At 34.9% G+C, this 127,209-nt stretch overlaps 11 protein-coding genes and 5 long non-coding RNA genes across 39 annotated transcripts; 9 read left to right on the top strand and 7 right to left on the bottom strand.

Annotated features, from left to right (window-relative positions):
* The first annotated feature begins 7,371 nt into the window (after positions 1-7,371).
* On the top strand, positions 7,372-10,990 carry LOC134199244 (uncharacterized). Of its 2 annotated transcripts, XR_009973655.1 has the most exons (4): positions 7,372-8,575; positions 8,751-8,822; positions 9,279-9,399; positions 9,491-10,990. It is a non-coding gene; the product is annotated as an uncharacterized LOC134199244 (long non-coding RNA). The 2 variants fall into 2 exon arrangements; XR_009973654.1 differs by lacking the exon at positions 9,491-10,990 and having other exon boundaries at positions 7,374-8,575; positions 9,279-9,430.
* A 1,573-nt stretch (positions 10,991-12,563) lies between these two features.
* LOC134199201 (uncharacterized) lies at positions 12,564-13,345 on the bottom strand. The gene is made up of 2 exons (XR_009973587.1): positions 13,147-13,345; positions 12,564-12,938 (listed from the first exon to the last, which is right to left on the bottom strand). It is a non-coding gene; the product is annotated as an uncharacterized LOC134199201 (long non-coding RNA).
* Positions 13,346-17,072: 3,727 nt separating this feature from the next.
* LOC101741319 (uncharacterized) lies at positions 17,073-20,450 on the bottom strand. Its single transcript, XM_004932014.4, has 5 exons — positions 20,174-20,450; positions 19,564-19,694; positions 19,107-19,164; positions 17,430-19,040; positions 17,073-17,271 (listed from the first exon to the last, which is right to left on the bottom strand). The coding sequence occupies exons 1-5, from the start codon at positions 20,298-20,300 to the stop codon at positions 17,150-17,152; spliced, it is 2,049 nt and encodes a 682-aa protein (XP_004932071.1). The 5' UTR covers positions 20,301-20,450; the 3' UTR covers positions 17,073-17,149.
* A 970-nt stretch (positions 20,451-21,420) lies between these two features.
* LOC101741456 (uncharacterized) lies at positions 21,421-29,732 on the top strand. 2 transcript variants are annotated; one of them, XM_062669697.1, is made up of 10 exons: positions 21,421-21,720; positions 22,049-22,120; positions 22,485-22,597; positions 23,399-23,554; positions 24,705-24,782; positions 25,693-25,755; positions 27,527-27,640; positions 28,304-28,372; positions 28,718-28,783; positions 29,588-29,732. In XM_062669697.1, the coding sequence occupies exons 1-10, from the start codon at positions 21,576-21,578 to the stop codon at positions 29,678-29,680; spliced, it is 969 nt and encodes a 322-aa protein (XP_062525681.1). In that variant the 5' UTR covers positions 21,421-21,575; the 3' UTR covers positions 29,681-29,732. The 2 variants fall into 2 exon arrangements, with proteins under 2 accessions (XP_062525681.1, XP_021207670.1); XM_021351995.3 differs by having other exon boundaries at positions 21,425-21,720; positions 22,482-22,597.
* Positions 29,729-38,512, bottom strand: LOC101741175 (malate dehydrogenase, mitochondrial). The gene is made up of 8 exons (XM_004932013.5): positions 37,981-38,512; positions 37,142-37,305; positions 36,397-36,504; positions 34,615-34,878; positions 33,734-33,952; positions 32,184-32,309; positions 31,265-31,411; positions 29,729-30,152 (listed from the first exon to the last, which is right to left on the bottom strand). The coding sequence occupies exons 1-8, from the start codon at positions 38,147-38,149 to the stop codon at positions 29,943-29,945; spliced, it is 1,407 nt and encodes a 468-aa protein (XP_004932070.3). The 5' UTR covers positions 38,150-38,512; the 3' UTR covers positions 29,729-29,942.
* Positions 35,035-41,237, top strand: Gr68 (gustatory receptor 68). Of its 2 annotated transcripts, none has more exons than NM_001246288.1 (4): positions 35,035-35,103; positions 39,236-40,162; positions 40,848-40,937; positions 41,076-41,135. In NM_001246288.1, exons 1-4 carry the CDS (start codon positions 35,035-35,037, stop codon positions 41,133-41,135), a joined length of 1,146 nt encoding a protein of 381 aa, NP_001233217.1. The 2 variants fall into 2 exon arrangements, with proteins under 2 accessions (NP_001233217.1, XP_037868165.1); XM_038012237.2 differs by lacking the exon at positions 35,035-35,103 and adding an exon at positions 40,297-40,365 and having other exon boundaries at positions 39,100-40,162; positions 41,076-41,237.
* A 154-nt stretch (positions 41,238-41,391) lies between these two features.
* Positions 41,392-42,434, bottom strand: LOC101741087 (uncharacterized). The gene is made up of 2 exons (XR_210030.3): positions 42,179-42,434; positions 41,392-41,544 (listed from the first exon to the last, which is right to left on the bottom strand). It is a non-coding gene; the product is annotated as an uncharacterized LOC101741087 (long non-coding RNA).
* Loqs (loquacious) lies at positions 42,425-49,498 on the top strand. 17 transcript variants are annotated; one of them, NM_001195079.1, is given in 9 exon segments: positions 43,238-43,429; positions 44,017-44,170; positions 44,911-45,028; positions 45,452-45,510; positions 45,512-45,582; positions 46,016-46,031; positions 46,034-46,185; positions 47,143-47,277; positions 47,365-47,613. In NM_001195079.1, coding segments are annotated over 9 exon segments (1,146 nt in total).
* Positions 44,884-45,897, bottom strand: LOC134199243 (uncharacterized). The gene is made up of 2 exons (XR_009973653.1): positions 45,470-45,897; positions 44,884-45,021 (listed from the first exon to the last, which is right to left on the bottom strand). It is a non-coding gene; the product is annotated as an uncharacterized LOC134199243 (long non-coding RNA).
* A 1,827-nt stretch (positions 49,499-51,325) lies between the features above and the next one.
* LOC101742032 (uncharacterized) lies at positions 51,326-89,374 on the bottom strand. 2 transcript variants are annotated; one of them, XM_062669694.1, is made up of 22 exons: positions 89,227-89,374; positions 88,094-88,296; positions 87,228-87,308; positions 86,165-86,290; positions 85,261-85,390; positions 84,132-84,303; positions 83,507-83,679; positions 82,851-83,001; positions 82,028-82,162; positions 80,840-80,960; positions 80,501-80,574; positions 79,521-79,622; positions 62,233-62,408; positions 61,365-61,420; positions 60,271-60,413; positions 59,263-59,447; positions 58,337-58,434; positions 57,187-57,422; positions 55,643-55,878; positions 54,902-55,008; positions 52,658-54,626; positions 51,326-52,594 (listed from the first exon to the last, which is right to left on the bottom strand). In XM_062669694.1, the coding sequence occupies exons 1-22, from the start codon at positions 89,235-89,237 to the stop codon at positions 51,769-51,771; spliced, it is 5,511 nt and encodes a 1,836-aa protein (XP_062525678.1). In that variant the 5' UTR covers positions 89,238-89,374; the 3' UTR covers positions 51,326-51,768. The 2 variants fall into 2 exon arrangements, with proteins under 2 accessions (XP_062525678.1, XP_062525680.1); XM_062669696.1 differs by lacking the exon at positions 86,165-86,290.
* Positions 54,190-76,874, top strand: CPH5 (cuticular protein hypothetical 5). 2 transcript variants are annotated; one of them, XM_062669527.1, is made up of 3 exons: positions 54,190-54,313; positions 72,603-72,710; positions 75,966-76,874. In XM_062669527.1, exons 2-3 carry the CDS (start codon positions 72,603-72,605, stop codon positions 76,179-76,181), a joined length of 324 nt encoding a protein of 107 aa, XP_062525511.1. In that variant the 5' UTR covers positions 54,190-54,313; the 3' UTR covers positions 76,182-76,874. The 2 variants fall into 2 exon arrangements, with proteins under 2 accessions (XP_062525511.1, NP_001166772.1); NM_001173301.1 differs by lacking the exon at positions 54,190-54,313 and adding an exon at positions 67,665-67,746 and having other exon boundaries at positions 75,966-76,615.
* Positions 62,612-64,213, top strand: LOC101740944 (dynein regulatory complex subunit 2). The gene has a single exon (XM_004932012.4). The coding sequence runs from the start codon at positions 62,771-62,773 to the stop codon at positions 64,163-64,165; it is 1,395 nt and encodes a 464-aa protein (XP_004932069.1). The 5' UTR covers positions 62,612-62,770; the 3' UTR covers positions 64,166-64,213.
* Positions 88,066-89,232, top strand: LOC119628789 (uncharacterized). Its single transcript, XR_005244934.2, has 2 exons — positions 88,066-88,280; positions 88,951-89,232. It is a non-coding gene; the product is annotated as an uncharacterized LOC119628789 (long non-coding RNA).
* Positions 89,375-92,605: 3,231 nt separating the features above from the next.
* On the top strand, positions 92,606-95,414 carry LOC101741884 (uncharacterized). Of its 2 annotated transcripts, none has more exons than XM_038012396.2 (4): positions 92,606-93,268; positions 93,352-93,634; positions 93,963-94,496; positions 94,744-95,414. In XM_038012396.2, coding segments are annotated over exons 1-4 (1,122 nt in total). In that variant the 5' UTR covers positions 92,606-93,266; the 3' UTR covers positions 95,047-95,414. The 2 variants fall into 2 exon arrangements, with proteins under 2 accessions (XP_037868324.1, XP_037868325.1); XM_038012397.2 differs by having other exon boundaries at positions 92,700-93,167.
* Positions 95,415-95,739: 325 nt separating this feature from the next.
* BmGEMININ (geminin) lies at positions 95,740-97,872 on the bottom strand. The gene is made up of 5 exons (NM_001257339.1): positions 97,852-97,872; positions 97,660-97,781; positions 97,347-97,487; positions 96,628-96,754; positions 95,740-95,841 (listed from the first exon to the last, which is right to left on the bottom strand). The coding sequence occupies exons 1-5, from the start codon at positions 97,870-97,872 to the stop codon at positions 95,740-95,742; spliced, it is 513 nt and encodes a 170-aa protein (NP_001244268.1).
* A 2,096-nt stretch (positions 97,873-99,968) lies between these two features.
* Positions 99,969-125,942, top strand: LOC101740803 (inositol polyphosphate 5-phosphatase K). Of its 2 annotated transcripts, XM_012695531.4 has the most exons (11): positions 99,969-100,120; positions 100,403-102,149; positions 102,414-102,533; positions 103,493-103,718; positions 105,129-105,304; positions 107,907-108,152; positions 109,095-109,248; positions 115,384-115,587; positions 116,248-116,391; positions 118,024-118,219; positions 119,395-125,942. In XM_012695531.4, exons 2-11 carry the CDS (start codon positions 102,136-102,138, stop codon positions 119,589-119,591), a joined length of 1,677 nt encoding a protein of 558 aa, XP_012550985.1. In that variant the 5' UTR covers positions 99,969-100,120; positions 100,403-102,135; the 3' UTR covers positions 119,592-125,942. The 2 variants fall into 2 exon arrangements, with proteins under 2 accessions (XP_012550985.1, XP_012550986.1); XM_012695532.4 differs by lacking the exons at positions 99,969-100,120; positions 115,384-115,587 and having other exon boundaries at positions 101,846-102,149.
* The last annotated feature ends 1,267 nt before the right edge of the window (positions 125,943-127,209 follow it).

Raw genomic sequence — 127,209 nt, 5'->3', positions numbered from 1 at the left:
TCTCGAGTGTAGTATAGAGCAGTGATGGGCAAAGTACGGCCCACGGGCTAACTCAGGCCCGCAGAAGTATTTAATCCGGCCCGCCGGGTGTTTCGAGCTTTAATTTTCTCATAATTAACATGCCATCATTATAATTATCACGGCAGTCTGTCACAGGTAATAGTTTATTTATTGAAAAAAAAAAAACATTCTTTTCACCTATCTATCACACGCCTCATGTCGCACACGCCTAACAAGGCGTAACAGTAAAAGGCTTTAATACAAAATGCATTTTTCCTATAATTCTGGCCCTCTTCTAGAATTTCTTAAACTTTGTGGCCCGCCATTAAAAATGTTTGCCCACCACTGGTATAGAGGTACGACAAACGCCTTCATGGACCAGCGTGCTTAGTGCGAGTTTTTTAACGTTCTCGATAGCGTAAAAGTTAACTCAAATTTGTATGCAGCTGAAACAGCACCTCTAGCGGCAAACGTTCCAACTCCATACAAATATGAGTTAACTTTTACGCGGTCGACAACGTTAAAAAACTCGCACTAAGCACATAGATAAGTAGAGGTCGCACATGCGAGAGATCACAGATGATATAACTGACACATTCCAGTAGTAAAAAGGTAAAAATATTATACCGAATCTTTCTGGTGGACGAGCTGTGGATAGTTCTTGACTAAATAGTCCACAATATCCATGAAGTCGTAGAACACAGCCTTGTGTAACAAACCCACGCCGGCCTCGTCGCGACACATCACGTACTTGCGACGGTTGTAATCTGATTCCAGAAGTTCCTATTACATAAGTTTGTGGTTAACTTCTGCATACATACATACGGAAATAGATATAAAATTATTGGGTATACCATTTTATTTTGGTTTTGGTCTCGTTGTTTTTGTATTGTCTTGTAATTTTACTTTTTTAAAGTGAAGTTTTAAAGTTATTATACTTATTTTATCTGAGCATGATGAGTAACCTTATTTCATCTACTTTTCTATACTTCAACGTTCCGTAGATAATTTAATTAAGTTTCAAAACATTTAATTACATTTCGTAGACCCTCTACGACTTTGCAAAGTCGACGATATACTGATTCGTCAACGCTATCTATATCAGTATCGTTTAATGTATGCAGTTCAAATTTTCAAAATACGTTTTAGCCTTCTTAATTTTTTTTTATTGCCCTTGTAGGTAGTCGAGCCATCGGCCCACCCGATGGTGAGTGGGTACCGTCACCCATGGACTTCAGCAATGCCAGGGTTAGAGTCAAGCCGCTACTTAATTCTACCTAACCTTTTTTTTATTGCTTAAATGGGTGGACGAGCTCACAGTCCACCTAGTGTTAAGCGATTACTGGAGCCCATAGACATCTACAACGTAAATGAGCCACCCACCTTGAGATATAAGTTCTAAGGTCTCAAGTATAAGTTACAACGGCTGCCCTACCCTTCAAACCGACATGCATTACTGCTTCACGGCAGAAATAGGTAGGGCGGTGGTACCTACCCGTGCGGACTCATAAGAGGTCCTAGCACCAGTACAAAATCTAGCGTGTTTCACAAACAATCTCACCAGCAATACCTGTAGTTCAGCCAAAGATCCTCTCTCCACAGCGTTGTGCAGTGCATCACACTTTGCGACCAAACTCGGCAAATGTCTTGCTATCGGTAAAGTCTCGGCTTCAGCCAATAGGCGGCGGCCCTGGCCTGCTAGTACGGCGCGCTCCAGTCTGCTTTCCGCACCTCCACGTGCCCACTGGCGAAGCTGTGCAGTTGACACAACGCTTACAACTGCCAATTTAAAATGACCGATTTGAAGTCCTCGTGGCCTAAAGGATAAGACGGTCGATGCATTCGTATCTAGCGATGCATCGGTGTTCGAATCCCGCAGGCGGGTACCAATTTTTGTAATGAAATACGTACTCAACAAATGTTCACGATTTATTTCCACGGTGAAGGAATAACATCGTGTAATAAAAATCAAGCCCGCAAAATTATAATTTGCGTAATTGCTTACTGGTGGTAAGACCTCTTGTGAGTCCGCACGGGTGGGTACTACCATCCCGCCTATTACTGCCGTGAAGCAGTAATGCGTTGCGGTTTGAAGGGTGGGGCAGCCGTTGTAACTATACTTCAGACCTTAGAACTTATATCTCAAGGTGGGTGGCGCATTTACGTTGTAGATGTTTATGGGCTCCAGTAACCACTTAACACCAGGTGGGCTGTGAGCTCGTCCGCCCATCTAAGAATTAAATAAATAAAAACACCAGGGTGGGCTGTGAGCTAGTCCACCCATAAAAGCAATAAAAAAAAGAATTCATTTTGCTATACAAACGATGTTGCAATGCCAATGTTGTTTGAAAAACTTGAACGTGCAATTTGTTGTAAGTTAGAACATAACTTGTAACTTGAACAAGTTCGTTTTGTGTGAAATGGAACGTACAATTCTAGAATCTTTTTTAATAAAAAACTAGACGGTAGTTAGCAAAATATTCAAGTGTCGATGAATAACACTTTAGTCATCCGTGAACACACGTAAACTGTAAAATATTGATCAATAAAAAAACAAAATTAAACCATAAAAGTATGTATTTTTAATTATTTACATGACTCGCCAAAACCGTAGAAAACACTATACATTATAATTTGATATATTTTCAGTGGATTATACGAATTTATTTATGTAATTGTTCACAATAGTTCTTATAGTTAAGTGCGTTATCCCTTACCTAGTGTTAAGTCTAAGACTTTTGTCAACGGTGTAGAGCCGGTTGCGTCTGTGATGTTTGTGTTCGAGCATACAAAGTGATTTTTCATTGTACCCTTAGTCATGATACAGGGTGCTCTTTTCATTTCTCTTCATCTATCTATATATATAAAAATGAATTGCTGTTCGTTAGTCTCGCTAAAATTCGAGAACAGCTGGACCGATTTGGCTAATTTTGACCTTGAATTATTTGTGGAAGTCCATAGAAGGTTTAAAAGTTAGATAAATATGAAAATGCTCGGAATTAAATAAAAATAACAATTTTGTTTTTTTCTCTTTGATGTGTTCCCCGTCGGACGGATTCCTTTTGTTTGTTTTAAGTTTATTTTATACCAAAGTTTAGGTCTTTTATTTTTCGATTGAGGCACTACGAAGTCTGCCGGGTCAGCTAGTTTTAAATATAATGATATCCCGGCGATTTAGAATTATTTATTAGAAGTATTAAAAGCAGTGGAGACTTTCTTGACGACTCAATCTTGTGTGGTCACAAATAATGTAATATACAATATAAAATTCGATACAATCCAAATGCGTTATGTTATATGCGAAAATTGGTAAGATAAAGACCTTTACACAGGATTACGTACTTCGTGGCAATTATTGTAGTTGAAATAAAAGTCTCGTTGAATAGATCGGCAACCACTCATACTGAAATACCAACAATTACGTACGTCCAAAAAAAGGAAATATAGTTATTAAAATTAATATATAATCATATATACCTTTTAACACATCATATCATCATCATCTTAATACTTTGATGATTTGATTCAGTCGTTATGTAGATAATAGTTTACGTCTCGTTCGTTTATGTCTCGCATATATGTGTATATATGATTTTAAAAGCTGTTTGTGTTAATTTAACTATAAGCTTTTCATAATTAAAACTATCTTTACCAACAACTCCTCCGTAACCACGAAAATTGTAAATCATTCGAAATGTTGTAAATAATATTAGGACAATAATAATAAACCGTAAGTGAAATTAAACCGTTGAAGTAATTTTGATTTAAATTACATTATTTAAAAACATATTGTGATATTGTTATTTAATACTCATAATTGTGATAGTTAATTAAATAAATTAAGGAAAGGAATAAATTTAAGTTAACACACTGTTTGCAATTACGGGTCTGTGTAAAACAAGGTCGCTTCAACGCTGAAGATTTACACCTTTTAAAGGTGTAAATCTTCTAAGCAATACTACTCGTATATTGTGCTATCGTAACATCGGTTAACCTTTAACTTTAACCGAGTACCTGCTTGTTTAACGATGATAGAGTGTACTGTATGCCCGCACTGGTCGATACCAACGTGCGGCCTATTTTTGAAACGAAGTGTTTACGCCTTCCAGATCTAATGACAGTACACTGTGTCCCCTACGTTAGGGGCGTTGTTCTAACTTCATGCAAATTTGAGTTAACTTTTACGCAATCGAGAAGTTAAGATATTCGCAATAAGCACACACCCTTCCAAAGTTATTGAGAGTTCTAGCTCACGTCTCAACGGGCCTATCAGGTAATAATGACATAATTTTTAGACACTTTTGTCTCGGTACCACGTACATTATTTGACATAATTTTATTGGTAGTCGAGGGCTTTGTAAGAGACTGGCACGTAATGATAATTTTTATTATTGCAGAACATGGGTTATTAAATCTAGTGTTGTGTCATCACATATATTTATACGCATACCATTTTGGAGTTTCAATTTGTTATTTTCTAAGTCTGAACCTATTTTTGTTTTATTAGGAATTAAAAAAAAATGCACGTGTAAAAATTTGCAATTTAGCGAGAATAGTTGTTTTTTGTACTGGGGATGAATTAATTACACGATTTGTTCGCGCAATAGACCTTAAACCTCAATAAATAATTTTATATTTTTTATGTATGATTAATGTCATAGTGTCACTTGTCTGTTACTGTTTTTACTTATTCCAATTATTACAGTCTTTATGGAAAACGCAAGCGTATTTTGATTTACTCAATCTATTAAGGAAAATTAATAAGGAAATGAAACCCATTTGCCGAAACACGATTTATATGTAGTCCAGTGATGATAATTCAAATATCTCCAATAAATTGAGTAAAACCTTATTTGTACTTTGTTCATTCAGTAAAGAAACAACTTAATAATTTTCATCGCTTTAAGCTCCGTTTTTGTGTATCAACCTAATTTAAAACGTAACTTAGAAAGCCTTGTATTGAGTAAATTTTACCATAGTATGTTAGCTGCATAAAAAAATTATATTAATGAATTTCAAACAAAATGAACGAAATATTTGCAATAGATAAAACATATACGAAGCTTTTTGTGTCTTAGCGCAGAAATCTTTTTAAAAAGTATTTTGCATCAACTTTAAGTTAAGATTTCGGATTCGACCACGGTGATAAACTCCAAGGACAATTTCATTAATATTCTTCAATTCATCATTATGATTGATATTAAAGCTAGCTCATTTGAAGTCATGAGGCGAAGACTCAATTACATCATATGAGTCGTCTATTATCAAAGGTGGCAATCTGTGCATTTGGACAAAAAAATGTTATTGATATGTCAATACAGATTGATTTGAATATAATCGTCTCCTTCAAAGAATACGGTTCAAAACCTGCATTAAATAAAGGTTAATAGTTAACCTGTTATTTATCTAAGATGTCGTTCCGAAGAGTTTTGTGACTGCCAATGGAATACAAAGTCAATAATTCGTTTTTCTGATTTACCAATATTATTCAAAAGTCAGATTGCCGGCTTTGATAATAGACGACTCATATAACGGTTGTCCCATCTTTAAAACTACAGTAGGCAATAAAAGCGAAACTTCTGTCATGCCAATAGCTGTTGTTATTTAACTGAACATTGCAGTCAACAAACAAATATCGTTGGAAAAACACAAAGGGAATAATTAATTGATTGGGTGTATTGTCATTTCTATTAAAGTATATTATAATACACGATTAAACTGGTATTTTATACAACATTATTTTATTCTTATTAATGGCTAAACACGACGTGTATTAGTATGAGGGTTTTATTATGAGTCTGTGCGGGTAGGTACATCCATGAAGTCTATTTGCGCCGCGCTCTTTTTAAATTTTTTTAAACAATTGTTTATTCTTTAAGAATATTGACGGTTTGACCACCTCGGAAATTTAGTGTCCATACAGTGCAGACCTAAAAAAGCGTCATTTTCAATTAAAAAATATTCAATATGTCAAAGTATTCAGTTTTCTCAAAACATGGACATTTAAAAGCCCATTATTTCAGACCATACAATGTTGACAGTTGATGAATGTTCGATACGATGTCATAGGTGAATACCCTGGTGGCCGGTGACCCGTGTCCATAATATTAATGTATCCACATGATTCATGGATTTCATCACGCAGGTCGGCGATAGCGTTAAAAGATAGTTTAAATTTTTTAAATACATACATGTTTGATGGGCGCAATATACTATTTTGATTTAAAAATATATATTAGCATAGGTTCCCGGCAAGGAGTCGTGGAAGGTGATGCTCGACTTCTGCGAGTGCACCATCACGCAGAAGGTGGTAGCGGGGCACGTGAGAGACGCACAAGCCCGTCGTCGAGCAGGGGCCATGGAGGCGGATCTTGCCCAAGCCCTGGCCCTTCGAGTCCCTCTCATATGTCGGTCTAGGGACCGGCGAGGGGAGCCTAAGAAGACAACGTGTAAGCTGCTCTGCACGCGTCTTACGCAAGAGCATCCGGGTGATGGAAGGCTGGCGATCCTTGACCCACGCTGGTTCTGGTCTGGCGCCATCTAGGCGGACTTCGGCTAGCCTGCCGACCGAGAGGGCTGGTGATCGTGGCGTCGACAACCGCCGGTCCAGTGTCCCGAGAGGGAGGGTGATCGGAGAGATGTGCTCCGCGCTAAACGCTTCACTTTCCCCCTTTGCCTTTTCATGAGTTCTGTCTCATGCGAGGTTCGGATGTGGGTTGTTGAGCGACAGGAGGTTTTTAGTCGGTTCGACTCCGACATGCCCCGCGCGCCATCCCTAGAGGAGGGTGGAAGTCCGGCGACTTCTTCCTCACCAAAAAAAAGCATAGGTTCCCAGAAGATATTATTTCTTGAAGTTGTTTCAAATATTCTGATTTTAGCTGTCGCTGATTCTAATGTGGTGGATGTGGATTAACGATACACCTCGGCAATATCAGGGAGCTTCGTCTAAGCGATGTCTATCGTAAACTATTATACATTATTAAAACTTCATTTTAAAGCAAATGTTTTGTCAGATCTGGCCACTGTATGAATAAATTAATTTAAAAAAAAATCAATAATGCTCTATTAGTTCTTTGAATTAATATTTACTAGTATGTTTCACTTTGTTAATGGTGGAAACTTGTTTTGGTTGTACGTATGTATAACATATATAATATAGATTTTTGAACTGCTTGTTTCCTAAATAAATATAGAATATATTATAGAACTCAGTCATAAAATTATGATGTATTGTAGGTGTATCTACCGCTACTGGCAGCTTTCACTACACATAGTGTTATATATAGTCTGTGGTTGAGAGACAGAAGCCTGCCAAAACTGAAACATGTAAAAATTGAACTTACAACGTATTTTAATTGTAAAAATGTCAAAGATTATGATTAAGAACAGGGGGGTGCAACTCCCATACAAAGGAAAAGAACATTCAACTAGCGCCATCTTTAGGAACCGGCGAGGTCATTTTTGAAACGTTTTGGCCTTAATGAACTAATAAACTCACTAGATGGCAGATACGAGTTCTGACTCAATAAAAAATGTTAGCGTACTTTGAAGCAGTGCTTCCACTTTTAGGGGATTCTCCCTTTTTTAGGGAAAAATAGCTGATATTTTGGATGATAAAGACAATTTAAAAAATACCAGGATTTAGGATATTTCGGGGTAAAAAGCAAAGCCTATACTAGTAACTGTTGTGAATTTTAAAATAAACGATAATTAAAGTAAAACAATGAACATTTTATTTTATGGAGAGAGAATGACATTAAGTCGAGTTGACAAGTAAAAGAATAAAACAGAGTTGTGTATAAAAACTATAAAGGTTTGATTCAACAGTAACCCTCTAGTAAAGTAAATCATAGATTAAGCCACTGCTTTTTCTTAGGGATTCCCCAGAATCCCAATAAGTATAATCCGCCAAATTTTTATTTACCTATTTTCGTTGATGTCACCAGAACTTACTTGTATTGTAATATACAGGTACTTCATGTACCATGAAAGATTATCATGGTAATTTCATTTACGAAAACCTTGTAATTGTCATTTCACTTTTGCTAGCAGTTCCTTCTTCAAAGACTGAGGTGGAAAGATTATTCAGTGTTCTCAAATTTAAAAACTGACAAAAGAAACAGGCTTTCTAATGAAACCCTGAACGGCTTGCTTCATAGAAAGTTCCCAACTTTGCCAGCAAACAATTGCTCAATTTTAGAACCGAACAGTGTTAGGTTGTGCAGCAAAAGAATATAAAAGCAATGCGTCGACTTCCTTGAAAATTCTAATCCTATAGATCTATGATCTTCTGGGGGCGTTTATATTATATATACCTACATTAAATAATATGCTGTGGTTTATTTTCTGTATTTTATTTACGCTTTCTATATAAAGGATTTATGAAAGTTGTCTAGGAAATTTTAGGGTAAATTCAAAAGAAACTAGGGTAACATGTGTTAAAAAAAACGTAAGTGGAAACACTGCTTTGAAGTTTTCAAAATTCCAGGGCCGTAAAACAATCTCAAAAAAAAAAAAAAGTTTTCAAAATGTCGTAACGATTTAATTTTTTAAATCGTTTTTTTTTGGTCTTGGTGTGAGTTATTTTACGTTGTAGTATTAATTTGAGCAACTTTTAGCTTTATGAGAATATTAGACGATTAGACATTGAGAAACTCCGTTTTGAATTCTCTTTAGACATAACTTGGCTCCAATACTTTTTTCTTCGTTAGCGTTTCGTAAGCCTGTGTAACTATTTTCATTTCTTACAGAATGTTTATTATTAAAAATCAGCATGCCTCGAAGATCGAAAATGAAATGCTATTTCGGATGCCTTGATAACGGTGAGTTTACACTATTTTCCCGGTATATTATTTGCTAACAGAATTATTATTCATAATATAATTAAATGAATTAGCACCAACTAATGGTCCTTCCTATTTCTGCTGCCTAGCTATCATATATGTTAAGTTTTGATCAAAACAGTCGGTATTAAGTCTCGTACTATCACACACACACCTCAGATAATAAAATTGTCTCGAGTGGGTGGAAGTATTTATGTTTTGCAACTCAGCGTATTATATGCTTATTGTCAAGTGGGCCCGAACTAGTTTTTTGGAATGATCAATCAGTCATGCTTTCCTGTTTAAATAAAATACAGCACAATTGATCTCACATCCAAAGTTAGATGATGGCATTCACGTTTTGTTTCCTGGTGTTTGATAACTAAGTTACACCAAGTGGCCTGTGACTACGTTCATCCTTCTACCCAATATAAAATAATGTTTTTATTTTTGTAGACAAAGGTTTGATAATGACAAAATTTTATGGAAAAATTATAAGGAGCACTAAAATGTCTGAAACATGAAAAGATTGATGCACTATATTTGAACCAGAACGTGTTATGTAATATATTAATTTGTAAGTAAGATTACATTAACACTAAATTTTTCATGGTCGTATTTTTTCAATATTTGTTACATACTTAAGATACTTTGTTTCTCCGTTTCAGAAGAGAAAATGATTCAGCAAGGAACGTGAACTCTCAAGGGATCTTAATTTTTTTTAAATATGTTTATAATTGATAAATTAATAATTGAAATAGTTCATAAGAACTAAATTGATGCCAATTTTGTTTTAAAATAGGTTGTTTAGTTCTTATAGTTATAGTATTACGTTTGAATAGTTGTAATTAGTAAGTTAGTAATATATGAAAATACTGATATAAATTTTTGTAAATAACCTTTTGTAAATTCTACGAGAAGATGATTTTAATTAATGATCAAAAGTCAACGGTCTTTAAAAGCATTATTTGCAATTATTTAGATTAACTGTGGAATATATTTGCTAAGTTGTGTTTTCTGTATGAGCAGATATAAATGAAAATGCCCAAACATGATTATGTTTCTTACATTTTCATTATGTGAAATCAATATGCTTGTGACTGAGTATATTAATAATTTATTAAAACTTAAGTGATAGACAGCAACCCCTATGGCACTGCTGAAGTTTATAAGCACTGGTGACCACTTATCATGGGCCGGGTTGCGTGCTCGTCTGCTGTTGAGTGCAATAAAAATTTTCGAAACCCTTTCTATTATTTAGATGTAATATTAGTGTACATTTAATTTGGATTAAAAGATAAATTTACATTTTATGTTTGCATGTGTATGTTTATAATTCATTTGCATGTAACGAACACCAGTTTCTTTTGTAACAAAATGTAAACTAATGGTTTGTAATGAATGTAATTAACTTTAAGATGATTTTCTTTCAATCTGCTGTTTGTTTCATCTAGTATTACCAAAGCTAAAGCATCAGAAACGTCAGAATAGAAATAATTTAGATAGGGAATAAAAGTATAACTAATGTAATCATGTCTAAGATTACTATAAGCGTCATTAAGTACAAACTATCAATATTTAAGAGTACTTTAAATCATCATTACATTTTTTAAACATTTTTTGTTTTTCAAATCATGTAATAAAACGTTTGTGCAGAACAAAATGTCACATGTTATGAACATGATTGTGGGTTAATCGTTTCTTAAATTTCTAAATGTTTATAAGAATGCTAAGAATAATTTAGTATTCACTTTAGTGTGTGTATTATCTCTACAATGCTAGTATAAATGACAATTATTGTATGACGAAGCATAGGTAGTGTTTATAGATGTAATATTTTCATACAAGGTCATGATCTGTCACGATCAACTTTAAGCAAGAACTGCTATAGTTAAGAAACAAATTTATTAAATTTAATTCAAATTGTCTACTATGTTTGTAATGGAAAGCTGACATGTTTATATTTCGCACAAATGACTTAAGTGACATTGAATGATTTGATTATCTAGACTTAATTAACTTTTAGATAACTTTTGATTTAATGTGTACGCTAGTAGGATTATTCTAGAGGAGTTATTGTTATTCGAAATTTTATACAATTTACGTTCATACTATCTTTTAACAGTAAATTGTTTGTAATATAGGGAAATTAAATAGCTTACAGAGAATTACAGCTTTTTATTTAAAAAAACTGTTTTCTCTCTGTATGAAAAGGTCTTATCGATTAGAATGCTGAACACAATCAAACGTTCTTTAATATTTCATGAGTACTACCGGGAATTTCAGCGATTCTAAACGATAAGATTTTTTCATAAAGAGAGTTAATTATAAAAAATATTAAAATTACTAAAAAAGCCACCTGGTGGGGGGTAGGGAGACTAATAATCGACAGCAGCGACGCCTGCTGTCCCGGGCTCTAACTAAAGCAAAAATAAAAATGAGAGTTGCGCATCTATCTCAAATATATTAAGTGTATAATCTATGATTAAGAAGATTAAAGAAGGAAAGCGCACAATAAATTAAACATTGTGTGTAAACGTTGACACCCAACTATGGTTCATTCTTGAGTCTTAAATATTTGAAGCAAACTACCATAGTACATTAAAAATTAGAAATGGTGAATTCCATTGCAAACAATCACTAGTACAATTGTGGAGGTCTGTCTGGAAAACTAACATGCGAGATGAGTGAAAATTCACTTTTACATGGTTGATTATCATCTCCACACAAATGAAATCGAATTAACTTATCTGCGGTTTTAATAAGACCACGAGTATATTTAAAGATCACGTAGTAACCGTTTGAACTAGACTACAATTAAAATATGAGTTATAAGTATTATTACTTTTTTCATTATTTTCGATTTGTCCGGGCCAGCCTGTCAAACTATTGAACTGAATCAAGATTAATATAAGCTTTTTCGAACATACTCATATTATAGATTATTTTAATCACTTATGATGGTAGACTCATTATTATTCTCCTGCCCTTCTCCCAGTCACCTGGGGTCGGCGCAACATGTTTTCATTTTCCATACTCCTCTATTCATATATGTATATATTATACCATTTCTTCGCCCACTCCCTTCTTACACATAATAATATCGTCTTTCATGCAATCCAACCTTTTTTTTTCTTATTGCTTATATGGGTGGACGAGCGCACAACCCACCTGGTGTTAAGTGGTTACTGGAGCCCATAGACATGTACAACGTAAATGCGCCATCCACCTTGAGATATCAGTTCTAAGGTCTCAGTATAGTTACAACGGATGCCCCACCCTTCAAACCAAAACGCATAACTGCTTCACCGCAGAAATAGGCGGGGTGGTGACGACAGGCAGGTGGCCGGTCATAAAAATTTTGCCAAAACCTGGAGCAACATGAGAATGAATTATGCAGGTAAAATAACAGATACATTTAGTATGGAATCATTTTAACCCACGCTCTTGATCTCATTAACTTTTTATTATATGCAAATGTGAAATTTTCTTGTTCTAGATCACGCGAAGGCCTTGTCCACGGTGACCTAATCATATTTGATTTAGTTAAAGCATGCATGCCAGCCATAATGTGATTGAAATTCTTACACATGAAATTATTTTCGTGTTAAACCTTTTCAAATTGATTTTCATTATGCCACAAGGTTCCTTTGAGATGCTTAAATATGTACGCCAAATGTGTAATTTTATAAGCTAAATTAAGTAATGGAATCATTCCAGTTTCTTTTACAAATGAAAGACTTTTATATTTTTTTTAAACCAGTCATTATTTTTAATTAGATGTGATGAAAATGCGAGTAAATGTTTTGTTGCAAGTTTTAAAGTCTAACAAAATACTTACAGTTAAATTTAGAACAGATTGCTAGTAACTTATTAACAATATTAATGACTTTTTGTAATTTAATTTAATTTGTAATCTGTGTATTTTATTCACTTTGTATAATCAAATCTTACTAAATCAATTTTAAATAAGTACTTTTATAAAAGGTTTAGATATTTTTATTTTACAAAACCGCCACTCCTGCAAAAGAGGGTGCAACTTTTTTTATCCATATCACGCGATGTTCCATGCGTCCAGACAAGTAATTTAGGTCATTTTCCAGTCGTCTTGCATGCCTTTTAATGTCAAAAACAGAAGTTCGAGTAAATTTTCTAAGAAATAAGTACTAGTTTGCATTAGAATTAAAATTTAATAGTTTGATTTTAGAGCAAATTAAAATAAGTTTGATTGTCTTTGATTTATTATGAATGAGAGTTTTGCTGGGATTAATCATGTCCAAGCATATATAATATATTTTATTTATTTATTATTCTAGTTGAATACCGTCACCGATCTTGATTTATCCGGTGCTTCAATTGTAATGTACATATTGTATAACAGAATCTGAAACGAACTACTGCTTCATAAAATGGCCGCAAATCACAGACTTCTTGATTAGATTCCGAAATAATGAATTAAAATTTCAGGTAGCATATATTTTTGAAATCCAAATTTGGCGCCCGGTTTTATATTGTCACAGATTATGACACACACGAACAGTCATATTTAGCCTGTTTGCTTCGTTCATCTATTTAAAAAAAGCATGATTATCTACCATGACATTTTTCGAATTTTCTTCCATACTGATACGAAAGAAATTTTAATACTCACGCTTTGGCGGACTGTAGTGGACGTAGAGACCGTTCTTCTTGGCATTCCTCTCATTTAACCACTTCTTCACGCTTTCCATAATACTTCATAAAGTATGATGACTTTATTATTAAAACTATGTATCGTTTTCGATACTGATCAATCCACTTGCTTATTTCTGCATCCGGCAACTCATGAAAATCTATCTATATATATAAAAATGAATTGCTGTTCATTAGTCTCGCTAAAACTCGAGAACGGTTGGACCGATTTGACTAATTTTAGTCTTGAATTTATGTGGAAGTCCAGAGAAGGTTTGAAAGGTAGCTAAATATGAAAAAGTGCTCGGAATCAAATAAAAATACCAATTTTGTTTTTCCTTTGATGTGTCCCACGTCGGACGGATTCCTTTTGTGTTTATGTTTATTTTATACAAAAGCTTAGGTCTTTTATTTATCGATTGAGGCACTACGAAGTCTGCCGGGTCAGCTAGTAAGATATAAATATTTGACTCTTGATACAGTTCGTTACATGAATTGTATTTTATAATAACACTGTGTGATAGTAAATTTTATTACCTATACTAAAATGCAAGTTTAAGGATGTTTAAAGGCTAAAAATTGTTCTGAATGTACCAGTGTACACATTTTATGTTTTCCATTTTCAAAAAATGTAGGTTTTCAATTTTTTCAATTATAACAGTAAATCGTCCTAGTTACTAAACAAAAAAGTAAATCCATGGACAGACCATTTCTGGGTACTTAAATCTATAATATACAGATAATTAAACATTAAAGTGTTGAGATTGTTACCCCAAGAAAAAAACAAAAAACCTACTAACGAATCCCTATAAAAGTTGTTACAAAACGTATATTCGACTTTATCCTATTGATTACTAGATCTAGATTCGAAATTTAGTCATCTATCGATTCTAGTTTTGTTTTACGAATTCGAAGTCTGCTAATAAATAATTCACAGGCTTGTCCGACTCACATCGTGCTACAAAAGCCGGTAGTTTTCCATGCTCACTAACAATGTCCACCCTTGAATGCACGACACAGAATTTTTTTGATTATTTTTTCCCAAGACGTTTTGCGTAATAAGACGATTGGCAATCAAAAAATACTTCTAGTGAGAACGACAATAACCTTCTAGAAAATTGAAAAAACTGTTGACTACCGTCGTTTTGAATACAATTATATTTTTAATAGTAATATTGAGCAAAATTGGGCTAGTCAGAATTTCCCAGATCTTTTCCACTGTGAATACAACACAGACCCACTGCGCGCTAAACTTCAAGTGGCTATTTTTTACATAATGCAGTTTTTTCAATGTCTTACAATTAACTGTAACACGAGGCCCGCCTGAAGCAGGCAACCACATACTGAAATCAACATTGACGTTTAGCTCGAGACGATTAGAACATGGGTATATTCTTTCATCAGTTCTATAGGGCACAATAGGTAGGTACAATCACAGCTAGAAGTCTTTGATTTTTCTAAACTTTTTATTAGCGTAAATGTGAATATAGAATGGAGAAAAAAGAAAAGGGAATGAAGTAATCGAGCTCACTGGAGTTATGACATAACTGGAATACATGTTTCATCGTTCTATGAAAAGAAATAAAACATGGTAAGTACACGATGCGAATGATTACTACCATTTCACCGCTTAGTGTTATGAACAAAATGTGTATTCATGATTTCCAAAGCAGTAAGAAAAAGACACTGCTTTTGAAATATGAGCTAATTAATAACTCTACGAAGTCAGTTGTTTTAAAAAAAACGGGGTACGTCGTCAAAAGTAGGTAAAAAATACTTCAACAGATTTTATTGTCGGTGTCCCGAGGAATGGTATCCGATAATCTATTTTTCCTATTAACCTTAGGTAGGTCTTTGAGCCCTTATAGAATTTATATATAGAATGAGTTACCCTCCTTCTAGAAGTTTCCATGTTTCGAGATACCCTTCGTAGAACATGGTTGGAAAAGTTGCTTTTTTGTTTGCGATTTGTTGAAGAATTTGCGATTCTCACTCTCAAGCTGTACTTATAACATATAAAATATTTACTATATTGGATGTCGCCAAAAAGACAACGGTTTCCCTGGTTTTCATAATTATAGCGTTTTTAAAGGGCAAATTAAAATAATTTTAATAGGGGTTCATAAAATCATCAAAAAATATAAACTACAAATAAATCATTTTTATCCTAGATGATACTGATTCAGCAAAAAAAAAAACGCTGTGAAACGACGCCTAGCTGACATTGTAATTAATGATCACCATTTGTGGTGTCAGGAGCCATGTTTCTTCATCGAAAAAATGCAACGTAATACTTTTTACGGCATACACTAAATTTTCGTAGATTATAATTTGAATAGGATGGTGTTTTTTTCAACTTTTGTCTTTTTGTGACACTAAACACTTAAGATGCATACGTCAATGTATGTATTTCTCCTTTTTCGTGCCGGGGACCGAACTCCCTACGAGGTCCCCGCGCGCGTGGTATATGGACTTGGACTTGACGATTTGTGTGGTTGGAAGCAGACCGCGGGCCCAAGGATATTTTAGGGCCCTATCGCATTAAACGACTCCCCTGCACTCTTACACCCGACGACCGATCTCCGTCCGGGGTCCGGCGGCCTTCCGGGATACTCCACAGGATCAGAACCAGCCTACCGAATCGGAACACGATACACCGCCGACCGGGTTGCTCTTCCACAAGGTCAATATACTTAGCTCAACATTTACTACTACGCCAACAGGTTTCCAAGTGTTTGTATAAAAATATCTCGATATTGTTTATTAATGAGTGCTTCTTCCTTTCGTTATCTTACTAGGCGATTTGATGCATCAAGTATCCATGCTGTGTTTGATTTGACTTCTTATACTTTCAACACTAGTCGTCTAGCGCGAATCTACTCTTCTTACAAAATAACAAGTCTGAGATTAATACATTAGATTACTGGGAGAGTTAAGATGACGTTAAAGGATTATATAATATGGAGATACGATATTAGCAGTGCGGTATAGCATACGGTATCGTATCTTGCTATAGTAGCCAAACATATTGTCATATAAAAGCCTCAGACGCTTAACTCGACCTTGCAGGAGTCAAAATTTAAAAAATAAAGAAGCTAATGAATTGTTTACACGCAGTCTCAGATAAGATCTCAGCTGCAGATTAGAAATATTCATAGACAAAAGCGCAATTCTTTTAAATGAGTGTAGTCGTACCATACTGGTGGTAGGACCTCTTGTGAGTTCGCGCGGGTAGGTACCACCGCCCTGCCTATTTCTGCCGTGAAGCAGTAATTCGTTTCGGTTTGAAGAGTAGGGCAGCCGTTGTAACTATACTTGAGACCTTAGAACTTATATCTCAAGGTGGGTGGCGCATTTACGTTGTAGATGTCTATGGGCTCCAGTAACCACTTAACACCAGGTGGGCTGTGAGTTCGTCCACCCATCTAAGCAAAAAAAAAAGTTAAAATATAGGTAACTTCAAAACCACCTTCATATGTATCTACTAATTAAGTATGTACTAATGAATAATAATAGCATGTAATAAATCAATCGTAGGTATTCAAAAATTAATGATCATCTAATTAAAAAGAGGGTAAATAATGACGTATTTCGATTTTATTTAGTAATTACTATAAAAATGTAATTTTAGGTAAAAATTTGTTGTTCATTAAAATTTAATTTTGTATTGCTTCAGTACTGTTTGAAAGCGTTATGTGTATGTTGAATCCAATGTCTTTCTTATTCGGATCAGGATTAGATAAGCCGTCAACCTCTGAATGAGTCGATGAATATTGAGCTGTAAAATAAATAAGTCAACTGTAACATGAGGTATAATGAAAAAATAATTAATGAGATCGAACGAATTGCAACATTTTTAAAATTAAGTTTAGTTTTTGAGGATTATGAAATATTCTCTGCAATTAAATATGATATGAATTAAAAAAATCATCATACCATTACTTAAAATCCGATGATATAATTCATTAAACTTCTTTTGTCGCTTCATATTTGACGGAGTACGGACCACCAAAGTCGGGAGCAATACATAGTGTTCAAGGTTAGATTCCTCGCGACTGCTGTGACCGCGTCTTACCGCTTCTTTCTTGATTATTAAACGAGGATTTTTAACCTGAGGCTTGCTGCTGCTCTCTTTATGAAAACACATATCGTTACAAGGTTCATCATAATGTTTATCAGACTTTGTAGCGTTTGATGTGCGATAGCAGCATGTGGGTTCTCTATTCGATGTTGATCTAACAGTATTACTGGGACCTGGACTACATTCGTCAATTCTAATTCTATTTTTATGATGTAGATCACTCGTTCCCAATTTATCATGGCTCTTTGGATATTTATGTGAACTTTCATCGAGACGCCTCTTATCGGAAACTATTTCACTACCTCGGTTCTGATCATTCGCGATCATATCTTCACTTGTTTGTCTGTTTTTGTGACTGGCTACTATAATGTCACCTGTTTTGCCGACAGCTGGCCTACAATTTTCGTGTCTATGATTAAGCTTCACTATTCTATAATGACGTCGTTTTCGTCGCTCAACATGAGCTACTCTTTCCCGCAACAAACTATCAATCAATCTTTGTAATTCACCTCTAGTTGTACAGCGTTCACTACATCTCTCCGGATGTTGGCGACGTCCCAGACGAGTGTTCGGCCAGTGTGTTCTACAAACATCTTCATAAATTATATCACTGAGAACGGCCTCCCTAGATGGTGTTAATTTTATGCCATCATCGCGAGGTGCAAATTCTCCTTGTGCCAAATAGTGAACTGTGTCCATTAAGCGATAATCACGGACGGGGTTGAGCTTGTGTCTTATTTTATGTACTCTCTCTGCAGCTAATCTCGGGGCATCATCGCGCTTGCACGGTACTGAAGCACATTGACGTCTACCACGAGCCGTGATTCCGTCGTATGTTGTAAAATCTCGTCCATATTGTTCAGAGTTATGCTCTTTTTCAAGAGTTGTGGCCTTACTCGGAGATAAAGGAGTTTGATGAGCATACCTTTGGAATGCTGATGTTTCTGGTATATGGCTGTATTGTTGTATATAGCTACAACCGGGTCTTCCTGACGCTGAATTACTCCTCATCATACTATCCTTTGTCTCTTCATCTGACGAAGACAACTGTAAATTTGGACTAAACGATCGAATGACCATGTCCTGTCTTAAAACTTTTCGTTCTAAATGATCTAATCGTTTATTCAACTTACTTATTGCAGTAGGTAATAGCTGTGTCGAATCTTGACAAGAAGTGTATGTGACAATAGAAGTCGCAAAGTCGACTTTATTAGGGCCCACACATCTAGTGTCCCTTACGTTAGTAGAATTGTCGTTCATATTTAGTCCAATATTTGTAAAAATGAAACATTTTTCATGTGAATTATTGTTTAGATCACGTACTTTACATTCGGAGTTACCATTCTTTAGGTTTCTTGAAGGTTCACTTAATTCTTTGGAAGGAGATTTTTCTCTATCTTTATAAAATTTTGAATTTTCGTGATTTTTGCTCAAACCAGTAACATGAACGTCACTTTGTGATAAATCTAGAAGAGTGATAAGTTTTATAATAAAAATGTAAGGAATTTTTGTCAAAAATATTTAGATCTTACCTGATGTAAATGACGAGTGGTCACCAATAGCAAGTCTTGAACCGGATTTATCTGTTCGCTAAAATTTTAATTGTTATTATTAATTCATAAGTATCAGCGGCAATCATCGTTATTCACATTATTTTCATTAATACATTGTATAGTCCACAAAATATTATAAAAAAATACCTTTTCATAAATATACACAGAATTTATTTATATCGGCATGAAAATTAATTGCGTCAGCACAAGGAGTGTACACGCGGTAGTGTACCTACTTCATATAAAATTTAGGTAGGTGATGTGTTAATTTTAATGTTGCATCAGTATATATAATAGTTTCATAGCTATTTCAAATAAAATTTAGAAGATGCAATATTTTATTTTATTGCGATTTTTCGAAGCGATGCGATGTGCTTTTTCAGGTTGCACTAATTTACCTGGTACCTTAAATGTTAAAGGAAGTGAACTGACTAACTTTTTTACAGTGAAAACGGCTTTTCTCGGTGATATACAATGTTTTAATAGGTGGCGCCCGTGGTTTGATAGATACCAATACTCTTTGAGAGACTTGACGTTGACTCGGAATTTTCTTTTGTATTTCTAAATCTGAAATTAAGGAATAACCGTTAACATATTTTTGTCATGCATTACTATGAGGGTTAAATACAATAAAAATAAATGTATACACTTAATTTTTGCAAATATTTTTTTTACAAATCAAACTAAGCAGACACCAATGGAGAAGGAGATCCTTACGCGGAAGTGGCATTGGATTGGTCACATTTTGAGAAAGCCCGATACCCACCTATCAAAGAGAGCACTGACCTGGAAAGTGTCTGGCAAAAGGAAGAGAGGCCGCCCCAGAACAACTTGGCGTCGCTCGATGGAGCAGGAGCTAGAGGTCTTGGGCATGACGTGGGAGGAGCTAGAACAGACTGCCCAAGACCGATGTAAATGGAAAAAATTGATTTGAGCCCTACACTCCAGCAGAGGGCAATAAGAAAGAATGATGATGATGAAAGATATGTTATTTCATTTGGTCCAATTTAAAATACGATATGATACGTTTTTGTATTAACACATACCTAATAAAAGGGGTTTGGTGAGCGGACGTGATGAGCTATGGGCAGTCAAACCGTAATCGAATTCTCGTATTAATCTCTCTTCGTGGATGGACAACAGCTTTTTAGAGGTAAGCTGCTTATTTTCCATTACATTTTATTTTCGTCTTTCCCTGCATATTTGCGAAATTCACGCGTCTCTATGATAGTTAGTTCATTTAAAATATTACAAACAATTTTGTGTTGACTGCAAAAACAAAAATAGGTATTACATTTTATGACAGAAGAATTGTCACTTATTATTATTTATAGCATGGAAATATTTTTCTTTTTACTTTGATTAAATCTCCTTTAATGTGGATAAAATGATTTTATATTAATTTAAGTTCAGCAGCAGGTATGTTGGTCAGGTTGACGGGAGAAGATCACGCGGACGCTCACCTATCCGCTGGTCTGATCAGGTAAAGACGCTCACCGGCCTGCCAATAACCGAGGCTATAAAGACCGCCGAGGACAGGAAGACGTGGGGAAGCATTGTTTTCTTTTTTTTTATTGCTTAGATGGGTGGACGAGCTCACAGCCCACCTGGTGTTAAGTGGTTACTGGAGCTCATAGACATCTACAAAATAAATGCGCCACCCGCCTTGAGATATAAAGTTCTCCACCCTTCAAACCGAAACGCATTACTGCTTCACGGCAGAAATAGGCAGGGTGGTGGTACCTACCCGTGCGGACTCACAAGAGGACCTACCACCAGTATGGTACGACTACACTCATTTAAAAGAATTGCGCTTTTGTCTATGAATATTTCTAATTTGCAGCTGAGATCTTATCTGAGACTGCGTGTAAACAATTCATTAGCTTCTTTAAGTTGAGTAAGTATTTCATTAGAAAAATTAGTACCCGCCTGAGATTGGAACACCGGTGCATGGCTCAACACGTATGCACCGGACGTCTTATCCTTTAGGCCATGAGGACTTCTAAAAATATTAGATTAGACACGACCTTCAGCAATGAAGAGACCGACTCAGAAGAAGAAGCAGTTATAATCTATTTTCCCACGTCTAAAACGATTGCTCAATTTTTTTTATTAATTGATTATAAACTAACTTCCTGGTGAGTGATAAACTCGTCATTTCGAACATCAACCAGAATCAGAAAATTAAAAAAAATCGATTCATGAAGCAATGAGTAAAATTTGTATGGTAGTGGGGTATTGTAAAAATGTCCTCTTTTGTAAAAAGTTTTAATAATAACTTTCAAATATAGAAGACGGCGGAAAGAATAAGTCAATTGTCAAAATTTATATAGCGTGACGTTTAACTGAATTTGTGCCTTTAATAAAAAAAAAATACGAATTTACACATTGATACAACGGTGTGTTTTTTATATTTATCAACACTTATGGATGCTTGAGGTTTGAATAATGTCCGAGAAAGAAAACACCGGAGGGTCTGGCGGCTCACCGGTCGTTGTCGTAGAGTCAGCCAGACACAAGACATATCGACCTGAATTGCCAGAGTCGCCCACAGAATTACATCACAAACGATCCAGAGCACCTGGCGTACCGCGTGAGTAATCCAAAAAGATTTCATAGGTTTTACGTTTAGCTACAGATTTTAATTTTCAAATTTTTCATTCAACATAGACTAAGAAAACATAAATGTTACTATACGTAATTGATATTACGATAAAGCTTTTCGGAATGCTTATGTTTATGGACGACTATGGTTAGCATGAGTATCTTCGTTTTTGTTTAGCGATAATAATGAAATATCGAAATTAATTAAACTTAAATATATTACGTATGTTAAATTATAATACGCTTTAATTTTTAATGATCAGCTTTTAAAATTACAGAGTAAATTACTTATATTGCTTAATCTTACCACTTGACAGCTGTCAACGAAGACTTGAAAGAAGCTACCGAAAATCTTGATGAAATCAGGGACCGAAAAGAAAATGAGCGGGGTGGGTCATTTTTCAAGTTACTGAGTAATTTTATTTTATATTTTCCACGCTGAATGGGTTTGGACTACATATGAAAAAAGGACGTATTATCTATGATTTTTAATTGATTGGTAAATAAACGCCTTGCAGACCTTTTGTTAAGCGATTGCCAGAATGACGCCGCCGCCGAGACATGACTTCGAAGATTAATTGTATTTTAAAACTGCTGTTACTAATACCCTTCTAAACTAGAGCACATAATTATTTTGCAATAAAAATAGGCAGGTCGACGATAACAATCTATTTGAATTTGACGCGTTTTATCATCAGTACGATTCATTAGAACATAAAAATAAACCTAGAACGGTTTTGTTCTTCACAGCGGTGTCCACAGAGAAACACAAGCACGGCATCACCAAGAAGTTATCATCAATTACAAAAAAACGCAGTTCCTCCCCCGAAGTGATTACTCTAACCCAAGTCGGACTCGAGACTAAGGTTAGACCTTTCTACTCATTTGAATAGTAGTGGTTTTTTGTAATGCTTGGTTGTTTTTTGTGTTTCATTATTTTTTATTGCTCAGATGTGTGGACGAGCTCATAGCCCACCAGGTGTTAAGTGGTTACTGGAGCCCATAGACATCTACAACGTAAATGCGCCATACACCTTGAGATATGAGTCCTAAGATCTCAGTATAGTTACAAGGGCTGCCAAACCCTTCAAACCGAAACGTATTACTGCTCACGGCAGAAATAGGCAGGGTGGTGGCACCTACCCGCGCGGACTCTGAAGAGGTCCTACCACCAGTAATTACGCAAATTATAATTTTGCGGGTTTGATTTTTATTACACGGTATTATTCCTTCACTGTGTATCATTCCACCATTTCTAATCATGTATACGACCCAAAGGTAGATATTTTATTTTGATCAAACCAGACTTTCTTTGTCGACTTTCATGTTGGTTTAAGGAAATATTGGACATGCAGTGTCCAAGTTGGGCACTTCAGGTCGATAAAATGGGGATTAACTTATCAGCAAGTCCATTGTCATGCTATCATTGTACTAAAAAGCAAACGTTTGCCAATCACGCTATCGTTAATCGCACTTTGTAGGTAGGTTTTGCTTCATTGTTCACCAGTGCTATAGCGCATTCATGATTTTTTTTAAACTCTTTTATTATACAGATTTGGTCATAAACTATCGTACTAAATTCGTTTCATAATAATTTTTTTAAATATTTAAGAATTATAATTAAAAGGAGGTTGAAATCAAAATAAAGTGTTGGCATTTTGACGCAGCAAGATACAGTAACACCGATACCAGTACAAGTGGCATCGACGACCGATCTCGTGGCCGAAAAAATCGAAGCTGTTAAAGAGAATGACGATGATAGCATTACCGAAGAAATGCCGGAACCTAGGACGTCTGATGATCCCAAAGGGTCTACGAAATGGGTAAATTTTAAAACTTCTTCGTCATTAGCAGTGGTCGGAGTAGGTAGATTGATTTTATATACTTGCGTCAAGATATTATAATATGGACATGCCAATTTATCAATAATGATAATTTTTTTAAATTGAAGGAAAATATTTTTAATCACCATCGGATACAATTTATATATTTATGAGATAAAGTAACAAAAAGCCCTGTCTAAATTTTGTCTCATACTGACAATCGTCATTTCTAATTCAGCAGAAAGGGACAAAATACGGTGTAACTATTCCAAGGTGTTTTTGTATAAAATAAAATACTGATTTCTTTCACTATTAGCCAGTACTGGTAGCGTAGATTAATATTATTAATACGTTTTTCACCTTAAACACAGATTCAAGCTCATTTTCAAGTTCCGGAACAAATATCGCAATAAATATGAAGTTCCGGTATTTTGGAGGCATATCCATATTATCCTCTACGTTTGACGTCAACGACCTTAAATCAATATACCTACTGCTATCTCTAGTCATTAGTACCAATATGAGTTATTTGCCCTACAAAATTTCTCGAAGTCCTTTGGGATGGCAGCTCGCGCGCTACGAAATCGTTATGTTTAGTTAATGTATTGTTAGGATCGCTAAACGTGTCATCGTATGGATTTGCTTGAGTTATGCGAGTGTGATTGATCTTTTTCGTTTATTGGTTGTAGTTTGACGACGAAGAAGCGGGCGGGCTGCCGCGCAGTGAGTCGCGGGCGTCCAGAGTTTCACGAGCTGTACGTCAGCTGTTCTGCTGCGGGGCCCGATACGACCCCCCCTCTGAGCACGCGGTCTCACCGCGCGCCTACTACGATCCGATATGAAACCATTTTGTTATTCTCGACCAGCCAAACGCACGCCGCCGCTCGCATTTCCAACGGTTCCGAATTTACATGGGCCGGCCATTTTTGAATTTTGTTTTTTTGCAACAAGTTTCCAAAACGAACATATCCTCGATATTGCTTTTTCTCGAAAATGGCCGGCTTATAAAAAAAAAGTTAATTGCGTGTATACTGTGTTAAAAGTACTTTGTACATAAATATATATTAAAAATAATGATTATTTTAAAATTACTTTTATCATTTTACTTACTACATTAGTTAATTTTTGTTTTGTATACATTGATGAACAGGTAGAAATCGACTTAAAAACTGATGAAACATGTGTAGACAATGTGGTCGCAAGTGAAATGGATCCACAAGTAATTGATGTATGTAACTATTATTAAAATTAATTTAACAAATAACAATTTTTTGACCTCATTTAAACTGAAATACTTTGACATTTCCATTAATTAAAAATACAGTTCACGTGAGCTTAGTAACTAGTGCTTAATAAGTTATGTTACAAACTTTTAAATGCATTTGGAACATATCTTCGCTGTCAAACCAAAATCTGTGCTATGTGCAAAAACTCTAGTTTCAATTAACGAGTAAAAACATTTTCGTATAAAATTTTATATGAAAGTGACATTTTGAGAACTATATCAAATGAGAGCTATAGATAAATATTAAAGCTATAGACACATAGCAGTTTTTTTTTATACGGCAGATAGGGCTGTGAACTATACGAAAAGGTCAAAAAGTAAAAATCTCAAAAAGTGCACATAGCAGATTTTGGTTTGACAACGACGATATACTAGCTTTATTTCTTTATTGCACAGATAGGTGAACGAGCTCACCGCCAATGTGATGCTAAATGGTTACCGGAAATTATAGAAATCACAATTGAATACCACCAACCACATTGACATCTCTTTTACGGGATAACAGCTAATTTTATTGAGTAATGAGATTATGAGTATTATGAGTGATTATGAGTGAGTTAAAAACAAATTAAAAACGTCTTGATGAATATTATAAATACTTTAAACATTTAGCTACTAAATACTTTTCTTTATTTGTCTACGGTTTGATATGATCATTGCTAAATTTTGTATAATATAGTATAAGTGAAATATTTATTCGAGTATCTGATTGCGCATCACCATTCTTTGCCTATTGACATGTAAAATATTAGTTGCTTTCCGCCGAGCTGTCGCTATGTGATAAGTTAATATCATAAAGAATCGAATTGCTCGAGTGCTTAACAATGAATGTAAAGTTGACTAACAATTACAGTCGTCCAAGAAAAAGGAAATTTCCTGGAACGATTCCGAATGTCAACGGAAAGAAAACCTTCAGGTTAATTAATTACAATAATTATTCTGTAGAAATTTACGAAACTATAAAATATAGAAGCTTATCATAATTTAAATGTATGTATAAAGTTTATAAAGTGTATAAAGTTATAATGGTTCATTAGAATGTTCATTAGAATGTTTCATTTTTAGCTTGGACTGTCAAATGTACCTAGTCAGGTCATAAATTCTGTCACATGTTTAATGTAAAATAATTGAAACAAGTTTATTCATTATGTAACCATTCATATACCAAAATGAACTTAACAAAACATAGATTCTTATGACACTAAAGTTTATTCAAAATGACCTCCGTGATTTTGAATACAGGCCTACAATCTGCGCGGCCAGTCGTCTATCGCAGCACGAACGAGGTCCATGTCAATATCGGCGGCTGCCTTAATCAAGGATGTCTTGAGTGACTCCAAATTGGGATGAGGCTTTGAGCACGCCTTTTCCTCCAAGTGTTGCCATATCTTGTAATCTAACGGATTCAAATCTGGACTGGAGGAGGGCCAGTCTTCGTGCCGGATGAAGTCGATTTCACGCGCCGCCAGCCAGTCTTGTGTGCTCTTCGCTCTATGAGCTGGCGCCGAATCTTGTTGGAATACCCAGTGCCTGTTATTGAACATGGTATGAGAAATAGGTTCCACAAGGTTCGTCAGGACTGTATTTTGATACACAACCGCATTCGTTTTTACACCTTTCTCACAAAAATGTACCTCTGTTAAGCCCCAATAAGAAACTCCCAACCATACCATGAGCGAGGATGGAAAATGACCTCGTTGGACACGCGGAATACGGTTGCTCGCTTCTTCACTACTGTGTGCATACACCTTATCATTTTGTTTGTTGTAGCTCTCTTCTACGGTAAAAATTTTTTCATCCGAAAAAAGAATTTCCCGATATTTTTTTCCCGCGTACCGCTTCAACAAAGCGCGGCATCTCTTCAGTCTCAGGTCCATTAGACGAGCATTCAAACGATGTCCTGTTTTTCTTCGATATGCCCGAAGCCCTAAGTCTTCATTTAACACCCTTTTCATCGTGGTTCTGCTTAACCCTATCTGAAGGGCCATCAGTTTCTGCTTACGTTTGGGATTTCTTTGAATTCGCGCCTTCACAGCTTTTATCACTACTGGAGTCCTAACAGACCGAGGGCGACCACTTCTTGACCTGTCATCTACACTTGAGTCTTCATTGTATCGTTGGATGGTACGATAAACGAATCTTTTGGTTATATTAAAAATTTTCAGTATGTTAAAAATTTGAATTGGCGCGTAACCGCAACGATGCAACGCACTAACTGCAACACGGTCTTCTTTAAGCGTCCACTCCATATTTAAAAAATGAGTAAAATTCTAAAAGTTATACATTTTTATTTTCATGAACAATTCGAAATTCGAATTCAATAAACTTTTTTGTGGCCAGCATTCTAAAAGAAAAGTTTTTACTGTGTGACAATACTTATGACCTGACTAGTTACTTGTGGCTCGCACAGTCTTATGTACGTTTTATATTTTCCCCCATTATCTTATTATTTTATATTTTATTGTTTTACCTTCAAGAAAACGTAGCTCGAATTTTAACCAGAATATAAACATATAAATATACAAATTTTATCATATACTTAGTAATAGATTTTCTAAGCACTTTAAAATTAGGTTATCTAGTTAATCGTCCACAAAACCATTATTCGTTCAGAAAACTAAGGCACAGCTTGACTAAAAAGTTTTTACTATTTCGTTATATTAAAATCTACGTTTATTTTTGCATAGGAAAGGCAAACGAGGAGTCAAATGTGGATTTTGGAACGGAAAGCTTCGATCGGACCTTGCTATGCTGGATCTCGGTTAGGCGCACCCTCGGGAATCACAATATGCATACCTAAGGTTTTAAAAAACACCTTAAAATAATAAAATCACACGCGGTCGTATCTTTATTTTGAAAAGTAACCGAAAACTGTTTAGAATCATTTCTGTAGCCGATAGGTAATGAAAATTAAACAACCAAGAACAGAAATCCGATATCCTGATTATCCTTAACTGCCTATTTTTAGTATAGCTCATTTGTCATATTTATTCGTCATAACAAAGATGAAATATAGATTTTTATGTTAGTTAAATAATTTTAATGGTTTTTCCGAGAAGTTTCTTCAGGGTTTCGCAACTTTTTTTATTTTTTTTATTGCTTAGATAGATGGACGAGCTCACGGACCACCTGGCGTTAAATGGTTACCGAAGCCCATAGAGATCTACAATGTAAATGCCGCCACCTACCTTGAGACATGAGTTCTAATGTCTCACTTTTTAACAGTACAACGGCTGCCCCACCCTTCAAACCGAAACGCATTACTGCTGCGCGGCAGAAATAGGCAGGGTGGTGGTACCTACCCGTGCGGACTCACAAGACGTCCTACCACCAGTAAAAGTTCCACCAGTTTGATTATACCTAAAGTCTTTATATGTATATACTATATCATGGTATGTATGTTATGTTTTATAGGTAGTGTTATATTATGTAGTAGTTAAGTAATTTGTATTTATTAATTATAGAAATCCTTGAAGCACAACAGCGACGAAATCAGATCAATGCAATCGGTAATCAACATCTCCATTTCAAAGGTTCGTGATATATTAATGTATACGGAAATTATTCTGTGGTATTAGTACAATCGACCAGCGCATTGGATTTATGCCTCTGTGCCTTCTTCCGCATACCTTACCTATTACCAGCAGCTTCTCTTAAAATTGTCACCTCTCCTTCTGTCAATGTGCCCAAAAATCGGACCAAATACGCTCCACTCTCAACACTTCAGTCCACCTTGCTATCCACACAGACGAGGATAGGTAGGAGTGACGCAGGATAATCCAGGAGAAAGGTATTAGAAGAGGCCGCGTCCCTGAGCATTAAGGATAATTATCGACACACGGAGAGTACAACCATTCATAGTATTATAATATTTCCAGAAGTGTTTGGTGAATGATACGCTGCGGGCAGAAAATACCAGAGAAGCTACATTGACCGATTCTGAGGTAGAATTGAAACTTTAAAGTTATTTTAACCTTGAAATTTATTGCCTGTATTTTTTTTAAATTTCTGGAGTATCCGGAATATTCTTTCCCTTTTCTCCTTTTCTTCTGGAAAAGTTCTGGAATAACTTATAGCTGCATTTGATGGAACATAGATGCAAATGCAAATGCAATGCAAAAATTGCGTCATTTATAGGTTGCTTTTCAATCAATACAATTACAAAAAAATAATAATCAACTTTGCATTTACCTAACAACAGTGTCTATCGTTACGAATTTAAACCATAAAATTTTGCAATATCAAGCAGTACTAACAGACCTATCTACTATCTACCCTACTAAACTTACTGGTGGTAGGAACTCTTGTGAGTCCGCACGGGTAGGTACCACCGCTCTGCCTATATCAGCCGTGAAACAGTAATAAGTTTCGGTTTTAAGGGTAAGGCAGCCGTTGTAACTATACTTGAAACCTTAGAACTTATATCTCAAGGGCGATTACGTTATAGACGTCTATGGGCTCCGGTAACCACAACACCAGGTAGGCTGTGAGCTCGTCCACCCATCTATACAATAAAAATAAACAAAAAAGAAGACCGCATGTGTGTTCACCACCACTCGGCCTAATTCTACTGCTAAACAGTCGGGCATGGTTTTCATTATTCAATTTTGACTTTGACCTCGTGTTTGAAGGTGGATGATGGCATTCACATTGTGACGTCTACGCGACGACGCAACACCATGCAATCCAATCATTTAAGATTTAACAGATAATGATATGATAATTCATAGCATCACGCTTTTGTCTAGATTGAACAAAAGCCGTGCAATAAGTTTCTTGGATTATTGCGTGGGAAGATACGTAACGTGCGCACTAAAATCAAGAGTGCTTTTATTGAATAACGTCATTTGTAATATTTACAATATTTTGTTTAAATTAAAGCCTTTCAATATTTTCCTGATTTTTATTGAGCTTTTCCATAAAATTACATTACGTGCACTTATTTCTTTGTTGGGTTTATCAGAGACATTCGATATTTTTTACATTTCAATAAAGCAAAGGTTTTCCCAATTTCTTCTATCTGTGAGCTCTTGGGAAATAGTTCGATTTTTTGTTGATATATTACGCCCTCCGACCATCTTTAGAAGAATCTCCACGAACATTTCATAAATTAGACAGGCACGGATCCCTAGCCTTTTCTCTGAGCTCCTGTTCGATTCTTATGCTTCTAGGAACTCTGCATTCTGAGCAAGCGCAACCTTTAAGCGGCATTTGATGCGTTAAGTTGGCGGCCCGCGCCGCGTCGTAGTCAGACTCGCGCGGTCGCCAACATAACTCAGTAGTACCACACTTGCAAGTCATTTCTCTGCAAACCTACCAGAAATTAAATATAGAAATTACAAAATCGGAAAATAAAAACTTTTTTTGGCCTAAAACACCGCCCGTCTCTGCCGAATGGGTGTCGTTAAATGCGGCTAAGGGAGTAACTGGTGAATTGTGGTATTTGCGTCATCAGAGTTCTGCAACAGCATAATGCAACCACCAACTGGTATTTACGGGTGGTATGGCGTATTGTAAGTCCCCACGGCTGGGTCTTACTAATGGGCCGATTTCTGACTCGATGCAGTTATAAATTTCGAAATAAATAGTGGCCCTGTTGTTATACAATGTAATTGGCACATTAACCTCAAGTCTCAAGCTCCTGTACTCACACTACACTAAATGAACCCCTTTTTTTGGAATGGCATCGCAAATTATTGTAGGTGGCTGATCGCACTTTCATTTTAGTCGAAAAGAAACCACTAGCCAACACTGGAATTTATGTTTAGGCGTGGGCCAAACAAATGCCCGATACTTCGACCCTTGAGAGCTTTTAAGCCATTCCCCTGCTGCATGCATTGGCATGAATTTTGAAAGTGTTTGTAGACATAGAGCTTGTCAAACATCTTTGTCTGGGTAACCGTTTCCCAGAATGCTTATTGTTATTCTTGTCAGGACTTTTCACTCAAATATTCATAAATAAATAGATGACCTAGCCATACGCTAATACACAGGGACTAGCCACACATCATAAGTTTAAGCCGACCTGAAATAGATATGTTAAAATTATTACTCACAGTCAATGACTCATAAATAATATCTACTAGCTAACCGGGCAGACTTCGTAGTGCCTCAATCGATAAATAAAAGACCTAAACTTTTGTATAAAATAAACTTTAAACAAACAAAAAGAATCCGTCCGACGGGGGACACATCAAAGGAAAAATAAAATTGGTATTTTTATTTAATTCCGAGCATTTTTTCATATTTAGCTACCTTTCAAACCTTCTCTGGAACAAACAATTCAAGACCAAAATTAGCCAAATCGGTCCAGCCGTTCTCGAGTTTTAGCGAGACTCACGAACAGCAATTCATTTATATATATATATAGATTATATGTTGTCTTATAGCATATAGCTATATAGTTAAATATGTGTCAGTCTTACCGAAGCTAGATATTCATCGCGGCACGCGTCAGGACAGTCGCATGTCCAGTTCGAAGGCGGCACGCAAGGCACTATCGGCGGGGTGAAGCAAGTGCACGGGTGCGCGTAACAAGTCGAGCAACAGCACTCCTGGCACATCGTGTACACCTGCAGCAAATTATTTGAAGCAATGGCGAAGTCGGTAATGTAGTCTGTCAACATGCTATGCACAGTGGTGCCAACCATTTTATAAGATTGATGACTAAAGAAAACAAACTAATTCCTCGTACGGAGTGCGAGGATATTGACATAAAATTAGAAGTCGTCGTGGCCTAAGGGATAAGACGTCCGGTGCATTCGGATCTAGCGATGCACCGGTGTTCGAATCCCGCAGGCGGGTATCAATTTTTCTAATGAAATACGTACTCAATAAATGTTCACGATTGACTTCCACGGTGAAGGAATAATATCGTGCAATAAAAATGATACCCGTAAAATTATAGTTTGTGTAATTACTCGTGGTAAGACCTCTTGTGAGTCCGCGCGTGTAGGTACCACCGCCCTGCCTATTTCTGCCGTGAAGCAGTAATGCGTTTCGGTTTGAAGGATGAGGCAGCCGTTGTAACTATACTGAGACCTAGAACTTATATGGGTAGCAAAGGTCGAAATTACGTCGAAAGAATCGAAAGGGCGTCTTTTACCTTTTGATACATATCCCACAACAACTGACAAGTTGTCAATAAGTTTTTTAGTCAATGTAATATTCTAATAGAATTATACTTTATTTTTAGTCTCAATAGACTGTTTATTGATGAATGCTTTGAAAAAGCTTCCCGTATCCACATTTATGTCTGGATTATGCATGCACAATTTATGTTTCTCAGATTAGTTGAATGCTGTAGACAATTTTTAAAAAGAAATATGTATTAAAAGTTCTAACCAGCCAAACAGCACGAGCGATTTCATTTCTAACATACGGCAAACAATTGCACAGTAAGCAGTTTTCAAACTTTGTCAATTCGGGAACCCCTAAGTTCTTCTCAACTCCAGACGATCCTAATATTACCTGAAATCGTATGATGAGGGTTGTTAAATATAATACATAGAACATAAATTTTAAAAATCTTTATATGTTTAAATTAAATGAACCGTTTATTAGTATTTATTTATTCAACTTTATGCACCAAAGTACAGTGGCGAACTCAATGCCTTAGGCATTCTTTATTAGTCAAACCAAGGGTGGTGTAGTCCTGTGGTGTATTCCTTTTTAAGAAAAATAATAAGAATAAATTATAACTTCATATACAAAGGCACACAGTACACATATATGCACATAACATACAATGACGTTCATATCATAATATTTTTTTTAATGCTTAGATGGATGGAGTCCATAGACATTTACAACGTAAATGCGCCACCCACCTTGAGATATTAGTTCTAAGGTCTCAGTATAGTTACAACGGCTGCCCCACCCTTCAAGCCGAAACGCATTATTGTTTCACGGCAGAAATAGGCGCGGTGGTGGTACCTACCCGTGCGGACTCACGTGAGGTCCTACCGCCAGTAATCATAATTTCCCTTCAAACCAACCATACTTACATATATCTAATATGAATGAAACTGATAACAAACGAATGAAGATGGTAGTACTATTGAAGCAGTAATAATGCGTGTTGGCCTGAAGTGTGGGGCAGGCGACAACGCCTACAGTACAAACTCAAACTGTGATTTAGAACTCATGTTTCAATGTAGGCGACGGCATTTTCGTCGTTGATGTCTATGAACTGCTGTAATTACTTAACACCGGGTAGGCGGTGAGCACGTCCACCCACTGAAATTAAATAAAGCATATTAATTACAAAAAACTAGTCTTAAAAGCACTTTAAGGTACTGTATGCGTATCATAAAGAGAGAGAGAGAGAGAGTACAGTTTATTGCACACCAAAGCAAAAGTAACATTGAAAATCAGTCAACAGTCAGCTATTATCGCTAAAAGTGATCTTTTCCAGACTAGTGATGTTATCTAGAAAATTTTCTGAAAAATTTACAGCAGGTATGTTGCGGTGGTGGTATAATAACTATGGTCTATCAAAAATAGACCAAACCTTTACGCAATTGAATAATAATAACACATAATACAGTAAATTTATGTCAGTTATGATGATCATCATAGTCGGTTACTCTTGGCAGAGCAGTCGTGGTCATGGAATCCTTGTTTATTATAGCTTTGATAACTGTTCTCCATAATTCACGAACTGAAGCTTGGCGCACGTACTCGTTAAGTGGGGTTTTGGTAAGGATTTTCATCTGATCAGTCCAGCGCATGGGATTTCGAACACGAGATCTTTTACTATTGACCTTACCCTAAATATATGTACTTACATCGAAATACAAAAGCAATATCTTCCAGGTATTCGTATTTACCTCGATAAATTCTGTAAAAGTTACAGCAGCTGTACTTAGTTCTATTAGACTATTATTACTCACCTCACTTGCAAAGAATTGACAATCCGGTGCACAGGTACCGAGGCTGTCCACATACGCGCACTGCACAATGTTCTTAGCGCCCTGGAGACCCTTCACAACGTTTATAGTATTACGAGCCACAGCATAGGCACCCGACAAACTCGCGGTTTCCGTACTGCAACCCTTCGCGCACGACACTGCTTCTGTTCCGCTCATAATGCAAGACGTTACGCACTCTATCTAAAATTTTAAACAAACATATTGTTACGCGCTGGGGTTCGGGATAAATAAAATTCCACCAAAGTACAACTAAAAACTGTATTCAACACTTAAAACACTTCACAAACACTTTAAAATTCTCAATTCGCTTCAGGTGATCCGTTCGCTGTTTCGCTTCGAGTAATTCGGATTACTGACTGACTCCATGCAGTCGTGGGGTCGTCGCGTCCCCTTGCGGGGGCGCGGAGCGGGTCTCGGGGAAACCCCTCTGCCCGGACATGTGGCTCCCTGCCTAATGAGGCAGGGGTGATGCGCTGCTGGATGGAGTATAACAGGCTCGAGGCTGACTCCATGCCATCCCTGCAGCGCTTTTATAGCCGATAGCACATCCCTAGAATTATCTAAAATATTCCACACATTTCTGGTATTGTATTTCCGCTATCTGACAATAGATGGCGTTGGACGTATCGAGTGCTCTAGGTGCTACTAGATCCTTCGATGTTCGTTCGACTATTCAGCGATAGATGGCATTGCTCTTACCGGCGTAACAATATCGTTTAGTGAACGATATACTTAAAGTTTCTAGATGGTTTTCAAATACTTTAATAATAACACAAGCTTTGATTTGAGACTTTACACGTTAAAATATACACAAAGATTACATTTTACGTTCGCTAAAGTACCTGTTCTTGCGTCATAGTGCAAGGATGTACAGCAGCCGACAGCACCGGCACCATTGTATTGGGAGAAGCGCCTCCAATGACCGGCACCCTTACAGCCTCGGGGGGTACTTTCAAGAAGTCCGCCAATACCGTGTTAGCTCTCACACAGTTCAGTTCCACACAGCCGAGCAACGTCCGAGGGTTGTACACGCCACGCAATCTTTGTATTTCGGCTACAAGTGGTACCATGGCTTCTACTGGCTCCGTTGCTACTATAGTAAATGCCTGTCGTAGATAAAATTTAATATATGAAGTACGATAGAAATTTGCGATTAGCAAAGTCGTTAAAATAACTGGTAAAACGTTTACTGGTGGTAGGATCTCTTATGAGTCCGCACGGGTAGGTACCACCACCCCGCCTATTTCTGCCGTGAAGCAGTAATGCGTTTCGGTTTGAAGGCTGGGGCAGCCGTTGTAACTATACTGAGACCTTACAACTTATGTCTCAAGGTGGGTGGCGGCATTTACGTTGTAGATCTCTATAGGCTCCAGTAACCACTGAACATCAGGTGGGCTGTGAGCTCATCCACCCATTTCAGCAATTAAAAAAAAAAGGGGTGACGAGTTAAGTGAGTGGAGACTCTCCGGAAGCCCGAATGGTAATTATGTCAGAAATTGAGAGCCTTTTGGTGGTGGTCTCTACTCAGAAGTAAGATACAATGAACTTAGTTCGTTTCGCTTCGTCTCTGCAATGAACTGACTCCCTACTAACTACTCCACAGAAATTTTGTGAGCGTTATGATATGCGTTTTCTTTAGATGTTTATTAAAAATATGATCAGCGGTTGTGTCTATATCATTGAAGTTATCCATGAGTGACAGTACCATACCATGAAGTAGGTCGGGGGCTTACCTGCCTATTATGGCAATAAATATATATTTTTATGTATTGTCGGGAATTCTTTAAAGTTAAAATAGCGGTAAGAACTCGTAAAATAAACGTAATTAATTTATGGCTTATTTAAGGTTTATTTAATCTAATCATAATTATTAGTCGAAAAATTATGTCACTTGAAGAATAAAGTTGACGAAACTCAATACATTCCCTAAGCTTGCACCTCTTGCACACTTTGGGAAAATATCGGGTGGGTGCATGCATGCAATGTTAGACTACACCGTAATAACTTTAATATACGAGTAAGTCAAAGTTAGCAAACGTGGAGGTAGCGTTGTATTATAAAACCGATGTTTAGAACACTTGTCTTAAGTTGAATGGCGGCATTAACGTAGTTGAGGTTTATAGGCTCCGGTAACCATTTACTTACCAGGTACCAGGTCGGCTGTGAAGGGTTCAAATATATGCCGCGTAGCACCCATGTTTTGAGGATGGGACAGATGTTATATATTACAATTATTATTGAGATTTCTACTTTATGTTTCAATATGGGGAGCGGCATTTATGCTGCGATAAGTTCGGCTTCCGGTAACCCAATTAATGGCAGGGACTGTGAATTCGTCTAAGCCCTCCCTCTCTCTTTCAGCCTACAGACGTCCACTCCTGGTTTGAAGGGTAGGGCAGCCGTTGTAAATATACTTGAGACTTTAGAACTTATATCTCAAGGTGGGTGGCGCATTTACGTTGTAGATGTCTATGGGCTCCAGTAACCACTTACCATCAGGTGGGCTGTGAGCTCGTGCACTCATCTAAGGAATAAAAAAAAAAAAAACCCTCTCCGAAGCCTCGCCACAATGACCAGTCCTGCGTCTATTCATTATGAGCTAAAAATTAATTAACTGAACTAACCAATGGACACGTATTGCAGATCTGTAATGTGAGTTCGGTCAAAACCGGCGCACTAGACTCAAACGTATCCGACTCGTTTCTCGCCACAATTACAACAACTTTAGAATCCTAATAAAACAAATAAAACATATTGAAATGTTTTTCAGCACAAAAAGCTATACACATTTGAGAACGGCTAAACCGATTTAGATTTAGTTTATACCTTTTCAATGCCCTTCAGAGCACGGCTTGAAAAAATATATTTTTAGACAATCTACAGGATACTTTTCGTACATTTAGTGATAATCAGAGCTGAGCCTGACCTAAATTGATTAGTAAAATATAAAAATACGAAAAGGTTTAAATGGTAATAACAAAATCCTCAATTTATAGTAGGAGCAACACCCCTGACATCATTAATGAGCGACGATATTCATCTACCATCTTGGGGCAGGCATTTATGAGAAAGTCGTTTAGCTTCTAATACTTTAACTATGTTAGGCGCTCATAACTTTATCCCACAGACACAGCCCACTGAGTTTGTTAGGCGCTCATAACTTTATCCCACAGTCATAGCCTACTGAGTAACTCGCCGGATCTTCTCAGTGGGTCGCGTTTTCGATCCGGTGGTAGATTCTGCGAAGCACGGCTCTGGCTAGGGCCAGTGTTAGCAACACTCCGGTTTGAGCCCCGTTAGCTCACCTATACGTTAGGGCAAAGCTGGTATAGCCTCTCAAGGTTATCAACATAGGTAGGAATTAAAAACCTTTAAAGCGTCGCACAGCATATGTCGTCCAGAAAACGATGACACCTTACACTTTGTGTCTACGTGACTTAATTCCATACCGTAGCCGCACGTTGCAGTTATATCGTAAAGCGCTATTTCATCTAATAACGGACATTGTTTTAGTAGCAGCGCTAAAGGTTGACCTAAAAATGAATTTCCAATTATGTTTATATGTATGCACAGCAAGAGAGATAATCACGTAGGTAATAAGTTGTTTTGTGAATTTGCATTTTTTTGGATGTTATGTTGAAAATGAAAATGGCAAAATTACACAAGGGTTCTAATTTTTTGAGTTTGTCTATTAATATTTCCTGTAGTTTTTTTCATTATATGTTTCCTTCAGCTGTTATTTCAGTGTATTTGTGACTTCGAGCTCATGAGCTGATCATAAGAGAGCGGCAGCTTTCAACTTATGTAAGTAGATGAGAAAAGTGGAAATTACTGGATTTTATTATTATGCCCATTTGGAAGTTCTATGGACCATCACTCCCTGGCTTGTAAGATACCGATATTCTCCGGTTTTCCATTCCATTGCCATACTTGTTGTTTTTTCCTAAATCCACTACGTATTAGAAAACAATGGTCAGCTACGTCTGTCTGTCTATCTATCTCAATGTGTTAAACTCAAATACTACTAAACTGGTCTGCAAGTAGGCTAAAAATTACTTATATTTCGATTTAACCCACATGTTCGATGTAACCGGCTGATACGACAGAAAAAGGTAAGAAAATCGTATGCTCTGCTACCGATGGGAAGGCAGAAAGGTTGGTGATACACAATATGATAAACCATACTTTAGAAAATTTTCAAAATATACCTGTAGCGCCGGCTGCTCCACAAATAGTGACTTTCATACCGGCCGGGCCAGTACTATAATTTTCCATACTAATTTTTCCATGTTTGGCTATTTTCAATAAACTATTGGAATTTATAATTAGTTTTTGTCCTATCCGGTAAATATTTCTGAGTAAGCCGTGAGTTACCATTTTATTTTTATTTTTTACCTTATTTTTACTATTTTTTTTAGATCCACAGAAATTTTGATGATTGAAGTTGTTTGATCCAAAGAGAATATGTTCTTTTTGATTTATACCAAGAGTACGATTTGTGATTTTTTGTTATTATCCTCGAAAGAAGATTTATGCAGTTTCTTTTTGACAGACTATTTCTAAGCGAGTTGATTTAAACTAAAGCGTTTTACATTACGTTGTAGATCTCTATAGGCACCCACCACGGTACACTAAATTATACCAAAAATGTATAAAGAGTTCAATGAGTAACGAGGATGATCAATATTTTTTGTAAATAATTAAAACAAATTATAAAATGAAAATCGTAAAACACATTACAAACGCTGTTGGAGTTTGAATATAAATGTAATGGCAGGCAACACTTGACACATGATTACAGATTTCGAATATTAGAATTATTTTAAATGTTTAAAAAACAGATGATTGTATTCTCCTAAGAAAAAGTCAGGACTTCTCATCTAGACACGGCAAGAGAAACATGTAATAGTTTTATAAAAAATATAAAGATCATAATTTTATAATGGTGTAAAAGTGTTCAAGCAATCTGCAATATAATTATAATGAAGCAGTGTGTTTTTAAATAACCCCTCATCACCTACATAACCCAATCCCCTCAAATTTAACCGTCCAACAAACGCTTCGGTAAATTTCAGTTATTCAACCTTAAACTAGACTTCTTGGAATCAAAATACCTATTCACGATGGCACCGCAACCAAGTAACTTTTGTATTTGTGATAATGGTAATAAAACCAATATTACATAGCGGTAAATGGTAAAACCGTTATTACGTCGTCGTAAAAAGTTTCAATACGTACTGATATACATTTTTAATTACCGTATTCTGCATTTGGACACGGTATCGCTGTGAATAAATAATAGCATTTTGATGTTATCATTACTTACGGAAACCTTAATATTAGTATTGACTGCACACTTGCTCAGTCAAAAGTTCAGTGTACAAGCCCATATTAGAACCTGTGATGTTGCTTACACGCTTAAGAAAGTATATTTATCCTCCGCGGGAGTCCTTGAATTTGCAGAATATATTTAAGCCGTTTTATGTTATGTTATCTTTATTAGGTTTATTTCCATATAGTATTCGATTCTTGGGCGGTAAACAGTTTTTGATTAAACCTAAATCGATTTATACTAACGCGGTCTGTGCTCTTTCATTAATGCTGTCCATGACTTTGTTCTTGATTTTTCACATCGACCATATTATCTATAAATCAACTGAAGACAATTCTTTGACTGAAGGCTTCATGACCCAAGTGAACTATATAATCGAGATGTTAAATTTGGAGATATTTTGTGTCGTTTATTATTTTTCTTCGTTTCTCAACAGAAATAAGTTTGTCAAGGTGCTGAACACAGTGGCTGTATGGTCGGACCGTATCTCCATCTCCGGTATCAAAACTCTAAGTTTCCTACGTCTAAAAATTCATTTCTCTATTGGAATCCTAATGTTCTTGTTAATAAGTCAAGTATGTGTCAACTTTACCCGTGTTGATAGCCTCTGGAAGAAAGTATTGGTTATGTTTACCTTCAATATTCCTCAAATGATACAATTTACAGCCATATTATTTTATTACATACTTGTTAATATGGTAATTACGTTGTTAGTAATTATCCAGGAAAATATTTCAATAAGCACGAGAGATACAAAAACAAGTTCTTTCATAAGAGTGGAACATAGAATGCCGTTATCGTTGAAACAACTGGAATTGATTTACATAAAGGCTTTTGAACTGAAAAGAGATATCAATAAAGCTTTTGAAGCTCCAATATTGTTGACTACAATGCAATGTTTTCACTCAATAGTAAGCGAATCACATATCATCTACCATGGTGCGGTAATGGAGCCACACATGGTACTACATTCAATAATGAATTGCTCTGTTTGGATACTATATCAGCTATTCAAATTATATATATTAGCTTCAACAGGTCATTTGCTACAGGAGAAGGTACTTTTATTTATATATATTTAACGGTTGTGTTCGCATTGAAAGAAAGTGCCATTGCAAGTACCTCAATGTGACCGATCCGTCTAAGACTTTTTAATAAGATCTCTCTGTCTCATGATATTGTTAATTTTCAGAACCTTAAGATTGGCCAAATGCTACATAGTATACGAAAAGACAAAAACGACTTTCAATTGTTATTAGAGGTAGTATTATTTTTCTCGCGCTATGTGCGTTTGCATTTTAAATATCCCGTCCGATCCATGAAGGTTTTAATGATGGTAGGACATATTATGACCACGGTATGTTGCCTATATCTGCTGTGAAGCAATCAGTTTGAAAAGTGTAGTGCATACGAAGAAAAATTGAGATTTTGACCTCATGTTTCAAGGTGGATAGTAGTAATAATTTAAGGAATAAATATCTAATGATGAAAACCAATAGTCACTAAGATGAATAACCTAGAATATCAGTGATTTACTCACATGCGCCTAACACGCGTAGTTATTAAAGATGGAGACAAAATACCAAAAACTTATCCTTTTAATATTTTATGAAGAATTTACATAGATTTTAAGTTTAATTTAATCAATCTGTTCGGGTTTTTAATATAAATCACAGCTTAAGACCGCTTAAACAACTTGTGATTACTTTTACTTACTTTGATACTAACTAAATCTGATTGCAGATACAACATTTTTCAAATCTAATACACTTCCATGGAAAAGGATTAACCGTGTATGGATTATTCCCATTGGATGGCACCTTAATGTTCAAAGTAAGCAAGTCAATATTAATTAATTAAATCTTGTACAAGTTTGCTACTACAAAACTTGATGAAATTAAGTTAATGAATATGTATTCCTGTAGACAATCTATATTGGTGATCTTCGCTAATATTTTCATCGTTTTACAGGTCGTTGCTTCAGCTGCGATGTACCTTATTATTTTAGTTCAGTTTGATAAAAGAAATTAATGTACTAAATTTTTTTTTGTAACTTAAATTAAGTAATGTCTTATTAATATTACGCATATATATTATGCATCAAGAAAATAAATAATTATTTGAGCTACACAAGTGTAGGTTTTATTTTTAATTTTTTGTTTATAATATATGAATTAAAAGGTGGCTTTTAACAATCGTATAGGAATCAAACTTGTAAAGAAGCATGAAATTAAGTGTTAACATTTTTGTATAAATTTTAGGAAATTATATTAGATATTACTTTAAATAACTTTAAACTGTAATTTATTTTCAAAATAATATCGTCACACACATAGTTAATACACATTCATCCGTGCGTAGGAGGTCAGCGTGGACCGCTAGTTTTCAAAATCTCTTTTTGTGAGTTTTTGGATGTAAAACTTGCATCAACTTCGATAAACTAGAACACAAAATGATATCAAAATTAAACTATCATTCGAACACGATCCTAAGTCTTTCCTGTTCGGTTTTATATTAGTTTCTAGGTTATAAAAGTGTGATTCGTAACAACCATTGATTAAAAGAAGGAAAATAGGTAAAAAGCGCAACGACCTGTGACAACTAGTGAAGATATTTTATTCGGAGGAGTCGTTTAGTGGGTGGCTGCTGATATGTTGCCAGTCCCACATACACCGCTCGCCTACTTAGCGTGTGGACTTCGCAGGTTTGAACCATGGTCCAATAAAAAAGTTCCTCCTTATTATCCACTCCTAATTATCATTTTTCATAAAAATAAGAATATAAATTAAAATAAGACATGATTTATAGGATAAAATCCCTTAAAAAATGAGACAGTATTAACTCTCTGCTGCCACCTGCTCAACTGCTCAGCTTTATTCTATTCTATTCTCGGCTTCTCGGCGGACACGTTGTTCTCTCAATTTTTTGTCCCCACTAAACATAAAGTTGCTATTAACTATTTGTGGTGCGTACTTGGTGTTTGAAGAGCTTTGAATATGTTTTTTTCAAGAGCTGGTCAGTATTTGTATCAACAAGAAATAGAATTAATAGAAGAAAAAACTGACTCAACCTACAAATTTTTGTCACAGAGTGAATCCAATTTGTTTCCATAATTTAGCATTTTCATAAACAAATAAAAACATAATTCTTTATTTGGCGCCCAAAACATCGAAATTTTTCGTATTCTGATACTTTTGAATTAATATGATTAATTAATAATTACTTTTTCTACTATCGATCAACCTTAATGTCATTGTGTGTGCATAGTTTCTTTCGGTGCGCACCAGATACTTGAAGGATAGGGTACACATAAAATATCTGACATGTGCAGGGCATTTTTTTTATCTATGGTCAGTTTCGAAATATTCTTAGTTCACTCGTTCATTTTCATTCACTCATTTCACATAAATTTAATGTGCAGGTTACATAGGTTGTTTTACGAAACTGAAGATCTAATTCTGTTCTCTTTTATTTTTCGTATTGTATCCGTTTCATTTTCAATAGCAAATTTCGATAAATACATTTGTAACTACGGCTGTGGGAAAAGTAAGTAACCTAAAAATATTTTGTTAATGTATCTTAAAAATAATGCTTAATGATTCTTAGTGTTCAGCTGAAAGCAGTCATTAGTTATTTAGCAATTAAAAAAATATATCACGTATGCCGGTGTGAATTAGAACACGTAGCCATCTTGAAAATACCGTAACCGGCCGCCATGTCATGGATCACATGTTTCCTACGGAGCTAAGCGTATCGATCGCTATTTTCTCCACCGTGTTAAACAACAATAAATATAGCAGATTATTTAGTAGAATTTAGTTATTCGTAAGTATTCCGACTATGTATGAATACTACTATGTTCAGAAAGTACTCATTATACGTAAATATTTAAAACTAATCATGTGGAACCGGCATCTTCATAGTAATTTTAGAGCCATGACATAATAATCACTAAGTATGTAATCATTCCGCTTTAATTAGAGTAAATTACGAATTTTATACGGATCACAAAAAACAGCTTATTTAGATTACACAAATTCAAAGTTACTCCTTTGTTTACATTTTTCATAAGGTGTACGAAAGGTGTAATGATGTTAAAAACTCGATTTAATATTTTGATATTGTAAAAACAGATGGAAGGGAATACGGTCCACCCGCATCCATCTGTGGTACCGGGTTTACCACCCGGTGTTATCCATGGAATGACAGTGCACGGCAGTGGACCGAACGGTGAACACATTCCTCACGGTCCAAGACGCCGCTATCAGACCCGACCCAAACCTAATAACTTGCAAAGATTGCCTTTGGACGAGGCGGCCAAGAGGGTAATGCGGGTTTGTTTTTGATACTAGTTTTTTTGTAGAATAAGTCTACATTTTTTTATTCTCTAAAATATCAATCATAAACATTGCTGCTCATTGATAATAACTTGAGAAATAGTAAAATTAAGTGATATATTTTTCTCTTAGACAGATCGTTTATGAATATATTCACTAATATAGATTTAATTAGCAAAGGTTGTAAATAAATTTAACCAAGGCTACAGAACAACTACTTGCTAACCAAGAACAACAACAGCACTTAAATTATCCCATAATTGTAAATTTTATTGACATTAGTCTCCAAATGAATGAGTTGATAAGATTTAGAATTGTGCTTTGAGTAATCCATTGAGCTCAATTCAATGTACTTTTACCATTAATTAATTCAATAAGACCCATCTAATTGATTAATTGTTAAAAGTGAGAATTTAAATTATGTTACATTCATATGGTTTTAAAGTTAATCTGATACAGGTAACTTAAAAACAGTGTAGATAAGTGACTCTTTAGACGAGACATTAAGTAGCAATATGCATAATAATAATGAATATTTCGTCAGAAATTAAATTTATAAAACAATTGTGTTCCAGGAAATGGAATCACTTCCTACAAAGACTCCTGTCTCTGTTTTGCAAGAGCTGTTGGCACGTCGTGGAACTGTTCCTAAATATGAACTAGTCCAGATAGAAGGCATGATACATGAACCCACTTTCCGGTACAGAGTAACTGTGGCTGATTTAGTTGGTAAATATGGTTTCTGTTCATGTTTAAAGGAGATGTAATAGTTAATATCGTATTTATTAGGAGAATGACACTGCTAATGAGAACTAGATGCCAGTGAAAATTGTACCAAAAGTACTTAATTTACGAAACATTGACACATGCTTACATTTTTGCAATTCTGATACATGTGAGGTGTTTCATGTATATTAGGTTCAGCACATACTAGAGCAATACATCCAAGGTAAACTTACAGTAAAAATAGCTAATTTGTATGTTAAATTATTAATTGCTATAAGTTATTGACTGAATAAAAATGGCTGTTTTATATGGGGCAAAATATGTAAACCTCAGTTAGAAATATTTTTCTGTTTTCCTTTGTAAAACTCCATTAATTAATTTATTCAATCATATGAGTCGTCTATTATCAAAGGCGGCAATCTGACTTTTGGACAATGATTGGTAAATCAGAAAAACGAATTATTGACTTTGTATTCCATTGGCAGTCACAAAACTCTTCGGAACGACATCTTAGATAAATAACAGGTTAACTATTAACCTTTATTTAATGCAGGTTTTGAACCGTATTCTTTGAAGGAGACGATTATATTCAAATAAATCTGTATTGACATATCAATAAAAATTTTTTGTCCAAATGTACAGATTGCCGCCTTTGATAATAGACGACTCATATGCAGTAAATAATAATGTGTTTAAACAGTAGGCCAGATACAAAATTTAAAAAACATAATATATATTTACAGCAATGGGCACTGGTCGCTCAAAAAAAGAGGCAAAGCACTCTGCAGCCAAGGCTTTACTGGACAAGTTAACTGGTGCTACACCAGCTGATCAGACTACCAATGGCAATGTTCCTGAAACGTAAGTACATTTCTATAAATAATACTATTGTTAGAAAAATTTAATTTATATAAAATATTAACCAGTAAATAGAATTTTTCAAAAAGCCCACATCGAGGCCTCTAATGAACACTACTCTAACTCAAAATTTTGAAACTTTCATTTTTCACGCGAATCCCTTCACTATTTTAAAAGTATTACAAATTATTATTGATGAGGTTCGAAGCAAGAATAAATCGGCTAGTTACACAAAAAAAAAACATAAATATATCTGCAATAATAAATATTTTATCAACTTTTTTCGTTTAAACGCTCCTCCTGTAAACCTAGGAATTTGAAGTTCATTGGAGACATCAACATATCCAAATTTATTGAAACATTTTGTTCACAATATTTTTATTATTATTTGCAATGCAATTAATATAAAAAAAAAAACAATTTTAGTGGTGCTGTAGTACCTACATTTGAAGATAAACTAATGGGTAATCCTGTTGGATGGCTTCAGGAGTTGTGTATGTCACGATTCTGGCCACCACCATCTTACCATGCTGAAAACGATGACAATGTTAATAGACGTAAGTTTTCGTACTAATTTTACTTAGGTACTTACTTTAGCAAGGGCTTTTTATTTATTAGCTTAAGTGACTTTTTTTTAAAGTTAGACATTCAACCATAATTTTGAGAAAAAAATAAATTATATGCACTATTCTTCTGAGTCTTCTTGTAGTCATTTGGTTGTCCATTATATTATTATGTTATGTTGTATATTATTTAAGGAAACTATAAAATGATATAATATAATAGAAGTTGTACATTTCTATTACTTTATTTGTAATATTTGATAACAACTAACACTGTATACTTAAGTATATTTAGATCTAAATAAATAGAAAAGAAATATATTTTTTACATTAATATAATTTTACATATTAATAAATCATTGATAATTGATAGTAAAATTTATGTGAAACATAAGAATGTGGGTCTACAATACTACAAAAATTGTAGCAGTTTCAGGTTTGCCCCATGAACGTCAATTTACGATCATTTGCACATTGCTCAAGCGCCGTGAAGTTGGTACAGGCAAGTCAAAGAAATTAGCTAAACGGCAAGCTGCCTACAAGATGTGGCAGGCCTTACAGGACAACCCACCAGAATCCTTCCAGAATGATGATGAGGTAAAGTAATATTAATTTTACTACTATATCGCATAAACTCACTTCAATATAGGATATAAGGGAGCTGTTTCCGATGCTGAAATGGAACTGCTTGATTAAGGGCTTGTATTCACAATTTGATGACATTGATAACACAACTAAAACTAAAAAGTTTTTTTTTTTTTTTTATTGCTTCTATGAGTGGACGAGCTCACAGCCCACCTGGTGTTAAGTGATTACTGGAGCCCATAGACATCTACAACGTGAATGCGCCACCCACCTTGAAACATAAGTTCTAAGGTCTCAGGTATAGTTACAACGGTTGCCCCGCCCTTCAAACCGAAACGCATTACTGCTTCACGGCAGAAATAAGCAGGGTAGTGGTACAAACCCGCGCGGACTCAAGGTCTAATATTACTCAGGAACTTTAAAAGTAACTTCAGAGTACTAGGTGATTTGCCTGTTAGACTTGTAACTCCGAATGCATATGTTAAAGTTCATATTTCATGTTCTCTGTCTGATTCAACCATATTGAGGCTAGATAAGTTTTATTAATAATAAAAGTATATGAGCCAGACTGGCAATAGCAGTTTGTTTTTTTACTAGTAAAATTGGTATTTGTATGTATGAAAAAAGAGGAATAATTTATAGTCAGTTAAAAAAAATTGTGAAGCCAGAGTGTAATATAATGCCTTGTGTATCAACAGAATAATTACCTGAAAATTAATTACAATTATTTGATAAGTTGTCTTGGTGTTGTTTGAATGTACTTACCATCAACAGTTTATTTCAATTATTATAAATAATTAACTTCATGTAATAGTTGTCAATATCCATCAATTGATTTTTGGAACATTCCCCTAAAATTGTTATTGTTGTTCGCACTTGGCCAGGTATTTTACTATCTTTCGATTAGGTTACAGGCCTGAAACAACAGAAGAGTCGGTTGACAATAAAAGTTTTTTTTTTATGTTATAGGGCGGTGTTGCGGCCCGTTATGCCGATTTGAAAGATAGTAAAATCTCCACATTGACCACGAGCCATAGCCATAAAGTGTCGCAGTTCCACAAACATCTCAAACAGTCTGTTGGCCCCAACCTGGCCAAGTTGCAGGTATGAAACAGTTGTTTTGCATGAAAGTATCAATTTTTGGCATGAATGTTGTCATTTGAAATATTAATTTATTTAATTATAAAACAGGTGACACCACTAAACAATAAGGATTTTAACTTCGTTCAGTTCTTGCAAGAAATAGCATCAGAGCAATCTTTTGAGGTGACCTATGTCGACATAGAAGAAAAGTCTATGACTGGTCTATGTCAGTGTCTTGTCCAGCTTTCCACATTGCCAGTAGCTGTATGCCACGGAGCCGGCCTCACCAGCAAGGATGCCCAGTCATCTGCTGCTCAGAACGCCTTGGAGTATCTCAAGATTATGACCAAAAAGTGAAATTTTCAACATCTTACGACATCAGCAAAGACCAGTGCGACGACCTATGCATTTGATCTATGGGCTCTAACGTTATGAGATTTAATTTTAATGCAGGCCATATCACTATGTGTTTTGTATTGATGTCGTTAGGTTTTGAGCCTTCATATTGTTGCATCACTTTCCATATGAATAATGGCATTAATAGTACGCATCTATGTACCAATAGTACTTTGGGCTATGCTTTATAACTGGCATGTTTGCAGTAACCAACTTGTTTTTTTTTTTTTGGTTAATTTATGGTAGGCAGTTTGAAACTTATAGCTAAGATAAGTGAACGAGCTCACGGCCAATCTTGTGTTAAGGAGTTACTGGAGCCTATATACTTCACTGAGATACTATTTTCAACTCTGTTATTGTTCCCCCGTTTCAAGAGATAATTTTCGCGATAGCTATTCAATTCTATAATTAACTCCTCACTGAAGTGTTAACAAAGTGCTGCGATATGAGGTTTATCAACCGAAGTTTAAAAACCGTTCTTAGCAGTCAATTTATTATGTATTCCCTAGACATTTATTTCCACCAAGAGCAATAAACATTTAAGCGATTTTAAGCGAAACGGCCGTAAAAAAAGTGTCACTCTGGCAACTAGCATTGTGATGAAATTAAATCCTTTAATAATTTGCAAGTAAAAGTTCATTATTTATTAATAAAACTACTGCCAATGTGCGAGGATAAATTGCATAGCCCGTAATCTTAAAAAACAAAGTATGGAGTGATTTGTCATAAAATACAAGCTATACTTTGCATAGAATTAGTGTAATTTTCCCAGCGTGGAAATTACGTGTTATAAAAATGTAAAAAAAATGAAATAATATGAAAATACAAAAAAAAGTGTGGATTTACATATATTTCCAGTTTAATATTCAGCATCTTAGGCATGTTTTTTGCATTCATATTTAATTATTAAAGTATAATCTCAATCTTAGCTTTTAATCTATTTTATCTATAAATTAACACTATTATTGCGGCGAAGTCAGTATGTTTGACTTATTTCGTAAATTCATGTTTAGGAACTATGAATTTTAACTATCATTGGTAAGCCTTTTTAATATGCTGAGCATTAAACGGAAAATAGTTTCAGCTAGTGTCTTGTTGACGAACTGCCCGACCTTTGCTTTGTAATAAGCTCCGACGTAGCAATTAATTCACTTGAACTTTAAGAACTTTTTACAAAGTGCAAGGGTTGGAACATTGATGGTATTGAAGGATTACAGGTCGTTGTTCGTTTTGTTTGATACCAGTGATTGTGAGTTTTCTTTTGTGTACATGATGGAAAACTTTGCAGGGAAGTAGAATACTAAATGTATGAGTGAGATGCATCACTCACTGTAAAGAGTTTGTAAAGAGAGGATCCCTTGCCTGTGAAAATGGGCATTATTTTAATGCAAAGTATAGAGGTTGTAACAATTTGTACCTGTACAGTGTCGTCGTCGATGTTTGTGATCCCGGCACCGACGAGGAACCTGCACGCACCAAGTTTCTTTTAAATTGAATGGTGTGAGTTCAACCTGCCCTTATAAAACATCGCACTGTTCAAGTTAGAAAAGACTACTCGAGTAAAGGATTGGAGTTCTGTTCAACCAAGACCCAACTAAATAAAAACTAATATTTTGTCCGGCCGTAAGGACTATGATTGTTCCACGTTTATTTTATTTTTTCTTTAGTGAGTCTTGGTTTTACTTATTGTTATTAATTATAATTAAGCTCTAAATATAATAATATCATGGCTTTTTAACATTTGTCACACCTGCTAATAATATGTATGAAGTCTATATTATTTTAAAACATTATGAACTTCATATTATTTCTGCTGTAACTTCAATAAATTTTTGGTGTTGCCTAAGTAGTGTTTTAGTAGTTTGTATTATTTTACCTATCCTCAACATCGCTTAGAAATAATTGTGTATGCACACAAATGAAGCAAACCGACTTTGTTATAGACATTTGACATAGGTTCGATGTATCGTAAAGGATTACCTATGCTAATGTCGCTCGTACACTTCGAATCTTATCCTAAAAATTGCCAGATGTCCGAATAAATAATGTTAATATTACTGTGAACAGAGATTGAAAGTGAATATTGAAATTCCGAATCTTACAGCTAATGTCAGTGATCCGACCTCTGAGGAAGTTTAATGCTGATACCCTACTGGACTTTTGGTAAAATGCAAAAACAGCGTAAAGGTTTCCCTCAAGTTGCTCCACAAGGCTGTCGGCGGCAATTTGGCCTGTTCTTTCTCGCCACTGCGCAACTCTGGTAATTAGCCCAAAGCGTGAAAAATATTGATCTCTTTAAACTGCTTCCAACATGTTTGCACGACTGAAGATTCCTATCACAAAACATCCGAAATGTGAGTTTTCTATTAGGTCACGGCTTCAGTATCCGCTTAACATCAGGTGGGCCGAACCTCACAATACAAGAACGTCATCCACGTAATCTATAATAAACGCGTTCGCCATAAATCGGTCTTGTTCATATATGAATGAATATCTAGACGAGGAACTTCATGTTCAAAGAGATACTGCAACGCCAACGCGCTCTACTTCGACAAAGCGGCGCGACACGATAATTTTCTCTTATCGTGGCCGCCGCTAATAACATTTCCGACCCAGGCGACGGGGCAACGCACAGCCGCCGTCGAACAGAACATATTGTATGCGCTGCTGAATGTGGCGTACACAACTTTAGATTTAGATAAAGAAATCACTGGATAGGTAGTCAAAGAATATCCGTTTATTATATACTTCGCAAACAAGTAACGAATTCTATCTATGTATGTTGATGCGGTAAGTACCGCTGTGTATGAGTGCTGAAGTTTGAGTAAAGCGATGTAAAAGTGCTGATGTAAATGCGCGCGTGCCCTGTACGATACCATGACTGGTACACATATCTTGTCGGATCCCCCGAACCCGCTCTGTACTTTTAGGTTCCTCGAGCACAGGTCAGCGTGCACTAACAGTCCACTGAGTTTGTTGACGGATCTGCTCAGTGGGTCGCGATTCCGATCCGGTGGTAGATGTTGCGATTGCTCTTACTAGGGTTGGTTGGTGTTCTCTCAGGTCAAGTCCGTGAAGCTCACCTATCCATCCGCGCGAAGCTGGAATAGCCCCTTAGCCAACCAGCGAATAGGTAAAAAAAAAACGAGTACGACTAACATGAGTGTTGTCATATATCGACAAGAGTAGTAATACTTTCCGGGTTGTGGGATCACCGTTATTTAATTGCGTGGTGATGTTAAAAGGCTCTAGTAAACTTTGCTTACCTGTTGTCTGCTTGCTGTGGGCAAGGGCGGATCCAGCTTTGGCGCCAGGAGGGGGTCACATAGTCGTGGTCAAGTCAACAACTTATATTTTAATTTTGATAACAATAGATACAAGTAAAAAGTAGGTATTTCAATAATGCAATAAAAAAAGTACTGGTTCCACAGCGAAAATAATATTGCAATTAGTGCCAAGCGATATATATAATATAAGAAATATTATACCTTTATCAGTCTTGAACAGAAAGAACATCGTCAGAAAATGAAACGACGCGAAAACAAATAAAGAACGACATCGCTCAACTGTTACGAAAATGTCCTTTTTTTACACCGAGATTGCGCTGTCACTCAATTTATAAATTCAACATATCTACGTTTACTCAGAAAAGGTTAATTAGGAACAACCTCAATCTTTTTTTATTTTATTTTATTACTAATTCACTGGTTATTGAATCAGGTGTAGGATTATATAGTGATGGACAATCTGCGCTTCCTTAAAAATTATTTTTTACCTCTAGGATACAGTAAAGAAAAATAAATCTAGTCTTGAAAATAATCGGCAAAAGTACATACAATCTTGGTTGTTAATACATAAAATTCTGAGCTTTTTATTAAAATGTATTTCCTCTTACATTTTTACTAATATACATAGTATACGTGCGACAATTTCCAAACTCGAGATTTTTTTTTTTTATTATACCTACCTATTATAACTAAAATGTACTAAATCTTAATAAATATAAGGTAGTGTAGTAATCTTAATAATAGATAGCGTCGTTATGTAACGTTAATAATAATTATTGGTACAATAATTGCACTTAATAATAAATGACTAACAGAATAGGAAGCCAGATTAATGGTTCATTTTCATTTTATCTTTTCGGTCTATTTTAAACTGTTCTAATATACGTTTAGCACTTACAGATTGATTCGATAATCGAAATGTTTCTTGATCCATTACTGAGAAAGGCTGAACAGAATTCATTTCAAAAGTTAATGGGCTAACCGAATCGTAAGTGTAGATAGATGTCGTTTCTAAATTATCAGGAGTTAAATTAATGTCTTCTGTATCAAAAAATGCTATTTCGGTATTTTCGTTTGTAGTATTATTACTCGAATACTGACTTTGAAATTTCGGTTCCGTGTTACATTCCGAATCTAAAACTGGAGAATAATTTGAGACGTAATCTGAGAATTCCTGTGGTGGTGGTATAATCGGGTCAACTTGGACGTTTTCAGTACATTGCAATAGTAAAGTTTTCGGGTCAAACATAGTTTGGTCTATATTGTAATTATTAGGTTCATTTTGGAAATTTAAACTAGGGATATAACACTCTTCATTGACTTGTTCGACTTCATTCAGTATTAAATCTGGTACATTTAATTCACATCGACGTTTGATAACGTCTTTATCTTCAACAACATTTATCAAATTCTCATTTTTATATGGCATATCGGAATTATCGTTTTTTTGGTTCAACAACTGGGAATAAGTATACGGTGTTTCTTTGCTACTCGTGTCAGCCACTATCAATGAATCAGGGATAGGAATGTTTACATTGTCTATCTCGCTAATTCTAAATGGTCGTTCACATTTTGGATTTCCTTTTCTTAATTTGCTTACTTCTGTCACTTTTGAAAGATATTGATCTTGAATATCTTCTTTTCTTTCCCTTTGGCTGAAACCCCAGTATTGAATTAACCATTAAGCCGATAAAGATCTATAGTATTTTAAAACTTACCTTAATATTTGGCTATATTTCTGGAGTACTTTAGCAATTTTCATGTTTTGATTCTTGGAGCTTTCCTTGGTAGATTCTATTTTACGATTCGATATTGGATCGCAGTCAATTTCATTATAATTAGTCGAATCACAGGAATTCATCGAACATTGTTCGTTACTTTTCACGCCACTTGTTACGTTCAATAGTAATTTATTTTCTGCTTTATTTCCATCAAAATTTTTGCATCTAATTTCATTTCTGTGCGAAGATTTATCAAAATTATCATCTTTTGAAAAAAAATTGTAAATGCCTTGGTTTGTTTCTGTATCTAGAGGAGACTGTTTTTCCTTATCCATTACATTCATTTTTAATTCAGAAGAATGTGAATTCACATCTAAATTTGAATTCGAACTGAAATATGTCAATGTTTTTTCATTTTTCCAATCCGTCGTTTTTTTGGCCACTATTTCAGTTATGTCCAAATCTACCTTCAGTTTCCTAATAACTCGAACGCAGTAGTCCGGCATGTTTTTACTACATACATCAACTTTTGTAGCCGTATAAGAATAGCTCTTTATAGATTCTTCGTTAGTACTAAATATGTTATTTGTTCTCCAAGTATCGTCGTTTTCAGATTCACTACCTTTATTTATTATTCTGTCACTAGTTAGTTCATTAGAACATTGACCTTCGTTAGCACTACGATCAGCATTTTTTGAATAATCGTTTCCGATATTGTCATAACTATTAACGATGTTCGCATGTAATGGAGGTATAATGATTTCTTCGAAGTTTTCTAGATTTCTTTTCATCTCATCTAAAGTCAGTTTTTGTTTTTGTTCATTATTTTTGTTTGTAACTTCACCTTCACGGGTATTAAATTCTTCAAATTGATGACTGTCAAGACTAAGATCGTTGAAATTATCAGCCAATCTATTTGCCAAGGGTTTGTTTCCCGAGACACATGGATAAGATTCTAATGCAGCACATTTTTCAGTGTTTTCGTGCGATTCTTCGTGTTTGTTGTTGATTTGAAGGTTGTTTGAATTTTCAGACAAAATTCTGTGATTATTAGACATCAAAACATCTTCGTCTCGATTTCTAGCAGCTGATCTTTGACTGTAACCATCAGCCTCCATTTCCGATAATTCTTTTTGTTCTAATAGTTCTGTAAGGCCTAGTTTTGGGACATCTGCCTCTTGACGAGTGTCCCTCAAATACTTGGACAAACCGTACTTGATAGCTTCTGAAAAGCCAGTATCAGTTTTCGAAGAATTTTCTTCTTCAGTGTCACTCAAATTTACATTTTTTTGGAGCAAATCTATAAAGTTATAATTAGATATTGGTGGCTTCCTAGCTCGGCTGACTGGTGTTTTATATCTTAAAACACTAGTTAGTGTGTTTGGTTTTTCAACTTTTTTAGTTACAAGATTTGTGGTATACATTTCTTTCGAGTTATTGTGTTTTACCTCTCTATTGGACATTTCATTTTCGATTTTATTCAGCAAGATATTTATTTTATCAACGTCGTTGTATTGATCTGACATAAAGTCATCTCCGTCAATGTCTTGAGCTGCAGTATTGAATTTTATTTGATTTATTTGTGCCGACCCATCTTCTATTGAATCTTTATTTTCAAATTTTGGATTAGGACTGTCTGTGTTTTTTGACTGAGTAAGTTCTTGTAATATTTTATTCGAAACGAGTACACTCTTATTGAAATCGTTTTTAAGTTCTCTAGAAGTGACACCAAAAGACTCTTTAAGAGAATTAAATTTTTCTACAATAGCATAGTCACGTTTTTTCTTTTCCTTCGGTTCTGTTATGTCATTATTATTCTTTCTCTTTCGATATTTGAAGGTATCCGTTATAGTGGCTTGTTTCATTGTTTGTTTATTTATTTCTGTACCAGACGTAGTTAAGTTAGCATTGGTACAAGGTGTATTCAAGTCATTAAAGACATGCTCACAATGATCATCTATACCAACTGTAACAAGAGATTATGGAAGGTATACACGCTGCATAATTCAATCAATAAAATTAGTTTTAATGAATAAACGGTTTGATGTTGCGTTTACTGTATTCATTCAACCCCGCACCTAATGGGCGCGTGGGGTCCGTGGGACTGGTCCGCGACTGCGGGCCGCGGGCCCAAGGATACGAATTTCAGAACCCTACCCACTAAACGACTCTCTTGCACTCTAGGAAATAGAAAGTTGACGAACAAGACAAAATGTATGTAATTAATAAATTTCAACATACCAAAATTGGAGCTGATGCAATGAGCAAAGATTTTATGTTCGAAGCTGTGTTTCCGGGTAATTTCGTACGTGATGCTTCCATCGTACACACTTATCAAATCTTTATCTCTGCATGTAATTGCATAGACATGTTATTATATAAATTAATATGGAACGTAAGGTTTTATGGACGAACAAAGTCCGGAATATACTACACTTATAGTCATTAAAGTATGAATATATAATATTGTATAGACTTATAGACTATAATGTATTTTTCAGCAATTAATAAGAATTACATATAAAGCTATTTTAGTGATTACTATAGACATCATAGCATACAAAATTATTTCGACAATTATTAGGACATGCACACAAAGGGTTTCATAAGTCTGTCAGAGAATTACACAACAAATAGACGAGTCCTTTGCAAATCATGAATTTCAGGATATTAACGGACCGTTTTAAAAAGGCAGTTTTTATTTCAGAATATTATTGAGTCGTCTTAATCATCGCCCTGAAAATCTAAATCGTAATTTCTTAAACACCTATTTCATGTTTTATATTCTACGCCTCAGTATATTAAACACCACTTTTGTTTAGATATATATCTATAATACATACAGCGTTGTCCTTTTATATTAGCTGTCGTTCCGGTTCAAATCTCAGAAAAATGATACGCAGTACTTCAATAATTTGACTAGGTTCATTTTTACTTTGTAACTAAATATCTAAATTAAAATAGAGAAGCGACTATACTAACTTGAAAGAACTGATGTGTAACAAATAATTTTGGGAATCGCCAACTAAAATATAACTTTTGTGTGATTCGCCCGCAGTCAAATTTTCTAGATTTTCCGATAAATGAGATTGGTTTAACAATATTAATTTGATTGTCAGCGTTCGACTGTCGACAGGAGTTGCTGTTATCTGATATTTAGGTAGTAAACTGACTTGTTTGCGAATAACGTTACCAGCCGGCGGGCCTTTGTTCATTATCTGTTGATAAGAAACAATTTTCAAACGCTTTAAATTGAAGAGTTCGCGTTTTAACCGATGTTGAACGGGCATGTTACCCTCATTCTGCCCTAGAGACTGAGCGCGTGAATAATTCTTGGTGTAAACAATAAAGATTAACCCGTGAATTTTTTTTTTTGCTACATGTGTGGTCGAGCTCACAGCCCACCTGGTGCTAAGCGGTTACTGGAGCCCATAGACATCTACAACGTAAATGCGCCACCCACCTTGAGATATAAGTTCTAAGGTATCAGTATACTTACAACGGCTACCCCACCCTTCGAACCGAAACGCATTACTGCTTCACGGCGGAAATAGGCGGGGTGGTGGTACCTACCCGTGCAGACTGCCAAGAGGTCCTACCACCAGTGATTACGCAAATTATAATTTTGCGGGTTTGATTTTTATAACACGATGTTATTCTTTCACCGTGGAAGTCAATCGTGAACATTTGTCAAGTACGTATTTCATTATAAAAATTGGTACCCGCCTGCGGGATTCGAACACCAGTGCATCGCTACACACGAATGCACCGGACGTCTTATCCTTTAGGCCACGACGAATTATACGAATATACACTTAACAAAAATATGTCTGCAGTTCACACACGGCACAAGTGGAACCTTCAAAAATCATCACCTGACTCATTCTCTTAAGCCCTAAAGATTCCAAAAAAATCAAATCATTTTAAATCAAAATATGACTGCCAACTATAAAATAAAATAAATAAAACCTACAAAAAACACCGTTACATACGTACACTGTTAGATACGAGGTCTCAATTACATCAGGTTTCTTCTACTGTTGGTACCTCTTGTATTGGTACCACAAGTATCCTATTTTTGCTGTGAAGCAGTAATGCGTTTCGGTTTGAAGGGTGGGGCAGCCGTTGTAACTATACTGAGACCTTAGAACTTATATCTCAAGGTGGGTGGAGCATTTACGTTGTGGATGTCTATGGGCTCCAGTAACCACTTAACACCAAATGGGCTGTGAGCTTGTCCACCCATCTAAGCAATAAAAAAAATTAATGATATAAACGGAAGGTTAGAGTAGCGTTTGGGTTGGTAGCACTGTTCTTCGTCAGACATCTACAACGTAAATGCGCCAACAACCTTGAAATATAAGTTCTAGGACCTCAATATGTTAGGCTTTACAAAGGCAGTTACAAAGGCTGCCCCATCCTTCAAACCGAACGCAATACTGCTTTACGGTAGAAATAGTCAGGGCGGTGGTACCTACCCGTGCGGACTCACAAGAGGCCCTACCACTGGTAAACTACTAACTTACCCTTTCCAAATCCCTCGGATGACTTTCTTCTAAAAGCATAAAATTATTTTTCCCCGCAGTAGCCAACAGAGTGCTAAATGTGGGACCGATTCCTTTCAACTGTCTACTGACAAAGGTTGAGTTCTCCCACATGTGAGCCGTTACGCATTTAGCTAAGATCAAAGAGTTCAGTATGGCGGAGTAAAAACGCGGGTTTCTTGATATTAATTCTGGTTGAGTTACGTATGCCACTAAACCTGTAAATACAAGTTTTTTTTGGTATTATTTTTTACTGCATCACGAAGAAAGAGCTCTCTGCTTACTTGGTGTTAAGTGATTACAGGAATCCACATAGCGCGACTTGCTAATGCCTGGCAGTAATGCCAAGGGCAGCGGCTTGGCTCTGCCACTGGCATTGCTGACGTCCATGAGCGACGATAACCACTTACCATCAGATGGGCCACGTGCTCGTCTGCCTGCTAAGGCAAGAAAAAAACATATTACAACGTGAAAATTGTCACTTACCTTGTAAATTATAGTTTAGAATTTTTAATTTAATTAAGTACGTAAATCGATTTGGCTGACAATTTTACTACCTACTCCGACTCACGCCAACTCTCTTGGGTAAAGTTGACATTTGATTTGAAAATCATCATGATACGATTAAGTCTGTAGTAGCTATCCATATAATAGAAGATATACTATGACAGAGAATCTTGAATCGCGGTAACGAAAATCTCAAGATAAGTTATCATATTTATAAATCTATCTTCATATGTCTTCATATATTACAACCATATTCTGACCGAACAACCGGTCAAACGATTTTCTATTCCTTTTTTGTTTCGTGTGGACGAACTTTAAAATTACAATATTTTTTTTACAACTAATTCTTATTCTTTAAAACGGTCGATTACAAAACAAAGTTGATAATGAAATAAAATAAAATACATGAAATAAATATAAATCTTGCGGTGTCAGTAATTATTGTCAAATTTCCATTATTGGACTAGCACTGGTTACTGTCAACATAGCTTAGAGTTTGTTGCCCATTCTTCTTAAAAGTGACGTTTAAAATCACCCTTTAAGGCCTAATCGAACTGATATTAAGCATATGTATTAGAAATTGTATTTATATTGTCTAATAATAAATTCAAATAAAATTACTCACATTTACAGACTCTGTCTGCGATCCTCATTATTTTCATGGCTTCCTGATTCAGAGAGGGATCCGGTATTGGTAGGCAACCAAGTATGGCTTGTATGATGCTGCGTTAAAATCCATCGAAAGTGTACAGTAAAATATGATAAGTTTTAGCTACATTTAAACTCATAGTAATTCTTTCAAGGTTGTCTTATGTCTTAATAGAATTTGAGAAAGCAGACACGATTATTTTGTCATGTTGGTATAGCATTATTAATACAACCACGTCTACTGTATTAGAAAATAAATGACTTAGAAGCCGAAAATTCTGTTATTGTAAATTCTATGCGAATGGAAGTTCAAAGTTTCCTAATTATATTCTGTTATTTAGCTTTCCGCTTGTAGCTTCACCCGCGTGGCCTACGCTTTACATCGCGTGGGCAGAGCTGCGCCCAGCAGTGGTATGAAAACTAGGCGACATTATTATTCTTTCCTCGTGTATAAACTATTTCTATATGAATTTTGTTTTTAAATCGATACAGTGATTTAGGCGTAAAGCTTAGCAGATTGACAGAGTTATTTTAGTATATTAATAATACTATCTATTGTGTAATTTCTAAAATAGAATAATACAAAAGTTTCCTTTTTTTGCAACTTCCGCTTTTAAAGAAAGAAAGAACCCTTACGGATAATGATAATGAATATTAACATTTGTGTTCCATAGAACTATGTATATGAAAACTGGTCAGCAGTGTTCCATAGAATGAAAACTGGTCAGGACTTCTGTAGATGTTATATTTTTTTAGTGATCCCCTTTTCAATTCTACTGTTTAATATTTATAGATAAAAAGACAGTGGTACATAGATGCTCCTCGCTTTTTCGTTTAACTAAAGCACAGTTACTGAGAAAATCCAAGATTCGCAACTACCCACATCGAAAGTTGAATGCATACCAATTGAGTTTCATCTGCCTGGTCGTGATCCTGCCCTTCATGGGGAAGCGTATAGTGGGCGCCGCGTTGTTTCTATTCAAAGAGTTCAAGCAACGGCGCTCGTCCACTCTTAAATGCATGTCGGATAATTCGTGGCTCTCGCAAACTATCGTTAGTAAGCGTTCTAGAGTTTCAGTGCCATCGATCTTGAGGGAAAATAGTGTGTGTTCGACATCAAAGAATTCCTTTTATTATGGAGTCTTATAACATTGACTACACGAATTCATGCAAGTGAAACGAACTCAAACAAAAATTAGGTGTCTATGGGTTTTTTTTCATTCATGTTAATCTAGATTAATCTAGAATGGACAATCAAGCTTGTGGCCTCCCGTAATTTAACTGGTTACCGGATCCTATAGACAACGTGAATGCTACCATGTGCCTTGGGACGCATTATTGGAACTCATAGTTGTTTTGCGGCAAAAATATGCATACAATACATCATACCACTAGAAAAAATCTGACTTCGGTAAAAGGTTATTAACTTTATAAAACCAACAAAATTGTTTAGACAATGTACTGTGCGACAAAGAACCATAAAGTAGCTGGAATATTTTAGGTTAAATATTGACGATAGTGTATGTCAGATCAATCAGAGTAAAAAAAAAAAACAAACAACAGTTTGAGACAACATAATATTATTGTCCGTCTTAAGTTTTGAATAAGTTCGTATTCTGTGGGTTTAAGCGTCGCTTTTCCTGTTGACTTGAAACCTTGCAATTTAGGGAAGGTTTCTGACAATTGAACGATCAACATAATATGACAGGTAATATGCGAGTACTCGCAATGAATGTGTGAATATTTTTTTTGTAATAGTATTATACTTGGTTCCCAATCATTTAACTTATAAATAAAGTTGTCACTAAAATTTCATCATAACGACGAACAAATATTCAACTATACCTTTATTTGTAATAACGCACCAATGTAATCAGACACTATACGACATTAGCACCTGCATTCACCTACCTTCATTATATGTCTCATAGTCTCCAAATCTAGATAATAGATCGACATGAGTCGTCCCGCTTCCGTTGACTCAATGCAACTCGCTTCATCCATCGTTATGAGGCCGGACGTGGCCAAACCATTCATAGCTTTTACACATAGCTCTGGAAACGTTGAGTTTGGAAAAGTTTGTGAAATTCGATGTCGAAGTCTCGCAGAGTTACGCGCGCTAAATTTGTAAGTTATTAAGAATGAAACAGAATTCGTTTTCCCTTGAATAAAGTGTTGATTCTGTCACTCTCTGGCACATAAGCCACTAATCGATTTTTAGATAGGTACGTTTGTGTGTAAAACCAGAAATCAGCGAGCACTCGTAATTATTACATGAGCTATACCCGACTTTGCCTGGATTATGTTATTTACCATGATAAAAGTATCATATACATATAGGATTACTGGATTAACATAAATCCAGTTCATAAAGTACATTTGTGCGAAATATCATTCAAATCTATTCATCAATATGACTTTCACATGTATAATACATATTACTATAGGGTTGTAGGGCATATTTTAAGCCCGAAAGAGTAAGTATCACCATCCTGCCTATTTCTACCGCGTGGTATTTATGGGTTGCGGTAATCATTTAACACCAGGTGCGCCCTGAGCTTATTCACCTATCTATGCAACAAAAATAAAACTAATATTTTTTATTACTGCGAACAAACAATTGAACGCCACGCATACCAAATCAATTAACTTCAATTAATCGTGATTTAATACACAATAGCCACCACACGTAGCACACGTAAAAAAATTGTTATGAATTTGTCAGTTTTATTACCTTTTTTATATTTATCAAATTATATATATTTATATTCATGTTTCTAAATACATGTGTAGAAGCCAATATCATAGTACAACCAAAGTAATCGATATTTTTTTAAATTAGATACTTAACTCTTAACAATCCATAAGGTGGAATATCTGAATCACTGAATTCCTTTGAGCACGCGTAAACCATACGAGATGATAACACGTTAACTATACAACGAAATTCCGAAATAAAACAAAACGTTTCAAAAGTAGGTTACGGCATTTGAGAAGAAGCTCACCTTCAATTTTCTTAGAAATCAAATGCTGTGAAGCCGTCGGTGGTAAACCGAGGTACCTGTCGAATGGTTGTGGAGATTCTATTAACTCAGAATTATTTTACTGACTAACATACAACCTTTTATTTTTAATTTTTATTGCTTAGATGGGTAGACGAGCTCACGGCACACCTGTTGTTTATAGTTATATAGCTATATACTTTATAGTATATTTTCAATGCCCATGCGAAATCAAGGAGAGCTTACTAGACGTTGATTGTTTCTGTTTTTTCATTTGTTTCTTTCTCGTTTTGCTAATAATAAGTACTTTCGTAGACATAACCGAGTGACCAGAATTAGCCATCGAGAGAAATTGCCTTAAATAACGATCGTGTTGATTCCGATTTTTTATTATTTTTTATTGCTTAGATGGGTGGACGAGCTCACAACCCATCTGGTGTTAAGTGGTTACTGGAGCCCATAGACATCTACGACGTAAATGCGCCACCTACCTTGAGATATGAGTTCTAAAGTCATAAGTATAGCTACAACGGCTGCCCCACCCTTCAAACCGAAACGCATTACTGCTTCACGGCAGAAATAGGCAGGGTGGTGGTACCTACCCGCGCTGACTCACAAGAGGTATTCCCACCAGTAATTACGCAAATTATAATTTTGCGGGTTTTTGATTTTTATTACACGATGGTATTGCTTCACCGTGGAAGTCAATAGTAAACATTTTACCATTTTTTAATATTTCACATTTACCTTATTACCAATAGTAACCTCAGTCAGTTCTCGGAAATAGTAGTACTAGGGCTGATAAAAAGGATTAAACTTGTAATTAGCATAATAATGAGTATGTCTTTTAAATTGTAGTTTGTCATTTTACCTTTTTGGATCCTTAGCCGCTCTAACGTTTAAAAATGTTGAACTCAACCATTGAACGCATTGAGAGACATCTCCGACCGTCTTCAAAGCTACCTCACTGTTAAGGTTTTCAGGTAAACGCTTATGTAAATAGCTTTGCAATGGTTCGCTCCCACCTACTAGTGCTTGGTAACGAGGCTGTTGAAAGAAAGGCGACTTTAATACCAAGAGGTTATGGTTAATTCGATATAGATTAATTGAATCTTTTTCTATTAACAAACGAATGTCCTGCTAAAGGATTTATCTGCAGTGTGCAATTTTTTACTACTATATGCATCGATTCATATAGATCAATAGAGATTGGATACTTTTTAGGAAATTTTATGACAACACCCATTTGATTGACGACATATAAGAAATAATGGATGTCAAAATAAAGTAGAATTTTCGAAAATTTCGTAAGAAATCACGTTCTATGCTACAAATAATATAAAAAAAGAGACTGAAATATTTACACTAATTTTAATCTCTTTAAAAATAAATAAAAGATAAAAATAAAAATGGCACCAAGTAAAGCAGAGAAAAGGGCTAAGAAAGAAGCGAAGAGATTACAAAAATTAAAAGCTGAGGCTGAGGCACGAAAAAAAATAAAACGTGAGGAATTACAACGAGAAATGGCAGCACAGGCGATGAAGAAAGGCGAAATAGACAAAACTTGGAAGGAAATGATGCTAAAGATTAAAGAGCCAGTATTTAAACAAGATATTGAAATCATGTGGCATACATTTGAACGGGCTTATGATAAAAAAGATCACCTCATAAAGTACATTATTAAGTTGATGAACATAGCGGATGATCAATTTCAAAGAACTGTTGCTAGTTTTTGTGACACAATTGATACCATGATTATTAAGTTTCTTGCCGATTTGGACGGGATGTCAATGGAGAACAATAGTAGAACTGGTGCACTTTTAAAATCTGGAGAAGTCGATGCAGCAAAAATTTCAACAGACCATGATTGTGCAGAATCAAATCTTCAGTTGTTACTATATCATGCTCACACTACTTCCGATGCGCTTGCTTGGTCTACCAGAGGAGAAAATTTAGTAAAAGAAGATGAGGACAGAAACAACTATGCTAGTGAACGCGAAAACTTACGGGCCCTATTAGAAAATAATTATAGTAACATGTGGGACGATTACAAAGCAGTGCTTAAGCAATACGTCATAGAAACAGCTGATAATCAAAAGCAGGTACGTACACTTCGTGTTAAAGAAAACTTAATGGCCGACATTATTGCATCTCAGGCAAAGAAAATTGCAAATAGTGATGGAATGCTCAAGCGCCTTCGCACAGAACTTTCAGCTTACGAATCCGGGACCAAGCAAGCAGTTTTTAGGGATCGTAGAAATAGACATAGAGCTGCTTGTCATCGTCTTAAGAAAAATCTGTACGATGGAGTCGCAATCGATATGAGACAATTGGCAAAATTGGTGCGAGATTCTGATGATGCAGTAGAATGGCTGGAATCAGCTCATAAAAAAGTTGAAAAAATACTTCGTCTTGCTGCTTTATGCCGTAAATTTGAAACACAACGCGAAAAAGTGTTGCCTTTTGGTATTAATGACCCATACTCACCAACACAGTCACAGATTAATGTTCGGAAACAACAATCAGACGATTCGCTAGTCGTTAATGCTATGGCCACTACTTGTGGTTTAACTCGATTGTGGCAGAAGATATCGAAAGTAGAGCTATCCAAAAGAGCACTTATGCGAGAGAAAATCTTGTTAGAACACGAAAACGCGATCATAAGATCGAGAATTACTGAATATAACGAAAACAAATTTGCACCAGAAACACAAAATGTTTGTTTATGTACAAAATCTATTCATGGGTCAAACGAACGACCCGTTGCAATTGAAGGTGCTTTAGAAAAGCGGAAATTTGTTTGATGTAATCCATTACAACTATTACCCAAAATAAAAGCATCTTACGGCTTATTTTAGTATTTGTATTTACTTCAAATGCAATTGTAAAGGTTCTTGATTATCTTTGAGATCGTGAATCGTTCTCGAATCTCGTAAGAGATATAAGCTTCGTGTTTTGCAAGAGGCTAATGCAAATAATGGCATTTTGACTTTTCCACTTAAATAAAATGTAATCGTTCACCAACACACCAAACTATTCCTTTATAAGAATTTCTGCAATGATTACATATCCAAATTTTGTCCTTGATCCAATTTTTGTAATCAACTAGTGTTTTATACATACTTTAACTTTATTCACAGACTAGTGTTGTAAAACTTTTGTTTTTAACAAAATGTTTTTTTTAAGTTTATCGTTCGAACGAATTTAACTATCGGAATGCCAATTCCGAAGACATCAAGAAGGCCTCCGACTCTCTCAAACATGACCTCAAATTACAACACTCAGCTATTACCGCGATAGGCAAATATCCTTTTTTGAATAGCGGAGGACGAAATAATGAATGTATTCTAAATTTCTTTTTTTGCATATACCTGATGTGTCGATATGTCGTTAATGTAAATAAGTTGACCTGTTTATGCGAGTATCTCAAAATTTGACCTTTATTAGTATAATACTGACCCACCTTTCAAAACAGAATGTCACAAATCTATTAATTGATGGCCGTTATTGCTTGTAAGATAAAGTAAATATGAGCTCAGTAATCAATACTTAAAGCCAAGTTCAAGACCGTGCTTAAAGAATATCATATTCTGAGGTTACTGCAGTACCTATACAGAATTATATGATATAGCGCAGATTAGTCAAGTCACTTTTTTGCTTTGTTTTATTCATGTAAATGGAATTTTAGTGGCTTAATGGGCAATACGGTGTTTCGTCATCATATTGTCGCTTGAAAATACATAAAAATAAACTCATTTCCTTTTTTTTTCAATTAACAATTACCCACATCGCCAGATCTGAAAAGTGCCTAAGTAAGTTAGGTCTGAATACATTAAAAAAAGTTTTTATATTTTGAATAACATAGTTTTAGCAAGTATAATAAATAAAGTCGACAAGTTCGGACAAGACAAGAAACTTATTAATTATTCGTTCCGCAAACGATTGAGAACAGAATGGTTGGTATCAATTGGTTTTTATTAACAAGACTGCTAAAATATGTTTGGTAGGTCGTATTTTGCGCCTAAACGGGTAATTTTATACTATTTTTCCTATTCCATATTTTAATTATTTATACGTTCCAGTTCAAAACATAGGTCACCTGTTTAAGACTTTGAATTCGTATCAAATGGGGTGGCGGCATTTAAAGTCATATAATTACGGCAACCGTTTGATGATATATTGATACTTGATACTACTTGATGGGTCGTGAGCTCATTCACCCATCTATGCAATAATAAAAAATAGTCTCGTCGTTTTATTAAATAGATCATTGTATGGGACAACGTGAATGCAGTCACCTTCGGCTGCTTCGTGGCAGATAATAAGCCGGATGGTAGAACTTTACCCGTGTGAGCTTATAATACGCCCAGCCATGAGCAAATTTTAACGTTTTAAATGACATCGGGTATTTTGCTAAAATGAATTTCTCATTAATTTAATTTCTCAATTACATCATTTTAATATTCTTTTAATTGTGGACGCGCGAGAGAATTAGTGACATACATAAAAAGTGAACTGTAATACTATTGTATAATTTATCACTTAATTCAATACACAAAATGTTATGAAAATAATAGATTGTATTTATCGAAACGGTGATCATACTTCAGTTACTATGTGATTTAATGGAGACCTTGCTCTTCGCGTGTAGGTAATGTCAAAAGTAGGTGAACACTCAATGAAATAAACCACTGTGATATGAATCTTTCACACGTGATTTTAAAGGATTTTTAGTTTTGCAACAGTATATGTAATAACCGCTAAGAAGTAGTTTAAAAAAGTCACGCGACATGATAATTTGATTTGATTAAATATTTCTTTTTGATGCTCCTACTTCCGAAATAATACGAGAGCACTAATAAATTAAAACCTTTTATTTTCTACATCCAAACGATTCTTATATTATGTTAATGTCTAAGGTGACATCTTTTCGGTATCCATTATTTGTACACAAAGTACTTAATAAGCATCTTAATTCCTGTTTTATTATTTTTATGAACTTTAAAAGTATCCTCTTAATTTGTGTTTATTTACTTCAATATATTATTTGGGTAATTTTGTTAAACATATTTTACTGCTAATATAGTGTCATTGTTTTGGAAATAAATGTTATTTGTTATTTATTTACCTTACATTCGCCTTTACAATTATTTAACGATATTAAAATCGGTTTACATCTATAAAATATGCCTATCTATGCATATTAGAGTATACTTCCTCGTCGTGATCTGAGAATGACAACTGATAAACGCTTTCACCATTGATGCTAGGATAGTCACAAGGAAGAGGGCTTGCCCTACATTGTAACGAATTGAATTGTACTGCGTCTTAACACAATGTACCATTACTATGAATTTGCATTCACTGAATGTTCTCTGAAAACTGTAATCAATACCATTTCGGCAAACTTTATTTCGTGGTTAATTTTCCCATTCACAAATTGTTTCATCAAATATGACCAATTTACGAATAAAAACAAGTAAAACAATTAGGAAATACATTTATATTTAAAATTCGTTACTCACACGAGCGAGACTTCCATAATTAAAATAAAGGTTCACGGTCGCATAATTTGATATTTTAATTTGTTGATAGCCGAGAAGCAAACGCAGTGTTTGCATTATGAAATAATTACTGATACAATGTCGGTAAAGGCCTCATTTTATTACAAAACCAATGTTTGGTTATCTTAACACGCAATTAATAATATGTACGTTTTAATTGATGACAGCGATTAGTCCTAGGTAACTTATGTCAGACGAGAACAAATGCTATGAAATTGTTCAAACAAGTATCTCTCATTTGAGTTTTGAAAATGTGTAAACATGTACTATTGTAAGCGTAGAAAAAATATCAATCTTTTTATTGCATTTGTATAAAGACGAGCTTGATAGTGAGTGATCACTGTCGCCAATTCAGCAATGCTAAACCGCTGCCTACAGGTGAGGACTTTCCACAAAACTCGTTTGAAGTAGTAAATCTCTGATCAGTTGTACAATGAATGCCTTTGTTTCAGTTGAATCATAAATTCAATTAAGCTATGAAACATTTTTTTTTTTTTTCTACTGAATTTTTTATTTAAAATTTATCGGTATGAAAACATACAAATTATTCGCGCAAATGGTCTTATGTTACGGTGACCGACGTATCGCACCGATCACCGAACGCTGACCTCTGCTTGAGGGACACACATCGCGTCAGCGGTTAGGGCGTCCGCGACATTACAGCATCTCCGGTGAAGCAGGGATCCGTGGGGTGCGTATATAAGTACTGGAAGAAGCCGGGGCGCGATAACATTCGTCTCACACTCCTACAACGATCACTGTCGATGTCTAACGATTGTTAAGTGTAGTGTTACTGTTGTGTCTATCGTGTCATATCTAAGGTAAGCATTGTAGTTAAAACAATAAAATAATATAAACCAGATCTTGCACAAGTGACACGTTAAATTAAGCCGTGTGAATAAATTTTTGCTCAAGGTTTAGGCTATATGAATGGTTTTTGAGATATTTACAGAAGCAATTAACTTCTTTTTTAATTAATTATCTTATACAATACGGAGATCTAAAATATTTTTTTAATTAGCAATTATTTGAAAAATTATAGAAGAATTTAACATTATAATTGAATTCAATAAACATTCCATGTTACCAGACAGTGTAAGCATTGATATATTTTTCCAAAGACCTAAGAGATATCGGAAGTCCTTCGCTTCGCTTATTCGCTTATTATTAGATATGTTATTCGACATTTAAACCACATCAATTGAGACATCAAAACAAATAACAAAATCGAACTACAAAAAACGTGTGACAATATTGACTAACTGCACCTACCACAGTAACGATCATAGAAAATTGAGCAAGCAAACACAGCACCATGTCGCCACTAATGCAATTTCTTCCTATATCTCGGGAGCGCCGGATTCTGTGAGTTTTCTCACGACAATCAAATGTTGACATGATGTCAACATAATAATTTATAGTTTCACGTGAGCGATAAGCAAAAAACATGGAAATATCTAATAGGATAAGACTTTGTATATCCGTTTTTTTTTTATATTTGTGTACAATTTCAATCAAGTAAGTTAAGTGTGCTATTAAGAATTGATATTAGGTACGTTTGATGTTCTTTAAAATTCACAACATTGAATTGAATTAAATAGAAGAATTGCCACAGTCGTCCTAAGATACCTATTTATAAACTTAATTAGAGATAGATTGTCATATTATTTTATTATTATATAGTTTTTTTTTTTGGTAAACTTTTTACTTGTTTTCTTGGGAATATTTAAAATTTCGTACCTACTAGTGTCTAATTTTAAAATGTAATATCTGCTGCAATTTAAGAAACTTCGACTATAGTACTTAGACGGAAAAGTTAAAAAAGAGCTCCTCCAATATGGGCGTTCTTATTATTACTTTTATTAATCACTTTAAAGTATAAAACAAAGTCGCTTTCTCTGTCCCTATATCCCTATGTATGCTTAAATCTTTTAAACTACGCAACGGATTTTGATGCAGTTTTTTTAATAGATAGAGTGATCGAGGAGGAAGGTTTATATGTATAATAACATCCATTAAATAGTTTCCGAAGCGAAGCGAGGGCGAGTCGCTAGTATTATATAATATTACTAGTTTACGTTCGTATTTATTTTTTATAAAAATAGAATCAAATTCGCGCAACTACGCATTATTTCATAATTGAGTCCTTGAAATATAAAAATACTATGATCGTAATCATAACGTAAATGACCAACTAAATTGATCATTAGCTCGTAAAGCGAGATGTTTTACACGCTATTTTACGACAGGTTAACTTGATGCGTATTTTCTTAATATAATATATTATGTCTTAACACTCGTTATCTGTGTAACAAAATGTTATAAAGGTACACATTTAGTTACATTGCTTATGTAAAACTCCTAAAGAGATGATAAATTATCCTCAGGATGGAAAGCCTTTTTGTTCGTCTTAAGTGTAAGTTTAATTTAAGGAGACGTGTTTACTTCATTCACTTTATGTTTTCCTTTTCTTTCTTATGTTTTTTTATTGACATTTTTTCTGGTAATGTTGGGGAAAAGGTTAATATTTGTTTCGTTTTTTTTTCTTTATACTAATATAAAGTGTAAAGATTTGTTTGTTTGTTTGTATTGAATAGGCTCCGAAACTACTGGACCGATTTGAAAAATTCTTTCACTGTTTGGAAGCTACACTATTCCCGAGTAACATAGGCTATAAATCCTTTTTGAAAAATATTAGGGATCCTTACTGAAACTCCAATAATGTAACCCAAAGTGTAAAAAAATTACCTAAAATATTCTTTACATCGCGTTCCCTGCGAAAACTATTAAATGATGATGATGATAGAATAAAATAATGTACTACAACTTTGTAGAACACATTATTATTTACAAAAAGTGTCACGACAGCATATTTCTAACTATTATAGCTGCAATAAGCGTTATTTTATTTAAAAAAATAAAATGTCAAATATCGTTGAAGTTTTTGTTAAAGACCCGAGCGGAGCCGGAGCGGGCCGCTTGTCATTAATAAGCCTAGAGTCCGTCATTAGGTACTAAAAACCAACAAAATTGGATGATAAGCAGAAAAGAAAATGGTACTGATACTGCCCTACATAAAATAAATTTAAAGCGTTGACCTTTTTCGTTTTGTAGAGTGAATTTTCGAAGTGGAGTCGTTCTAACAAAAAAAAGTTTTGTAATAATTTAATCCCTATATCTTTTCACCACTTTACTAGAGGAATTAAAGCACCTTTCTAAGTTCTAGTGTTATAAATATTTTACCATATATTTTGTGCATAGAAAGGTGAACTGTGCAACGTGAATTCCGTCACCCTGCTTGAGACATGTGATCGAATTCTCAGTGGAATTCTAAAAAAACAAATTTGAGTCCAGTATCTTTATGTGGTCATTATTAAATCAATTACAGTGTAGTAATTAAATGAATAATCTATACTAATATTATAAAGATGAAGAGTTCGTTTGTTTGAATGCGCTAATCTCAGGAACTACTGTTCCGATTTGAAAAATTCTTTCAGTGTTAGCCCATTTATCGAGGAAGGCTATAGGCTATATAACATCACGCTAAGGCCAATACAAGCGGAGCACCAATAAAAAATGTTCCAAAATCGGGGTTTTTTCACTTTTGAGAGCTTCCGCTGCGTGCGCTGCAGTAACGGTAAAGTTTCGCTAAAATAGTGTATGACACAATTGTTTCCCTTTAAAATATCTAAAAAGAAGTCCGCGACAGCATATGTCTATATGTTAAGGTTGGCTCACTATAACGTTTTTTTTGCTAATCAAGTTTGTTCTAAAATAAAACAGCTAGTTTAACATATAACATTTAGTTCAGTTTTACAAGATTAACATGTAACTAGATTATATTAATGCTAAGCTCTAATATCCGAAACAGTTTAAAATATTATTGAGAGAAATGTTTCACTTTTCCTGCTCAGTATAGACAATACAATACACACATCCGATTGTGTTTTTGTTTTTAGCCATGGATATAAACATTACACCACAACTCGCTAATTGCATTTCCCAAACAAAAACATCTACCTACATATATGCAATCAAATGTCTGCGAGGCGGTGGGAGACAAACTAATTTCCTATAGGATTGATCACGAAAGGCCAAATCAATCTCGCTAACAGCACCTCGTCTATTTTATATAGATTGATTAATGTTACAACAATACCTACCGTTTCCGTGAACTGTACTTTTTTGTCATTAAGGATATTAAATTATTATTGTAGTGTAGTTTTTCTTCTCTCACATATGGCAGTATTTTTAAAATAAAATTTAGCTTTTCCTTTTTTATCGAGCCGTGTCAGAGATCTAAAGATGAGTTTACAATATTTGGATTTGGAGAAGGCTATTGACAGTTTATTTTTGATTACCTTATTACTTATGATTTGTTCAGTTTTGATAGTGTTACACAAATATTTATGCTATTTATCAGACTTTTACACGATGGAATGTTTTTTTTTTTATAATGCACTTCTTTCTGCCTGTAGCTTCATCCGCGTGGCATGAAGGGTAGTCAGAGTTCAAAAGTATTTCCAAATCGAATCTCGCCAAAATTAATAGCGTGAAAACATAACAGACAATTACTTTTGTATTAGGTAATAATATTATTTTCTTCTACTCTAAAAATGTTTTAAATGTTTTAAATAAACTTTTTTGCGATATCAGATTTTAATGAACGAAGTCTATATTCTTCTGGACTACCCTGTCTACCTGTCAAAACTAGATGAAAATATGTTTAGTAATTCCGTAGATGTGCGTGAACAAACAAACGGACCGACCAAACTGAATTTATAAATACGCTGGTTTATTTTATTTTACTCTACATTAGTGCTTAATAATTTATTATTTTTATTCATTAAATAGACAATTTTATTATCTGTATTGATATACCGGCAAATAGAATACACATAAATAATAAAAACACACTTTTTTCCGCTTTGAAGACGAACAAAGCTTTGTCCTAAAAACGAGCATCAAAGTATTGTATTGTTCTGATATATTATTTAAATTTAGAATTTGTTCGTTTCTTTTGTTGGTCTTATATCGAGGCAAAGGTCTAAGTTATGGACAAAGCCAGGCTTTAAAATACATATCAAATTTATGTGATCGTGTTTCCAATAAACTGATATGACCAATAAAATTTGTAATATGCTAATTTGAAAAACCAAATTCGTTTCATCCTGTCTCAAACTTTTTTTTGTAAAGTTTTCTTTTTGCTGTCAGAAGATAATATATTCAATGTCTAGAGTTTTTTTTAATCATAGCTATTGTTGGTTTTTTTTTCAAAAGGTTATTAAAATTATCCATTTTTATTTTAGATATTTATAATGATATCTATTTATATAAAATGATTGTTTATTTTCTGTCTATGAATAAATTATTCGTCCATCACCATCATCATCATCATATTCTATTCGTCCGATTGTGATATAATTTGGTTCAGTTGTTGTTGGCACTCCAGGAAAGTTTTCCGCCATAATGCTATTATGTACGTTGGCGGGAGAGTAATTTCAGGAAATCGGTATTTTTTGTACAATTAACAATAAACAAGCAGAGCTTGACTGGGCTTCACTAGTATCTTTTAAATTAATATTTTATTAGTTTCCGAGGGTATGACACTGATTTCTAAATTTCTTAAAGCTTATCTTAAACTGTAATCATCGTAATCATTTATTTTATTTTTTAGATGAGTATATCAAAGTGGTTAGCATGCGCTCTGCTTTTAGTATGCGTGAGCGTACGACAATCGATTGCAGCACCCGCGCTACAAGAAGAACAGTATCCCCCTATGCCGGTAAGTACGCATTTTATTGCAGTAAAAAATTAAGTCTTGCAATCTCAATGCAGTGGAAAATAGCTTATGGATCAATTTTGTCTTAATTTTTCCATACACAGAGAGCATATAGTCAGAAATATTAATGAATAAGAACGGAATATGTACTGGCAAGTTTATTTATTCACGTAGTGCACATTGTCGTTAAATCCCTTAGTACCTGGAATGTGTATAACAGAGGCTGCGGTGACGTCAAGGACGCGATGCGCAGGCAATAATTCACAATCGTGATGTACCTTTGACCTGACGAGCACAATTGTTTTAAAGCCAGACATTTGAGTTACGATGTAGCGTACTTGAGTTTACTAGTACCGTTTATTTTCGTGTAGGCTTATGATATTCAGTATTCATTTAGATATGCACTAAATCTTCAAATCATTTATTCGCACTTATTAATAATTAATAAACTGTAACGTGATAAAAAAAATCGAAAAAATAACCTTTACTTAATATCAAATAATCGTCAGAAGCACACGGATGTTTTTCGTGTAGATTATACAAGGGAATCGTAGTCGTGATACTAGAGGAAAATCATTGTTTCATAATGCGGCCACAGAAGACAATCACTCAGTAATAAATCTTGAGACAATCTTCGACAAAAGTTCACAAGACAATAATTACTTATTGACATTCGATTGGATATTCCGGACTTCACGTTTTAGAGAAAAATTCTAGTAACTCGTTTGATTGTTACTGATTAAATAATGATGCCAAGTTTCGTACACGACATAGACTCTTGGAACTATTGGTAAACTAAAAAACTAGGCAATTTGTAAAAAAAAAACAGCAAACCAAACCACGAAATTTGTATTGTTTAAAAATTATTTTTACTGTGTCATCATTTTTTGCTGATTGACTGACTGTATGATAGGTTCATGAATAAATTTATTTTTTACTAAAACTAAATAATTAATGTTTCGGTCTCTTGAATTGTGAATAGGAGATTTAGAATTGAATTTAAATGGCCAGATACAGCATGATTTTAATACCTAAAATTTTACTGATTTTGGTCCTCATTTAATAATGCATCTTATGTTTCAATAAATTGAATCGTAGTTTCAATACCACTGGATACATTTTGTGATATAAATGTGTAGTTATTATAAGTACTCATCGTAGTTTTGCGTTATCATGAAATCTCGTTTACAATGTTGATGTTAAATTAAAAATAATTTAATTAGTAAAGCAAGAAACAAGTTTCCTTGTTTAAATAATATAACTCATTACTACTTACCTACTGGTCGAAACATAATATTTTTCGTTTTTTGAAGAATATGCAAGACTTAGGGTTTTAAATATACATAAAAAAATCAATCTCTTTATGTTCGTGATTATGTTAAGTTCAAATTTTCAATTGTATTGCTGTCCCATTTTTTAAAGAGAAATGGATAATTGGTACTTTGCGGAAATAGACAGAATCTACCTACCCTACCTTTCTGTGCGAGCGGGCATACCCAACACTTTAACTCCAGTATATTATGTAATAACCTAAAACCTTGGTATACATCTAATTGGCTTTATGCGTTTTACATTAACAAAGATTTTTATCAAGATAAATTGTATATAGTATTTCTTGTTAATAAGAAGTAAAATTATCCTCGAATATAAAGGATTTATAAACGAGTTTTCACGTAAATACGTCTTTAAATTGAAATCATGGAATTTTCAAGCGTTGTTAGTTGATATCATATACGCCACGGAAAGCCACAATCTACGCTGGGAAACCCGGGATATAATCCTGGTGTTATTGGTGTGATATTATAATACTTAGTATCTCTGTTTGATTTTCTACCCTATCTATACCTTTACCCTCTTGACAACCGGACACCGTATCAAGTTTGTCTACTTTTGTTTTAAAACTTAAGACGACTTTGACAAAAACATTACAATATTTAAATTATTAATTAATACTTATCCTCATGAAGTCTCATCAGACTTAAGGCAAGCGTCATATTTTTAAAGCACAGTCATAATTACAAATTACAAAGTCCACTTAAATCATGATAACGAAACAAGAATGAGGAATTATTGCTGCATAAAGGCTGACAAAAACTACATTTAGTATGCAAGGAATTCAGTAGAATCGCGGCAGTAAATAAGATTAAAAACGTAAATAAGAAAATTAAAACCCGCAAAATTATAATTTGCGTAATCACTGGTGGTAGGACCTCTTGGGAGTCCGCACGGGTAGGTACCACCACCCCGCCTATTTCCGCCGTGAAGCAGTAATGCGTTTCGGTTCGAAGGGTGGGGCAGCCGTTGTGACTATACTGAGACCTTAGAACTATATCTCAAGTTGTGTGGCGCATTTACGTTGTAGATGTCTATGGGCTCCAGTAACCACTTAACACCAGGTGGGCTGTGAGCTCGTCCACCCATCTAAGCAATAAAAAAAAAAAAAAAAAAAAAAGATTAATCAAACTGATACATCTTAACGCGAGATTTATTAATGCTGTTCTGATGGGAATTCGTTCGAGTCATCGAAAATTTATGTGTGGACATATTCTTGTATGGGGTGGACATATTAAAAACGGTGTTACGGTTTAATCTCATATTTGAATGTATAATATTAACATATAGTATCATAAACTTCAATCATGTTGGTACTTTAGGGAAGGTTTCTGAAATAATCTTATCAATGTCAGTAAACGTTTATCTATTACTATTATAATATATAAATCTGCAGTGATTTTTACGGATGTTCCGTTATAACTACTGAACCATGCATCCGATTGACATGAAACTTGGTATCTATATAGAAAATACATGTACATAATGTATAGGCTAATACTTATATGAGTATTGGACTCCCTAATAATAATGACAATAAATAATAATGTTAATTTTAAATGCCCAGCAAAGCGGGCGAGTACGGTTAGTCTTAAAATAAATTTGTAATGTTCGTTCGTTTTATAACATTTGTGACACTGGGGGTAACTTTTAATAAAGCTTGTCCCATTGGCACACGATCTATTTGGAAATTTAATCTGTTATATTTTTAAAACAATTACAATTATTTTTAAAATCCCTTAGTATTCGAATTTTGTCACTGACATTTTTATTTGTAACCAAATTAAATATGTACCAGGTTTTTGTTGGGATCGTCTAGAGCTGTAATAGTATACTTATTGGCCGATTATTGGCACTTTCTGGGTTATTCTGTCTAATATCTAAATATGTATAGTGTCATTATAACCTTTTCACTTTTTTTCACAGTACGAATACAAATACGACGTTGAAGATCCTGAGAAGACATTGTACTTCGGCGCGAACGAAGTCGGTGACGCTGAAGGCAAAGTCGTTGGGGGGTATCGAGTGCTTCTTCCTGACGGTAGACTCATGACGGTCGAGTACACAGTACAAGGCGACAGTGGCTTTGTACCCAAAATCAGTTTCGATAGTAACGCTAACCCCTTCGGTCAAGGAAAGTAAAGTTTCAGCAAGATGTTTTTCGGCTTGTTTGTGTGTTTTGTTTCCGAATTACGAAAATAGCAGAAAATAACTATTTTCAAACGTTTTTTTTTCCGAGTCATTTACTTAACTAACAATTTTGCAACTTAACTTCGTTTCAGGCATAATGTCAGTGATAGTGTTTTTCTCGTTTATTAAAATTATTAGTCTAGAGCGTTTTAATTTTGTGGTCTCTGTTTATTAAACAAGTAAAACGGCCAATCTAAAACCACACCAAATTAATCGCGAGATTCAATCATTTTTTACTCTTCGAGTTATTTCACTTTCATTTATTATTATTTTTCATTTCATTGCCCATTACGAATTGATAAATGATCTATTAATAAGGGTTTTATAAAAAAAATAGCTGCGTAAGTCTAGTCCATCATTTCAATCGAAAATAATGTAATGCATATTGTTTTGTGTAAAAGGCCAACGATCTCAGTTCAGGGTTTTAAAACAATTGGTTTTACGAAATATGTTACCAAATTTGCGATTAATTTAGATCTTTTTAATTACTTCTCATAAGGCTTGCGAATATTCTCAGGTCTAAAGGTCATTTGGAATTAATTAAGTAATGCAAACACATTATATACAATTTTACTATTACTATTAGCATTAGTTACTCATCCCTGTATACTAACAGCGTTATTTTGATAAACGATTTTTATATTATTTTGTTTGTTTTATTTTTTGTCCTGAATGGCTCGAGTTCACAAATCTGTTGTTAGGGCAAAACACCACAACGTAATTAATGCTCTTCATAATACTAGCTAGTGGTATGGCAAGTTGTAAGCACGTTAGGGTTCGCTGAAATAGCCTCTCAAGGCTCTCAGCTTAGGTAGGAAAAAAAAAAAAAAGTTGTAAGTCCTCAGGGATTAGTTTCCCTGTACGCCTATTTTTACTACAGCTGCTGTATAATGACTGCCATGTATGAAAGATGGAATAGCTGTGACTCGAATTTAATTTTGTTGCATTATTATTAATAACTAATTTCAAATGGCAAGGAATGGCGTTCACTTTGTGGTCTCGAATTACAGTTTAATGTTAAGAGGGCCGTAGCTCATTTTACTAATAAAAGTCGAAGATCAAAATACATTGAAGTAAGATATATCTATTAGTATACTTTCGTTGAAATCGAAACACATGATTGTACCGTGCCAAACCGAATCGAATCAGTGGTACTGAAAAATCAAACCATGTGAACTAACAATGTGTTTTACCTTGTAAAGTTATTCGAGATTTTAAATAATTAAAATAGTCTACGATTCTTGCCATATATTGATTGCCACCAAAATGTCTTTAGTAAGGAACGATATAATTATAATATATTTTCTCAAATCCTGTTTTATATGTAATAAGCAAATATAAAACAGATAAGTATCATATTTTGTCAAAGTTTTTTTTTTGTATTAATGCAATAATGTTACTAACAAAACCAATTTTTGAGGTGTTAATGATTATAATTATGATCGCTGAGCGAATACTAGTAGAGGTAAAATTCATACATGCCTAAAGCCTTGTTCGGACTAGGGGAGTATTTTAGTCGAGTACCGAGTAAGTTAGTGGCTAAGCTACTCGCTACTCGCCCGAAAAAATAGAAAAAGTGGATTGACTTGACTAAATTATTTTCTAACCTACTCGACTAAATTTTTGGTTCTCAGACACATTTAGCTACTAAATTACTCGGTACTCGACTAAAATACTCGCCTAGTCCGAACAAGGCTTAAGGGATAGTATCGTGTTCCGGCTAATGACCATTTTGAGTTTTTGTGCGTACACGCTCCTAGCTGATCGAATTTACAATTTTTTTCTATATTGTGCCAATAGGCAAACAGTTAGAATGAGGTTACAATTGAGGTTCGGTTCCGTGATTTTAATGTAACATTTGGCATGGAGCTCGCAAAATTTCCTACAAAATCCATTCTCTATTTATTTGTGCGTAATACGTACACAACTTACTTTCGTTTGTTTGACATAAAAAAATAATTAATTAATAATTTTCATTCTCCACCTTCTGGACTCCGTACACAACATATAACCGATATTTTGTATGTTCATATGTGTATACACACGTTTGTCCTTTATACGTTCCTAAGATATTAATTCTATATAAATCTTTTTTAATACACTTTTAGGCAGATGAGCCATTTAAAGATGTAGATGAGCCAGACATGGTGGTGAGTGGTTATCGTCGCTAATGGACATCAGAAATGCCGGCACGGCCTAGTAGTTACCTGTAGTTGAGTATTGTCCACAAATACCGTTCGAAGAAAGACATAGTACTCAGGAAACACCGTGTAGCGGAGTTAATTCCAAAGCCGGATGGTACGTGACAGAAAATATAACTTTTTTTTTATTGCTTAGATGGGTGGACGAGTTCACAGGCCACCTGGTGTTAACTGGCTACTGGAGCCCACAGACATCTACAACGTAAATGCACCACCCACCTTGAGATATAAGTTCTAAGATCTCAGTATAGTTACAACGGCTACCCTACCCTTCGGACCAAAACGCATTACTGCTTCACGGCAGAGATAGGCAGGGCGGTGGTACCTACCCGCACGGACTCCCAAGAGGTCCTACCACCAGTAATTACGCAAATTATAATTGTACGGGTTTGATTTTTATTACACGATGTTATTCCAACACCGTGGAAGTCAATCGTGAACATTTGTTGAGTACGTAATAATAATAATAGAGCCCTTTATTCGGAAAACAGATATAAAATTAAGTTTCTTATATTACTGCACTTATACTGATATATGTATGTATATATATATGTATTTTAGAAAATTAAAATTGGTGTATTTGGTGCTTGTTTACTCTCTGTAAGTCCGTTTGCCAGTTGGCAAAGGCCTCCTCTAACCTACTCCATTCTGATCTCTCTCTGGCTACTCTACTCCATGTTATGTTGAGTACGTATTTCATTAGAAAAATTGGTACCCGCCTGCGAGATTCGAACATCGGTGCATCGCTCAACACGAATGCACCGGACGTCTTATCCTTCAGGCCACGAGGATAACTGGATGAATCCAGTGATATTTGGCAGTACGGATGACAAAATACAATTGTTGATGGCACTCCAGGCGAGGATTTTGTTATACTACCTACCGTTAGCGTAAGATATTTCTCATAAAATTATCGATAGTCAACGTAAAGGGTTACCGGGTTTCATTGGTTAGTAATAAAAATATGTACATAAGTATTCTTGGAATATTGAATTTGACAACACAATGATTTTTTATTGATGTGAGATCAACATTCATCTAATGAAGTACACATATAATATACTTAATGCTAATTAATATCAGGACTCACCTTATCGGCAAGTCTCGTCATTATGACGGCGGTAGCTTCGGTGTCGAATTGCGGTCGTCCAGCTCGACCGACCATTTGCAATACCGTACTTATACTGTATTCCTATAAATGTGTACGATTTTAAAAAAATCTATAGATTTAGAGAGATTCGATTACATTAGAGTTTACGAGAAATATGTGAGAGTCTAGTGTTCTTTAAATTCACTAATTTTATGCGGCACTAGCTGACCCGGCAGACTTCGTAGTGCCTCAATCGATAAATAAAATACCTAAACTTTTGTATAAAATAAACTTAAAACAAACAAAAGGAATCCGTCCGACGGGGACACATCAAAAGAAAAACAAAAGTGTTATTTTTATTTAATTCCGAGCATTTTCATATTTATCTACCTTCTCTGGACTTCCACAAGTAATTCAAGACCTAAATTAGCCAAATCGGTCCAGCCGTTCTCGAGTTTTAGCTAGACTAACGAACACCATTTTTATATATATAGATAGATAGATAGATAGGGGAAGCGTTAGGGAACTGTAAATAAATACTACACTATTTTCCAAGTTATGCATGGTTTTGATAATGCGCGTACGACAGAACCAAATATGGGCGAAAACAGCTCGAGTCCGTTTCGCCCGCACAATCATAAATCAGCTAATCTATTTTTACCCAACTAATTTGTATTACATTACGGACCGCAAAAAAACAGATTAAAGTGTAGTTTTAAGTTCACAGTTCTTGGTTTCGTTTGTTTTTTGTCGGTGTTGCTGGAAAAATACTAGCTAAAATATTTCTATGTTTAAATAAAAATAAAAAAAACAAATATATTGAATGAAAATTATACGATAAATACGCTTGTATGATAATACTGAACGTCACAAATATGGAATGATAGAAACAGAACTGTACAAAAGAATCTGATTGTCGTTTTTAAATAAAATATTAAAAAGTGGATTAAGGAAATTGTATTAAACACTTGTGAATGTACCTGATAAGCTCCGTTAACGTATTGCTGTGTATTCTTGATGATCACTAAATGAGCTGGTAAATTTACGCCCATAGCTGAAATGTCAAGTATTTTACGGTTGATATTTACTATTCAATAAGTTCAAATCTGCCTGTTAATTTAAAGCCTGTTCCATCTATAGACTAAAACGCATAAAATATTTATCTGTGGACGTTTCCTGCATATGTCAAACGTATATTTTTGTATGATTCTGTTACAAGTAACAAAACTATGAGATACAATATTATCACGTTCATTAACTATTCATAACGAATTTCGAAAAGAAATTGTGAGTTTGGCATCGTCACAGCATCGACTTACCGAGCGTGGTGGTGGTAATAAGTATTGGTAGATCTCTGTTTCTGAACGCGCTCTCAATGTACATTCTCTCTTCGAATAGGAGCCCAGCGTGGTGACAGCCAACGCCGCTAATGATTAGAGACTGCAAGTGCGGAAACATTGCTCTTAAGGGATGAGGGTAGGTGAACTTTAGATGGATTTTAATGCATTAGAGACTGCAAGTGCAAATTAATGGATTAGAGACTGCAGTGCGGAAACACCGCTCTTAAGGACTGAGGGTAGGCAAACTTTTGACGGATTTTAATGCATTAGAGACTGCAAGTGCAAATTAATGGATTAGAGACTGCAAGTGCGGAAACACTGCTCTTAAGGGATGAGGGTAGGCGACCTTTTGATGGATTTTAATGCATTAGAGACTGCAAGTGCAAATTAATGGATTAGAGACTGCAGCGCGGAAACACCGCTCTTAAGGACTGAAAGTAGGCGAACTTTTGATGCATTTTAATGCATTAGAGACTGCAAGTCCAAATTAATGGATTAGAGACTGCAGTGCGGAAACACTGCTCTTAAGGACTGAGAGTAGGCGAACTTTTGATGCATTTTAATGCATTAGAGACTGCAAGTGCAAATTAATGGATTAGAGTCTGCAGTGCGGAAACACTGCTCTTAAGGACTGAGGGTAGGCGAACTTTTGACGGATTTTAATGCATTAGAGACTGCAAGTGCAAATTAATGGATTAGAGACTGCAAGTGCAAATTAATGGATTAGAGACTGCAAGTGCGGAAACACTGCTCTTAAGGGATGAGGGTAGGCGAACTTTTAATAGGGTTTGGATGGAGCCCGCAACGAAAGGTACTATTGACATGAAATAGACATTCCGGTTTGAAGGGTACAACAAACCGTTATGCTATACAAGTGGGACATTAACCTCAAATCTCATGGCAGTTGACGGCATTTACGTTGTGAAGCCCTATACATATGTAGATACTGGATAACAATAAATACACAATAATGTTTTATTGCCACGAAGCGTTAAGCGTTAAGCGGTAACAAAACCTCTCAGATAATTTTTACAGCCTACGAAATTATGTGTTAGTAGTCTCCGGAGACTCCATAGTCATCAAAATGTAGGTGCCGCTATCCATCATGAGATATGAAATAAATATACTTTTAAATTATTACTTTACGGTTAATCTAATTTTTTGCACCTGCAATTTTTTATTCTTTAATTTCGAAGCTAAAGCCGTCAACTTAGCTTTCTGTTCAGAGTTGAAGTTTATCGTGATCTCCCGCGATAGAGTCTCGGCTGTTAGTGACACGCTTTTCCTAGTGTTGCAGAATATCTGAAACTGCTTCATGAAGTAATAATGCCTTTATGCTGTTCTTATTTGTCGTTTGAAGAAACACATTGTCTACGTGTAAGGTATATTGGGAGTCCACACGAGTGGCTACCACGGCTCCGCCTATTTATATCAAAGCTGTCACGTGATATCCGTAGGTTTCATTTAACGCCAAAAGAGTTCACATTTTCATTTAGAGCAAAAACACATAATTTTCTAAAAAACAGTAATCGAATGTTCCAGAAATTGAAAATTAAATTTATTTTCGATATGTAATCGAGCAAGAACAGTGTAACCAAATCTGATTGTGAATTAGAGATGAAAACGAAAAGTAATCTAGGTGTGAGCCTTTTTAGTGAGACATTTCATGTGTTTTCAACTATCCTAAAATATTTGATGGCTTCATTAGTCTAGTATTCTGACTACGGTACACAGGGATCGAAACCAATAATTTTATTAAACACATTTGATATTCGGAATTTGACTATACTTTTGATACCTTGAGACCTTGAAATGTTATAATGTAAAAATTACATGCCAGTTGACTCAGGATCGGTTTAGAGGTCTCGATGTCGAGATTAGTCCAGACAAACAAAATAACGAATAAGAAATTCACTCATCTGAATTTTAATTGTTGTATTCGACTCTAATACCTACTTGTGGAAAAAAGGTTATTTTAGTCAATTCTCACCAATGTCGGCTTTCCGTTGTAGTATTTCTGTATAATCGGCCACAGTTTATAGTTTAAGATAATATCGAACTTAAATATACTCGTCCCTTCGGTACAGTGGTAGCCTTCCACTATACGCTTTAGTTTTACTGGACGACATTCGTCACCGAATCTGTACCCATCGCCAAAAAAAAGAAAAAATGGTAAATGGAAATATTAATGATAGAACACAGAAAATAATCGTTTATTTATGTATAATATGATTTTCCAAATTTATTTGCCTGTGTAACCCAACTTCGTGAACTCGAGGCTGATAGTTTCAAAGTAAACAAACGAATATATCGCGAACTAAAGTGTCTTTCGTTGATATTTGAATACTAATGCAGTCTGGTGAACAAATAAAGTTTATTCTAGATCTATTCAAACTTCAAACGTCTAATTTTTTTGGTAGTAAAACTGTGAAGTATGCATTTGAAACGTCGGAAATACATAATAAAATTAAAATAATAAACGCGAGGTTAAGTCGTAAAATTTAATTAGGTACACGACTCGCTAAAACCGAAGAACACAATGTTATTACGTATTTCTTCTACGAGAAGCTAACCGCGTCCCGACGAAAGAGTAGGAGAGATTGTTGGTAATGTAACGATACACGCGAATAGATAATCGATACGCACTTGTAGAAGACCGCGGGTTTGTCTGCAGTCCCGATCCATGCGGCCACGTCTTCCGGATTACTGACCGTGGCAGAAATCGCCACAAATCGAATTCTAGGACACGCTTTAGAATCATCAACGACTTGATGTTTCTTCTTTAAATTTTCTATGTGATATGCGGTTTGCAGTGACGACTGTAATTTTGTAACACAAAAGATTTCGACGCTTGGAATATTGTTCATTGATACGTGCTGAAAACGTTGCTTGCGACGAAGGGCTCGACCAGTAAATGAACCCATAGGTAGACACAGCCCACTGAGTTTCTCATCGGATCTTCTCAGTGGGTCGCATTTCCGATCCGGTGGTAGATTCTGCGAAGCCCTGCCATTGCTAGGGCCAGTGTTAGCAACACTTCCGGTTTGAGCCCCGTGAGCTCACCTACACGTTAGGGTGAAGCTGAAATAGCATCTCAAGGCTATCACCATAGGAAGGGAAAAAAACTTATACAACTATATTCGATATTACCAAAAAACTATAATTTCTAATGAAAAATTCAACGGACATTCATAAAAAGCGCTATTAAACGATTTATTTTTATTTTTTATGAATTAAAAACTATTGGCAAATAAGAAATTCGTATCGGTACTTCAATGGTCTTCATTCTACTGACGACGGTCTCTAGTACAGGTCCCCTTGTTTCGTCATTCAGTATGTGTACTTCGTCTATTAGGAACAGCTTGATGACTTCGACCAGAGCCCGGTGGTCGCGCCAACGACGCGTCAACATGTCCCATTTCTCGGGGGTAGTTATTATTATCCTGAGTTTGAATTGTGTAATGATTGTGAATTTTTATTTATTTATTTCTTAGACGAATTTACGGGCTCTCGGCTCATCTAGTGGTCGGAGCTCATAGACACGTGATTGCCGTCATTGATTTAGAGTCAGGAGGTCTAAGTTTCAATTGTAAGATATAACAACTGTCCCATCAGTTCACTCAATCACAGTGAAAATAATTAATTTCGCTCATAAAAAAAATTGTTAAGGTTTTCTAAATATGGGATTAGTCTTCCATGTAGAAACTATGACCACCCTATGCTCTTTTTCTTTAAGTTGCTGGGTTTTTAATTTTTGCACAGTTTATGATGTCGTTGTATACCATAATACAGTAAGCTTTATTAGTTATATAATAAACTTAACAAATTTTTATTGGGTTTTTATGCATATAAAATAAGATGTAGTTTCATTACATTAATAAATATTAAGTAATTATTTAGTGACTAATTAAACACGGTTACTTTTCACTGTAACCATCGCTAGTTATATGAAAAACATCAATTTCTTCAAACTACATTCTTTTTTTTTTAGTATTATTGCTTAGATGGATGGACAAGTTCACGGCCCACCTGGTGTTGAGTGGTTACCGGAGCCCATAGACATCTACAACGTAAGTGCCGCCACCCACATTGAGACAGGAGTTCTAAGGTCTCACTTGTAACAGTACAACGGCTGCCCTGCCCTTCAAACCGAAACGCATTACTACTTCACGGCAGAAATAGACAGGGTGGTGGTACCTACCCGTGCGGCCTCACAAGACGTCCTACCACCAGTAAAATTCGCCCCATCTATGCTACATTAATGTTACTATGACAGAAACATTCCCTGGAATGTCGACAACAATATCACAATTACAAACGCACATATTCCAAACATACACACACATACATACAAAAATAGATTTTTATTTAAATAGATAACATAATGGCATCGAGTGTACCTGTATGGCTGCAGTTGTGAGAAATCAACATCTGTGTCTCCAGTGACTTCTATGCAGAGAAGGCCAAGCTTTGTAAATTTCGGATACCATTCTGTTAATCTCTCCGTGCACAATGCCTTAATTGGTGCCACTTGTGAAAAAAATACATAAGTTTCATTGGGAAATGTTTTAATGTCGGTTAATGACTTTATTATTAAAATCATTCGTGTCGGTTAAGTGAACTATAAACACCGATCAATTAGCACCATGATTTATTCATATATTGTAGAAAAGTTTAACAAATAAAATACATTGTGAAGTATTTGTGAAATGGCTTCTATCAGAAACATCTTTCTAACGCATGAACTATCACAGTTGTTTGTGGGTTTTATAATAAAAAAAATGAAAGTTGTAGAAATGAGGACATTAAATGACGTACCGTATGAACATGAGGTCCAAGTTTCAATTATATCGTAATAGGGCATATCCTAGATTTGAAACACGAACGGATAGCTTGGTCGCGGCCGAAATAGGTAAGCCGACGAAATAATTTCAAACCACGTCCATTCACTAACACAAGTCCACATCAGATAAGAAACGGACGAGAGTTGTGTAGGAAAAGAAGACGAAGAAACACTACTGTGGGCGGATGATAGGGAATGACTAGTAAAATATAGTCTCATCATCATACCTATTTATATTCTATTCTGATAAATAGTCGGATAGAATATTAAAATATAAAATCTTTTGGCATTTAATATACGCGGTAGAAAAGACGGATTATCTATCGCGTGTTAGTAGATAATTTGAAGCATCAGGTATGACTCTTGTTTTTCGACGTCTTTTAACGTCGGGCACTCTCATAATTTAATATACAAAATAATATATGTATAATGCAAAATGGGTAGTATAATAAAATACATACTGTATATAATTTTGAAGTCTCCTTTATAATTTTTATCATCTAACTCCATTAGTAACTGAACTATAGCCATTTCGAAAACAACCGTTTTCCCAGAACCAGTAGGGGCACATACTACCATTGATTTGTCTGCAATGGTATTAATTTAATTTTTAATTCTAAGTTTTTTCTTTTTTGTTAGTTCGTATTTGCTGACAAACTAATAAGTAAACGGCTGAAATTTAACAGGTGCGCACAATAAGCCGCCTATTAATATTCGCTAATTATTTTAGTCTTGGGACTGGTATAGTACTTGCCGAATGACTTTTCTGTTTGTACTTCACGTAGTGGTATCATGATCAAAACGTGTTGGCATAAACGGAAGCGCCAACACTCAATCGTTTTATTGTAACTCCTTAATGAGATTCCAAAAAACACATCGGTACTAAAAGCAATGGATTTCTTCGGACATGTTTCGCAACGATATGGCCGGTCCACAGAACACCTCGTTGTACAGGGAAGGGTAGATGGTACAAGACCGCGCGGGAGGTCACCAATGCAGTGGACCGACCAAATTAAAACTCCAGTGGGAGGTCTCCTAAATGAGTGCAGTAGAATGACCTCGAGCAGGGAAAGATGGCGGGACATCGTGAGACGCCCCAAGTCTGCCCCTTCCAACACTACATAACGATCACGACCACTCTGTCAAGAGTGACACGATTGAGAAGGAGAAGATCAAAAGCGGACAGTCTGATCAATTTCTGCCAAACCCACTTAAGTATGACTTCAATTTTATATTCATACTTTTATGTTCAGGAACAACTTTCCAAGTCCGCACGTACATGTATGACGTTTTTTATCGAATATAAGTATTGTCGAGTATGTATGTAAAAGGTAATATTTTCTGTTTCAAAGATAAATTCACGGTTTAATATTGTGTTTATTATTTTCATTTTATTCTTTAGGATATTATATCGAATAATTTACGGTTTTTGATTATTACGAACGACTAAGGTGTCTCCTGTTGATATTTGAACAATAAACGCGAGATAAAATCGTAAAAATAATTTTAATTATACATTTTCACCTGAATAAAGCGCATTTTCAATCACCCTTGACTGAACCAAATTGAAGTGTTGGTACGAAAATACATGACGATATTTTTCATCTGAAAGTTGATGACATTTTTTTTTGAGAATCTGCATTAACGGTTCACGTGGAAGTTGCCATACAGCACGATACCAGCGGAAGAATCTATTGTATTTTAATAACGCTATGCCTAACCTTGAAACTTATGATTAAATTCTGAATGAATTACGTCCCTGCTGGGTACCAATACGCTCCACCTCGGGTCATTTGCCAAATTTACATTTTTTTTATTAACAAACGGTGTAATTTCTTCACGTCATAGAAATTGTTCAAGAACATGTTTTAGGTATATATTATACATAATATATTTACTTAAAACTGGTACCTACCGCCCCTAACGGAAAGCTACAACTTGAGTAATTAACTGTTACTAATAAATATACTAAAATAACAAAAAAGTTTATAAACCGATGTAAAACATTAAACGGTTTCTTTATTATTTAGGTTTTTTTTTTATTGCTCATATGGGTGGACGATCTCACAGCCCACCCGGTGCCAAGTGGCTACTGGCGCCCATAGATAGACATCCACAACGTAAATGCGCCACCCACCTTGAGACAAGTTCAAAGGTCTCAGCACAGTTACAACGGCTGCCCCACTCTTCAAACCGAAACGCATTACTGCTGCAAAAATAAGCAGGGTTGTGGTACCTACCCGCGCGGATTCTCAAGAGGTCTTACCACCCACCAGTAAAGCTACGTTGCCTTGTTGGTCTCTAATATTGGTTGTGAACCACTAGCCCAACATAATTTTCCAAAAAATATGAACATTTTTTATTTTACTAGGTATCTACATTTTACATACCTATTTCATCAATGCTTCGAAAAGGTTCACATTCTCCAGTTCCTTTATCTGGACGAAACGCGCTCTTATCGTGTGTACCATAAGGATTGATTTTATAAGCATCATGATCATTTTGCTGAGTTACTTCAGATTCGTACGACGATGGAAACGAAATCGGTTGGGAATTCGTAATGTCGTCATCCAAAAGGTCAGTGAAACTTGAACTTTTAAGATGAATTTTTTTTTTACAAGTTAATCGTTTTAATCTTATTATTCGGGAAAGCAGTTAGCGTAGCATAATATGAATATAACTAATAGGTTATACGCGGTAAAAAATTAAGCTTCAATTGCACTGGCACAAGAGTTAATAATATACCTAGATATGTAAAATGATACATTGGTTTCAAATCACTGGTTTCTGTGGTGGCTTGCAACATACTGTCAGGATTCACGAGGATACTGTTTTTGCGAACTGGTGACAGGGATTTAATATGTAGGTAGTAGTGGCTCGAAGATTCCGCCTAAAACTATTATCTTCTACCCAAAGAGACTATTATTAATTTAACGATATCTTACGACTTTAAGCCCTATGGTGATGATTAATGAATTTGATTAATTAATTAATTAATCCAAACCATCAAAGACTAGTTTTCCTCTCATCAGCTAATCGCAGACGATTTGCGGGCGTTATAATATGTATGTATTCAAGTAACTCATTCATACCACACTGTTTGACGCTGTGGGTTTAACGGTGTGAACAAACAAAGCATCCAAAATGTATGCTTTCGTTTTCCTTTTAACATAAGAGCTAACTAACAACAATATTATAACAAAATTCAACAATATTATAAAACTATCTTGCTTATAATTTTTTTCAGTTTTTGTTGGCGGGAAACTTGAAATTTTGAATATAGCGTGCCATCATGCCAAAATGAGAAAGTCGTTTTATACTTTTCAGTAGCTTTAAAAACGAAGTTAAAATCAAAGCGATAATGGCAACTGAATTCTACAATACAGGGAACCGGGAACAGGTTATTGAAATATTAGGTTCCTACTGGAAGATATGGTCGCCCGCGCCTACTCGTTTAATGCAAAATAGCTCTAAACGTGTATCTTTAGAAATTAAATATTGAATCACGAAATAAAAAACTTACAGATTATTCATATTATTTTCTCTTGTTCACCATATCTTTTGACATGTGTAACAATGTAATGTATAACAAATTTCATAAGTTACTTATGTTTAAAGTTTTCCCGCTAAAGAAGCAGATTTATTTTTGCTTTTTTCAGTTACTTCTTCGGCAGAAAAGCAAACGGGTCACCTAATGTTGGGTAGTTTATGGTTCAAGAATATCAATATTTCTTTTTAAATTAGATACCGTACATAATGGGCTTCATTCTTGTTATTTTATTTTAATATCCTGTGATATTGGCAAATGATATATTATATATACTATGATGTGTATATGTGTAAATGAATTTGAATTGAAATAAAATTAATTGAAATAATATCGGAATGAATCGATATGCGCGTCGAGCAGTGTTGGTTGATGTCACCAGTCTTCATGACCAGAACCTCGTAAAGGCAGTAAATGACATTTTAATAAATATTTAAAGCTGGCATTCATATTTAAACAGCTCACGAGACAGGCAACGGTCAAGTTTCAGGGACACGACCTTCAGCAATGAAGAAAGCGACGAAGAAGAAGAAACTAGACTACCGCCACGTTGCATGTGCCGATAGTTATGTCGATACATATTATAGTTTGATTTTTTTTTATTGCCCTGTAGGCAGACGAGCATACGGCCCACCTGATGGTGAGTGGTTACCGTCGCCCATGGACTTCAGCAATGCCAGGGGCAGAGCCAAGCCGCTGCCTACCGTTTAATACTCTCCACAAGCCTCGTTTGAAGAAGGACATGTCATAGCGCTCGGGAAACACCGTGGAGGGGAGCTCATTCCATAGCCAGATGGTACGTGGCAAAAAAGACCTCTGGAAACGCACTGTGGATGACCGCAGTGGCTCCAGGTAGTATGGATGAACTCTACTCCGGTGGCGGGCGGTGCGATGGTAAAAACGAGATGCCGGTATCATCTCGAACAATTCCTCAGAGCACTCCCCATGGAACATACGGTACAAAATACAGAGGGAACCGAAGTCCCTCCGCAGACCCAGAGGTTCCAAACGATCCGTGAGAATGGGATTATCGACAATCCGAACGGCCCTCCTCTGTATGGAGTCAAATGGAAGAAGCTGGTATTTGGGAGCCCCGGCCCAGAGATGGGAGCAGTACTCCACACGAGGCCGGACTTGTGCTTTATAAAGCAAAAGCCTTTGTCCAGGCGTGAAGTACCGCTTCGCTCTGTTGAGGACTCCCAGCATTTTGGACGCCAACTTGACTTTGCCTTCCAGATGACTCCGAACGAAATGTCGACCCCAAGTATCCCAATACTCTCGGAAGGTTGCAGGGATACTCCTTGGAATTGCGGCGCCATGACAAAGGGGTCCTTCTTCGCAGTGAACGCGCAAACTTGCGTCTTTAACGGGTTGAATTGAACTTGGTTCAATTCACCCCATTCGGAGACTCGCCCCAAAGAGTTCTCCACTTCAGACACAAGTTTTGATCGTCTCTCTTGCACCACGCTCCGAGAGAGACTCTGATGGCCGATATATCGCGCATCCTCCGTGCTGTCATCCGCATAGCAATGCATGCCATCAATAGACAGCATGTCATTGATATACAGGATGAAAAGCGTGGGGGAGAGCACCGAACCTTGTGGAACGCCAGCGTTAATGGTCATGGTATCAGAACAGTCACCGTCTACAACGACCGTAATGCTCCGCCCATCCAAAAAGCTAGCGATCCACTTGCAGAGACCCTCGGGGATTCCGTAAGATGGTAGCTTCGACAGAAGTGCCCTATGCCAGATCCTGTCGAAGGCCTTCGCGATATCAAGGCTCACAGCAAGAGCCTCGCCCTTGCTTTCCAAGGCTTCAGCCCACCTGTGAGTAAGGTATACAAGAAGATCACCAGCTGAGCGACCATGACGGAAACCGTACTGTCGCTCACTGATCAGCTGGCGATCCTCAAGATACTTCAGGAGTTGTATATTAATTATTCGCTCCATCACCTTGGAAAGCAAGGAAGTTATCGCGATAGGCCTATAGCTCGATGGGTCCGACCGGTCACCCTTCTAGGGGATAGGGTGGACGTGGGCAGTCTTCCATGAAGACGGAACCCTGTTAGTGCAATAAGAGAGGCGATACAAACGCGTTAGCGCAGGCGTCAGCTCAGGGGCGCACGTTTTCAGAACCACTGCAGGGATGCCGTCTGGCCCACTCGACTTATGGACGTCCAGGAGTCGGAGCTCCCGCCTGACTGCACATTGCGTGAAGCAGATCTCAGGCAGGGAGCTATTACACCGGTGGATGTTCGGTGGTGAGGCACCCCCGTCGTCCACGGTCGAGTTCGAGGCGAAGAGTTTGACCAGAAGGTCAGCCTTCTCTTTCGCACTATGGGCCAGACTGTCATCGGACTTGCGTAGTGGTGGGAGACTAGACCTGCAGAAGTTACCTTCTGCAGCCTTAGCGAGCGACCAGAAAGCACGGCTCCCGACGGGATAGCTCTTCAGTCGCTCGCCAATTCTGGCAACGTGCTCTGACTTCGCCCTGGCAATAGCCCTCTTATAGGACCTAGAAGCGGCGTTAAATTTCCGCCTTTCCTCTGAGGTATTAGGATCCCGACGTCTCCTGGCATCATTCCATGCCACGTATGCGGACCGCTTGAGGCGTGCAGCGTCCCGACTGGCATTGTTGTACCAGGGTCCACTGCGACCCCCGACGGGCACCTTGGAAGAAGGAATGAACAATTCCATCCCCCGAAGCATCACTTTTTAAGTCGGTCCGCAGAGACGTCAGGATCACCAGAGGAAAAGCAGAGCCGCCCCCATGGGTAGGATGCGTAAAATTCACGCAATTCATCCCAATCTGCTGACGTATACCGCCAAACTCTTCGATACCCGATCGTCGTTCGACGACCAGGACGAGAATAGACGATTGATAATATATAGCGAAAAATTTCGACCAATACTTTAAAAAACTTTCGTTATCCAGCTGTCTTAAATATTAAGTGTATTACATATGTCCAGCTGGATTAGGGACCATACAGAAAGCAGTTATTCTTGGTACTGCACGTATTGGAGGTTTCTTACTCTGGAATCATAACCAGTGGAATTGATTTTTATTACAGTGTTTCTAAAAGTAGTGTTTTAACCCGACCTCTTCAACTCCGTTTTTAACTGTTATGCTGTTCTCGTATAAGATTAACATATCCGATCTTATTCCGAAACGTTCAAGCATAATGATAATTTATTAGTAATACCAAATTAACTTCTCAGCTTTAGGTAGCGCGGGTCATAATCAAATTTGGGTTCTTGTCTTTGGGTGGCGTTTTAGTAGGTAGCTGATATATTTATATCATAATTAGTATTTCAGTTTATATTTATGTGTTAATGAAAAACCTTATCTATGTGAAGCTTAATACTTTTATTTAGAATTAACAATTTATATACAAAAAATGTTCAGATACGATATTTGATATGCCAGAATTTTACTTACAGAATCCCTATAAATATCACTGTGAACAGTTTCATAAACTTAATTTAATATTATTCTACGTTTAATATGGGAAGATTCAATAAGTATCTGTAAAAGTGCAGAAGTGTGGGGAATCTAACAAAATCATGCCATTTGATTACCTCAATCATGTTTCACTTTTCATACAACTGACAGAGCTTATGTTGGGTTAGAAAGCACTTGGCTGTATAGATCAAGTTTCTGTTGCGTTTTAATTGACAAAGCTTACTCTAAAATGTTGATTAATGTTTATGAAATTAACAAAATCAACACGTCTTTGTTGTGAAATGAGTTAATTTGCCATATTTAATAATATTAAAAATTATATATATGATACTCAATATTATGTATATTTTAGTGCATCTTTGTAACGTTGAGAATTTGTAAATTGATTGATAAAATAAAAAATTCATAAAAGTTTCGGTTAATCGTACATTTCGAGTTACAAGATAAAAAATGTTAGTATGTATTTTCCTGTTTGATACAAAGTGAACATGATTGAAATCTTGTTTTGAACTTCAGATTATCTTTTTAGTCTTGTTAAAACTAATGTAAAAATGTAAGTAGTTTTTTTTTTTTTTTAACCATATAATGTGCTAATTACCTACTGTATGTATATTTAATGATTTTTTTTGTTTACAGGGAATATTTATGTGAACATCTTGATGAAACTGCAAGTGTAGATACACTACAATTAGAAGAATTTTTACGTGAACAAAGAGCAGCTGAAATAAATAGATTAAATTATTTAAGTAAAAAAGTTGATTACCTCCATACTGATTTATTGTACTATAGAAATATTAAATCTAAAATGGGTGCTGCCTGCTATGAAGTCTGGAAAACCATAGTGAAGAAAGTGGGGGGTTCTCCAAATTGTTGGAGAGATGTTGGCCATTTATTAGGTGTTACACAGGATGACCTAAATGTAAGATAAACTGAAAAGACTTTTATTTTAATCTAAAATGGAAAATAAGCTAATTGGTGTAGTGGTTACCGGAATATCACAAAATATTGCTATCCCTACCTAAAGTTGAAGCCTCAATTGTATAGCGTCAGTGCCGTCCGACCTAACTAGGGCAGCTGGATTAGCTTTATTCCTCCTGGAAGAGCTGTGTTGAACCAGTTTACTTTTAAAAAATATTTTTCCCCGATGCTCAATCATTCAAAATAAATGCATTAGTTGCCTTTCACTCCTGTAACTTGTAAATGTGCAATGTTACCATTAAAACATTTAATTTTATTTTTCTCCACAGTACATAATGAATTCTTTAAAAGATGACCCAGTGGATATGGTATTGAAAGTATTCAGACAAAATGAAAAAGCTACTATAAATAAAATAGTTGATGCATTCATAAAACTGCAGAGGTATGACATCTTGTTAGCAATTGAAAATCCACTGTGTACTATGGCTGAATATTTTAATAAAGATGATAGTGGTTATCAAAGTGATGGTAAGATAACTGGTAAAAAGGAAATTGTTACACTCAAAAACCTACCCAATGATCTACCTGCAGCTTTAAATAAAAATATAGTACTTCAAAACAATGACCCTAAAAGACCTAAAGAAACGTTACAGCCCCCAGTTAGTAAACAGGAGCCAGCAGAAAAAGAAAGCCCTATTTTATTCTTAACTTATGCTCAAGATGGTCTACCAACTGCACTTAACATACAGGAGTATGTTAGTAATTGGACGGAAATACCAAATGTTAAAGTCATAACATTAAACAATAGAAGAGAAGAAACTTACCAGAATCCTGAAAAATTTATAAGAGAATATTTTGAAAAGGTAAGAAATTTAATGTAGTTTCAAATTTTTATAGTAGTAACTTAGTCAATATTTTGTTTTTATTACTGAAAATAAGCACAATGACTATGACCAAAAGGAACACTCCACTTTACACTTAATCATTTTGTAGTTTGTAAAAATTATATTTTGTAAACTCTTGTGATGCTCTTAGTACTTATACTGAGTATATTCTGATTCAGTTGAATAGAGTAGCCCAATGCTTATGATAAATGTTTTATACTTTCAGGCTGACTACATTGTGCCAATCATAACAACAGGATATATAAATGAAATAACCTCAAACAACAAAAATATACCAAATACAACAGAGAATTTGGATCACAAATATGTTAATTTCATATATAATCTCATTGTTAACAATTATATTCATGCAACTGGTTGTCTTAACAGAAAAGTAAGAAGTGTGCTGCCACAGAATGCAAATGTTGATCTATTTTCACGTATGACAATGTATCCTGATTTATTGCCTTGGACATACGAGACAAACTTTGATGAACAGTTTCAAGAGTTTTTGAGAAAAGAACCTTGATTTTAGTTTGTAGGACGGTTTTCATGTACAAAAATTAACAAATACCAGTTTTGCAATGCAAACTACAATGTATATTTTTGAAATGCATTGTTTGATTGTAATTGTGTAATTAGAATAATCATAATAAACACAAATTAATTATGATTAAAATTAAATTACCATCAAATTAGACTTCTAGGGTTTATACAAACAAGTTTATATTATTTAATTTAAGAGAAGAGACAATTATTTTCAATCATGAACTATTTTCAATCAACTAATTAGCAAAAACACACGAAGATAAATTTCTTGCCATAAAGTGAAGATTTTTGTTTTTTAACTGTCAGTTTTAATAAATGTACCTGACAATCGGACTTTACTGAATAAAAGCTGTTTTATTTCATTTCACCTTTATTTTAAATGTTCACTCACTATTACCACTTCCAACAAATTCCTGTTACAGTGTAATGTTAAACATATAGCAATTACAAATATATTGGGTTACAAATATAGTTACAATTTGGGTTGTTAGTTGGTTTTGCAAGTCCACAAAAGGAGACTACAATATTGCTCAATTTAATATTCAGTATTTACTATACCTACCTAAATTTATGAAAGGCACATTATAGTCTAATGTACCAAGTACAAATACTTAATTAAAATTATATTAAACTTAGATCTTTGTTTGGATTGATTTGCAGTAGAATGTTTTCTTTAATCATTTTTAGTGGTATCCTCTTCTGTTGTTTCATCTGCAGTACTGACATCATTTACATCAATACCTGTGTCATTGTTGCTATCATCTGCAAGCTCCTCCTAAAATAAGACAATTTTGAAATTTATTCTCATGCCCAGGTAATCTTCATAAATAAATGTTGGAAATTACTATTTAGCGAACATAAAGGTACTATTAAAATCGATGCCTCCAATGAACACTACGCTAACTCCAAATTCGTAGATTTACAGGAGCGTTTAAATGAAAAAAGTTAATAAAATCTTTATTATTGCAGATATATTTATGGTTTTTTTGTGTAACTAGCTGATTTACTCTTGCTTCGAACCCCATCAATAATGATTAATTGTAATACTTTTAACATAGTGAAGCGATTTGTGTCAAAAACGAAAATTTCAAAATTGTGAGTTAGAGTAGTGTTCATTGGAGGTATCGAAATTGTTTTTATCATATTTCATGTGGTCACTGGCAGTATGTACATTTTGCAGTTGATTAGTTGTTATTTATCAAATTTTATGATGTCTCCATTATTTTCATTAAGTTGATTCAACTTACTGAGAAATTATACAGTTTATGTAAACATTAATCAAACGCAGCAAGACAGTACTATCAATCTTGAACAAAGGTCCAATGACAGTTATTATTAGCCCTTTGCACTGTATAGCGATGATGACCACTTATTTTGGTGAGCCAGTCACCTATAGAGTGCAACATGTTAAAAGTCTTTATGACATAGACTTAATTCATAAATACTAATTAATAGGTATGTAAGTGACAGTTGAATTAAAATTATGAAAACGCCCATTAAAAAACAGAAGATACTCATTCTGTAATTATTATTAATTGTGCTATTTATTACAAATACACACCTTGATTATTTCTACAAAGCTATTAGCCTCCTCCAGCATCTGTTTCAATGATGCATTTTCCTCCTTCAGTTCTTCAATAGTTTTTCGTAGTTTCTCATTTTCATCTAAAGCATCTTGTAAAGCCAATCTAAAAATATCCATAGCATACATGTGCCAATAATTATTTCAAATGTTTGCTTAAATATGGTATTTGTACGTTTTCTGAACACATTTGTTTTATGTTGTTCGTTTGAAAAGAAAACACTAATTTTAATTAGGTTTCAATTAATAAATAATGTACATATGAATAATGAAATTAAAGTAATCAATCCAATACCAAATGTAAGATAACATTTCAAAATTTATCACAAATCCATATAAAAATTTATTTTTTAATAATATATTTAGTACCTATGATCTAAAAAAAATCCATCACAAACTCAGTGCATTCAATTACAACCCACCAGGATTTAATTTTATGTCGGACATATAAATATTAATTATATGAAAAAAGTTATCAACATTTAGTGATTGATGCATGCTTGTGCTAACATTGACAACTGAACACATAGTAATGTTGTAAGTTTGTGTGATAACATCAGGTAAAGATATGCATGTAGGTACATAATAATATGTATATGTAAATACTGAATTTTTTGTACAGTTTCTTAAATTTTATCTGAAATTTGCAACCAGTTATTCTCTAATTAGAAGATTAAACTATTCTATAATCTACTTACTGTCTTTTCTCAGCTAATATTTGCCAATATTTCTCTGATGCTCCTTTAGGATTTGTTAGATCATCTTCAGAAATCTTTGTGTCGAGATTGGCCTGAGTTTCTTTACTCAATAGATTTTTTCGTTTTACCTCTACAGACTCCCTTAAACAGCGAAAGAAAAAATATATAAATCTGATTTGAAAATTTCATGTCTTATGGCAATTTTTTTCAATTGTATGGTATGATTTTGCTCATGTGAAAACAAAAATTACTCAAGTAATAAAGTAAACCTATATTAAAATTTAAATATAAATTAAGTATTGAAGTTTAGTACCCGGGGCTCTCTTGCGAAAGTTGATGTTTCAGTCCCTTCGTTGGTCTACCCACCAAATTTTCCCTATCATTTGCTGAATGTTGTAATGTCTTCAGTGATCGTCTTGTTATTCTTATGGATTCCTACCAACGGTAATAAAAATTAACATCAAACAAAACAACAAGAAAACTAAAATATTAAACATTAACGAACCTGTTGTTCATGCGAGCTCATTTTGAAAATCTATATCTGTTATTAATGAAAATGAAACCAAAATGAATCATCAAAATGAATCGGATCGTATTCAAATCGATACTTTTCACAATTTTATATGAATTCGTAAATTAAGAAACAATCCCGATACACAAATATCTAAAATAACTCAAAACATTTTGGTTAGATTATGTAGGTATGTACTGTATGTAGGTAGGTACGCTTTTTTAATTTTAACTGAAACTGGACTTTTTGGCGGGAACGCGAGTAGTGAAGTTGTGTGATTTGTTTTATTTTGTCTATTTAGTGTTTCTTCAGGTTTAAATGTGTAATAACGGTGGTTTATTAACTGTTTAATATCTATGAAAGTGCACAAATGTGGGAAAATGAAACACTGGACGTAACTTCTCGGGATCCTCCAAAAAGTCCACTGAAAAAATCTTAGTCAATGACCACCATTTTACTGAGATTATATTTCATTCCATATCATCTCATTTCATTTCATTTAATTTCATCCCAGCTGATTAAGTCTCAAATTAATCATCTTCATTTCATTTCACTCCATACAGTTACTCAGTTACTATTGTTGATCGAAGCGTTTAAACGATTCTTTTGTATGATTTTATGGACCGGTAACGAGACCTTTAAGCTAATTCTAATATTCTCTTATTCTCGGTTATATTAAAGAAAAATGGAATAAAGCGAAATGAAATCAAGTTCATTCATCATCATTTAAGACTTTATTAGTTGCGATGAAATTAAATGAGATGGGTTGAAATAAAGTTTCATTAAATTGATTGTTATTTACCGAGACTTTTTCAGAGGACTTTTTGGAAGAACACAATAATCTACATTCAGTCGCTTTGATTCATTTTCCCACATTTGTGCACTTTCAAAAATGCTAAACAGTTAAGAGACCACCGTTATTACACATTTAAACCTGAAGGTGACTAAATTAAAAAAAATTAGACCTTAAAACCTTAACCTAAATTTTAGATTAAACATTAGACCAGATTGTCGGTACACAACTAGAGAAGACATTTCGAAAATAAATAACGGTAATGATAAGCAGTGAATTTATGAGATTAGTGTTAGCCACGCCACTACTGACAGATAAAACCAAAAAATTTAATTAAAAATCGATAGTCAAATGCATTCAATGCATTAAGACACGTTTAAACCTGAAAAAACACTGAATCACCAAAATAAAGCATTTGATACAGCATCGCAGCTCATTTTCCCGCCATAACGTCATGAAGAGGTTTCCCTATGCTAGCTTAAAATAAATAACGCTTAAACGTATCTTTGGGTTTGTGTGATTTTCCCATCTCTTAATACAGATGATTTGATGTTTACTGTTTTCATAGGTTTTATAGTGAGTTCGTGTGTGATTATGTACTGCTCATAGAGTTACTATTCTAACTGGAGTGCTTACTTCGTTTGACATAAAAACTAAAAATATACTTTATCTCTAAGGCTTAAAGTTTATTTTTAAATAGCAAAAGATGTAAGGAAAAACGGTCTGAAAAGAGAATGATTATTAAGTAGTGGTGTCCCTCTCGCACATTTTACAAACAAAAAGCAGTGTTGCTAGCTTAGAGGATTTTCCATAAAATCTCGGAATTTGGACCCCCGTCTTAGTTATCAAAAATGGCTTTTAGTGGTTAGTGGATTTGTTAGTAGCTTGGGCGTTGTTGAAAATTATTAATAAGGTTAAAATCAATCCACTTCACAGAATTTTAAACATTTTATGACAATAATATATCTAAATACATATTATTTAAACGATGTGACTTAAACTTAACTAGAAAATGTTGCGACAATTTAGAATTTCCATCAACGTCAAAAATTAAATTGGTTCAAAATAAACGTACAAAGTTATGGTGAAATTAGTTTCTGATGATGACAATTTATTAAAATAAATTATATAAGAAGTATTGATTATATGATATATATTGATTTTTAATAGAACATCATATATTAATAAAGCTCATTAACAAAAAAAATATTGTTCTATATTAATAAGAACTCTGTTTAATGGAAAATTCAATGGTAGGTACGTAGATTTCTGATGGTTTTCATGTTGAATTTGGTGGGAAGCCAGATTAATTGTTGGCATCACCGAAAAAGAGCTATGAATGGATTAAAAGAAAAATGGCGTCTATTTACGTTTGTAGTGCGAAGTTAAAATGGCACTGATACAGCTTGTGGCTTGTTTTTTTTCGAAAACCGTGAAAGTTTCCGTGTAATCATGGTGAACACTTTTAATGTAAGTGGTTTTAAGCGAGAATCCTCTTCAGTTTGTGGAATATCCTTCCATATGTCAGATTCATTGATAAATTTTTACTAGTGTGAGCATATATTTTTAAAATGTGAGATATTTTTTCTCATTATAATATTTAATACCATTTGTCTTGTAAATTGTACTTAATCTATGTCATATACTAAATTTGAAAAAACAATCGTGAAAACTATAATTTTGCAATGTATTTTTCATATTATAAGAGCCATCACGTGGTATTTCTTGAACTTTTTTTATTGTATTGAATAGCGTCGCACGCAAGCATGTATATCATTTGCCTGACGTTAAGCGAACGAGGAGGATCTTCTAGTAAATATGACGTTGGAATTTCTGGAAAATGTCCTTTAAAAAGGTCAAACAAGAAGAATGAAGTACTCAAACGCAAGAAATAAAAAATACCCCGAGAAAAGCAAAATTACGACAAGATGTTAAGGTATTGAAACAAAAACTTAAAAGTCGCGAAATAGTGATTGTAAATATAAAGTCGATTTTAGATTTATTAAAGAAAAATGGCGATTTTTAATTGAATTGAAATTTAAATTGCGAAATTTTAATGATACTCATGGTCCACTTAGATATTGATTAAAATAAATTATGTATTTCGTTGAAAAAAAAGAATTTACTTAAAATAGAGGAAATTTTATATTATAAGACTACAGAAAATTTACTGAACTTAATAATAATAATATAACCAATATTTTGTAAATAGTTACGTCGGGCACCTCTGCTGACGCATGTCTGCAAAGGCAGATCTTCGGCGAACTTAACTGCTGAATTGTGGAATTCGCAGACGACGGCATCCGCTGGACCGGTGGTCCGATGCCCTTCCCGTTAGATTAAGATTAGTAATAAGTTAGTCTTAAGTCAGATTTGGTACGGAATAAACGTTCATAAAATATAATTTCTATTTTTTAAAACGTACTCCGCGTGGCCCGCAACTTGACTAAATAGAGATCAAGTACTATGTGTATTGTGTTATGTGTATTGACTTGTCATTTAAGAGTTATTTAATTGTCTACATATAACAAATAAATGAATTTCAGTTCATTTCATTTTATTACCCATTGTGTTTTATTTCCTAAAATGTAACTAGTAGACTTAATATACACGTGTCATGAAAATAGCACAGAAGTAAAAATACAAGTAATTTTAAATCAATTGAAGATGTGAATGTAGGAAAAGAGCACCCGATACGCGCAGACCATGTGTGTTGCAGTGTCTCACTCAGTGTGTCAAATATTAATTTCCACGGCCCACTTAGCCAGTACACTAAAGTAGGAATTGCGTAATTAAGTTCAACATAATATTTAAGTCGCGGTTGAGTATTCGGACGTTAAACATGAGTTTGAGGAAGTTTAAGTAATAGAACTGAGGTAATGATGTTTGTAATAAAACTCAGTGCTAGATTTTCGACAACGCAGCAACTTCCAAAAAAAACCATCGAAAAAAGGCACCATGACGACGAAGCAATGTTTAGAATTGAATTTACATAAATAAAACGTTGCAAGCACGTGTTTTGTATTTACATAGGGTTACACAGAATTACTTAAGGTAAATTCAAAACTGATGCATGTGTATAATTTTGTCCTATAAATAAATTTTATATGGTCACCACATTAGACAAGGACACCGCGACCAAAAAGTATTCTCTTTCGAGACCGATTTCTCGGCATTAGACAGTACTCCAGTTGTAGGTACTTATTAACTCCATGGTACTGCTGATGTATTATAACAATGATAGTGTAAATTATAACAAATAAATTATGATAATTATGTGGCCAGTGTAATGTTCGCTAAATTTTAATTATAGTAAAGATAATTGAAATTAAATTAAATACATTAAATATTACAAGTACATTTTAAGATTTATAGAAATGTTCTCATAGGCTTATCTTATCAGTACCTTATTTAAAATCGGGAATTGAAGTGTTAAAATAAAGATAACGGTTTGGCCAAAACCCAACTCTTTAATAATATCCAAAATGGATACTTTAAGGTAAGATATAAAAATAAGTTTTCTTCTTTCTAAAGGTACATATTTTATCCTTATTAATTATAATTGCAGTCAAGGTCAGCGAGTAGGTATCGTATTTTTCTCTCAGTCGTAAATATTACTAAATGCTCATCCTAAACTAAAAATTTCTATACAATTTTATTTACTAAGTGATTTTTACGTTAATATGCGTATGTAATCATTTAACTTTTTTATATTTTCTGTTACTGACTCAAAATAAAAATAAAAACTTAAATTTGTTAACAGATTCTATTTTGTAACCTACAATGTAGCTACAAAGGCACCAACACAGGATCTCAATGCTCTACTAGACTTTCCATCTCAGTACAACAAGAATAAGCCTTTGCCAGATTTTTATGTTATTGGGTGAGTGGCACTTATATAATTTATAACAGGTGTTGTAATTTACGCTAATGCAGCATACTTACCTAGTTATTCACTGGGTCAAACATGTTACTACGTCTGCCTCAGATTGTACTAAGATAATTTTATACTAATACATACAATTTTTTTTTATAATTCAAATATAATGTTTTCTTTTCCACTAAGTTTTTTGGTGTAAACAGTACTTTTAACATATTATTCTTATAACTTTATATTTTGTGATGGTTTTAATTCCCTGTATTGTAAAATATGTAAAAACACTGTTATCTTGATCTTTAATTTGTGTGAAAATCTTCCAACTAGTTTAAACTGATGTATTCAAGAGCAATTATTGTATTTTGTAAATTTACATACTTTGTTTTGAAGTTGACAATTTTTTAAGCAAAGCTTAATTTTTTTATTCTTTATATGAATTAAGTTAATAAAAAAAATGTAAATTTTATAAATACTGGCTAGGTGGTGCGATGACCTCCGCAGGGTGGCCGGCAAGAAGTGGATGAGGAGAACCGCAGACCGGGCTCAGGGGTGTGGATTGGGAGAGGCCTATGTCCAGCAGTGGACGACTGTGGGCTGTTGATGATGATGATGATGATGATGATGAAATTTTATAAAACACTAAAATACTTCATTAATTAGACTAAATTAAATAAATGAACCAAAAGTTTTATTTGTTTGCCAAATTAAACAAATTTTAACTTTTTTAGTAATTTTAATCTGTATTTAAATGATTAAGGATCATGTTATTCAGTTTTAAATTTTGTTAGCCTGGAAATTTTATTAATAAATTTTTTTTAATGGTAGTTGTATAAGCCATTGCCCAAACTTGATATTTAATGTAAGGTTTACTTAATAATAATCGAGTTTATTGTTCAAATACTTGTAAAACAAAATAGAGATTTCCATATCGTATTAGTTTTACTAATTTCACTTTAAAAATTCAGGTTACAAGAAGTAAAATCACAGCCACAGAACATGCTAATGGACTCCCTATTCAGTGATCCGTGGACATCCACAGTCAACAAGATATTGTGCCGACAGGGATATATAATAGCCAAGAATACGAGATTGCAAGGTCTCTTGCTCTTGGTGTACACACAAATGAAACATGTTACACATTTAAGGGACATTGAAGCACAGTACACAAAAACAGGATTAGGTGGTATGTGGGTAAGTTTAAAGGAATAAATACTTTTAGATTGATATCAAGAAATTTTAATATCAAAATTGAGTTATAATATTTAACTGGAGAATCAGGTATTGGCCATGATTTTTTTTGTAATTTTTTGTATAATAGAAATAATTTTACCAAATCTCGAGTGACTTGAAATAATCTCACAGTAATAAAAGGCGACCTTGTTTTGTCTATAAGCTATGACGTCAATAATTATATCTAACACATTGAGGACATATTTGTCAACTCTTATAAGGGTTTAGTTCTCTCTCTCTCTCTTGCCTTTTGTATGAGAGTGTATTTCTTTCAAATTGGATAGAAAAGCTCACAGTCTGGTATAAAGTGTATACTGAAGCTATATTGTGCCACGTCGAATTCACGTCTCAATTATATTATTTATTGGTATATATTATTATTTATATTATTATTAATATGTCCCATTAGTTTCGGAAGTTTTTGAGGTTTAACCGACTAACCGGCTTCACGCATTGTGTCTATACAGGTGCTCCAATCCAGGGTGGGTCTACGTTCTTAGCAGGTGTTCACGAAGGCATATTAAGATTTATAAATTTATAGAATTACTATTGGTAGGACATGTTGTGAGTCCGCACACATGTCCTTATCGATCTACCCGATAACACAGATATGAAACGCCTGCAGCTTTAACACTAGGAGCAGGTACAAGGGCCGTCCGTGGTAAACGTTTCTGGCTGGTTCTTTTCAGCTGCTCGCGTTTCCGATCCGGTAGTGTATTCTTTCGCAAAGCTACCTTTGAGCTATTAGGTCTCCTTGGGTTGCGCTGGCCCATATGTACTGGTCAACCTGGAAATATCACAGGGTCATTAGCAATCCTTCGTTCTTTAAAAAAAAACATTCTGCCTATTGCTGCCGCAAAGCAATCACGCGCTCTGCTTCGAAGGGTAGGACAGCTATTATGCAATATAATTTAGCAACTTCACCTCTCATAATGGGTGGTGGGAGTCACGTTGCGATGTCTGTGGGGTCCAGTAATTACTTAGCACCTGGACACGACTATAAGTTTGCCCAGCCATCTGTACAACAAAAAAAAAGAACACTCCAAATTGAATGTATGAGGGCATCGTAATAGAAACAGGCACCGCAGAGGTACCTTCTCACACGGGTTCATATTACCCTATAGTATTACCAGGAAGATGAAAAAAACTGTGTGTGTGTGAGAGAGAGAGAGAGAGTATTCTTTATTGCAAACCAAAAAAAAAGAAAAAATGCGAAACAATAAATACAAAAAAAGTACAATTGGCGGTCTTATCGCTAAGAGCGATCTCTTCCAGACAACCATCAGGTGGATTGAAGTTTCCGTGTATGTAGTTGTGTATGTAGCTTCGTAACTTTTAACAAAAGTTATTTCATTACAATTTACTCACCAGGGTAACAAAGGAGCGGTCAGCATAAGGTTCAATATATATGGCTGCTCCGTATGCTTAGTGAATTGTCATCTAACTGCGCACGAACATCTGTTGGCGGATCGGATTAATGACTACAACACTATAATTAAGCATCATCTGTACCATGTTAACGAGACCACAAACATATTGTATCATGAGTAAGTCTTTGATACCTTTTATCCTCGTTTTTTTTTCTTCTAAATGCTTTGTGTCTAAAGTATATGACGCCCGGTGTACTTGTCTCAAGCGATGTGACCATGGCGATGTTCAAATGCCGCAAGCAGGTACCATTTACGAGATTACACAAGAGAGAAATAACATCGTGCCGTAAGATTGAAACTCTTGTCCTCAATTTACATAATTATTGGTGCGAAGATGTAAAAGAGCAGTCATGCGTCCCTTATAAAGAACGGGGCAGCCCTTTAACTATACAGCTGACATTTTTATCTCATGTCTCGTTACACCTAAGATTAAATAGTTCATACATTATGACAAAAAAAAAATTGCCTAAAGATTAATGCCTATTGTAAATAAATTATATAACTTGATTGTATCAAAAGATTCATATGACCCGTTAGGTTCTTATTTAGAGGTATGTTAATAACAGAATATTTATGCAAAGTTTTACTTGATTTCGTCATTTTGTTCTTGAGTAATAAATTGGTGTGGAGCGATTAAATCAATTGATATGATCGCGTTAGCGGCTTGTAGATTACTGACCCATGGACCACAGCGTCCGGGTTTTAGTTCTAGACGTTGTCAATAATTTTCCAATATATTGGTGACGTTCAACGTTTATGTACAATATATTCTTGGCTGTGCTTTTGCTCGCGCACTTGGCCTGGTGAAACTGGAAAGGCCTCTGACCACCTGTAATCGCTCATTCACAAAAAAAACCTTTATGTATATTGTCTTGAGTATATTGTGCGGCATGGAGACAGGAAAAATTACCAGCTTAGGTGATGTGGCAAGTTTAATATTGAAAATTCTTAAATACGAGGAAAGCCAAACTGCACACGAAAAAGCGAATTAGGCTCTGTAATAAAGTTACTTTATAAGAAAGGAATGTCCATTCCGATATTTCGATATTCTACAAAGGTTGATGCTTGACTGTGTTCAACGGTTTATGATCGCAGTACTGAATTAAGAAAAATGTAATTCGAGCTGTATCTCATATTCCGGCTTAGATATCGAAATATTGGCAATTTTACAAACCTTAGAAAATCCTAAGCTAACATCAGACAAACTGGACCGTTATCGTTGAAGTGGTATTCGATAAATAACGTTTATCGAAACGGTTTATAGTGCTGATAATTACTTACCTACTTTCCGTAGATATTTGATAATTCACAAAAGCTAATATATACGTTTTTGTTACAAGAGACCTTTACTCATTCCATTATTGTCAATTAGATAACCAAGAGAATACCTACCTACAACTTATTAAATCTTAAATATAGGTTTTAAAAAAATACATATAAATAAAAAAGGGTATTTGTAAAAATAATTGTCGTTCTACAAGACATAATGGACCCCTGCCAATTTCTGAATACTCATAGTGTTTGTTTTACGGAAAGGCCTGTACAAGTACGAAGGGCAGATTTGCACAGAGCCGGTGATATTGCTCGATAGAACAACGCTTCGAATTTTCGGAACTTGTATACAAGATTATCATGTACATGTTTTTACTGGTGGTAGGACCTCTTGTGAGTCCGCGCGGGTTCGTTACCACCACCCTGCCTATTTCTGCCGTGAAGCAGTAATGCGTTTAGATTTGAAGGGTGGGGCAGCCGTTGTAACTATACTGAGACTCCAGTTATGAGTTTTGGGTTACTAGTCGTATTAACATGCATTCCCCTGTTTGGATGCGGAATACTAAGGGATGTCAATAAAATAAATATCACGTTATCAAAATAATTCTAGTATCATCTTTTTAGGTTTACGTCAGCCTAATAGTCAATGCGCCTGTGCGTTTTTCATTTTATTCTTAAGTCACAATCATAAATATTACTTGGTCACCATTAAGTGTACACAGTGCAGGGTTTTATATTCTATGTCATTGTTTTTCTTGAATACAGCTTTGTATAATGAACTAGAACGGTGTTTTGAAATTCCCAACACAAATAAGTATGGCAATTCATGCGCACAAAAAGTTCAAGTATACTCGTATGTATGTTCAGAATGGTGTATTTGTTGATTTTTCTAAACGTTTTTCTTTAAAATAAAAAAATATTAATGTATTTTATCTGCTTCTAAATTAGTTTAATTTTATAATTTTCAAATATACGAAGTAGAATTAGGATTGACCATTTTTTTTCTCTGATTGAAAAACCATTTTAACTAATTACAGAAAATAAATTTTTAATCGAAAACAATCATTAATTACTAATTTATTTAACAAAATATGTTTGACTTTTGTTTTTCCTCTAGTGGTGTCATCATTGACCAAAATATACTTTAGCCTATACGTATTATTAATATGCTCTGTGTACGAATCAAATGTAGTTTTGTTATATTTTTATTGATTACCTCAAAACATTTTTCCAATTTTAACTCAAATCATGAATGTAGTCACGACTTGAACACTTTTAAGACTTATTTATCAATGATGCATATAATAATCCGTACATGTTTTGAGGGATATTGGAATTAGGTAGTTTAAAAAAAGGGGGACAGTGATCGAATGATAAAAAGAGTATCGTGTCAAAACCACATCGTGTAAAATGAAAAGGGGTTACTTTTTATATTCACCTGTTACAGTTATGTTTTCTGGATCGGCGACTTGAATTTTCGAACGGATCATCCGACCGGCAGCAGCCCTACGTCGGAAGAGATCGTCGCAAAATTGCAGAAGGTTGAGAAGGATAAATACGCTGCCTTGTTAAAACACGATCAGCTTTTAGCAGTCATGGATGCGGGGGAAGCTTTCTCAGAATTTTCCGAAGCCGATATAAAATTTCCCCCCACTTACAAATTCGTGATCGGCGGCGACGACTATGACCTCAAGTGAGTTAAATTATTTTAGGAACGATACGAACAAACGATTAAAAAATATTATTCATATATGTTTAACTTTAAAATGACCACAATTGAAGATTAAATAAAATAAAATGTAAATAATAAGAATATAAATAATAAAGACAAAATATCAAATACATAAATTCACTATATTGCATTCGATAGTTCTTCTTAAAGCTTATTTTTTAGTCTTCAAATAGCTCTTATAAGTGAACGTTGAATTTAATTATTTCTTACAAATTTCTCTGATAAATATTTCAGTCAACGATTCGATGCAAATTATAAATAGAAGAACTCTTGAAGTAATTTTACGCATGACGATTTAGCCTTGAATTCTCATACCATTACCGAGGTATTTCAATACCAAGAAAGGCAACTGCAAGTTTCTATTGACCAATATGAATCAATTCATTCAGGTCAGCGTTTGAATCATTTATTCGATAATATTTGACTAGAACTACTGACGTTGATTCTCAAACTTTCGTCCGACCTGGTGTTTGTATTTTAACCTATAGACATGAAAAATGTTATTACCACCATATGCCTTGAAACGTGAGTTTGAAGTCTAAAATATATTAAATAGTCGATCTTTGTATGTATATATATATTTTTTTAAATTGGAAGTTATTTGTGAATTCGCGTTACGTAAATTGCGCTTAGGTTTTTTTTTATTACCCGCAAATCGAATGAAAGCTTAATTGCTCGAGCACCGGAAACCTCACCTAGTAAGCCACAGGTGACTCAGAATATAAATGCTTTAATAAATTCTATTTAATTTATCTCATCTACTTTTACTGATAGTAGGGAGTGTTTTCAGTCCACTAAGGTTGACCCCATACCGAATGCCGGGTTCTGATATGAAGATTAAAATAAATTAAATCATTTGTTTTTTCTCCTCTTCGTATTTCCTAAATTCCCAATTTATTTCAGACGAAAACCATCATGGACAGACCGAGTCCTATACAAGGTAGTAGCGAATAACTATGAGAATGTAACGTTAAGGGCGGATCTTGTTTCATATAATCACATGCCGCACTACACACTGAGTGACCACAAGCCAGTTGTGGCGCAATTCAATATTAAGGTCAGTTGTAATTCATTATATTATAATATTTGTTCATTGCATGATTTCTGTTTTTGTCCTATTCATTTTTATTAAATTTTCTATTTTTAAAATAAGGATAGATGACATTTGTCGAGTGTCTGTTTAGAAGGATGTATTACCTACCATATTTCCTTTTTCATGCAAATATGACAGTGGCTATGTTTTCGATTGTGGCCTGTTATTATTCGTTATGAGAAGGGAACGTTATTTACCTTATGTTTTGGAATAAATAAAACAAATACAGTTATATGAAAATAATAACAAATTAGAAAATTTGTTAGTGTTAGGGAATATTGTCAAAAAACCTCATTATCAATGTATATTAGTATCTGTTGCTATTAGTATGTCTTCGCTGTCAAACCAAAATCTGCTATGTGCAAAAACTTTATTTTGAATTAACGAGTAAAAACATTTTCGTATAAAATTTTATATGAAGGTGTATTTTTAAGAATTATATCAAATGAAAACTATAGATTAGGCCTGCGAAAATGGCGGCCCGCGGTGCGGATCCGGACCGCGGTAGAATTTTGTCTGGCCCGTGAAGCATTGTACATATTATTATTAAAAACACAAATATTAGTTTTTGTCTAACATAAATTTTCTTTTAACATTTTTTATTCAAATGACTTGATAAATAAATATTTTGATTCAAAAATGTTGGTTTTAAAATTCATTAATTGACATCCTTAGCAAAAACCATACTTCAAATTAGAAAAAAAAAAAAACTGTTTGGCCCGAGGTCCAATTTTCATCTGCAATGTCAAAATGACTATCAAAATATTTGCCCACCCCTGCTATAGATAAATATTAAAGTTATACATAACAGTTTTTTTTATACGGTAGATAGGGCTGTGAACTATACGAAAAGGTAAAAAAGTAAAAATCTCTAAAATTGCACATAGCATATACATACATATGCATATACATACTTTGGTTTGACAACGACGATATGTTTATAATATGACGTTTCATGAAAGTTGTTCATGTTGGCGTCAATGTTGACTTCGTTCAACATCAAACCTTCTTAGCAGACATTGCGTCGATGCCATGGTAGTGCATGAATTACTAATTTAGTTTGCATGATTTATTAATACGCTCTTATATGCTTTGGCAAACGACTTAAACGTCACAATTGACTACCATTAACATGAGCCCTCGTGAACATAGCCCGAGTATGGTTCAGACAAATCATAGCGGTGTCGCATACTACATTTTATCACCGAGGGAGTTCGTTATACATAACAATATATGTCTATATATAAATAGTTCGCCTATTATGATAAAACAGTTCACTCTCTTTTTTCTTTGTATTCCTCAACCAATTATTTCTGTTCTTTATTTTGTTTTCTAGCTGTTCACGATCCTTAGTGTTATATTATTATTGTTATTTTTTTATTTTATATTTCGTAGATGAGTGTATGGGCCACCTGGTGTTAAGTGGATACTAGATCCCATTGACACCAACAACGTAAATATCACCACACACTTTGAGACATGGGTTCTAAGTCTCATTTTTATAGAACAATGCCTGCCCAAAACCTTCAAACCGAAACGCATTACTATTGCTTTACGGTAGAAATAGGCAGGGTGGTGGTATCTACCCGTGCAGAGTCACAACACGCAAAGCAACATTTTTTGAAAATATGTTATTTCTGTTTTTATTATGTCAATAAAGTTTATAAAAGAAAATGGAAACGTATTTAGCTCTTGAGATATCAGTGATTAGGGTCGAATTTCGATCGTTGAGCGAGCACTGGTGTTTGAATAGCCTTAACCTTGCTTTGTTAGTTTAATAACATTCGTGCTCACGCTAATTAATAATAAATAGGTATTGTATGTAGCTAACAATGTACAAATAAGAGTGCCTATAATAATATGTTCTCGAGCCGTATAATATTAATGATAAAAAATAATTTTTATTCACGTGATCTGAAGAAATATTATTATTTTTTGTATAAAGTAATGACAAACAAATCAGAAAGTATTAAAAAATTTAACTCATTTAAATTGCGATGCTGGCTGCATATTTAAAAAAAAGTATTTTACTACAAAGTTTGGTGGTAGCGGCTTAAGCCCATGGTATTGCTGACGTCAGATGTGAGCAGAGAAGCCTTATGGCGGCAACCATCTCTCTTGCACATTAGCAATGCTAGGAACTTAGACAAGCTACTTGGTTTGTGTGTTTGTATGTTTTTTTTTTTTGCTTTATGTAAAACTACAGAACAGTTTTTTATTTCCTTAGGGTTCAAATAAAAAAAATGGAAACAGCATTTTCGTCAGTCACAACCATGATCACCTTTTTTTTTGCCTGAGCAAGCAGACGAGCTTACGGCCCACCTGATGGTAAGTGGTTACCGTCGCTCATGGACGTCAGAATATTCGAATTCCATAGACATGTCGGTGGTGCCTCTACATGTTTATGCTTTCTGGTATTCGATTGCTAACACCAGACGGGCTCGTCTAAAGGAAAACGCCTGTGTCAAATAATGGGCACACTTTGTAGTTCATATTATCGTAGTCCTATAGTATTACGACGGTCTTGCCGGGCTCGTTCCGGATCGATTTGAACTTTCAAGGCTGAAAGAAAATATCTTGAAACAGAAATAGGAAAATCAATAACTATTTCCGAGTCATCGCGTACGTATGTGTTGAGGCTAAGATTTCTTTAGTATGTGTTTAGTATGTGATTTCTTTAGTAGTATGTATCTATGTTAAAGAGTAAATTTTGTTACTGAACATTTTTAAATACAAATCTAAATATAAATCTATATATTTAATACGTGCTGTATCCCTTTTTACGAAAATTGCGCGGACGGAGTAGTATGAAATTTTCCACACTTATAGAGAATATAGAGAAGAAGTGCACAATGCTAATATTTTTTTTAAATAATGCATAAAAGATACATAAAATCAATTAAAAAAAAACATTACACACACTACATACCATATATTTGAAGCACACACGCATGCATACTGTTTATTGTCAAACTTTTGTTCTTGACGTCTGTGGTCAAATTGAGAATAGATTAAATATTGTTTGTCTGTATTAATATTTTTTTTATAGTGTAGCCTTGGCGAAATTTGTAATTATAGAAGTATAAAATACAATCATAGTAGTGTACAAACTTACAATTCCAATTAATTATAGTCAAATTTCGACTACTGCGGGACCTCTAGTACTTAATAATTTATTGTTTAAACGAAGATAACGCAGTAATAAAGTAAATTAAATAACGAGGGATCAATTCCAGTTCGAAATTTAACAGGTCAACATTCCAATAACATTAATAAATAATAATATATACAATTGATAAAGTTTAACTTTGACTATGCTTACTTCTACTAACTGCTTATCACTAATAACTACTAACTGTTATACTTCTAATAATAAAATAAATTAAAAGTTAAAATATGCTTTGACAAGCGCTTTTAAGTGGCTGTGTTTTCACCACTGATTCCGAATGTTGTTTTACTACTGAGAAGAAATAGCAAGAAATTCAGAGCATGTTGTGTTTCAAATGTATAGTATGTTATATGTGTAGTATCAACGCAATAAAGAAATTTACAAAAAAAATATTAAATCAGCACTCATAATCCGACTGACTAGATCAATACAGATATTAATCTAGGTATACCTACCTAGATTACTTAACTTTATCAGCAATAAATACATGTTCATTATTCAAACATTAACACTATTATCGAGCAATGCATATTTAAGGTCGAATCTACTTTAAAAATAAAGTTTATAGTCGATTTAGCGTGTTCCTTGTCTTTTCCTTAGGGTCTCAAACTCTAGACCAGTGATTCTCAACCTTTTTTTGTTGCGGCACATATTTAACGATTTCAAAATTTGGCGGCACACAAAGAAAAAGATAAAAATTATTTACTTACTACCGAATCACATACATTTGCCAATTTTAACGAAAGAAAAGGTGCAGTAACTACTAGGCAACACCTTGTGAATCCCAACTATCACTAAAACAACACGTTTTGTATGCAGAAGTGGCAAGTGTGACTTGAGACATATTCCTATTGCTATGCACGCCGCTTCATCATAATTTGGCACTAAGAAAAACCGCGTTGCAAAGCAAATAATAAAATAATTTATTTTTTTGTGGATTTAAATATATATTCATGTTAAAAATATTTTTCTTTTTAAATGATTTAATTTAATAATATTAACATTATTATATACATATTTGCAAAATTTGGCGGCACACTTTTGAAATTTGGCGGCACACAAAAGTGCCGCGGCACAGTGGTTGAGAATCACTGCTCTAGACTATATTTTTTAGTTCAATGATTTGATGATTTTTTATCCAAAGCAGTATTAATTATTAAACATTCGAATAGGTATCCTTTACTTAATACATTAAAGACCGAAATATAGTATACTTTATGACACACTAAAACATATGAAAATTATAAAATATTATAAAGTTATAAAATATAAAATTGTTCACCTATAGTAATTTTGAAAATGATACATTATGTTGAGCTGCACTATGACTAATAATATTTAAATACTATCATCAAAATAGACCAATCGTTAATCATTAAATGTATTAATAAAAAACGAGGAAAAATAAATAAAAACATACAACAAACATATTATTATAGTATTAAATAACTGTTACATTTACATACCAATATAGCGACATGCATTGTACACAAATAAACTAAAGTAAATTGATTATATACATAATATGTTTATACACCAGTTAGACAAACATTAGAACTTACCTTGTATTCGAGAATTATTTAAGGTGTGAAACACCTTCGAGACGTAATGCTGCTAAGAGTTTGCTATTCATTGCAGTTTAACTTTTTTTTAATAATTTAATGAAATTATTAATATATTTCATTTCGATTCCTTCATACTTGGGGAAAGGGAAAGTTCAATTCCGTTCGAGAACATGAAAACTGTGGAGTATTTAAAACGTCAGAAATCGTACAATGATAATAAAAAAGCGCCGGATTAAAGGCTTCGTCAAACAGAACGCGTAATTAGCGCGCGTCAGAGCGCTAAACTGACGCCGCGCTATGACGCCGAGATGTGTTGTACTACAATGGTAACATACCGTCAAACAGAGCCCCAGCGCTATAAGTACACAGCGCTCTGTCGCGGCGTTAGGACGCTTTGACGTCAGGCGTTGTAATTTTTACAAATTTTATTTTAGCGTCCGAGTGAATGTGTATTAAAATACTAGATAATGCCCGAAAAAATGATATAAATAGTTAGAAAATACCCGTGCTTATACAATGCCACATCTGAATCACTCGATTTCTTAATACTTTTAAATTTTCACACTGCTATCGAAAGGCACTATGATTTGGCGAATGCGTTGCGTCAAGGAGCGTTGTTGGACTCATGTAGTCAATTTGAAGAGCGAGACGTTGAGTACGCGGCGCTAAGTACGCGTTCTGTTTGACGAAGGCTTTAAGTACGCGGCGCTAAGTACGCGTTCTGTTTGACGAAGGCTTAAACCGTAAAAGTAGTTTTAATTATGTCAACGTTTAGTGAAAACTGAAGATAATACTATCTTTGTCTTGATTTTAACGCAGATAGATAGAAAGACGACTGTATGTTTTTCTCTTGTATTAATTGCTCGTGAAAAATCATGCTTTCGGTTTTTAAGTTTGGAACTACCCACGTACAATACAAATGAGCCTTTTATCTGGTGTATCGAGGCGGCTGTATTTTGTGTACGGGCAATGGTAACAGTTTAATATCTGACGAAACGTGACCTATTTACAAACAATTTTCACCTACGTTAACCTTTTTATTGCCCAGATGGGTGGACGAGTTCACAGCCCACCTGGTGTTAAGTGGTAACTGGAGGCCATAGACATCTACAACGTAAATGCGCCACCCACCTCGGGATATAAGTTCTAAGGTCTCAAGTATAGTTACAACGGCTGCCCCCACCCTTCAAACCGAAACGCATTACTGCTTCACGGCTGAAATAAGCAGGGCTACGGCTACTGGGTACGTTTTTTTTTTATTGCTTTTAAAATTCATTGTGTTCGCTCTAATCATCCGTAGCGATTTAATTCATATTCGCGTGCTTATTTAGATGTTGGCGTTTTAATTTGCAATCGCATGCTTAGGTACGTCACGGCTTCATTTTATCAATGATCGAGAGACCCCCTGTATCACGTTCTGATGTCAAACTACGCCGTGCAACTGTCCCATCGCACACTAACAGCGATACCCCGCACGTATTAAGTACGACAGCAAGCGGTATACAGAATATAACTGGGCTCCTATCTCACATTGATGTAGACGAACTAGCCGAGGAAGCTAGTAATGAGGTATTTAATCGTTTTCATTATATTAAATTAGGTTATATTTATTTTGCTTTATTAGAAATAGTGCTTTGGTACTGGAGAGGTATGTTAATGTTGATGTAAATATTTCTTACTAAGTGCCACTTATATTATGTAATAATTAGCTATTCACTAAAAAAAGTGGTATATGGTTTTCAAAGTAACAAATTAAATATTTAGGATTTTTTTTAAATAAGATGATTCATGTCTTGAAATGTTTTTGTTTCTCAATGTCTTAATAAGATCAGTGTATACAGGGTGTTAAATTTAAAAGAAAACTTTTCCGAAGCTGCAACTAATGAACTACCAATTGAATAATAATGGAAACATATTTATTAATTTACTAAGTATTATGATTTTGGTAAAGTTTATATTTCGTGAATACGCAACAAAAAGCTAACGTAATAGGTAGCTGGCCCCGCATTCTTGCACAGTGTTGATCTCGTGTGTTATTCGAATGCTTCTAATAAATAAATAAAACTAGTATGGTTTTTAATGGTATCTTATTATGAATCAACAACTCTACCAAAATGATTCTTTTACGGAATCCGTTCCCGTACACCCTGTATATTTACGTTATCGACGAAATCCTTTTCAAATGGACAAATGGTTGAGTAAAAATCGTTTTGAATCTTCTTATTACAGGCGTTTGCAAATTACACTGAGAAGACAGTCGAGTTCGCTCCGATAAATCGAGTTTGGTATATAGGAGACGCCGACTTCAGGACCCAGTGTACCCTCACGCCCGATATCGAAGTTAATCCGGGCGATTGGATCGGTATATATGATGTGAGTACTTTTGTGTATGGTAGTTATGAAATAGTGGTGGTCTAATGGATAAGACGCTGGGTATATTCGTATCGAGCGATGCGACCATGCCAGTGTTCAGATCTCACAGGCGGGTAGCATTTTTTTTAATTTAAAATAGTATTTAATTATTTAATTATGTTAACGAATCGCTGTCACGATGAAGGAATAACGTTATGTAATAAAAAAATGTAATTTTGATAATTATTGGTGGTAAGGCGTCTTGTAAGCCTATTTGGGTAGGTATCATTACCCTGCCTATTACTGCCACAAAAAGCAGTAATTGTTGTTAGGTTTGAAGGGTGAGATTGAGATCTCATGTCTCAAGGTAAGTGGCGGTCTTCACGTCGGGATATCTGTGGGCGTCGGTAATTTAACACCATGTGGGCTGTGAGCTCGTTCACCCGTTTAAAGAATTAAAATTAACCAACAATTAATTGCAACGGTGTAATCATTCGAACCGAAATGTCTGGTTGCTTTGAGTATTGATACTGATTGTAGGGCATTTGTAAGACCGCACGAGTCACCGGTTCTATCATTTATGAAATAATTTTTTTTTTTTTTTTTTTCCCTACTTAAGCTGATAGCCTTGAGAGGCTATGTCAGCGTAACCCTAACTTTAGTAGGTGCGCTCACGGGGCTCAAACCTGACGATGTTGCTAACACGAACCCTAGCAAGAGCCGTGCTTCGCAGAATCTACCACCGGATCGGAAACGCGACCCACTGAGAAGATCCGGCGAGAAACTCAGTGGGCTGTGTCTGAGAGTTAATTTACTCGTCGAGCCCTTCGACGCAAGCGTCGGGTTCGACGAGAACGGTGACCGGTGCTTGAAGTACCTAAAAGCACCGTTAGTGGATCGGGAGGATCCGAGATGACGTGTTTTGGGCGACGTCGACTGCTTTCCATTCTGTCCGCAGGATCGGGAATGATGAAATATAAATGATAATATTTTAAATCGCAACGTAATAATATCTAATATGTGTGCTCTGAGGAATTGTTCGAGATGATACCGGCTTTTCGTTTTTACCATCGCACCGCCCGCCACTGGAGTAGAGTTCATCCATACTACCTGGAGCCACTGCGGTCATCCACAGTGCGTTTCCAGAGATCTTTTTTGCCACGTACCATCCGGCTATGGAATGAGCTCTCCTCCACGGTGTTTCCCGAGCGCTATGACATGTCCTTCTTCAAACGATGCTTGTGAAGAGTATTAAGCGGTAGGCAGCAGCTTGGCTCTGCCCCTGGCATTGCTGAAGTCCATGGGCGACGGTAACCACTCACCATCAGGTGCAAGGGCAATAAAAATAAAAATAATAATAATACTTACTTTACTGGTGGTAGGGCCTCTTGTGAATTCGCACGCGTGGGTACCACCACCCCGCCCATTTCTGCTGTGAAGTAGTAATGCGTTTCGGCTTGAAGGGCTGGGCAGCCGTTGTAACTATACTGAGACATTACAATTTATATCTCAAGGTAGGTGACGGATTTACGTTGTAGATATCTATGGGCTCCAGTAACCACTTAACACCAGGTGGGCTGTGAGATCGTCCACCCATCGAAGCAATAAAAAATAATAATAAAAATAATATGGGGAACATTTGATGCGTTTCAGGCAAACTTCCACAACCTAGACGACTACATTTCATACGAATATTTAGCTAAGGTCGGTCTGTCTGTACGGCCGGCTAGTGACGGACAGCCGAGGACGATCACCCTGAGCTTTCCCGTGGGCAGCGGCGTGAGGACGCCGGGCTTCTACAGGTTCTTGTATTTCAGCCAGCCCAACAGCGACGTGCGGAGTGTCTTAGGTAAGAAACCTGCTATGTAGGGATCATCGGCGGGGAGAGTGAGACAAAGCTCTCCTCACTACGTAGAAATCCGCCGCCGCCGAGCAGGGGGTCGGGACGGGGGTCCCGTCCGTGACCCGGCCCTGTAAGAGCTTCGGGCGTCACCCGCTTTGTGCGGGGAAAAACCTAGGCGTGGGGCGGCGTAATACGAAACCGGTCAATGGTAGGCCGCGTTCCCCCGACCGTATTCACCCGAAGGTGAAGCGCGGCGACATCAATGTTAACTCCTGGCCGGTAGATCCAGTAGTTGTGTTACCAGCCACCGGTCCGGCGTCTGGGGATTGGCGGGATCGGTGTAATGCTCTGCGTAAACCCTGTCCCGACGTCTCGATAGCCCCGACTGGGCTTAGCCCGATCCGGGGTAGGGCCCGATCCGGAGTAGGGCCCGATCCGGAGTAGGGCCCGATCCGGGGTAGGGCCCGATCCGGGGTAGGACCCGATCCGGGGTAGGGCCCGGGTTGTAAGCGGCAGGAGATTTTAGTGAGGGTCCGGTGATTTTCCCCTGTGAAAAATAAAATAAAATAGGGATCATGAAACTATTCATTTTGGTTGCTTTGGATGGGCACAGATGATTTTTGAGTTAAATTTTGTTTAAGACGTCACCTTGAGACGTGAGTTTTTAGTACCAGTTGCTTTATTATAACGAAATAAGCTATAAACGAGCGAAATGGTTTCCCGTTAGAAATAGGTTTTGAATTGTTTTCTTTTTTTTTTGATAGTTTTTGTTATCTATGGCTCACAATATGCTCACTACTTATAATTTAGTACATTTTTCGATTAGCCAATGAGTATAAAGCCTGTCTGATAGCGAGCAGACAAATTCATATGGGCATTAGCAATCTCAGTGGCACAGAGGCGCCGCGGTCTACGACTCAGAACTCTTCAATACTCCTTTTGAAGAAAAGAGTTTACTGAAAAAATCACTTTGGGTAGCAATTACGTTAATTCAATAAACTGCGTCTCGTACGAGTTGTAGAAAATGTCCATTTTTAAATTTACACTTGTGGGACTTTATTTCTGTGGGTTTAGATTTTGTTACTTTATTACATTACTCGATTATAATTAAAGACTAATTCATGACGTCATCAATGTATATTCCACAAAAAAAAAAAAAAAACATTTTTTTACTTTAAAAGGTATATCCGAGCCCTTCGAAGTGAGCAGCAAAGAGGACAAGCTGGTCACTCTGGGCACAAGCGAAGAGCCGTCGACTAGTTCCTCGCCCGGCCAGCCCAAGTCGGCGACCGCCAGCACCGACATCTTCAACGACTTCACCGGTCTGGACGTGGCCAAGTTGTCCAGGCATTTCTCGAACGATCTCAGCATCGACTGACTAAAGGGGTACCTGCCCGGCTCGCCCAGCGGCAAGAGGAAGGACGGCAGTAACTAAACATGCACCATTACTTTTATTCACAGGTCAATTTTATTATTGAACTAGCGACCCGCTTCAGCTTCGCTCGGGTCTTTAATAAAAAAAACCAAATTAACCATCATAATACACACACATCAACCCATCTATTTGCGTCAGCTTTCTAAAAAAGGAAATTATAAAGATAGTTTTGAATAACCTTGGGTTACGTTATTGGAGTTTTAGCAAGAATCCCTATTTAAAAAATTAATATAGCCTATGCCACTCGGGGATAGTGTAGCTTCCAAACAGTGAAAGAATTTTTCAAATCGGTTCAGTAGTTTCGGAGCCTATTCAATACAAACAAACAAACAAACAAATCTTTCCTCTTTATAATATTAGTATTAGTATTATTGAACTAGCTGTACCCGTCCGCTTCGCTGGGCATTTAAAATTAACATTATTATTTTTCACTCACGCTCAGTCCTTTTCAATGCAACAAATTTAAATTTCACAAAAGTGTAGTGACAACCCAGATTTGTCCCTATTCTACCCCTATCCCTATTCCCCCCAATTTACGGTATTTTGTTTTAATCTAAAGCTTTATATGCAAGACACTTAGTTTAAAGGCTACATTCGAACATAACGTAACGTTGGAAAAATCATTATCAACTGTCCCGCGTATCCCCTACATCAGGGGTGGGCAAAAGCCGGCCCGCGGGCCGGATCCGGCCCTTTTGCTAATTTTATCCGGCCCGTTGAAAAATTCCGCACATAAATTTTTTTAAACTCTTTTATGAGATTTTGTTGACATCAGCATTAAAAAAGCATATGCGGTAAAAAAGCATATGCGGTATAGTCCTCCGGCCCGGGAGACATTTTGAAAATTTCATTTTGGCCCGCGCTTTAAAGTATTTGCCCACCCCTGCCCTACATAGTATAAAACAAAGTCGCTTTCTCTGTCCCTATGTATGCTTAAATCTTTAAAACAACGCAACGGATTTTGATGCGGTTTTTTTAATAGATATACTGATTGCAGGGGAAGGTTTATATGTATAATAACATCCGTTAAATAGTAGAGAAATCAATAATAAATTACAGTTTTCGAAGCGAAGCGAGAGCGGGTCGCTAGTTAAGTTATAACAAAAACTATTAACAAACTATACAATACACATCGAAGGGTGAAAGGCTATTTGGTTTAAGCGACATTTCGCTAAATACTTGACGTTTATCTTTATATTTAAACGTGCGTTTTATTTTATATTAGTATCAATAGGTCGATTTTTTTTAATGAACTTCAATTAAGTTTCTTTTTTTTTTTTTTTCCAGAAGTAAATTCCATTCAAATAGCTGAAGAAGTTGTTCGGTTATGATATTATTTCTAATTTTTAAATTTTAAATGGTCATCCTGTAAAGCTTCAAAATTGTCGCTTAAGCCAAATAGTTTTTCAGCCTTCAATATGCATATTTGATGTGAACATTTTTAGGATAAAGATTCATGAAATAATTTATATAATATATTTTTTTAATTAATTTAATTCAATAATTTATTTAATGAAATATAACACATTCTAAATATTCGTGTGGAAACGATTTAAATAAAAAGCGTATTTGATGATAATCTGGTCCAAATTTCTAGTAAACCTGTCTGTAATTATGGGTTATGTATCGTTCATGATTGAAAGCACAGTATGACAATAGTATCGTTATTAACACATTTCTTGCTGGCGAAGGTAGTGAAATATATTCTTATGTAGTATATTTAAAAAAAAGTTAACGTAGTTAATGATGTGATAAGTAGGTAATTAGTTTTAGTGTTTTCACTCTTTTCAATCGCTTACGTGGAAGAGAGAAGCAAAGTCAAGGTATAAGGTGGTGTATGCAGATTTAATTAACATTTTGAAATTACTAGTACCTAATTAATGCAAACAAAATATTAGTACAATAATTAAAAGCTTAAAAGGTGTTGTAGAATTAAAAGTATTAATTTTTTTGTTTTTAATAACATAGGGCACAATGTTATAAATTATTATTAGTTGAATAATTGGAACGGGTATATAACACAAGTATAAAGGTATATTGCGGTTTGGGAAGAAGATATCGTGAAAATGTTATGAATTAAATACATTATGAAGATTTTTTTATTCATGTGTCATAGTGTTGTGATAAATATCTAAATATACATATTGAAATGCTTATAGATTATTTATAGAATAGAGTAAATTATATTACACACCAAGTAAATAATATATATTATAAACATATTCTGAACACAAAAGTACAACGCGCTTTCTTATGACTTAAATCGAACCTTATGTAAAACCTATGTGTAACCTTATGAAAGTAACCGTATGTAAGAACTTATGTAAGAAACAGCTTCACTTATAAATATATATATAAATGTACTCGAAGAGAGAAGTGTATAAATGCTTAATTATGTATAAATGTAGTTGTATATACTAGTATATAGTAGAGTTTGCGCGAGACGTAGATATATAGATACATATAATAGAGGACATGAGTGGACGAAGGGGATATGATACAATTTGTTAATTTTGAGAAAACGGGCATCAAACTTTTGTTACTTGTATTTTTTCTTCGTACATAACTCCTTTATCACAAGCGATTTCTAAAAATAGCCTTTAAACCCGGATTTTTAAGGTCTAATATGGTTTCTAGGCACACATCTTCATTCAATGTAAAAACTCAAAAATCTTAAAAATGGTACTTAACCCCTTCAACCACTCATGTCTTCAATATGGCAGCTATCATCGTTTATATACCTACTTATGTACTGTGGCTCGATCTAGCAAAACTTCACATTTTAAATCCATGACCAGTTGTTAACATTTATATTTGTTGTGTCTCTATCTATCGACGACTTGAGCTAAGACGTCTGCGGTTTTTTTAGTCTTCTTTTTTTATTCATTGGGTGGACGAGCTCACTGTCCACCTGGTTTGAAGTGTTTACCGGAGCCCATAGATATCAACAACATAAATTTTCATACAACAAAACACTTCGATTAGACCGCAAGATAGGTAGCAAACTTTTTTTTAAAAATCATTTTTGAATCGCCCGGGGCAAAATGTTGATTTCAACTTCAAGTTTTCGCTTTGTTCGTTCATTACGGTTCATCCTTATTGTAGTAATACACGAGATCGAACGGAGCCACTACATACATTCTGTGAAATATATTTGGTATTCAAGATTTGCTTACTCGATAATAAAGATATATGTATAACAATAATATTTTGTATGTTGTGTAGTGTATTCTATTGTCAATTTGGGGTGGCGTATTAGCACAGTTTTACAATCCATACAGTTAGGAAACGAATGTATAGTAATCGGCACGAGTCGTGAGCTCTCGGCAAAAGAGTGTGTGGCCGTTTGCGCATCGTCGTACACTTAGGGTCAAAATAAATGGTTCACTTTCAGTATTTTTTTTATAATTATATTAACTTTGTTTAATTTGGGATTTAAAAAGGTATTCGAAATTTTATAATAGTTTTGCCTAGGGTTTCGCTCGTATTATAGTCAGAAATAACCCAATTTTTAACCGACTTCCAAAATGTTATCAATTCATTCTGTTTTATATAAATTAGAACGCAATAAATAAATAGAGATTTTAGGTAAATATCATAAACGACCCACCATCCATTTGAAGTTAACTTGAAAACATCTATTAATAAAGTGTCACTATATATCTGGCACTACCTACAACACTTCTAAATGTAATAAAGACTTTTGGCGGGAACGCGAGGAGTGAATTTGTATGATTTGTTTTATTTTGTATATTTAGTGTTTCTTCGGGTTTAAATGTGTAATAATGGTGGTTTATTAATTGCTTAATATCTGTGAAAGTGCACAAATGTGGGAAAATGAAACAAAGCCGCTGAACGTAACTTCTCGGGATCCTCCAAAAAGTCCACTGAAAAAATCTTAGTAAATGACCCCCATTTTACTGAGATTATATTTCATCCCATATCACCTTAATTCATTTCATTTAATTTCATCTCAGTTGATTAGTGTCTCAAATTAATCATCTTCGTTTCATTTCACTGCATAATATCATTTTTCATAAAAATATGAATAATATAAATTAAAATAAGACATGACTTAAAGGTCGCAGTTACCAGGTCATAAAATCTCTTTAAAAAAAATGTAATTAAGTACACAGGTACAAATAAATAAATGATTGCATAATAATAATTTATTTTGACAACCCTTGCATATTTGCTACCTATAATGTACAACAACACGAGCGGCGATGTTTTCCGACATCAGACTTTTTCAACTGTATGGATTTAATACCGTGGTATTATTTAAGATTTAATGACTAAACAAACTAACAAAATAAATCGAACTCCGAAATATATTTTTTTTAATTTATATTAATAGTAATGCTACTAAACTAATTGTCTTTTACAGCGCTTAAGAATAGAACAGTATAATTTCTTATCTAATACTCTGAATTAAAGTATTTTTGTTGTTGTAATTTTTAACGTTATTTAGTTTTAGTTAATTGTTAGAATCGAACCTTGCCCATTACGTTTCAAGAGAGCATTGTTGAAATGTATTTATTTTTATACTTTACAATTGTACAAAATGATTCACTTCTGCTACACGAAAACATGAGAAAGTGATATGAAGGCAATGTTATAGTTTAATATTATTTTGTGTGAAGGATAATTAATAATATTATATGTTATATATTCGTATAAATGGTTGAATTATTTCATGATAACACTGAAGCTACATAAAATGGTGACAGAATTTAAATCAATAATTCATTGACAGGTTGGTTTTTTTTGTCGCAAGTTAAGACTGACGGCGGTGATAATGCAAAAAGGCACAGAGAGGTTTTTTTATTTCATATTTGGGTGAATGAGCTCATTATCTTGTTCTTAGTCAACTGGTTAGTAGAGTGTAACTGTTGTGTAACTCTTCAAACCAAACATAACTGCTTTGTGGTAGGAATAAATAAGTTATGTAATGTAAATTTTATGACGACCATAACAGTTCTGACAATTCAGTGTCACGTTTTACTGTTAGCGGGCTATGGAAAAGCTTTGTCGATATAAAGAAAAATAAATGTTTTACCACAAAATTAGTACAAATTTTAAGATAACGTCTTACTGTCATTTGTATTTGGTTACTCTGTTAATTAAGATTGAATGAAGAGGTTTGCCCATCTTGTTTATTTACTTCAATGTAATAATTGATTTAAATTCTTATAAATAAAAAAATCAGGTGACATTCGTTGGTATAATGATGATATACTTAGTATTATGTGATCGTTTGCTATAGGTATAGATTAATATTTATTTATAATATTTTTATTTGAATTTATGCTCGATATACGATACGCTTTGTTTTTTTTTTTTTGGAAAAGATATTTAGAAGCATATTCTATGTTTTTGATGTTTAAATAATGTCGTGTGGTTTCAATTGTACAGTGTCTGTCATATTTCAAGTTTCGCAATATTTAACTATCTGGATATAGCTACCTTTTTTTTTCGTTCATCGAAGCGGGCCACACATTATATAGTGCAATAGTGTTGACAAAAGTACAGCAAGTTTCTTTTTGGTGTTGTTCTAGTTCGGGGGTTTCCATACATATTTTGTCTACTGCCCTCTTTGAGAATAAATTACTTTTTATCGCCCCCATTTCTTCACCTACTTAAAAATCACTATAGCGAGAGCTCAGTCGGTGTCTAAGAATCCTTCTAGACGAAACTACAAATCGCCTCCCAAGCCTCTACACAACGCCTCAACTTTTTTCTAGGTCTCTTACCGCCCCCCTTTAGGCCTGCAGCGCTCACAAGGGGGCGTTATCGCCCACTTTGGGAAAGGCTGGTCTAGTTGGTGGTCTAGTAATTTTTAATAGAGATTAGAGCGTCGTTCGTGAGAGCACCGCAATCGAATAACTACGGTTTTTTTGTTTAATTTTACGTCAAAAGTGCGTCTTTTCTAAATTTTAATTGTAGATTTGTTAGAGTTGCGCTAGTTTTCAAATCTCGCAAGCAGATACTAATTTTTCGAAGATGAAAAATGTATAGTCGAATTTTTGGTGGTCGAAAATATATAAATGTTGTTGTGACGTATTGTGTGCCCGTGCGGCCAGCACCATCTTACCAGTTTTTACCGAAGACTATACGCCTAAAACAATTATAACAAAATCTATATTATTATAAATAACAACGTTTAACGATATATTCAAAGCATTTGAGCATTTAAAAAGTTACAATTAGTATATAATATAATATAATAATATCATAGTAAGAATTATTGTTATTATATGTATGTACTTATTTAAATAAAAATTATAAATAGAATAGTTCTTTTTATTCAATATTCCCATCCTCTGAAAGGGTCCATAATCATGTTTTGTGAAGATTCCCGCGAGGCTTATACATAAATTATTAAAAATACTTTAGTGGTTGAAAATCGCGTTGAGCATTTAAAAAGTTACAATTAGTATATAATATAATAATATCATAGTAAGAATTATTGTTATTATATGTATGTAACTTATTTAAATAAAAATTATAAATAGAATAGTTCTTTTTATTCAATATTCCCATCCTCTAAAAGGGTCCATGATCATGTTTTGTGAAGATTCTCGCGAGGCTTATACATAAATTATTAAAAATACTTAAGTGGTTGAAAATCGCGTTCATTGGTAATTTAAAAGGTACATTATCTATGAGAGCAATGATATATAATAAAAAAAAAATTGTGCGTGTCAGTCACGAGCAACTGGAGTTTATTCCAAGTGCGAAATTAATTTATTATACAATAGGCCAAAAGGTAAAAAGGTAGGTGAATAAACGCACATCTTATAATATTTAAAGCTTGTTTATATTTACGTTCAATAATTTATTCGACAAAATATATATAAATCATGTTAAAATAATACATGTCTATCCATTTATGAAATTTGTTAGTATACGTACTGTATTAGTATGCTGAAATAAATTAGTATTTTAAATTCGTTTTTTTAACAGTGTGTGTGTTTTAGTATTCATGTAAAGCGTTAAGTTAGTGTTGTAATTCGAAATTTTGATATACTAACTCAACAGGCAATATGATAAAAATGCCAAATAGATATTTTACTAAACTAGATGGAGCGTGACAATTGAATGCCAATACAATGGACGTTTAAATGTTATTTGATAAAAAAAAAATCTATTAGTCTATTTGAATGAAAAAACGTAACGCGTTTTTTTGCCAACGTTTGGCTTTAGTCATAATATTGTTGTATTTTGGTCTCTAAATGAAAATGATTCATCGAAGGAGAAACTAGAAAAAAAAAACAATAGGTAGGTACAAACTGAGCTGATGCGATCGAGTTCTGTTTTCATTCCGGGTTAGGTAATAATTATTCTTAAATTAAACTATGGAATTACGACGGCTATGCTTAAAAACGACGTCCAGACTGAAAAGTCGTCGTGGCCTAACGGATAAGACGTCCGGTGCATTCCTGTTGAAGCGATGCACCGGTGTTCGAATCCCGCAGGCGGGTACCAATTTTTCTAATGAAATACGTACTCAACAAATGTTCACGATTGACTTCCACGGTGAAGGAATAACATCGTGTAA

The sequence above is a fragment of the Bombyx mori genome, chromosome 8, assembly GCF_030269925.1.
Source record: "Bombyx mori chromosome 8, ASM3026992v2".
NCBI lineage: Eukaryota > Metazoa > Arthropoda > Insecta > Lepidoptera > Bombycidae > Bombyx > Bombyx mori.
Note: the sequence above shows the minus strand (reverse complement) of the source record. Positions and strands in the feature narration are given on the sequence as shown.

Bases quoted from the DNA above. Each gene is read 5' to 3' on its own strand.
- Loqs (XM_012695395.4), top strand. From the start codon at position 43,238: ATGGAAGGGAATACGGTCCACCCGCATCCATCTGTGGTACCGGGTTTA. The intron at 43,439-44,016 runs GTTTGTTTTTGA...ATTGTGTTCCAG, and splicing joins CGGCCAAGAGGGTAATGCGG to GAAATGGAATCACTTCCTAC. The intron at 44,171-44,910 runs GTAAATATGGTT...ATATATTTACAG, and splicing joins AACTGTGGCTGATTTAGTTG to CAATGGGCACTGGTCGCTCA.
- LOC101740944 (XM_004932012.4), top strand. From the start codon at position 62,771: ATGGCACCAAGTAAAGCAGAGAAAAGGGCTAAGAAAGAAGCGAAGAGA.
- LOC101741456 (XM_021351995.3), top strand. From the start codon at position 21,576: ATGTCCGAGAAAGAAAACACCGGAGGGTCTGGCGGCTCACCGGTCGTT. The intron at 22,121-22,481 runs GTGGGTCATTTT...TGTTCTTCACAG, and splicing joins CCGAAAAGAAAATGAGCGGG to CGGTGTCCACAGAGAAACAC. The intron at 28,373-28,717 runs GTTCGTGATATA...TAATATTTCCAG, and splicing joins TCAACATCTCCATTTCAAAG to AAGTGTTTGGTGAATGATAC.
- BmGEMININ (NM_001257339.1), bottom strand. From the start codon at position 97,872: ATGAGCTCGCATGAACAACAG. The intron at 97,782-97,851 runs GTTCGTTAATGT...TACCGTTGGTAG, and splicing joins TGAGCTCGCATGAACAACAG to GAATCCATAAGAATAACAAG. The intron at 96,755-97,346 runs GTAAGTAGATTA...GGATATTTTTAG, and splicing joins ATATTAGCTGAGAAAAGACA to ATTGGCTTTACAAGATGCTT.
- CPH5 (XM_062669527.1), top strand. From the start codon at position 72,603: ATGAGTATATCAAAGTGGTTAGCATGCGCTCTGCTTTTAGTATGCGTG. The intron at 72,711-75,965 runs GTAAGTACGCAT...TTTTTTTCACAG, and splicing joins AACAGTATCCCCCTATGCCG to TACGAATACAAATACGACGT.
- LOC101740803 (XM_012695531.4), top strand. The intron at 109,249-115,383 runs GTCAGTTGTAAT...TCGCATGCTTAG, and splicing joins TGGCGCAATTCAATATTAAG to GTACGTCACGGCTTCATTTT. The intron at 116,392-118,023 runs GTGAGTACTTTT...GATGCGTTTCAG, and splicing joins ATTGGATCGGTATATATGAT to GCAAACTTCCACAACCTAGA.
- LOC101741175 (XM_004932013.5), bottom strand. From the start codon at position 38,149: ATGGTAACTCACGGCTTACTCAGAAATATTTACCGGATAGGACAAAAA. The intron at 36,505-37,141 runs GTTTTTAATTCC...TTGTTTTATTAG, and splicing joins TGCTGTGCGACGCTTTAAAG to GATTCTAAAGTTGTTGTAAT. The intron at 34,879-36,396 runs GTTAGTTCAGTT...TATCTACGACAG, and splicing joins TCTGCAATACGTGTCCATTG to GCATTTACTATAGTAGCAAC.
- Gr68 (XM_038012237.2), top strand. From the start codon at position 39,176: ATGTTGCTTACACGCTTAAGAAAGTATATTTATCCTCCGCGGGAGTCC. The intron at 40,163-40,296 runs GTACTTTTATTT...GTTAATTTTCAG, and splicing joins GTCATTTGCTACAGGAGAAG to AACCTTAAGATTGGCCAAAT. The intron at 40,366-40,847 runs GTAGTATTATTT...ATCTGATTGCAG, and splicing joins ACTTTCAATTGTTATTAGAG to ATACAACATTTTTCAAATCT.
- LOC101741884 (XM_038012396.2), top strand. The intron at 93,635-93,962 runs GTAAGATAAACT...TTTTCTCCACAG, and splicing joins TTACACAGGATGACCTAAAT to TACATAATGAATTCTTTAAA. The intron at 94,497-94,743 runs GTAAGAAATTTA...TTATACTTTCAG, and splicing joins TAAGAGAATATTTTGAAAAG to GCTGACTACATTGTGCCAAT.
- LOC101741319 (XM_004932014.4), bottom strand. From the start codon at position 20,300: ATGGAAAATAAGCAGCTTACCTCTAAAAAGCTGTTGTCCATCCACGAA. The intron at 19,695-20,173 runs GTATGTGTTAAT...CCTTAATTTCAG, and splicing joins CACCAAACCCCTTTTATTAG to ATTTAGAAATACAAAAGAAA. The intron at 19,165-19,563 runs GTTAGTCAGTTC...TTAAAATTTTAG, and splicing joins GCCGTTTTCACTGTAAAAAA to CGAACAGATAAATCCGGTTC.
- LOC101742032 (XM_062669694.1), bottom strand. The intron at 86,291-87,227 runs GTGAAAATGTAT...ATACCATTGCAG, and splicing joins TGAAAATGCGCTTTATTCAG to ACAAATCAATGGTAGTATGT. The intron at 61,421-62,232 runs GTAAAATGACAA...ACCATTCGACAG, and splicing joins GCGGCTAAGGATCCAAAAAG to GTACCTCGGTTTACCACCGA.